General features: G+C 39.8%; 4 protein-coding genes and 2 non-coding genes across 8 annotated transcripts in view; 1 reads left to right on the plus strand and 5 right to left on the minus strand.

The window, feature by feature from the left end:
- The first annotated feature begins 265 nt into the window (after window positions 1-265).
- On the plus strand, window positions 266-14,592 carry PTGER4 (prostaglandin E receptor 4). Its single transcript, XM_033179440.1, has 3 exons — window positions 266-1,043; window positions 1,505-2,419; window positions 12,630-14,592. Exons 2-3 carry the CDS (start codon window positions 1,547-1,549, stop codon window positions 13,227-13,229), a joined length of 1,473 nt encoding a protein of 490 aa, XP_033035331.1. The 5' UTR covers window positions 266-1,043; window positions 1,505-1,546; the 3' UTR covers window positions 13,230-14,592.
- A 12,231-nt stretch (window positions 14,593-26,823) lies between these two features.
- Window positions 26,824-70,481, minus strand: TTC33 (tetratricopeptide repeat domain 33). 2 transcript variants are annotated; one of them, XM_033179444.1, is made up of 5 exons: window positions 70,330-70,481; window positions 60,513-60,734; window positions 44,468-44,549; window positions 42,275-42,406; window positions 26,824-31,710 (listed from the first exon to the last, which is right to left on the minus strand). In XM_033179444.1, the coding sequence occupies exons 2-5, from the start codon at window positions 60,731-60,733 to the stop codon at window positions 31,357-31,359; spliced, it is 789 nt and encodes a 262-aa protein (XP_033035335.1). In that variant the 5' UTR covers window position 60,734; window positions 70,330-70,481; the 3' UTR covers window positions 26,824-31,356. The 2 variants fall into 2 exon arrangements, with proteins under 2 accessions (XP_033035335.1, XP_033035336.1); XM_033179445.1 differs by lacking the exon at window positions 70,330-70,481 and adding an exon at window positions 70,114-70,305 and having other exon boundaries at window positions 29,710-31,710.
- A 3,381-nt stretch (window positions 70,482-73,862) lies between these two features.
- Window positions 73,863-114,218, minus strand: PRKAA1 (protein kinase AMP-activated catalytic subunit alpha 1). 2 transcript variants are annotated; one of them, XM_033179442.1, is made up of 9 exons: window positions 114,044-114,218; window positions 91,944-92,085; window positions 89,898-89,991; window positions 86,232-86,376; window positions 83,894-83,981; window positions 81,932-82,156; window positions 79,217-79,703; window positions 78,979-79,105; window positions 73,863-77,478 (listed from the first exon to the last, which is right to left on the minus strand). In XM_033179442.1, exons 1-9 carry the CDS (start codon window positions 114,168-114,170, stop codon window positions 77,234-77,236), a joined length of 1,680 nt encoding a protein of 559 aa, XP_033035333.1. In that variant the 5' UTR covers window positions 114,171-114,218; the 3' UTR covers window positions 73,863-77,233. The 2 variants fall into 2 exon arrangements, with proteins under 2 accessions (XP_033035333.1, XP_033035334.1); XM_033179443.1 differs by lacking the exon at window positions 114,044-114,218 and adding an exon at window positions 113,804-113,823.
- LOC117066252 lies at window positions 104,994-105,128 on the minus strand. The gene has a single exon (XR_004430234.1). It is a non-coding gene; the product is annotated as a small nucleolar RNA SNORA57 (small nucleolar RNA).
- A 29,114-nt stretch (window positions 114,219-143,332) lies between the features above and the next one.
- Window positions 143,333-144,179, minus strand: part of RPL37 (ribosomal protein L37) — a 2,914-nt gene continuing 2,067 nt past the window's right edge. Inside the window, exon 4 of the mRNA XM_033179446.1 lies at window positions 143,333-143,452. Within this exon, the coding sequence (XP_033035337.1) occupies window positions 143,383-143,452 (70 nt within the window). The 3' untranslated portion in view covers window positions 143,333-143,382. The remainder of the gene's footprint in view (window positions 143,453-144,179) is intronic.
- LOC117066267 lies at window positions 143,535-143,614 on the minus strand. Its single transcript, XR_004430246.1, has one exon. It is a non-coding gene; the product is annotated as a small nucleolar RNA SNORD72 (small nucleolar RNA).

Below are 144,179 nucleotides of genomic sequence, written 5' to 3' on the forward strand. Positions count from 1 at the left end.
AGCGCACACAGACACCCTATTTCTCCTCCTTTCTCGGCCAACCCTAGGTAGAATGCTAAAGTAACTGCCCTCTCTTCCACGACCTAGGTGTTGCGGCCCGCGGGCAGGAGGTTCAAGAAATAGTCCACTCCAAGTGGCAGGCAGCAAGGCGGAAAGGGTCGCTGGTTTCAGTGGTGGCCCCACTGGAAGCCGAGTTCAGGAGCCGCTAAGCGGTAGCCGGGGAAAGAATCGGGGCTTCCCAGGGTCTCCTCCCGGCTCCCACTCCGCAGCTCAGAGGGCGGGAAAACCACGGGAGCCACCCCGCCCCGCGCAGCCCAGCCCCGCCCCGCCCCAGCCCGGACACCGCCCCCCGCCAGGCTCCCCAGCGGCGCCCAGGGAGGACGCGCTCCGCCCCCTTCCAATCCGGCCAATGGGCGTCCGGGTAGCGCACGGTTTGCCTCCGCCTCCGCCAGGGAAACTTGGAGGAGGAGAAAAGTTTGTACAGAGGGTGGAAAGGCGAGAGCGGAGCTCCACGCCCGGCAGCCCGAGAGGAAGATGAACAGCCCCAGGCCAGAGCCTCGGGCAGAGTGGACCCCGAGCCGCCCCCAGGTAGCCAGGAGCGGCCTCAGCGGCAGCCGCAAACTCCGGTAGCCGCCCGTGCTGCCGGTGGCTGGGGCGGAGGGCGGCCAGAACTGGGGGCCGAGGCTCCGCGCCACCTGCGCGCGTGGCCTCACACCTGAACGCTGTCCTCCAGCGGACAAGACCGGCGGGCACTGCAAAACTGGGACTTGTCTTTGAAGAAAAAAAAATAGCGAACAAGAAATCCAGCACCATTTTTCCCTGACCCATCCAGCTGCCCCTCTTGTTTCCCAAGTTTTTGAAAGCTGGCAATTCTGACCTCAGTGTCCAAAAATCGGCAGCCACTGAGATCGGCTCTGAGAAGCCGAAGGTTTGGCAATTTCCAGACTGAGCGGGACAAGGTGAAAGCAGGTTGGAGGCGGGCCAGGACATCTGAGAGCTGACCCTGGGAGCTCGCGAGGCTGCCGCCGCTGCTGCCGCTACAGGTGAGATGGAGTTGGGCTGGCGCTGGGGTCAACGGGTAGCGAACGCGGAGATGCGGCGCTCGCCGAAAAGAGCCAAGAAGGGAAGAGCGCGCTCTCCAAATTGCTTTTGTAACTTGTTTTCAGTGAGCATTTCATTGACTCAGCATCTATCGGGAATAGCACTAGGGAGCTACTTTTCCCTTGAGATGGCTCTTATTCATCTTGGCAATGGAGTGAGTTGGGTTGGGGGGAGGAAGAGGAATGGGAGAATCAGTTTATAAATATTAATGTCAGGAAGAGTGTGCTGCTGGCAGGACGTATCAGGAGCCTAGAGATTTTGGTGGCCGCAGTTGGTAAGTGGCTACAATACAGAAAGTAGGATCGAGTTTCTCCCCTTGGCTCCTTTCTTGGGCGCGGGTCTAACACCTTACAAGTGGTAATTTCCGCTCACGGCAGCTTTGTCTCTCTTCTGCCATCCCCAGACCCAGCCTTGCACTCCAAGGCTGCGCACCGCAGCCACTATCATGTCCACTCCCGGGGTCAATGCGTCCACCTCCTTGAGCCCCGACCGGCTGAACAGCCCGGTGACCATCCCGGCGGTGATGTTCATCTTCGGGGTGGTGGGCAACCTGGTGGCCATCGTGGTGCTGTGCAAGTCGCGCAAGGAGCAAAAGGAGACGACCTTCTACACGCTGGTATGTGGGCTGGCTGTCACCGACCTGTTGGGCACTTTGCTGGTGAGCCCGGTAACCATCGCCACGTACATGAAGGGCCAGTGGCCCGGGGGCCAGCCGCTGTGCGAGTACAGCACCTTCATTCTGCTCTTCTTCAGCCTGTCCGGCCTCAGCATCATCTGCGCCATGAGTGTCGAGCGCTACCTGGCCATCAACCACGCCTATTTCTACAGCCACTACGTGGACAAGCGGTTGGCGGGCCTCACGCTCTTTGCAGTCTATGCTTCCAACGTGCTCTTCTGCGCGCTGCCCAACATGGGCCTCGGTAGCTCGCGGCTGCAGTACCCAGACACCTGGTGCTTCATCGACTGGACCACCAACGTGACGGCGCACGCTGCCTACTCCTACATGTACGCGGGCTTCAGCTCCTTCCTCATTCTCGCCACCGTCCTCTGCAACGTGCTTGTGTGCGGCGCGCTGCTCCGCATGCACCGCCAGTTCATGCGCCGCACCTCGCTGGGCACCGAGCAGCACCATGCGGCCGCGACCGCTGTGACCTCGGTTGCCTCCCGGGGCCACCCCGCCGCCTCCCCAGGCTTGCCGCGCCTCAGCGACTTTCGCCGCCGCCGGAGTTTCCGCCGCATCGCGGGCGCCGAGATCCAGATGGTCATCTTACTCATTGCCACCTCCCTGGTGGTGCTCATCTGCTCCATCCCGCTCGTGGTGAGTGACCAGGGCTGGGGCCCCACCCGGCCCTTTTCTCGCATCCACCTCCCTCCTCCGTTCCCCGCTCCCAGCTTTCCCTCTCAGTCTTTGGTAGTGAACGTGTCTCCTTTAGATCGCGGCTGGGATTCCCACACTGTTTCTCAGAGCGGACCCAACCCTCTTTGAAGTCCCAGTCCTAATGAGATTTAGCAGGTGCTTTGCCCCTACATCCCCCAGTTTATGTTCCCGAAAGCCTGGGTTTTTTTCTCTACCGGGACAGCCCTTACCCCTTGCTGCCTGACATTGGCCGAGTCTTCCAAGAAAACCCCCCACTTCCTCTGTTAGATGTGGAGGGGAACCTACTGTGGTGTAACTTAGCCCACTCCTCTGTACTGTGAACTGTGAACTGTGAACTGCAGAACCTGAAACGTCAGGGATGGTGATCTGTTCGTTGTAAACCATTTCTAAGGAAAGTGGGGTTTTTGGTGTTTTGATTTATGCAAGTTTTTTTTGTTTTTTTTTTTTTTTTCTTTACTTTTTTCCCCCGTGGATTGCGTAGAATTTTAAAGCTAGAAGAGATATCAAGAGGTGTTTTAGTCTAACTCCCTCACTTCACTGAGGGAGTGAATGATACGCTTAAAATAATCCAGCCAAATCTACACAGTCAAGCTAGGCTTCCTGCTCTACCATGGTGTGCCCTGGGAGGGCAGCTTAAAGCACACAAATTCTAATTCATACACAGGGCAGGGTCCAGACTCAGTTTCTTTCATTCTGTGTAGGCCAGGAAAGCAAAGTTTCTCAGGGTGACTAATTATGGAAAAGCTGGTATACATGGGATATGGGATTTGAATTCTCTACAACTGTGCAAGAAACAGTACCATTTTAGAGAAACCGAGGTTTAGAGATGGCTGTCTTCATTTCTTCAAGCCAAAGCTCTACAGCTTGTAATGGACCTTAGGCTGTCTGAGGCCAGACCCAGCTCATGTGTTATTACATCACGTCTCCCTCCTAGAACATTTCTCATTTTGGCCTTTGTAAAGCGTGGGTTGGAGTTTTGGTACACTTCATTTTTAGTTCATCTTTTAAGAATTGCCTTTGGATTAACTTTTAAAATATGATAAACAGAAAGGTTCAAACCCTACTCTGACTAAAATGAAATGCACCAGAAGCAGATGGGCAGAAGAATGCAATACTTTATCTAGAGTTTCTCTTGAAAGCAACTAGTTATGAGTTCTTCCATCTTCCAAAACCCTGCATTCCTGGAAATTCTAAACTACCAACTCAAAAAGAGATAACTGCTTTTTCTTATGCTTATTGGGAACAAGAGAAAATAAAATGTAATGGGCTATTATTCTTTCCTTTTCCTTATTAATACTGTCCAGGGATCTTTGGTGTAGAAATATTATATCTCTGATAAAAGTGACTGTAAATGGAAGGAACTTTGAGGGGGCTGAGAGCCAGAATACAGTAGCTTCTTACCAATTTGTATAAACAGTAATAAATATAATTGGCCATAAGAGCCTTTAAGCCATTCCAGGACCCAATATAATTTACAGAGTTAAGTCACACTTGAGTCACATAAATACATTTTACTGTCTGTAATGGCAACCTAGAAGAAAGTGAGATTTTGGACAAAAACAACTCTGCTCCTGATGGGGCCCCTGTTCCTGGGCCTCTGCCTTGTGTTTTACAGAACAGTAAATGACAAAGTCAATGGTTGTTATTTTCAGAACATCCACTTAAAGGGACAGAGGAATTAGAGCTAGAAGGTTAGCAACATGCACATACTTTATATGTGTTTTGGTTGGAAGTAAGCCTGTAAAGCCATGGATTTCTGCACAGCCACGGATGAATTATTTTCTTCTAACATCTAGAGAGACATACAAGGCTTAATTCACCTCGTGAGCTGAAGTGGTAGACCTGGACCTAAGATTCAGGGCCCTTACACAAAGCTGTGAAATTATTTGAGGACCTAGAGGCAAGAAATTATAGGAGCTGTATTTGTGGTTTGCAGATTAACCACATTTTAACTAACAAGAAATACTGTCCACCTGTATAAGGTTAGTAACATGCTGTAAATTTTAAGTAATCTTAACCTGAAAATTGAAACTAGCTCAATTAAGAAGTAATCCCATTAGTCAAGTATTTATGTAGCTTTGTGAGAAATAAGGAATCCTACAAATAGCAGTGGCATCATTTTGTCGCCCTTAGTTTTGGGTACTAAAATCTAATTTCAGAATCAGTTTATAAATCAGTGATAAATGATGGGTTCATTATACTACCCTCCAGCAATTCAGGAATTACTGAAATAATCAAAAACCCTTCTGCAAATACAGTTTTCCTTGGCTTCCTTTTACAACTTTCTTTTTTCATGTTTTCATATTCATATTGTAAATTAAGATTAAAGGTCAGAACTCTCTGATATTGAAAGCAGATGAGCCTATCTTCAGTTCCAAAGAAACAATGAAGCATCTAATTTTATCAAATCAAGTGGTTGCTAATCCCATTTAAGGAAAATCAAAGCATTGGAATCATTTTAAATGCTTTGGAAAGTCTAACAAAGCAAATATAGCTTACTTGGAATTTCAGAAAGCTTGATATAATACATAAGGAAAACAAGCAGCCACTGAAAAGCAGCCAAGGTTTTGCCTCTTGGACACCGGGGAGAAAGAACTACAGCTCTTAGAGGGGGGTTGGTATTGAGTTTAGTATAAAAAATAAAATTTAATTTGCTATCCAAAATATACATGTTTCATAAATACAGCTAAGATTGGAGTGGAAATTTGAGAAAGATTGGGAAATTAGTTGTGGATATAAGGAACTGTGCTGAACCTTCAGAATTCTTTGAACTGGGTCATAATTAATGATCAGAGAAGGCGTCAGTATGATCTACAAGGAACATCACATGATAAGATGTAATGGGTAGGTGGTTCTTGTCATTTTGTCCTTTCTTCTATTTATAACCAGTCTCAGGGGTTTTTTAAATATAGGAGTATTTTGGAAGTGAGAACTTCCAAAATTTTGTGAGAACAAGAAGTGAGAGTCTACATTTCAGATAAAGAAAAAGGATTGCATTCTTTAGAAATATGCAAGCAAGACAGCCCCTTAAGGTCCTGGTGCTAAATGCTGTAGCTAGATGAATTTCTAGTGCCTAATTTTTCAGTTACTAATGAATATTAAGATGATTATTATAATCAAATATTTTGCCTCAGGGCTAAACAGTTACTATAGGGTTTGGAAGGGCATTGTCCCCCATACACAAGCAACCCAAAACTGTATTTATTGCTTACTTGTTTCTTCTGTTTTTTAACTCTGAAGTAACAAATATTTATCTCAGCCAGGGGCAGAATGGCTAATTTGATTAATCTTCTGCCTTGGTGAAGTAAAACTTAGATCCTTAGGAAAATATTTCCTGTGAGTGTTTATTTGGTTCCTTACTGTAAACTAGTTGTCTCTATAAAGCTTTCACCAGCATTTGATCAGCAAAAGTTTATAAGGACAGATGAAAACTTTGTAAATAGATATACTTTTGTTTACTGTAGGCAAACTGGAAGTGGAGTCATAAAACAACTGATGGGATGTCAGATGAGTGTGAAGCACATCTATACATACAAGAGAAATGCCATAAATTTGGGTATGACTACAACAGAATCTAAAAGACTAGATTTGTTCAAATAAATTTGGCTAAGTTTAAAAAATTGTGATGTCCAGAAGCAAGTTTTAAGTCATAACGTGAAATTGTAGACCCAGAAGATTATTGAGTTACATAAAAGTAAGTTATTTCCACATGTGGCATTTCATTTGAATCTTTTTTTTTTTTTTTTTTTTTTTGAGACGGAGTCTTGCTCTGCCGCCCAGGGTGGAGTGCAGTGGCCGGATCTCAGCTCACTGCAAGCTCCGCCTCCCGGGTTCACGCCATTCTCCTGTCTCAGCCTCCCGAGTAGCTGGGACTACAGGCGCCCGCCTCGTCGCCCGGCTAGTTTTTTTTTTTTTTGTATTTTTTAGTAGAGACGGGGTTTCACCGTATTAGCGAGGATGGTCTCGATCTCCTGACCTCGTGATCCGCCCGTCTCGGCCTCCCAAAGTGCTGGGATTACAGGCTTGAGCCACCGCGTCCGGCCTTCATTTGAATCTTGAAAAGCTCTAAGGAGAAAGTAGGGCTGACCAGTATTTTCACTCTCTCTACACCTCAGTTTTCCCAGCTGCAAATGAAGAATTTATATCATTCTGCAACTTACAGGGTAGCTATAGGTGAGTCCTCATCTAATGCTCATTTCACCATGCTTTGCTGACCTGTCAATTTGTTTGTATTGAATATCTCCTAACAAGTTTTTTTTTTTCTCAGCGCTGAAGTGATTCTTGTAGTCCCCAATAGAATATTCAATGTGAGAGCTTTAAAAAACAAAACAAAACAAAAAAGAAACATTCAGTGTAGATGTTGACCTATAAAGCCTGTAGAGATTTAACTTGTCTTCTACAAATGGCCAGTTAGTGGCCTAGAAGGAACAAGAACCAAGCTCTCCTACACACCACCCAGTCAAGAATTCTTTCCACTATTCTTTACTTGAAAAAAAGAAAGTGATAAGAACTTCTAGTAACAGCTGTGTCAATCTTGGACTCTTCACAAGGCAGTGGGATAACTGAGCACATACAGATAATTCCTTTTATGTACTTGGAACAGAACAAGTAGCACACACATTCAAATCCAGCTACAGATCTTGTCACTTATTGGAAAGCATTACTACTGTCTTGACAGTCGATTACTAAATCTGTCTAATCAAGAGTTCAACATTCTTTCTTCAACATTCCCTGCAAACAGATTATTAAGTAGGAAGTACATGTTTTTGATACCATATTATTAACTATATCCCAAAGCTACCTCTAAGCTACAGTTTTCAAATTATTGATATATTCCACACTGGGCAAGCTTCCACATATGGGTTCAAAAAACGTAATGAGAGCCAACATATCTGTTCTATGATAGGCGCTGTGCTAAGCACTTTGATCATTTGTACATATGTTATAAGGAGTGGAGCCAGGATTTGAACAGAGGCTTGTTTGCTTCCAAAGCTAGGGCATCTATCTCTATAGCATATAGCCTCCTTACAGCCTTCTTGTCACCACATCTTCTTCTGAACTGATTGCATTTTCTCCAAGTTATGTTCCACTGCTCCTGAACCCTAATCTCTAATCATCCTTAAAAGGTGTGAATAACATAATTTTTAAAATGTAGCTTGGTGTGTTGGCATGTGCCTGCTTTCCCAGCTACTTGGAAGGTTGAGGCGAGAGGATTGCTTGAGTCCAGGAGGTTAAGGCTGCAATGACCATGTTTGTATCACAGCACTCCAGCCTGGGTGACACAGTGAGACTCTTTCTAAAATAAAATAATTTAGAATACTGTAATATGCCAATATTAACAACAAACCACATGTACACAGCAGCAGCTACTAAGAAAAAGACTTAAAATTGGAAGAAAGGAGATATGTCATTAGTATTCAGTGAGTTTTTTTGTTTTTGTTTTTGTTTTGAGACAGAGTTTCCCTCTTATTGCCCAGGCTGGCGTGCAATGGCACAACCTCAGCTCACCACAACCTCCGCCTCCTGGGTTCAAGCAATTCTCCTGCCTCAGCCTTCCAAGTAGCTGGGATTATAGGCATGCACCACCACGCTCAGCTAATTTTGTATTTTTAGTAGAGACGGGGTTTCTCCATGTTGGTCAGGCTGGTCTCAAACTCCCGATGTCAGGTGATCCGCCTGCCTCGGCCTCCCAAAGTGCTGGGATTACAGACGTGAGCCATCGCGCCCAGCTGTATTCAGTGAGTTTTTTAAATGATTTTTTCCCTCCTGACTCAGAGGTTCAGTTTTATCAGCAACACACTCTTCCAACACTGAAAACTGCCTGAACTTGTTTAGTCGTGTAACATATAGGGCCTGTTAGACAAGAATTCCGAAAAGTGCTTTCACCTGCTCACAAGACATTGAAGCACTACTCCAGATGTTCCCATCTCAACTGCGGTTGTCCCTGCCCTCTTGGAAACAGCAAGTCAAGTAGCCCATTTAAAGTGAAGCAGAGGTTGCTATATGTTTTCAAACATTGCAAGATGCGTGGAGTTTTTGTTTGTTTTGTCTTTTTTCTTTCCCTACTTGAAGTAAGTCTCAATTGAGATATGTTGCAAAGTAAAACTCATATTGATTCTTTTCAATTTGACCAACTTTTGAGGATGTTTTTACCCGAATTTGAACTTTTGCTCTTTAAACTCATATTTTTGCTACCCTGTGAATTCCCCTTTATTGAAAAGACATTGAATGACCAGGTTCAGTGGCCTGGACTAATTGTAAACTTTTCCTCCCCCATTTCTATAATTTTAATATACTTTTAATATAGCCTCCTTTCATTCCCTCCTATACTAGTCAAAATACATTGCTGCTGTGGATGAGATGAGGCACAGAAATGATTCTTTCCTTTTTTCTCATCACCTTTGATTATGACAACCTATTATTGTTTTACAACATTCCGACCTTTCTAAAAGGCCACAGAAATTTTAAAATGCTAACTCCTAATGTACTTCTTTGGCTACAAATTCCATTTTAAGTGTTCAAAATTTTCTTCCTTTCAGTAGTAGCTATGTTTCCTTTGAGGTTGTTGCAGGAGAAGCAACCAGCAGCGAAACATTTTCAGTGTCAAAAATCTCAGAAACGTCAGGTTCAGACTTAACCAAAATTCTGTTCTGCGAGTCTCGGAGATGGCTTTACACAGTGCTTATTAGGGAGGGAGGGTCAGAAACTCTCGAGTGGAGCAACACTGCCACCTGGAGGCTTGAAGGCTCAAGTTCGCATAAACCCGGCCGTAGGTCTTTTCCAGAGACCACACACAGGACTTGATACTAACAGATTTAAATCCATCATTTCTTCTACCCTTAGGAACATAGTACGTGATGGGAATAAAATGTAGACCTCATGCTTTTTACCAATAACTCCATTGTCAGGAAATAATGATTAAACAGAAAGCCAAACTGGTAGAACAGAAAAGGCAACATGGAGGTCCAGACCAGATTGCCACCAACAGGGCGGGGGACATCCTAAGTTCCTCAAAAGCTCTGGGTCTCAGTAACAAATACCTCATCTGAGAAAAGGCCTGTACAGTTGAGGGAACTGCTGAGTTTCCAGACATAGCTGAAGACCACAAAGCTTATGGAAGGAAGAAACCAAGATGCTTTATTTAACTAGTAAAATATTTATTTTTTTAATTTTATTATTTTTATTTTACTATTAGTAAAGATTTTTTTAAATCAAGTATGCTTTGCCTTGTAACTATCATTTATCCCAGCATAGTTTCTAAAAGTATTTTAAGAGGCGATATTACATACTGATGTTCATTCCAGTTCATTCTTGATTTAGCTGTCTTCCAAATATCAAGATATTAATTTCATCTTGGTTAGAGGCTTTGACTGTTTTATTCTGAGATTTACAGGCCCATAATCCCATATCCAAAATATTTAGGGGCAGATGAGTTTCAGAATTTAGAATTTCTTGGCTTTTAGAGAAGTAATCAATAATATATTGCAAAATATGTAATATCCTCATCAGAATTGGAACAGTACTCCTGGACCAGAACATAGAATATTCACTCTAAGTGGAATAAATTGAACTAAATGGCTTCACAGTCTGTTCAGTTCAGTTTTTGCTGCCAAAATAAGTTTAGGTCAGATTTTGCAATGAGTGTAAGTTCTCAAAACAAAACAACAACAAATGAAATGAACAAAAATCTTTTGATAGAGGATCAGAGACCTATAGCTAATTAATATCTAAATTCCAGTTAAGGAAGAAATAGAAATGCAGTTCTACCTTACTGATCCAGTATCGTTCTGGAATAAATTTAATATAAGTTTAATTTTGCAGGTTCATGAAATGTATTTCTTCAAATATTTTAAACTTCCTTCTTTTATCCAAATTGTTGAAAATCTTTCTGAAATACCCCGACCCAAATATTGTTACATCTAGTAAGTGCCAAAAGAATGCATGCAAATGGTCAATGAATTGCCTTTTCCATTGTGAACTGACACCAGCCTCAACTAAACTATCCCTGTTCCAGGTGATTCATACACCATGAGTCATTCATTGTTATGCTGTATATAGTAAGGCAGCAATGTCCTCAAGTCTTGTTAGAGATATTTGCCCCTAGTTAAATGGCTCCAGCTATGCTTTTGTGAGTTCTTCTTGCTCCTTTTTATGATTTTTATGTATCTTCCTTGACTGTGAGACTCAACCTCTTCTCCCTAACCTAAAATAATTACTAAAGGCAAGAAATAATTAGTAAATAATTACTAAAGATAGATGGCAATTATTTTTATTTCTATACTACTATTTCTATGTGAATTACTCCTACTATTTCTAGGAGATGAGATTTTTATATAAATGATCACAGTGGAATTAGAAGTAATATCTAGGCAAAAAAAAATTCATAATACTTTAAGAGTGAATTTGAGGCTGAGCATGGTGGCTCACTCCTGTAATCTTAGCACTTTGGGAGACTGTGGCAGGCAGATCACTTGAGCTCAAGAGTTCGAGACTAGCCTGGGCAACATAGAAAGACCTCATCTCTACAAAAATAATAAGTTAGCCAGGCACGGTGGCACACACCTGTAGTCCTGGCTACTCAGGAAGCTACGGCAGGAGGATTGCTGGAGCCTAGGAGCTCAAGGCTGCAGTGAGCAATGATTACACCACTGCACTCCAGCCTGGGCGACAAAGTGAGACCTGGTCTCAAAAAAATATATACATGTACGTTTAACAAATGCATTTTCCTCTAAGGAATAAAATCATCATGTAAGTTTACACAAATTCATGCTCCATTCGCTGAATCATTTGAAGTTCCCAGATGTTGACATATCATTTCATTCTTCCATGACTTTGCACATGGAGCTACCTCTATTTGAAATGTGATGTCCTTCCTTCTAAATTTAGCAAATTCCTACTCATCCATCGTGATTACTATAACTGGGGAACAGAGTCATAGAGAAAATAAAAACTATTCTGTGGTCATTCTGGGTGACAGGAGATCCTGCTGTTGGTGTAAAACTGTTCAGCATATTCTTTCTAGACTAAAATAAAAGAATCTGGCCTTATTCTGATGATTAGATGGTTAACTGACTTATAAAATGAGTTCCCTTTAAATTATGTAAAATGACAGATGGAATAAGAGAAATCGGTAGCTTTGGGGAGAAAAAAGTTACTTCATTAGAGTTACAAAAACTTAAAAGCAGTCGCAGAAATGAAGTTAACAAAATGTTTCTCAAGAACACTTTATACATATGTGACCTGCACTCACATTGCATTTTTGTATACTGTCTTTGCTCTAGGGAAGATAATCATAAGATAGTTACAAAAATATTAAAGCCATACTAACTCAGAACATGTAATTGCATTTTTGCAGTGACTGGTTTTTCTTTTTCTTTTTCTTTTCTTTTTTTTTTTTGAAACAGATTCTAGATCTGTGGCCTTGGCTGGAGTGCAGTGGCACCATCTCAGCTCACTGCAACCACTGCCCCCCCCCCCCGGGTTCAAGCGATTCTCCTGCCTCAGCCTCCTGAGTAGCTGGGATTATAGGCATATGCCACCACACCTGGCTAATTTTTGTTTTGTTTTTGTTGTTTTAAGATGGAGTCTCGCTCTGTCGCCAGGCTGGAGTGCAGTGGCGTGATCTCAGCTCACTACAACATTCACCTCCCGGGTTCAAACGATTCTCCTGCCTCAGCCTCCCGAGTAGCTGGGACTACAGGCACATGCCACCATACCCAGCTAAATTTTGTGGTTTTAGTAGAGATGGAGTTTCACCATGTTGGCCAGGATGGTCTCAATCTCTTGACCTTGTGATCCGCCTACCTCAGCCTACCAAAATGCTGGGATTACAGGCGTAAGCCACTGCACCCAGCCTAATGTTTGTATTTTTAGTAGAGATGGGGTTTCGCCATGTTGTAAAAGTTGGTCTGGAACTGCTGACCTCAAGTGATTCACCCGCCTTGGCCTCCCAAAGTGCTGCGATTACAGGCGTGAGCCACCATACCCAGCCCATGACTGGTTTTTCTGAGGCTTGTTATGTAGCTTCCTCTTTTCCTGGAACTTGAGAAATGAAGGCAGGTTCTTAATATTGCTAAGGTAGACATAGCATTTATATGTTTTCCCAATTGATGAATGATGAAATCTAAATGTGTGGATCTCACTTATGCAGGTGCGAGTATTCGTCAACCAGTTGTATCAGCCAAGTTTGGAGCGAGAAGTCAGTAAAAATCCAGATTTGCAGGCCATCCGAATTGCTTCTGTGAACCCCATCCTAGACCCCTGGATATATATCCTCCTGAGAAAGACAGTGCTCAGTAAAGCAATAGAGAAGATCAAATGCCTCTTCTGTCGCATTGGCGGATCCCGCAGAGAGCGCTCCGGACAGCACTGCTCAGACAGTCGCAGGACATCTTCTGCCATGTCAGGCCACTCTCGCTCCTTCCTCTCCCGGGAGCTGAAGGAGATCAGCAGTACATCTCAGACCCTCCTGCCAGACCTCTCACTGCCAGACCTCAGTGAAAATGGCCTTGGAGGCAGGAATTTGCTTCCAGGTGTTCCTGGCATGGGCCTGACCCAGAAAGACACCACCTCGCTGAGGACTTTGCGAATATCAGAGACCTCAGACTCTTCACAGGGTCAGGACTCAGAGAGTGTCTTACTGGTGGATGAGGTTGGTGAGAGCGGCAGGGCTGGGCCTGCCCCTAAGGGGAGCTCCCTGCAAGTCACATTTCCCAGTGAAACACTGAACTTATCAGAAAAATGTATATAATAGGTAAGGAAAGAAATACAGTACTGTTTCTGGACCCTTATAAAATCCTGTGCAATAGACACATACATGTCACATTTAGCTGTGCTCAGAAGGGCTATCATCATCCTACAACTCACATTAGAGAACATCCTGGCTTTTGAGCACTTTGCAAACAATCGAGTTGACTCACATGGGTCCTGAGGCCTGCAGCACGTCAGTTAATACCCTACTATGACAGAGGATTGTGATCACAACTTGATGGCTGGGAAGACCTACCCTCAGTTTTTCTACTGGATAGGAGGATGGCAGAAGTTTGGCTGCTTTCCTAACATCCAGAGCTTCGTGGTGTTTGGCACACAGCAGAGGCCCAGATATTAGAAAGGCTCTATTCCAGTAAACTATGAGGACTGCCTTATGGATGATTCAAGTGTCTCACTAAAGCATGAAATGTGAATTTTTATTGTTGTACATATGATTTAAGGTATTTAAAGTATTTTCTTCTCTGTGAGAAGGTTTATTGTTAATACAAGGTATAATAAAATTATCGCAAGCCCTCTCCTTCCAGTATAACCAGCTGAAGTTGCAGATGTTAGATATTTTTCATAAACAAGTTCTAGTCAAAGTTGAAAATTCATAGTAAGATTGATATCTATAAAATAAATATAAATTTTTAGGAGAAAGAGTTTAGTATTATCAAAGGGATAAAGAAAAAAATACTATTTAAGATGTGAAAATTATAGTCCAAAATGTTATTCTTTCCAGGCTATGTATAAAATACATAGTGAAAATTGTTTAGTGATATTACATTTATTTATCCAGAAAACTGTGATTTCAGGAGAACCTAACATGCTGGTAAATGTTTTCAACTTTTTCCTCACTAATTGGTACTTTTTAAAACATAACATAAATTTTTTAAAGTCTTTAATAAATAACCCATAATTAAAGTGTATAATATAAAAAATTTTAAAAATCTAAGCAACTTATTGTTTCTCTGAAAGTGTGTGTAGTTTTACTTTCCTAAGGAATTACCAAGAATATCCTTTAAAATTTTAAAGGATGGCAAGTTGCATCAGAAAGAGCTTTATTTAGAGATGTAAAGATTCCCAAATGTGGTTACATTAGCCATTCATATATATCAGAAGTGCAGATTTGGGGCACTTAATGATCACCTTGTAACAGTTTTGTGTAACTCCCAGTGATGCTGTACACATATTTGAAGGATCTTTCTCAAAGAAATATTAAGCATGTTTTGTTGCTCAAAGTGTTTTTGTGAATTGCTTGGTTGTAATTAAATTCTGAGCCTGATATTGATATGATTTTAAGAAGCAGTTGTACCAAGTGAAATTATTTTGGAGATGATAATAAATATACACATTCAATCTGAGTTGCATATCCTCAGTTTGGGAAAACTTGTGGGGTGGGGGTTTGTTGTTTCAGGTCATCATCTATATCCTTTTATATATATTTTTTAAATTTATTGGGAAATAATTTTAAAGAAATGTTGCAAGAAAAGTACAAAGCCTTGGATACACTTAGTAGAGAATGACACTTTATTCAAAGCCTCCAGTTTGTATGGGTGATGGATTGAGACAGTATTACGCCTAGCTTGCGATATATAAAGGACTCAAATAATTATTACTAAAATTAGCATATTTTACATTTTGCAACTTTTTTAACTGCCATTTTTATTATTTATTTATTTATTTATTTATTTATTTATTTATTTTTGAGACAGAGTCTTGCTCTGTCACCCAGACTGGAGTGCATTGGCACAATCTCAGCTCACTGCAACCTCCACCTTCCGGGTTCAAGCAATTCTCATGCCTCAGCCTCTTGACTAGCTGGTATTACAGGTGTGCACCACCATGCCCAGCTAAATTTTGTATTTTTAGGAGAGACATGTCATGCCATGTTGGCCATGGTTGGTCTCAAACTCCTGGCTTCCAGCAGCCTGCCCGCCTCAGCCTCCCAAAATGCTAGGATTGCAAGCATGAGCTACCATGTCCGGACATTTTTACGTTTTTAAATGCAAATTTTGTTCATTTTTTGAGTGAGTTATGTATCTGCATTAGTCAGCTAAGGCTGCCATAAAATACTATAGATGGGTGGCTTACACAACAGAAACTTATTTTCTCACAGTTGTGGAGGGTGGAAGTCCAAGAACAAGGTGTCAGCAGAGTTGGTTTCTCTTGAGCTCCCTCTCCTTGGCTTGCAGATGGCTCCCTTTTTTCTGTGTCCTCAGATAGCCTTTTCTCCAGGTGAGCACATCCCTGATGCCTCTCTCCTTATAAGGACACCAGTCATACTGGATTAGGGCCCCACCCTTATGACCTCATTTAACCTTAATTCGTCCCTTAAAGGCCCTCTTTCCAAATACAGTCACAATGGGGGTTAGGGCTTCAACAAATGATTTTTGGGGGGCAAGTGTCTTTTTCATTGTTGAGCCTGATTTATTCTTAAACTAGCAACCAAGAAAAATGAATTTCGGCACTGCTCCGTCATCTATTCCATATTTATTTATAAAATTTAACAGCTATGCAATGCAAAGATTATTTTTTGTTTCTTGCTATGGGACACTTGTTCTAGACCATTCAGAGAACTTCAAATTTTCTACACAGGAAAGTTCTGATTGTTTAATTGGCTACTATTAAGTCCTAACATCTCAAAAGGATATAACAGACAAGAAGGCAATTTTAACACCATATTGTAATCTTTGAGACAATCTAACCAATTAAATCAAGTGTGTTAGAAAAGATAGATTTGCAGGACTATTAAAATGGTACTTTAGGCCAGGTGCAGGGGCTCACACCTGTAATCCCAACACTTTGGGAGGCCAAGGCAAGTGGATCACTTGAGGTCAAGAGTTCAAGACCAGGATGGCCAACATGGTGAAACTCTGTCTCTATTAAAAATACAAAAATCGGCTGAGTGTGGTGGCTGACGCCTGTAATCCCAGCACTTTGGGAGGCTGAGGCAGGCAGATCACGAGGTCAGGAGTTCAAGACCAGCCTGGCCAACATAATGAAACCCCCATCTCCACTAAAAATATAAAAATTAGCCAGGCATGATGGTGGGCGCCTGTAGTCCAGCAACCTGGGAGGCTGAGGCAAGAGAATCGTTTAAACCCTGGAGGCGGGGGTTGCAGTGAGCCAAGATTGCACAACCACACTCTATCCTGGGCGATACAGTGAGACTCTGTCTCAAAAAAAAAAATACAAAAATTAACCAGGCATGGTGGCATGCACCCAACTACTCAGGAGGCTGAGGCAGGAGAATCACTTGAACCTAGAATCACTTGAGCCAGTATCGGCCTCTGCACTCCAGCCTGGGTGAAGGAATGAGACTCCGTCTGAAAAAAAGGAAAAAATGGTACTTTGTGCAGTCATAAAAAGGAAAGAAATCATGTCCATGTCCTTTGAACCAACACGAATGAAGGTGAAGACCATTGTCCTAAGTGAACTAACTCAGAAACAGAAAAGCAAATACTGCATGCTCTCACTTATAAATGAGAGCCATACAATGGGTACACATGGTCATAAAGATGGAACTAATAGATGCTGGGGACTCCAAAAGTGGGGAGGTGGGGGAGAGCAAGGGTTGAAGAATAACCTACTGGGTATTATGTTCACTATTTGGGTATTGGGTACACTAGAAGCCCAGTCCCACCAGTATGCAATATACCCATTTAACAAACAAACACACATACCCCCCGAATCTAAAATAAAATGATAAAATAAAAAATAAAATGGTATTTTGACCAAGGGACCACAGAATTCAAGAGTTCTTTCCCAAATCATAGCTAGTCCTCTCCACAAGTTTTCTCTTAGGGGCAATAAATACAAAAGGGACATGGAAAAATCAAGGCCCAGTAATATTTACTGTTAGCTATCCACATGGCCTCAAATGTTAATGCAGAAAAATTTCCATTACACAAATATTCATTTTTCCTAAACTACTTGTACTAGTCTCAGAACAAACCATGTTTGCTTTCTTCCAATACTGGCCCACCTCATGCCCTTCCCCCATTACATCCAAGACTGAATCTAAGATGCTGCAATTATGATCTCAAGCTTGTCATCCAGACACATGAAAAATGGAACCAGAAAAAACAAGACACTTACAACAAGAGAGAGCATTTGGTCCCATTGCTTACTGTGGGGTTTCTCTGGGCTACAGCTGGTGCTTTAACCCCAAACTCGAAGTACCTTGGCAGAAAGGAAGAGAGAAAGATAGCTGGGCCTTTGGTCCTTCTATCAACATCTCTACCATTCAATCATTTATCCATTCCCTTTACCTTGCCAGGCCATCCACCCCATTTCCCACCATGGAAGAGAAGGACAGAAGAGAACACCAGTCATAACTTTTTCCTAAGAACTTGTAACCACAGCAACTCTACACACTAAAATCTGAATAATTAGGTAAGTATTTCTCTTTCTTGAGAAGGTTGAAACAGGATTTAATACAAAGGAAGAGCAAAAAGAATTCCAAGAACAATGAACAAGAACCCAAGGCAACAGCTCTGCAATAGGTCAAGAGCACAGTGAAACCAGACTGAGGCAGGAGGGAAGGCTCTCCGATGTCCCCAGGGTGGAAAGAAAGGAAAGAAAGAAATGAAAGGAAAGGAAGGAAAGAAAGAAAGGAAGGCCAGGCACAGTGGCTCACGCCTGTAACCCCAGGATTTTGGGAGGCCGAGGCGGGCGGATCACCTGAGGTCGGGAGTTCAAGACCAGCCTGACCAACATGGAGAAACCCTGTCTCTACTAAAAATACAAAATTAGCCAAACATGGTGGCGCATGCCTGTAATCCCAGCTACCTGGGAGGCTGAGGCAGGAGAATTGCTTGAACCCCGGAGGCAGAGGTTGCAGGGTGAGCCGATATCGCACCATTGCACTCTAGCCTGGGCAAAGAGTGAAATTCTGTCTCAAAACAAAACAAAACAAACAAACAAAAAAGAAAAAAGAAGGAAAATTAATAGATTATTTGATGTTTGGCAAAATTGAGGATAGTATTATAGTTCTATTAGAAAAATTAGTAATATATATACATAGGAAACTAATGAATTAAAAAAGGCAATTATTGACTCCATGAAAAACAAACAGAGGTAGAAGAAAGGTAAAATAAACATAATATACAAGGTGAACTAAATTATGTGTAATGATTGTACTCATATCAAATAATGAATATACGGTCAGGTACAGCGGCTCACACCTGTAATCCTAAAGCTTTGGGAGGCTGAGACAGGATTGCTTGCACAAACTCTTTTTGGACAGCCATAAAAAAGAATGACATCATGTCCTCTGCAGTAGCACAAATGGAACTAGAGACCATTGTCCTAAGTGAACTAACTAAGAAACATAAAACCAAATACCACATGGTCTCACTTGCGGAGTTCAAGACCAGTCTGGGCAACACAGTGAGAGACCCTGTGTACCAAAAAAAAAAAAAAAAAAGACATGAAAAATTATCCAGGCATGGTGGCACGTGCTTGTTGTAGTCCTAGCTACTCAGGAGACTGAGGCAGGCAGATCTATTGAGCCATGAATTTGAGGTTACAGTGAACTAAGATGGTACCACTGGACTCCAGCCTGGGCAACAGACCAAGACTCTGTCTCTAAAATGTAATCATCATCATCATCATCATCATCATAGATGTAGATTGAAACCTAAATTATAATTATACTGAGAATTAAGAAAGAAGTAGTAAATATCTTGGGAAAATACAAGACAGCTAAGTTATACTAATCTATAGTACAATATCAGTACTTAATGTCCTAAATTTTTTAAAATGAAGAAATAGCAGTGAAACCACAATAATACACCCTTATACTCCAATCATATTTGCAAAATAAGTAAAGTATGAAAATACCAAGTATGCTTCAAAAAATATACTGTTCTTGGGAGTATAAAATTGATACAACCACTTTGAAAAATGAACTTAGTATTATCTGCTAAAGTTCAGGATGTATATGCCATCAATGAAAACAGTAACTGCAGAGATTGAAACATATCAATTATGTCTCAATGTATTACTTTATAATGATACAACAAAACAAAACACCTCATTGGTCACTTTTGGAGGATTCTAGGGAGCCAACTAATTATTTTGAAAACTCGTAAGAAGACAAAGAACAAAGCCTTTATTATATAAACAGCCTTTACTCTGCAGTTTTTCCAGCATAAGAAAATAGTCGATGAGGGAAAGTTTTTCTTTAAAGTTTTCTAGTACCAAAAGAGTAACAGAATTATCACCAGTTTGTAGCCACTAATGAAATAATGGATCTAGACAATCATAGTCAATGGCTGCTGATATTACAAAGAGAAACAGATGGCAAGAAATATTTAACTTCTAGTGATGTACCCACAGCCACCCACGATGTATTCTTGCCAAAAAACTGAATGAATCTGATCAAACCTCTAGATCTAAGTCCAATGAAGAGGAAATATAGGAACAGAAAAAACAGTAATGACATCAGGTACAATGCCATAGGCAAAATAGAAAATGTGGAAAATTCTAAAGGACAAATGAGCCAGTTCCTTTAAAGATGAGCTGGAAAAAAAGGGGGGGGGGAAGGGGAAGTCATAGATTATAAAGGATGAAAAGACATAGCAATAGATGCAATGAATGGACTTTTTTGGATCCTGATTTAATCAAACTACACTATCAAATGTGATATAATTCATAATATTTACACAATAGCTATTTTTAAAACTGAATTTGTAATTAAAAACTTTACCACCCAAAAAAACCGTAAGCCTAAGTGATTCTATTTGTGAGTTCTTTTAGACATTACAGAAAGACATGACACCAAATCTACAGAAACTGTATTGAAAAGAGTAAGTGAAAATACTTCTCAACATTTTTCGTGAGGTCAACATATCATGACTTGAAATCCAGACAAAGATATTACAAGAAAAGGAAACTATGGGCCAATATCCCTCATGAACACAGACACAAAAATCCTTCATAAAATGTTAACAAATGAAATCAAGCAATATCTAAAACGGATAATCATCATGAGTAAGTAGGGTTTAATCCCAGAAATACAGTTGATTTAACATCTGAAAAATAAATGTAACTTACCATACAAAGAGAATAAAAGAGAAATATTATCTCATAGATGCAGGAACTACAATTAACAAAATTCAACACCCATTCATAATAAACAAGTGTTCACAGACTAGTAAGGGAATTTTTCAATTTAATAAAAGAAAAAGTATAAAAATCTACATCAATCTTCACACTTCATGGTGAAATACTAAAAAGTTGTAAATAAAGTTTATTCTCACAGTTTGTGTGTACTGAAAGTTCTAGCAAGTGTAATAAGGCAAGAGAAAGATATAAAAGACACACAGTTTGGAAAGGAAGAAGGAAAATTGTCTTTATTCATAAAGATATGTTATGTATGAAGAACATCCCAAGGAATCTATAAAAGAGCTAATGTAACTAATAAATGAATTCATCAAGGCTATAGGTTACAAGGTCAATACACACAAATCAACTGTATTTCTATGTAATAGTTATCAAAATTGGAAGATGAAAATTTTAAAAGACTCCTTATAATTGCATGAAAAATGTGAAACATTTAGGGATAAACTTAAAACATGGGTAAGGCTGAGTCATTGAAAACTAAAAAGCAGGTCCACCAGGCGCGGGCCTCCAGCCACCCCCTGCCCAGAGCTATCAAGCCAGTACTAACTCGGCAACTCCCTGAACAGAGCCTCCAGGGGCAGCTGAAAGCCTCTCTGCCACTGCCTCTGCAGTGAAACTGCCCTTGCCACCCTTGGACTAATGAAGGAGCAAAGACCCTAAGTTCCTTATCCATACCTCCAACAAGGTGCAGTCGATCCAAGGAGAGGAGGCCAGTCCATCTCCCATGGGTTGCACACACCCCCCATGGCTCGTCACCAGACAGGGAACCCCTGGCTTGGACTGACTGCACTCAGTAATTCCTGACCTGCATTTCTCTGGAGTGGAGCCCTCAGGAGTCAAGCAAATGACCCTTGGCCACAACCCCTAATAAGATATCTTCTTCTGCTGCCTCTATGATGGGGAAGGAACATAAACACTGAGATTGCCCCAGAGCTGCAGTAGGCAGCCCATGAGTGCCAAGTTGTGAACTACAACCAGCTCTCAAGGGGTAGAGGAACCCACACTTTCAGAGCACTGAAAGGGAACATGACTGCAACTGTGAGGAACCATAGGGGAGCCATACAACTAAGCAAGAATCTACAAACTGACCAACAAGCCTAAGTGTCACCTGCTGGATCACACCCCAAAACTTCAACACCAAAAATACCTCACTAACATACCCTGACTCTGAAACCAGAGAAAAGAAGTCAATTTCAAATAAAGACCCTACATAAAGCCTCAGCCCAGTGAAAACATCCAGAAAAGAAGCCTATTGACTATACTCAATCTACACTGCAGTTAAAGAAACATCCACATGCAGAGATGAGAAAGAACCAATGCAAGAACTCCAGTAACTCCAACGGCCAGGGTGTCCTCCAAACGACTCCACCAGTTCTCCAACAAGAGTTCTTACCCAGGTTGAACTGGCTGAAATGATAGAAATAGAATTCAGAATATGGATAGGAACAAAGAACATCAAGATTCAAAAGGATGGCAAAACCAAATCCAAGGAAAATAAGAATCACAATAAAGTGATACAGGAGCTGAAGGACAAAGAAGCTGGCATCAAAAAGGACCTAACAGGTCTGACAGCTGAATAACACAATACAAGAATTTCACAATACAATCACAAGTATTAACAGCAGAATAAACCAAACTGAGGAAAGAATCTCAGAACCTGAAGACTGGTTCTCTGAAATAAGACAATCAAACAAAAATAAAGAAAAAAGAATACAAAGGAATGAACAAAACCTCTGAGAAGTATGGGATTATGTAAAGGGGCCAAATCTACGAATCACTGGCATTCCTAACAGGGAGAGGGGAGAAAGCAAACAAATTAGAAAATATATTTCAGGATATCATCTATCAATTTTCTCAGTTTTGTAGGGGGGCCAACAGTCAAATTCAGGAAATACAGAGAACTCTGTAAGATTCTGCACAAGAAGATCATCCCCAAGACACATAATCCTCAGATTTTCCAAGGTTGAAATGAAAGAAAGAATGTTAAAGGCAGACAGAGAGACAGTGCAAGTCACCTACAAACGGATCCCCATCAGGCTAACAGCAGACCTCTCAAATGAAAGCCTATAAGCCAGAAGAGATTGGGGGCCTATGTTCAACATCTTAAAGAAAAAAATATTTGGCCAAGAATTTCATATTCAGCCAAATTAAGCTTCCTAAGTGAAGGAGAAATAAGATCCTTTTCAGATAAGCAAATTTTGAGGGACTTCATTTCAACCAGATCTGCCTACAAGAGATTTTGAAAAGGAACACTAAATATAGAAAGGAAAGACCGCTAGCAGCTGGTACAAAAACACAAACACAGAGACCACTGTCACTATAAAGCAACCACACAAACAAGCCAATATAATAACCAGCTAACAGCACAATAACAGGATCAAATCCACACATATCAATACTAACCTTGAATGTAAACAGGCCAAATGTCCAACTAAAAAGGCACAGTGGCAAGCTGGATAAAAAAGCAAGACCCAATGGCATGCTGTCTTCAAGAGACCCATTTCACACATAATGACACTCACAGGCTCAAAATAAGGGACAGAGAAAAATCTACCAAGCAAATGGAAAACAGAAAAAAGGAAGGGTTGCAATACTAATTTCAGACAAAACAGATTTCAAACCAAAAAAGACAAGGAAGAGCATTACCTTAATGGTAAAGGGTTCAATTCAACAGGAAGATCTAACTATCCTAAATATATATGCACCCAACATAGGAGCACCCAGATTCATAAAGCAAGTTCTTAGAGACCTACAAAGAGACATAGATTTCCAAAGAATAATAGTGAGAGACCTCAACACTCCACTGACAGCATTAGGCAGATCATCAAGGTAGAAAATTAACAAAGATATTCCAGACCTAAATTCAGCACTGGACCAAATGGATCTGATAGACTTTTACAGAAGTGTCTACCCAAAAAAAACAGAATATACATTCTTCTCATTGCCACATGGCACATATTCTAACATCAACCACATAACTGGACATAAAAACAATCCTCAACAAATGTAAAAGAACCAAAGTCATACCAAACACACTCTTGGACTGCAGTGCAATAAAAATAGAAGTTAACACAATGAAAATCGCTCAAAACCATAAAATTACATGGAAATTAAACAACATGGTCCTGAATGACTTTTGAGTAAATAATAAAATTAAGGCAGAAAGCAAGAAGCTCTTTGAAAATAATGAGAACAAAGATACAACATACTAGAATCTCTGGAACACAGCTAAGGCAGTGTTAAGGGAAATTCATAGCACTAAATGTCCGACTCAAAAAGTTACAAAGATCTCAAATTAACAACCTAACTTCACAACTAAAATAAATAGAGAAGCAAGAACAAATCAACCACAAAGCTAGCAGAAGATAAGAAATAACAAAAATCAGAGCTGAAAATCAAGAATTCTAAAACATTCAAAAGATCAAAGAATCCAGGGGTTGGTTTTTTGGAAAAAATTAATAAAACAGGCCACAATCTACACTAAGTAAGAGAGAAGATCCAAATAAACACAATTAGAAATGATGAAGGGAATGCTACTACTGACCTGACAGAAATAAAAACAACCACCAGAAACTACTATGAACACCACTATGCACACAAACTAGAAAATCTGGAAGAGATGGATAAATTCCTGGACACATACACCTTCCCAAGACTGAGCCAAGAAGAAATCAATTCCTTGAACAGACCAATAACAAGCTCTGAAATTGAATCAGTAATAAATAGCCTGCCAATCAAAAAAAGCCCAGGACCTGATGGAGTCACAGCTGAATTCTACCAGATGTACAAAGAAGAGCTGGTACTATCCCTACAGAAACCATTCTAAAAAATTTAGGAAGAAAGACTTCTCCCCAACTCATTCTATGAGGCCATCATCAGCTTAATACCAAAACCTGGCAGAGACACAACAAAAAAAAGAAAACTTCAGGCCAATGAATATCCTTGATGAACATCAATGCAAATATTCTCAACAAAATACTTGTAAACCAAATCCAGCAGCACATCAAAAAGTTAATCCACTATGATCAAGTAGGCTTCATCCTCAGGATGCAAGGTTGGTTCAACATATCAAAATCAATAAATGTGATTCATCACATAAACAGAACTAAAGACAAAAACCACATGATTATCTCAATAAATGTAGAAAGGCTTTTGATAAAAGTCAACATCCCTTCATGCTAAAAACTCTAAATAAACTAGGTATTGAAGGAACAAAGCTCAAAATAGTAAGAGCCATCTATGATAAACCCACAGACGATATTATACTGAACGGGCAAAAGCTGGAAGCATTCCCCTAGAAAACTGGCACAAGACAAGGATGCCCTCTCTCACTTTTGAGAGCAAAATATGTTGCCCACTTTTATTCAACATAGTATTGGAAGTCCAGGCCAGAGCAATCAGGCAATAGAAAGAAATAAAGGGAATCCAAATAGAAAGAGAGGAAATCAAACTATCTGTCTGCAGATGACATGATTCTATATCTAGAAAACCCCATTGTCTCAGACCAAAAGCTCCTTCAACTGATAAACAACTTCAGCAAAGTTGCAGGATACAAAATCATTATATAAAAATCACTAGTATTCCTATACACCAACAACAACCAAACTGAGAGCCAAATCAGAAAGGCAATCCCATTCACAACTGCTGAAAAAATAAAATAAAATACCTAAGAATACAGCTAACCAGGGATGTGAATGGTCTCTACAATGAGAATTACAAAACACTGCTCAAAGAAATCAGAGAAGACACAAACAAATAGAAAAATATCTCATGCTAGACAACCTACAGAATGGGAGAAACTATTTGCAAACTATGCATCTGAGGAAGGCCTAATATCCACCATCTATAAGGAACTCAAACAAATTTACAAGAGAAAACCCCATTAAACATGGGCAAAGGACGTGAACAGGTACTTTTCAAATGAAGACAAACATGCAACCAAAAAGCAAATGAAAAAAAGCTCAATATCACTGATCATTAGAGAAATGCAAATCAAAACCATGAGACACCATCTCACACTAGTCAGAATGGCTATTATAAGAAAGTCAAAAAAATAACAGACGCTAGCTGGTGAGGTGTGTAGAAAGGCGAACCCTATACACTGTTGGTGGGAGTGTAAATTAGTTCAACCATTGTGGAAAGCAGTATGGTGATTCCTCAAAGAACTAAAAGCAGAACTACCATCCAATCCAGCAATCCCTTTACTGGGTCCCTTTACCCAGAGGAACATAAAGCATTCTACTATAAAGACACATGCATGCAAATGTTCATTGCAACACTGTTCACAAAGACTTGGAATCAACCTAAATGCATATCAATGACAGACTGGCTAAAGAAAATGTGGTACATATACAGCATGAGATATTACGCATCCATGAAAGAGAATGAGATCATGTCTTTCATGGGAACACAGATGGAGATGGAGGCTATCATCCTTAGCAAACTAACACAGGAACAGAAAACCAAATACTATATGTTCTCACTTAAAAATGGGAGCTAAATAATAATAACTTATGAACACAATGAAGGAAACAGCAGACAACGGGGTCTACTTGAGTGGGGAGGGTGGCAGGGGGGAGAAGAGCAGAAAAGATAACTATAAAAGATACTAAGATTAATTCCTGGATGATGTAATAATATGTACAACAAACCCTCATGACACGTGTTTATCTTAGTAACAAAGCTTCACATGTACCCCAAACCTAATAAAAGTTAAAAAGTAAAATAAGCTTAAAACAAAAAGTTAGGGGACTAGGCGAAAATATGAATAACAACAACAAAATTAACATGAAATGGATCATGGACCTAATCATAAAAGTTAAGCCTATAAAACTTCTAGCACAAAACAGAAAATCTTTGTGATTTGGGAGTAAGGACAGGTTTCTTAGCACACAAAAAGCACAACCATAAAGGAAAAAAAAAAAACTTATAAATTAGACATCATCAAAATTAAAAACTTCTGCTCTTTAAAAGGTATCACTAAGAAAACAAACAAGCAAACTGCAGATGGGAAGATAATATACACAATACTTACAGCTCATGAAGGACTTCTACCCAGTAGAAAGGAAAATTCTTACAACTCAATAATAAGATAACTTAAATTAAAAATGGGCAAAATATTTGAACAGGTACTTTCCAAAAAAGATAGAGAAATGTCAGATAAGCCTATGAAAAGATGCTCAACATCATTAGGGAAACGCATATTAAAACCACAATGAAATACTACTACATATCCATGAAAGTGGCTAAAATTTGAAGGACTGACAACATCAATCATTGACAAGAATATGGAAAAACTGAAATTAATTTAATACATTGCTAGTAGAAATCCCATATGGTACAGATACTTTGGAAAACAATATGGCAGTTTCCTTTAAAGTTATGTATAAACTGGTCATAAGACTTAGCAATTCCATCCCTAGGTATTTACATAGGAGAAATGAACACATATGTCCACACACAGATTTGTGATTTATATACATAGCAGCTTTATTCATAATAGATCAAAACTTGAAACAACCTAAATGTCCATCAGTTAGTGAATAGCTAAACAAATTGTGGTATATCCATATAATAGAATACTATTCAGCAATAAAGACGAACTTATTACTGATATGCACAACAACATGGATGAATCTCAACATGGATGAGTTTCAAAAGCATTATGCTAGGCAAAAAAAAAAAGACACAAAAAGAGTGCATATTATATGGCCTATTTATTTCAAACTCTAGAATTCAGAAGTTAAATCTAATGTATAGCCACAGAAAGCAAACAAGTAGTTGACTAGGGATGGCTGTTGGGATGGAGGGGAACCAACTGCAAAAGGGCTTTAGAGAACTTTTTGGGTGACGGACATACGCTATATCAGGATGGTAGTGGTGGTGAAGTGTGTTTACATTTGTCAAAATTCTCCCAACTATAACGTTAAATACTTGCATTTTATTATTTCTAAGTTATACTCATTTACGAAAGTTAATAGAGGTGAACAGAGGATATCCTAATTCATTTCACATTCTTCCCTTCCAATTCAATCTAGAGTCAACAATGTGGTCTGTCACAATTCCAAGTCAGCAGACCTTTTAAATATCCTGAACAAATATTTACTTGTTGCCTTGTAATTATCACCACTCAATTTCAATAGAATTTCCATTATTAAAAAAAAAAATCTAAAATTAGGAAAGAATTCCCACATTTGGTTTTTAATACATCTCATGCTTACTTTGAAATATAATCTGCACTAGTCTTTGTTAAGGTTTGAGGGAGTCATAAAATAATGTCCCTGTCCTCTCCTGACATCTGAACCACTTGAGAGACAGACAGATGGAGATTCAATATATTAAGTTTATTGCTGAAAAAGGCTAGGTTAGAGGATGTACTTTAAGTTTATGCCAACAATAGCCATCAGATATTGAACTCAGAATTAGACAGACCTGCTCACTAAGGCATGGGCAGTTCTGCACAAGCACAGATCTCCCTTTGCAGAGGCAAAGAACTTTCACTGCAAGGTTCACAAGGTGGCTGGCAAGAGACCACACCATAGGCTCTCTGCAGTTATGACAAATCCACAAAAGGGGAAAAAGAGGCTAGCATGCCCAGTTCTATATCTTAAACTGCTTCCTTTCCTGGTGAAGTGAGAGGAAGAGATTAAGTTCCTTGGTAAATGGATAGCCTAAGAAGCACTGTGAGAGATAGCCATCCTCACCCGCCGCTACCTTCTTACCAAAGTAGTTCATGTATAATGCATATTAGGGCATGATTCATGTTACACTAGCTTTAGGGCCACACTTCTTCTTCCAAAGTAACTGTATTTAATTGCAAGTGACTAAGGTAAATGACTTTAGGGATAACCTCCTTCATTTCATTTTATTACTTTTTATAATTAAATATTTCAATATCTTATTATTGGTTTGAAAAACTTACTTTCTCAGTCCCAAAATTCTTTATCAAATACACCAGTTTAATAATAATCTCTAAGGAAAAAGAAAACACATTTAAGATATCCATTGATTTGAAGATAATTATTATGGAACTATGGTTCTTATGTCAACTCAAAACTCATTTAGATATTGATATATGTATCATGAAATCATAGCTCAGAATGGCTGATCCAGAGTCACTTTAGAAGGGCTTCTGACTCAAGGAAATTAAAAGAAATGACTGTTAATTTTCTTAGTGCTGGGAACGGCAGTGAAACAAGCTTTTGAATCATTATGTAATTTTCAAACAACTAAAAGGGCTATACTGTTCAGTTATAATCATCAAAATTCTAGCTGAGACAGAGCTTTTAAAAAATCTTTATAGTTTTACCATGCAGCATCAATTCAAAAGATTGTCATACTGAAACCACTGCCATAAAATTTTGTATGTAGGCCCCAGCTGCAGTAGATCTGGCTCCTGTGATCTATAACTTGCACAGCTTTTCAGTGTTTATGTAGTATCTGTTAATAAATTTAAGATAAATACTCTATAACCAAACAGCCTGTTTTCTAGAGAATGACATATGATTCTTGTGTTATCAGGCATGGTCTGGATGTCTAGACACTCTGACTAACGACTGTTTATGCCACACAATTCTCAAACAAGAATAATGTAAATTACAGTCAATTTAACTTGAACACTAAACAGTGTTATTTCAGAAAGTATATTAAATTTCTATATCAATATCATGAACATCAATTATTTCTTTTCAGATTCATAAAGATTTGTCATTAAAATTAACAAGCTTAGTCAGTGTTTGTATATCAGTATTCACATCCTTGTATAAAATAATGGGTACATTTTTCTCTTCATGCATGGAAGAGTATGAGCTAAAATAAGCATTCTTGGGGGCCTGCAGAAATGAGCTGCCTTCCTTCTTCATAACTTGCTGTTTCTTTTTCTCCTCTATCTTATGTCTAAACTAATTTATGTCTTATATCTGGATAAGAAAGAGACTAACTTGGCTGACCACGCCAATACAGAGGAAAAACTAGGTTCTTATAACAGGGCCTAGCGGCCACATGCATTCCATCCTGAGCCTTGCCTCTTTGGGGCTTGAGGTATAGACCCTGTCAAGAAAAATCCCACTATCTCTCCTATAATACTGGAAGCAGAGACTTCTTACTTTCAGATAAGGAAAGGAATACAAAAAAAGTTCTCCTTTTTTAAAATCAGAGGAAATTGAGGTTAAATATCTCCAAACTAATTCAAGTTCTTCATAGAAATAGCTAGCATTTACTGAGATAGCTAGCATTTCTTCATGTGTGAGGCACCATGCAAGGTACTTTAAATATATTATGTTCATACAAGAAAGAAATTAATCTAATTTTTCAAAAGCTAACAATACAAAATAATAGGAAAATCTTCAAAATGCAGAAAAACTATTTATTCACAAATTACACAATAAACAAACATCCATTATGCAAAACAATATACCAAATGCTGAGTATTCACTTCTCTAGATACCTATTTACGTTTTGAGAATGTTCTTTATTAAACAAAATAAAATAATTAACATATTTTTTGGAGCATTCTGAAACTAACCTCTCTAACCAGAGCTAATTTTCTGATGATATAACTTAAGGAAAGAATATTCTTTTCAAGGCAAGTGCTAATTTCTCCAACTCTGAAAAGAGATATGCATTCCAATAAAAGAAAAGTTTTAAAAACCATCTTCATAAAAAATGTAGATCATTACTTATATGCTCCAACAGTAGTAAGATCTTTAACATAAAGTGGGCTACTTTCATCTCTAACAAAGATAAAATTAATACACCTATAGTATCTTCCTGAGTGTCAGAAGTAACAGAACCCAACAGGTCTATATTATTGTACTACAGTATATAGTATAAAAATAATAGTTCAGATTAGCAATGACCGTATTGGTTTGTGAATGTGATTGTGGCCTTTCAATAAAATATTTTTTTAATATAGCCTTCTCAAACTCACGAGATTGTACTATAAATCACATTCCATTTTCTGCCTTTTGTGCTTAAGTTATTTATTCATTGGCACTCTAATAACAGCCCTACTTTTTTATTTTTAGAAAGATATAATTATTTAAAATTGTAATTATTTTTCATTTCACTGAGTAGTTTCAAAAAAAGTTATCTAGAAAAGTAATTCCCAGTCATCAAATGGAAAGATACAAGCAAGAAGTAAGTTGTTTCCAGGGTTTTTAAAGCTTTATAAAATAAAAAAGAGAAAGTATTGGTTTTGACTAGGATAATATAGCAGTACAATTGTCATTAACCTATCTGTAAAAGCCATTCATTTAAAAATGCATATTTTAAAATGACTCATTTGTGGTAAGGATTACTTACTGTAACAATTAAAAAATAAAACCATCATTCTCATATTTATCAATACTTCACACTTTTACCAAATACTGAAGGAGACAACTATCATTGTTATAACTTCAAAGTCAAAATAGAAACACAAATCAAAATGAAAAGAAACTTCAGAAAATGTTCAGAATGTACACATTTGCGTGCATTTTCAGCCAAACTTTCAAAAGATTCCACATATGACCAAATGACAACTTTGAATCAAAATGAATGTCAAAAATATTCAAGCTTTCTGACAGACTTACTCTAATGAAGCAAGAAAAAGACAGCAAATAGTAAGAGCAGTATATTTCTCAGAGGGAGGGAAATCACATACTTCCTTTATCATACAACAAAAGTTGAAACAGCATTTCAGTAACATTGATCAAGTTATTCACTATTCAAGAATACATTTTTCAAGTTTTGTCTTTAAAATGTATTCATTTACATATTCAGATTAAACTAAGTTTATTAATCAAAAACCATTTTACTCAGAATTTTGACCTTGCAAAATATAAATCATAACTTATTAAAGCATATTCCAAACACTATACAATATTCCTGCCATTTTAGTTTTTATATGCCTCATCTGAAAAACGTTATTTTACAACCAGGAGTTCTCCTATCTATCTCCAGAGTAAATGTCTCTATGTCAAAACTTCAAAGATTCAAATAATCCTATGCATACTGCTTCATCGGGCTTTGATAAAAACTGAGCCATCTGGTGGTGTAGCACCATCCTCCTTTTCAGTTACAGTCTCTACAGCCCCAGAAGCGGACACAATAACCATTGTTTTATTTGCTGAAACGGTCTTCTCTTTCTCAGCAATAGCCGCACAAACAGCAACAATCTCATCACTTTCAAAGTCATAGTCTGGAATTGACTTTGGTGAAAAGTGTGTTACTTCAGCTGGTGCTTCACTTTTTTTAATCCTCTGTGCTACCTTCTGCTGCTCCTGGAGCGTTCTTGCCCAAGAGAGGTCTTCTTTCCATATTTCAGGGTTCATTGGATAGATGTGAAGGGCTACTTGAAAACTTCGAATTGCCTAGAAAATAAGGTCAGAGTTTTTTGTTTTATTTTTTAAAATTAGTATGTTTAATATAATCCCGTGTTTGTGTACATATATACTGTACACATACACATCCTAATGCATTATTTTAATGTACTAGAACACAAAAGATGGAAGCTACGGTGTTGCCCTAAGCACTGGGAAAAAAAAATTATAGAAGACTGAAAGAAAGTGACTGACAATATGCTTATGGACTAAAAGCCATTAAAATGGGAGTACTCATAATAGGGCTAAAGATAAAGCAAATATTGTCAGCTTCTGTAGACCAGTAAGTATGTACATTTGGGGATTTCCTGGGCTAACCCACAATCACAAAGGTACCAGGAGTAGGTATCTTTGAAGTTAACAGTTTATATCCTAACAATGCTAACATTTACTGAGTGTTTACTACATTCTAGGCACTAAAGATTTACATGTATTGGGCCAGGCACGGTGGCTCACACCTGCAATCCCAGCATTTTGGGAGGCCAAGGTGGGCGGATCACCTGAGATCAGGAGTCAAGACCAGCCTGGTAAAGACGGTGAAACCCCGTCTCTACTACAAATACAAAAATTAGTCAGGCATGATGGTGGGTGCCTGTAATCCCAGCTACTCAGGAGGCTGAGGCAGGAGAATTGCTTGAACCCGGGAGGTGGAGGTTGCAGTGAGTTGAGATCACGCCACTGCACTCCAGCCTGGGCAAAAAGAGCAAAACTCCATCTCAAAAACAAACAAACAAAAAAAAGATTTACATGTATTAACTCATCTAGCCTCACAATAATCATACAAAGTAGGTATGGTTATTGTTTTCAGTACTATTTTAGAAAAGCACAAAAAGAGTAGTAACCAAAAGTATCAGCTAGGAATTGGCAGAGCTGGGATGCAAATTCAGGCAATCTGGCTTCAGAGTCCATTCTCTTTTTTTTTTGAGGCGGAGTCTCGCTCTGTTGCCCGGACTGGAGTGCAGTGGCCGGATCTCAGCTCACTGCAAGCTCCGCCTCCCGGGTTTACGCCATTCTCCTGCCTCAGCCTCCCGAGTAGCTGGGACTACAGGCGCCCGCCATCTCGCCCGGCTAGTTTTTGTATTTTTAGTAGAGACGGGGTTTCACCGTGTTAGCCAGGAAGGCCATTCTCTTATTCATTATATTATACTGCTTAGTCACAAGAACTCCACTACAGTGTGGATAAAGGTCAACCTCAGCACTACCGACATATTTGGCTGAATAAGTCTTTATTTTGGAAGGGCTGTCCTCTATAATGTAGAATATTCAGCAACATCCCTGACCTACACTCACTAAATCCAACACAGTTTCCTTTCCTAGCTGTGATAAACAAAAATGTCTCTAGATATGGCAAATGTTCCCTAGGGGCAAAACTGCCCTCCAGGTGAGAACCATTGGTCTAAACCTATTATATGTTGTTTTCTCTCAGTATACTTAGTCTCTGGATAGAAGATTCTCATGCAAACAGCTTAGTTTTAAGATTGCACGTAATCGACCAGGCACAGTGGCTCACGCCTGTAATCTCAGCACTCTGGGAGACAGAGGCAGGTGGATCACCTGAGGTCAGAAGTTCAAGACCAGCCTGGCCATGGTGAAACCCCATCTCTACTAAAAATACAAAAAATTAGCCGGGCGTGGTGGTGCATGCCTGTAATCCCAGCTACTCAGGAGGCTGAGGCAGGAGAATTGCTCGAACCCAGGAGGCGGAGGTTGCAGTGAGCAGAGATTGCGCCATTATGCTCCAGTCTGAGCAACAAGAGCAAAACTCCGTCTCAAAAAAAACACACAAACAAAAAAAAAATTTGCACGTAATCTACAGATATACAATCTAATCGGCCCTTTAGAGAAGTCATAAAGAAGACAGATACATGATGGCTCATGTCTGTAAATCTAACTCTTTGGGAGGCTGAGGCAAATGCATGAATCACTTGAGACCAGGAGTTCAATGACAAAACCCCATCTCTACTAAAGATTCAAAAAAATCAGCTGGGCATGATGGTGGTGCCTGTAATCCCAGCTACTTAGGAGGCTGAGGCAGGAAAATTGCTTGAACTCTGGAGGCAGAGGTTACAGTGAGCCAAGATCGTGCCACTCACTCCAGCCTGGGTGACACAGCAAGACTGTCTCAAAAAAAAAAAAAACATAGAGATAGGTATATATAGCAGTATTCGGCTGGGCGCCGTGGCTCATGCCTGTAATCCCAGCACTTTGGGAGGCTGAGGTGGGCAGATCACGAGGTCAGGAGTTCAAGACCAGCCTGGCCAAAATGGTGAAACCTCATCTCTACTAAAAATACAAAAATTAGCTGGGCGTGGTGGTGAGCACCTGTAATACCAGCTACTTGGAGGGCTGAGGCAGGAGAATAGCCTGAACCAGGAGGCAGAGGTTGCAGTGAGCTGAGGTTGCACCACTGCACTTCAGCCTGGGCGACAGAGCAAGACTCGGTCTCAAAAAAAAAAAAAAAAATTAGCTGGGTATGGTGGTGTATGCCTGTAATCCCAGCTAATCTGGAGGCTGAGGCAGGAGAATCACTTGAACCCAGGAAGCACAGGTTGCAGTGAGCCGAGATGGTACCACTGCACTCCATCCAGCCTGAGCAACAAAGTGAGACTGTCTCAAAAACAAATAATAAATAAAAATTAAAAATTAAGGAACCATGGGAACTGTGCTTTACATGTTCTTAATATTCTAATAAAAATCCTCCTATATAGAAGTGTTAAAAAATAAATACCTCTTCATGGCATAAAGCTAATGCCTTAGGAAACATTAAAAGGTATTTTATTCATATTTACTAAAATTTTAAAACAGCAATAAAGCTCACCCATTTAAAACATACAATTCAACATTCCGTTACAAAGCCATTACCCATAATCAATTCTAGAACATTTTTATCACCCCCAAAGAAAATTCTATACCTACTGGCATTACTCCTCATTTCTTCCCAAAACCCCAGGTCTACGCAAGCATTAATTTACTTGCTATCTCTATGTATCTGTGTATTCTGCATATTTCATATAAACGAAATCATACAGCCTTTTATGTTTGGTTTCTTTCACTTAGCATATTGTTTTTAAAGTTCATCCATCTTGTAACAGGCATCATTTCCTTTTAATGCTGAATAATATTTCATTGTATGAATATACCACATTTTGCTTATCTATTCGTCAGTTGATGGCATTTGAGTTGTTTCCACTTCTTGGCCATTTTAAATGCTGCTGGTATGAACGTTTGTGTAAATGTTTTTCTGTGGACATGCGTCTTCATTTCTCTTGGGTATAAAGAGTGGAACTGTTTTGTCATATGGTAACAACATGTTTCGTTTTTTTCAGGAACTGCCAGACTGTTTTCCAAAATGGCTATAACATTTACATTCCCATTAGTAATGTACGAGGGCTCCAATTTCTCCACACCCTCAGCAATACTTCATATTGTCCATTTTTTTATGATAGTGAATGTGAAGCAGTATCTCACTATGGTTTTGATTTTCATTTCCTTGACAAGTAACAATGTTGAGCATCTTTCATGTGCTCATTAGCTGTGTGTGTATCTTCCTTGGAAAAATATCTTTTCAAATCCTTTGCCTGTTTTTAAATTACATTATTTGTCTTTTTGTTATTGAGTTGTAAGAGTTTTTTATATAGTCTACATACTAGACCTTTATCAGATATATGATATTTTCTTCCATTCTGTGAATTGCCTTTTCGCTTTCTTAACAGTAACTTTTGAAGCACGAAAGTATTTAATTTGAAGTCCAATTTTTATCTATTTTTTTCTTTTGTTACTTGTGCTTCCAATGTCATATCTAAAAAATATTAATATCTTGCTGAGTCCAAGATTACAAAGATTTACACCTATGTTTTCTCCTAAGAGTTTTATAATACTTTTAGTTCTTATCTTTAGGTCTTTGTTTGTTTTTCAGTTAATTTTTAGATACAATGTGAAGTAAGAGTCCAACGTCATTTATTTGTATATGGATATCCAACTGTCTCAGCACCATTTGTTGAAGACTATTCTTTCCCCCGAAGACTATTCTTTCCCCCATTAAATTGTCTTGACACCCTTGTCCAATTAACTGTAAAAATGTAGGTTTATTTCTATACTTTCAGTTCTATCCCACTGATCTATATGTCTACATTATGCCTATCTAAGTACTATATTGTCTTGATTACTAATGTTTTCATATTTACTAAATTGAAATATATATATATTTAGAGTAAATCCAAAGAGCTGCAATTACATTTTTAAATTTAAGATAGTTTAAAATCTCCCACAAACAAAATGGCAGAGGAGTAACATCAGCAAGATGGCAGAGTGGGAAGCCCTGGACCCTCTTTCATTCAACAAATACACCAATTCAGCAACAATTCACAAACAAAATTCCTTTGTGAGAAATCCAGAAACTAACTGAAAGGCTCCTGAACCCTGGATGAATAAGAATCCAGACTCATCAAAGCCAGAAGGGAGATTCAGGACACCCTCTCGCCAGAATCCTACTCCCAGCAGAGCCCCCATAGGATTGGGAAGAATCCTGCAGCTCCCAGCTACCCTCAAGGGAAAGAATGAGTTGGTATAAGTGTCCAATGCCCCAACTTCTACAGTGGCTACCAAAAAGACTGGTTTCTGTCTTGCCTGTTTTTTTGACCACTGGTAAAACAAGTCTTACATAATCTAACCACCTACAGGAGACCAGAGATAATGGAGGCTTGGGAAGAGCAGTTGCCCTATCTGTTCCCCTAGCTCAGCATAGAGTGAGTAAAGAAAATTCCCAGCCCCCAGATTTTGCCTACGGAGGAAAAGAACTGGTCCACACTGTGTCCAATGCCCCAGTTTTTATGGGGACTACCAAAAGGACTGGCTTCTGTCTTACCTGTAGTGGAGTACTGATAGGATTTGGCAAAATCCAGCTGCCTGGGGGCTAACAAGAACAGAGAAGGATATTTGGGCTAGAAGTTGCTATTACCCCTTCCCGAGCTGGGCACAAAGTTTAAGTGGACAAAATCAATTTTAGAAGTAAGAACAAAATTAGGGGCATCACACTTAATTTCAAAATATATTACAAAGTGATAGCAAACAAAACAATATGATTCTGGCATAAAGTCAGATACACAGACCAATGAAACAGAATAGACAGTCTACAAATAAATTCACACATAACATGGTCAGCTGATCTTCAACAAGGGTACCAAGTATACATAATGAGGAAATTCTAGTTTCTTCAACAAATGATGCTGGGAAAATTGGATATCCATGTGCAAAAGAATGAAAATGGATCCTCATCTTAACACCATAAACAAAAGTCAACTCCAAATGCATTAAAGACTTAAACGTAAGCCCTGAAACTATAGACTCCTACAGAAAAAACAAAACAAACAAAAAACAGGGAAAACCTTCATGACATTGGTCATTATTTCATGAATAAAACACCAAAAACATAGGTAACAAAACCAAAAATAGGCAACTGAGATTACATCAAACTAAAATGCTTCTGCATAGTAAAGGAAACAACCACCAGAGTGAAAGGAAACTATGTAATGGGAGAAAATATTTGCAAATCATATCTAAGGGTTTAACTTTCAAATATACAAGAAATAACTCAATAGCCAAAAACCCTAGTAACCTGATCTTAAAATGGGCTAAACACTTGAATATACTTGAATAGACATTTCTGTAAATGGCTAACAGGTATATGAAAAGATGCTCAATATCACTAATCAGGGAAATGCAAATCAAAACCACCATGAAATATAACCTCACATCTGTTAAAATGGGTATTATCACAAAAAAAAAAAAAAAAAAAAAGGTGGCCAGGTGCAGTGGCTCACACCTGTAATCCCAGCACTGTGGGAGGCCATGGCAGGCAGATTACCTGAGGTCAGGAGTCCAAGACCAGCCTGGTCAACATGGCGAAACGCTCTCTCTACTAAAAATACAAAAATTAGTCAGGCGTGGTGGTGGGTGCCTGTAATCCCAGCTACTCAGGAGGCTGAGGCAGGAGAATCACTTGAACCAGGAGGCAGAGGTTACAGTGAGCTGAGATCACACCACTGCACTCCAGCCTGGGCAACAGAGCAAGATTCCATCTCAAAAAAAACAAACAAAAAGGCAAGATGTGTCAGTGAGGTTATGGAGAAACTGGAACCCGTTTGTACATTGTTGTTAAAAATGCAAAATGGTGTAGCCATTATGGAGTTTCTTCAAACACTTAAAATTAGAACTACCATGCAATCAAGCTATTTCATTTCTGGATATTTATCCAAAAGAATCAAGATCTCAAAGACATATTAGCACTCCCATGTTCATTGCAGCAGTATTCACAGTAGCCAATATGTAGAAACAACCTAAATGTCCATCAAAGGAAGAATGGATAAAGCAAATGGTATACACATAAAATGAAATATTATTCAGCTTCAAAAAAGAAGCAGGCCGGGCACGGTGGCTCACCCCTGTAATCCCAGCACTTTGGGAGGCTGAGGCGGGCAGATCACAAGGTCAGGAGATCGAGACCATCCTGGCTAACACGGTGAAACCCCGTCTCTACTAAAAATACAAAAAATTAGCCGGACGTGCTGGCGGGCGCCTGTAGTCCCAGCTACTCGGGAGGCTGAGGCAGGAGAATGGCGTGAACCTGGGAGGCAGAGCTTGCAGTAAGCCAACATCGCACCACTGCACTCTAGCCTGGGCGACAGCGCTACACTCATTCCCAAAATAAAAAGAAGCAAATTCTACAATATCTAACATGAATGGGACCTTGAGGACATTATGCTAAGTGAAAGAAGTCAGTCACAGAAGGCAAATTCTGCATAATTCCACTTATATCTCTAAAATAGGCAAATTCATAGACTCAAAAAGTGAAATTGTGAGGCAACGCACAGTGCCTCATGCCTGTAATCCTGGAACTTTGGGAGGCTGAGGCAGGTGGATCATGAGGTCAGGAGTTCGAGACCAGCCTGGCCAACATGGTGAAACTGCCTCTACTAAAAATACAAAAAGTAGCCAGACACAGTGGCACATGCCTATAGTCCCAGCTACTTGGGAGGCTCAGGCAGACGAATTGCTTGAACCCAGGAGGTGGAGGCTGGAGTGAGGCGAGATCACATCACTGCACTCCAGCATGGGGAACAGAGCGAGACTCAAAGTCTCAAAAAAAAAAAAAAAAAACAGAACAATAATAAAGCTCATAATCAAACTTTATTTTTCAAGAAAAAAACTCCTCAATTCTTAAGTGTCAACATACAACATTTATAAAGGCTATAATTCAAGAATTTGTACTAATTATAGAAAAGATAATGTGGCTTGACTCAAACAATATCTACAATAATTAACTAAACTAAAAATTTACAAGTGAATTTTTTTTTTTTTTTGAGATGGAGTCTCATTCTGTCACCCAGGCTGGAATGAAGTGATGCAATCTCAGCTCACTGCAACTTCCACCTCCCAGGTTCAAGATATTCTCCTGCCTCCTGAGTAGCTGGAACTACAGGTGCATGCCACCACGCCTGGCTAATTTTTGTAGTTTTAGTAGAGATGAGGTTTCCCCATGTTGGCCAGGCTGGTGTCAAACTCCTGACCTCAGGTGATCAACCCACCTCAGCCTCCCAGCATCCTGGGATTACAGGCATGAGCCACCATGCCCAGCCAATTTTTTTTTTTTTTTTTTTTTTTTTTTTAATATGGGGTCTCCCTATGTTACCCAGGTTGGGCCAAACTCCTGGCTTCAACCAATCCTTCTGCCTCAGCCTCCCAAAGTGCTGAGATTATACACGTGAGCCAGGATGCCCAGCCCCTCAAGTGAAATTTTAAAAACTCTCAATCATTTTCCTTTTGTCTGGAAATTATCACTTGTCCATCCCATTACTACCATTACAAAAGCGAAATAATAAAAAGAATCAAATGATGCAACTGAAATTTCTAATTAAAGATTTGCTCATGCAAAATATTAAAACCAATGGCTAAAATGAGACTTGGAAAACAGACAAAACATCAGTAAACAAAATTAGTATTTATTACACATTGGCATGAAGAAAAGCAAAAGCTGGCAATGAATTACACAGAGCCTGAATGAGGGAAGCCACAAAGCTAGTTCCAGCACTGAAGGCTAAGAACCCTGGAAAGCCAATAGAAGAATCCTTCCTGATACTATTACCTCCTGGTATTCATTACCTTTCCCAATCTCTTTTCCTTTCCACCTTCTTCTTCAGGATAAATCCCTTATATATTCCTTTCTCACCATCCCTATTCCCTCATACAGAATTTTTAACTCCCAGAACCATTCTCTTCAGCTTTCTTATTCTCTCATCCTTCCACTTCTTTAAATCCATTCTCATAAGGTCACATATATATACACACACATACACACACACACGCACACGTATATATATAAAATGTATACCATATACATATATATAAAATGTATGCCATATACATATATATATATCTCTCTCCTATAAACATTTTCCAATGTTCACATCCAACTCTTATAAAGTTTAAATAATTATTCATGGAGATATACCCAACTACTGACTTTTAATTTACTGCCTGTGCTATTTACATATGCAATTTCCTATGGTTTTAGTCCGTATGTGTATATATAGTAAGAATTGTTAGATGTTAGAGATTCTAGCTTGCTTTCAATAGATTTTTACATAGCATCCCTTCATTATGACATTTTGAGTCGTCTTTTTACCATTCTAGTCTTTTAAGAGAACAGCTTAAATCTACATAAAAACAGAGAAGCTTCCTAAAAATTACATTTAAATGGCAAAAAAAAATACATTAAATTCTACTAAGAATTTCACAGTATTAATGGATAGAGCCATATCAACAGAAAAAAAAAAAGTTGAACTGGTACTTTATTCAAAAAAATTTTAATATTAAATTATTTTTATTGGATGATTCAAAGTATCTCTGTCTCACCTGCAGTGTATTTTCTTTCTTTATAAAGGAAAATCTTTACTAAATATTATGTCCTAGAGATTTGTTCCATTACCATAGACTCTATAAGCAAAAGAGATAATGATTTATATATTTTTAATAAGGGAGGCAAGGAAAAAGTATTATATGATAGGGTTTTCTTCCCCTGTTAATCTGTTAGAAAACTAAATTCTTTGAAGTCTATTTCCCAACTCTGGTATGATTTAAGTCTTCATATAAAAAGAGAGAAGCTGACAACACTAAATGGCAAGAAAAAAACAGTACTTGGTTAAAATGGTTTCTATCACGGTGAATCTCATTTAGATTATCATTAACTTACTTTAGTCAAATCAATTATTTTCTCACAGAAATTCCTTACTATATCTGAGAATTTGACAAACAGCTTTTTTGGGAAGTAGAAATAATGATACATTTATAAGAATGCCAGAAAAAAATCTAAGTCATCCACAACTTACTGAAACCATTGTTAGTAAATTTAAATTTTGAATTTAACAGTAATTTTAGTCTTGCAAGAAACTTTTAGATTTGTTTTATTTTGAACTGTAAAAAACTAATAAAACCATTTTTAAACTCTTAATTTACTTAATAACAAGGAGGAAATTTGGCACTGTATATCAGATTTGCAAACACTTGTTAGGAAGTTAAATTTCGTTAGCTATCAGGTGTATATAGCCCTGCCAAAAGAAAAACAACAGGACAGCTGTCACAGCTAATTCTTACCTGGATAGCCTCTGCCACTAACAAGGTATAGTCCAGACAAGTTGAGAGATGCATTAGGTACCAGCTTATGGTAAACATTACACAATGAGTATTTCATTTGCACACATTTCTACTCTTCCTCTTTATCCCCTCAGTAAGCCTAGCAACTTTTCAGTCTAAATGTTCATGACCATTACTCTCCCATATTCTACTGTCTTCCTTCCCCTATATAATCTATTAGCAGTTTTGTCTCCACAGTGATACTAATACCACTTTACAATGTGGTAAATTTAATGATCCAAAGAACTAAGCCAAAAAGTTGCCCATTGTCTATTCAAATAAGGTTTACCAAATGCCAATGTTTTATGTTAAATTTTTTTAAATTTCTATGATGTCACATAACTGAAAAATATTCTGATCATGATATAATTGTGTCTATAATAAAAAAGATGTTCAGTAATACCTCTGAACTGTGTTTATGGATTAACACCTTTAAGAAGTAATTTGCTAATTACTTTTTGTATAGATTTGATAAATGGCTATTCACGTTTGGGTTCAGTTAATCAAAAATACGTCAAAATAGGCTGGGTATATTGGCTCACGCCTATAATCCCAGCACTTTGGGAGGCCGAGACTGGAAGATCATTTGAGGTCAGGAGTTCAAGACCAGTCTGACCAACATGGTGACACCCGTCCCTACTAAAAATACAAAAACATTAGCCAGGCATGGTGGTGCATGCCTATAGGACCAGTTACTCGGGAGGCTGAGGCAGGAGAATAGCTTGAACCCAGGAGGTAGAGGCTGCCATGAGATGAGATTGCACCACTGCACTCTACCCTGGGTGACATCAAGACTCCATCTCAAAAAAAAAAAAAAATGTCAAAATATACTTAAAATTGCTGCATTATAATAATCTGACTTCCTCACCAGGATTATCTCTCCTAAACCAAGTTGAGCACGTCCCAAAGTTTGCCAAGACTCCCATGAATGTGGATTTCGCTGGACAGCCATTTCTGCTGCATGTACTGCTGGGAACATTTCATGAAGAGACATTAGCACCTATAGGCAAAAAAAGACCAAAAAATCTGTCAGTAATATTCATAAACTAGCAACTACATTAAAAACCCTTTTCATTTTTTATGATATATTTTTAGTCCAGTAAAAATAGCATTTTGGTGATTCTTACCCCTTACTCTGCCATTCAGGGTAAGAAATTATAGTTCTCTTTTCACCCCTGATATAACTATGAAAATATAAACCTTTCTCTTTCCAGTTATTGAATCTTATGTCCATCTGGTCAAAACCAAGTGTTCATATCCTAATCATGGTGGCTCAGAGGTATTTTGAACTCCCAGTTCCACTTCTATTTATTCTATTTACAATGTGGTTTTCAGGGAAACCCAGGTACTGCCATTAAACTAGGGGAATAAATTTGTTCAACCAGCCACCCTATCCCTAATGAACATCTTTCTGTTATAAAAATTATTTTAAACATTGCCTAGGCCTTCTCGCTACTGGGCTTTTCAAATTATACATACCAGAAAGTTAGGGTTAGGGTCAGGGAGAGTTAGGGTTACCAGAGAGTTCTAGCACCCTCCACTGTGGTCTGTGGGAAAGGGCTGGATTTTATCTATAATCTTTAGGACCATTAACACTTTAAAAGATTTGTGACAGAAACATTATTATCAGATTCCAAATTAAACAAGTCTTCGGCCGGGCGCGGTGGCTCAAGCCTGTAATTCCGGCACTTTGGGAGGCCGAGACGGGCGGATCACGAGGTCGGGAGATCGAGACCATCCTGGCTAACATGGTGAAACCCCGTCTCTACTAAAAAAAAATAAAAAAAAAAACAAAAACTAGCCGGGCGCGGTGGCGGGCGCCTGTAGTCCCAGCTACTCAGGAGGCTGGTGTAAACCCGGGAGGCGAAGCTTGCAGTGAGCTGAGATCCAGCCACTGCACTCTAGCCTGGGCGACAGAGCGAGACTTCATCTCAAAAAAAAAAAGTCTTCATAAAGTTTGCCACAAACCTGTCATTCATATATACATATCTAAGATTGAAAATTAAAGGCATCCAAATGAAGGTCCTCATATCACTGGATTCAGATGACATAATTTATTTGGGTTTTTCCTGGATAAACTAAGTCAAAGGTGACAAATGGTGTGTCCTATATTTGAGATCATCATTTGAAAAATATTTGTTAGGTGTGCAGGTTAAGGCTGAATTGCAACAATTCCCTGCCAAAAATATGTTTAATGCTCTGTGTGAGACTTTTAAAATCACTTGGATAACCTATTCAAGTGCTCAGACGTTTTCTTTACAGACTTTCCTACAAAATATTAGAAACATATTTTTACAGTAAAATGTTATTTTTAAACTATTAATAAAATTGCATCTATGCTGACCTTTTGCTAAGAAATAAGCCATTTTTAGAAATATCTCATCTAGAACCCAATCCATCCTCATTTTTAAGAAAACTGAACTATTTTGCTAAGTCTACTACATTTAATTCACAAGGAAAGCATATGTTTTTCATCTAAGAGATCACCAGTGACTTTTTATTTTTTATTTATTTATCTTTTTTTGCTATGGAGTCTCACTGTGTCACCCAAGATGGAGTGCAGTGGCACCATCTCGGCTCACTGCAACCTCTGCCTCCCACATTCAAGTGATCCTCCTGCCTCTGAAGTAGCTGGGACTACAGGCGTGTGTCACCACTCCCAGCTAATATTTGTATTTTTAGTAGAGGCAAGGTTTCACCATGTTGGCCAGGGTGATCTCGAACTTCTGACCTCAAGTGATCCACCCACCTCAGGCTCTCAAGTTGCTGGGATTACAGACGTGAGCCATGGCACCTGCCCACCAGTGACTTTAGAAGATAGCCATCTATTCCTATCTTACAACAGTTAGGCTAAAATAACAGTTAACTTCATTGTGAAGGCAAATGAATTTCCAATTTTATGCATGACAGAGCCATAAATAATGGTGAAATATTTTTTCCCAAAGAAATGGTATTTGAAAAAGAAAATGGGAGAAAATGCTATTTTGCTTCATCATTGCTCACTCACCGAACAAACATAGCACAATTTCATAAGGAAAGTGAAATTCGTCATAATTATTACCTGTGATTTCATCTCATATAGGGTAGCATCATTTGGAGTTAACTGTAGTGCTTCATCCCACTTCTGAATTGCTTCCCGATATCTGTGGTTGTTAAAGTTATATGAATGCCATATTTTCAATATGTCTTTTTTTAGACTTTCAAAATAATTTTTTATTGTAGTAAAATATAAAATTTACCATCTTAACCATTTAAGTGTACGGTTTAGAGGCATTAAGTAGCATTAAGTATATATAGTTCATTCACCTTTTTGTGCAACCACCACCACCATTCATCTCCAGAACTTTTTCATCTTCCCAAACTGAAACTCCATACCCATTAAACAATAACTCCTCATTGCCCCCTCCTCCACCCCCAGGCAAACACCATTCTACTCTTAGACTACTTTCAGGAGGAGGAGTCATGTACTTTCAACAGTTTTTTGGACTACTTTCTAGTACATGAAATACATGTAAAAATCCAAAATAAAGGATTAGCAAATTAAGTCCAGCAACTTATTAAAGTACAAAATCCACATGATCATGTAGTGTATGCTCAGAAAAACTTAGAAATGGGTTCATATGTAACAGATAAGGGAGAAAAAAAAGTGCATGCCACTAAACAATACTTAGTATAATTTAACAACCATTTCTGATTATTTGTAATAATAAAAGTATATACAACATTAAAGAAATTCAGTACCGTGGTGCCATTATCTACTAAGCTTTAATGATACAATCTCTAAAAGTTGTAACTATATCACCTAAAAAGAAAGTGCTTGTGCTTTTTTACATATATTGTGGGTGATTTCAAGCCTCTCTAAACAATATTTCCAAATGTTATTATAAATGCAACAGGAAAAACTTTGGAAACTAATTTATCGATGTATTCCTTCATAACAATCCTTCCACTCACAATATTCTAACAAATATAGCAGTAATAAATTCTGCAAGACTTAATAGCAGCAAATGTCTTTCCTCCAGCATTAGGAGGAAAAAGGTTGGACTGTTTGTCCAATCTTTTTTCCACCACTCCCTACACATACCTGTGCTCCACTCGGCAGGGTTTTTATAGCCCCTACCCACATATCATGCCTTTGTTAGTATGGATCCCCTGCTACACATACACACACACATCTGTATTAGTCCATTCTCACGCTGCAATAAAGAACTGCCCAAGACTAGGAAATTTATAAAGGAAAGAGGTTTAATTGATGTGTACCGCGGGGCTGGGGAGCCCTCAGGAAACTTACAGTCATAGCGGAAGGGGAAGCAAACACATCCTTCTTCACATGGAGGCAGGAGAGAGAAATGAGTGCTGAGCAAACAGGGAAGCCCCTTATAAAACTGTAGATCTCATGAGAACTCAGTGTCATGAGAACAGCATGGCAGAAACTGCTCCCATAATTCAATTATCTCCACCTGGTCCCATCCTTGACACATGGGGTTATTACAATTCAAGGTGAGATTTGGGTGGGGACACAGAGCCAAACCATATCACATATCTAAGATTGCCTTTCTACTCCTCTTCATCTATTCAAGGGCTCCTCCTCTAATACCAAGTTAAAATGTTCCATTCTTCATGAAGACCTCCTCCAGTGGATCTAGCCCACTAACTATGAGTACCACTTCAGACCACATAGCAACACTTGTATTTCCAAAGCATTTTATGTTTTACAAAGCACTTTCAATACAATTATTTAACATACAATTATTTTCCCAAAAAGTTAATATTATTTGCTTTTTAAAAAATTATTTTGAGAGACATAGTCTTGCTCCGTTGCACTGGCATGATCACAGATCATTGCAGCCTTGAACTCTTGAGCTCAAGGGCCTCCCACCTCAGCCTCACGAGTAGCTAGGATTATAGGCACATGCCACTATCCCCAGCTAATTTTTTTATTTTTTTATTTTTGTAGAGACAGGGTCTCACTGTGTTGCCCAGGCTGATCTCAAACTCCTGGCCTCAAGCAATTCTCCTGTCTTGGCCTCCACAAGTGCTGAGATTATAGGGGCGAACCACCATGCCTGGCCTCAAGTTTGGCATTACTTGTTCTCACTTTATTAATGAGGAACCAATGGTTGAGAGCAGCTAAAGGACTGTCCGAGTCCTACAAAAGACAGGATTTAAAGCTAGCTCTTAAAAATACAAGACCAATACTTTCTGTAACTATATCAAGTATGCCTCCCATTTAGTTCTGCTCTAATTCCTCCTTGTATTTTTGTCTTCTCTTCTCTAATGAGTCAGGAACCAAAGGGTAGATTTGCTTATATGCTCTACAGTACCCAGAACATTTCTGGGAATGTAGAAGGTAATAATATAACAGATTTTTTTGTTTGTTTTTTGAGACAGTCTCGCTCTGTCACCCAGGCTGGAGTACATGGAGTACAGTGGCATGATCTCGGCTCACTGCAACCTCCGCCTCCCGGGTTCAAGTGATTCTCCTGCCTCAGTCCCCTGAGTGGCTGGGACTACAGGCACACGCCACCACACCCGGCTAATTTTTGTATATTCATAGAGATAGGGCTTCGCCATGTTGACCAGGCTGGTCTCAAACTCTTTACCTCAACTGATCTGCCCGTCTCGGCCTCCCAAAGTGCTGGGATTACAGGCATGAGCCACTGTGCCCGGCCTAATATAACAAATTCTATCTGCCTCAATTGTCCTACCTTCTCCAACTCCTGAAGGCAGCAGAGAGAAGCATATAAAGCATGCAAAGAGGGGACAGATGTAGCATGCTCTAAACAGGAAAAAAAAAAATGGTAATAAAAACAAATTCTATCCTAAGACAAAAGTGGTAAAAATGTTAATTCTTACTTTGTTCTATTCATTATTTCATGTACAGAAATTATAAGAAATCCCAAGACTAGGGGAATGTAAATATGGGTAGAAAAAAACAAAAACATTAGAATTCTAGGTTTAGCAGAGGGACCTTATGACCTTGGATATTTGAGGTTTCAGGAGTCTTTGACATCTTGTGAGGAAGGAGCTGAAGGTCTTTGGTCTCTAGAGCAAGGAGTGACATAGTAAAGGTCCATATAGTAAATACTTTAGGCTTTGTGAACCATACAGTTTGTCACAACTATTCTACTCTATTACTGTATCCCAAAATCAGCCATAAACAATGTATTCAAAAAATGGGCATTGCTGTGTCCCAATAAAACTTTATTTATAAAAACAGGCTGTTTTCATAAATAAAGTTTGCCAACCCTAGATCTACTTGTCCCAACCACTGTTAAAAGCTTATCATATTTGTCAAATTCACTTTTTACTTCCAGTCCTATTTTCTGCCCAACTCAACCAGAGGAAGTTATCGCCCCACAGAAGGCATTTGTGGTCATCACTGTGACTTGGAGGCACTAGTGGCAGAGGGTCAGGGATGTTAACAGTCTTCAAGGCAAAGAGCAAGCCTGCACAATAAAGATCTGTCTTGCCCAAAATACCACTAGCACTACTGCTGAGAACAGGATGGCTTATCCCATCTCCAACCCCACAAAGCTGCTTATGTTCCTAAGCTTAAGTTGTCCGAAGTACAAAATAAACTAAGAGGTTCAAGGTGACAATGACCATCACTAGTTTTTTCTTTATATTAAGCAGGTATGCATGTGTGCATATACATATACATACAAACACACATACACACACACACGTGTAAACACAGGCTCACAGATTTGAGAAAAAAGAAAAATGTCCGGTCTTCTCGACTGCACTGCCTTTTATTTTGAAAACATAACCATTGCTGCCAGCAGAGGCATCACTCAATGAGATGTGCTTTGTTGCCAACCAGGCCTATAAAGGTTTAAAGGAACAAGTGAGCTCTTTTCCACACTAAACAAAGCAAGAAATGGTGGACATTTTCTTCACTATCATCAGCTTATTCAATTATTCCCCCTTCTCATCTCTCTTTGGCTTACTTCTCTTGGCCTGCAAACAAAGGGTGGCACCACTTAGTTCCTCCATTTTTAGATCACAGGAAACTTGGCACTGAACAAATCAATAGTCTCTGGTAACTTCTGCAGCATATCTCTTAATTCAACTTCAGTTTGGAACAGACTGAACAGACACAGCCCTACTGCAGCTGTTGGATAGGAAGCATTAAATGATAAAAACTTGGTTTAAAGTCACTGTGGTTAATAAATGACCAAAGTCTGATTCTGCCAGTTTAAGGACAATCTTAACAGTATGCAACTGAACTAGCACAAGGAAGGAAGCAAAGGGAATAGTTCCATGGACTACAGTAGGGCCGGATGAGATAATGCCCTATACTGAGGTAAAGAACAGCTGGTGATCAAGCTAAATAAGTTAGATAGCACACTCATTTACCAGATAGAAATGTCAACGTGTTTAGCTACTTTACTCCCAATTAGGTTTCTAATTTACTGTGGCTTTAAATTTAATGAGCTATATAGTTAACAGCTTATTCACTTTATAAATATTTACTGGGCACCTACTCTGGGACAGGTAGAATTCTAGTAATAAGTACTAAGCATGCAGCACCCAACAAGATATAATAGGTCCCTACTATTCTTCTAGATTTTACTTTCTAAAGTGTATGCATGTTAGAAGGGGAAAGAGAAAGAAAGACAACAAACTAAGTTAAAATATAAGTGCCATGATAAAAGACAAATGGAGGAACGTGATAGGGAGTGACCTAGTGGCTACTCAGAATGGGCGGTCAAGAAAGGTCTTCCTAGGAACGCATTGAAGCTGAGACCTGAGTGACAAAACGGGGTCAGACAACTGAAAATCTGGAGAAAGTTCATTCCAGGCAAAGGGAAGAACCTGGGGAAGGACCAAACCATGTTTTGTGGAAAGGAAATAAAACCAGAGGAAGGGAAGTCAGAGTTCAGGGAGGTGGGCCAAAGCCATGATCACAGAGAATACAATAAGCCATAGTTATGCATGTGGATTTAACTGCATGTGTGATGAAGAATCCACAGTTTTTATACAACAGTGAGACATGAATTATCGATTTACATTTTTAAAAGATCAGTCAGAGCCAGGGGAGAAGAACAGACAGTAACGGTACAAAAATGTACACAGGGAGGCTAGATATGAGACAACCAAAGTAATTTAGGTATGAGATAACCATAGATAAGGATAGCAGCAGTGAAAACAGAAAGGAGAAAAAGATTTACAATACACTGAAAATGTAAAGTTGGCTCAACTTGGACTTGGTATGAGTGAAAAAAAGAAAGAAAGCCAGGATAATCTGGGTTACCCGGAAAACAGAGCCTGATGCCAAAGCTTACTGGCTAAATCTTTATTGAGTGGGTAGGATCCTAGGCAATCAAGAGTGAGGGAAAAACAGAAGTAAGGCATGAAGAAAGAAGAATAAATACAAGGTCTATGTTAAGCTGGCAATAGCTCCACAAACACAGATGACTGTTGATCTGGAGAGCAAAAGGAAAGGAGCAAGCAAAGATTAAAAAAGAGAAGACATGGAGACAAGGACAAGCATGACAGCATGGTGGTGTGGAAGAGGAGACAGCAGTGCATTTAGGAAGAGCGTGGTCACCTATGATGAATGACGAGAAGCACAATAAATGAGAACAGAGAAGTGATGACTGGATTTGACAACATGGAGGTCACTGGTAACCTTTACAAAAGCAGTTTCAGTGGATTCACGGGGACAGAAATATGACTGGATGGTTCACCAAGAAATGGAGTTTGTAGTCCAGAGGGAGAAGAGAAACGGCAGAGCATTTGGAGAGAAGCTTTTTAAATGGATGTTATCAGGGTATGTTTGCATGCCAGTGAGAAGGAGCCGAGAGAAAAGGAGAAACAGATGATATAAAAATGAGAGGACTATTTTAGAACAACGTTCCTGAGAAGGCACAAAGGGATGGGGTCTAGAGTACAAGTAGAGTGGTGGGCCTTTGATAAGAGCAGGGCACTTCATTACAATGGAATGATGACAGATCATATAGGCACAAATATAATAAGGTTGGAAGATGTGCTGGTGAGAAAATAAAGTCATTCTACAAGAATTGTATCCGTTTTTTTCCACAGAACATGAGGCAAAACCACTGTCATTAAATATATTGATGTGAGTAATCTGTAGAATGTAGGTCACACAGCAACATCACCCTCAGATTTACATTAGTAGGTATACTTTTCTACACAAGAACAAAATGCATGGTAAATTCTAATTTATATTCCTGCTTCATACACATACAACTGATTCTAAGAGAAAAATTAGACCAGTTAGCTAGACAGTCAAATATCACCATCTAGTGGCTGAAACTTTAAAAGCCAACATGTCAAAGTTGGGACTAACACCGTGAGGGTATAACCTAGTTTGTAATAATTCTAGAAAAAGACATTTGAACAAAATAATTTACAAAAATATATATATTACCACTGCAGGAAATATACCAAGAACATATAAAATCCTAAATTGTTATATCTAAAGTACATTCACTTGGTGCTTATTAGGTGCTAGGTAACATGCTTTTACATGGACTTTGCTCTTTAATCCTCCAAAATTCTATAAGATATGTATCACCATTTGACCAATGAGGTAGAAATTGACAAAGAATAACTGCCCAAAGTTTATGTAGATAGAAATGATAAAGCTGGGATTTGAATGGCGGTAATCTGACTTCAAAATCTACATTTTTAACCACTATACTCATTATATCATATCTATTAAGCACTAAAATTTCTTGGGGGTTGGGTAGAAATCAGATTTTTGTAAAAAGAATCATGAATACTCTAAGGTAAGACTTCTGAATTTAAAAACCACTCAAGGTTGATCATGCTGGCTCACGCCTGTAATCCCAGCACTTTGGGAGGCTGAGGCGGGAGGATCACTTGAGTCCAGGAGTTCAAGACCAGCCTGGGCAACATGACAAAACCCTATCTCTACTAAACATACAAAAAATTAGCCGGGCATAGTGGCACACATCTGTAGTCCCAGCTCCTGAGGAGGCTGATGGACAAGAATCTCTTGAACCTGTAAGGTGGAGATTGCAATGAGACAAGATCGTGCTACTGCACTCCAGCCACCTGGGCAACAGAGCGAGGATCCATCTCAAAAACAAAAAACAAAAACAAAAAAAAGACTGGGGACTTCTGCTACTATCCTACAAGTGATGCACAAGAGTTACTAAAGAAGGCTGACAGAGTGATAAAATAACCAAGACCCCAAAATACGTAACATTCAGATTTGAAATTTTACTGAAATCTAAATGATCTCTTCTATCAATTAACTTGCAACATAACAGCAAATTCAGAACACAAATACATCATGAACACATATAAAGATATATGAAACAAATATAGAATTATTTTACATTTGACAAGCACTCAAAACTGTTTTTTTAATCAAATTTACTGATGTGTAATTTATGTATCAAAAAATGTGTCCACTTTAAGCATACTTTTTGATGAGTTTTGAGAAATGTATACACTCATGTAAATACAACCACAGCCATCACAACAAAGAACATTTTTGTCAATCCAAAAAGTTCTCTGTGCCCCTTTCTCGGGAAACCTACCCCAACTGCTGACCCCAGGCAACTACTGATTTTTTCTGTCACTGTGGATTAATTTGGCTTTAGACAGATTTATAAAATGGGAATCAGATGGTATGTACTCTTTCTGACTTCTTTCCCTTAGCATAATGTATTTGAGATGTCAATCATTTCTTTTTACTGCTCAGTAGAATACTATTGTATGGAAATACCACAATTTATTCATTCATTCACCTGCTGATGGACATTTAGGTTGTCCCAGTTCATGGATACTATTAATAAAGCTGCTAGAAACATTGTTAGAACAGTCTTTGTGTGGATACATGTTTTCATTTCTTCTGAGTTAGTATCTAGGAATAAAACGGTGAGATTGTACATTAAAGTATATATTTAACTTTATGTGAAACAGGCCAAGCATAGTGGCTCACGCCTGTAATCCCAGCACTTTGGGAGGCCAAGGCAGGCAGATCACCTAAGGTCAGGAGTTCGAGATCAGGCTGGCCAACACAGTGAAACCCCGTCTCTACTAAAAATTCAAAAATTAGCCAGGTGTGGTGGTGCGCACCTGTAATTCCAGCTAGTCAGGGGTGCTGAGGCAGGAGAACTGCTTGAACCCGGGAGGTGGAGGTTGCAGTGAGCCGAGATCATGCCACTGCAGTCCAGCCTGGGCAACAGAGCAAGATTCCATCCCAAAAATAAAATAAAATGAAATAAGTGAAACAACCAGACAGTTTGCCAAAGAGGTAAAGCTATTTTACATTTTCAAGAGCAATGTATAAAAGTTTAACTTGCTTCATATCTTTGCCAACACTTGATACTGTCAATCATTTCAATGTTAGCATTCTAGTAACTAGGTAATAGTATCTCATTGTGGTTTTAATTTGAAAGTTCTTGATGACTAATAATGTTGAGCAACTTTTCGTATGCTTCTTAGTCATTCATATATTTTCTTTTGTGAAGTATCTGCTCCAACTTTTTACCTATTCTTTACATGAATACCTTGTCTTCTTCCTACTGAGTTGTAAGAGTTCTTCTATAGGCCGGGTGCGGTGGGTCATGCCTGTAATCCCAGCACTTTGGGAGGCCAAGGTGGGCAGATCACGAGGTCAGGAGATCGAGACCATCCTGGCTAACACGGTGAAACTCCGTCTCTACTAAAAATACAAAAAATTAGCCTGGCGTGGTGGCGGGCTCCTGTAGTCCCAGCTACTCGGGAGGCTGAGGCAGGAGAATGGCGTGAACCCGGGAGACAGAGCTTGCAGTGAGCCGAGATCGTCCCACTGCACTCCAGCCTGGGTGACAGAGCGAGACTCCGTCTCAAAAAAAAAAAAAAGTTCTTCTATCTTCTGGAAACAAGTCCTATGTCAGATATAGGTACTGGAAATATTTTCTCCCAGTCTGTGGCCTGACTTTTCATGTTCTCAATCAAGCCTTTTAAAAACCAGAAGTTTTCATTTGTATCAACTGACCACATACATGTGAGTCATTTCTGTATCACAGATTATTTTCATTGATCCACATATGTCTATCTTTAGTACTATGAAGGTATAACATTCAAAAACACAGTAAGGGTTGAAATTAAGTAATGTAAGTTCCCTAAGTATGTTTTACTTCATAAAATTCTTTTGGCTAGTCTAGATTCTTTGCATTTCCACATAAATTTTAGAATAAGTTTGTCAATTATCTCAAACGCAAGTTTGCTGGGATTTTGATTGGAACTGCACTGAGTTTACAGATCAATTTCGGGAGAACTGATGTATTAACAAAATACAGTCTTCCAATCTATAAGCATTGATATGGTTTGGATCTGTATCCCCACCCAAATCTCATGTCAAATTGTAATCCCCAGCGTTAAAGGTGGGGCCTGGTAGGAGGTAATTGGATCATGGGCGCAGATTTCCCTCTTGGTACTGTTCTCACGATAGTGAATTCTTGCAAGATCTGGTTGCTTAAAAGTGTGTCGCACTCCCACTCCCCTCACTCTCTCTTCCTCCTGCTCCAGCCATGTGAAGTGCTAGCTCCTACCTTTGCCTTCTGCTATGATTATAGCTTTCATGAGGCCTCTCCAGAAGTTGAGTAGATGCCAACATTATGCTTCCTATGCAGCCCTCAGAACCGTGAGCCAATTAAACCTGTTTTCTTCATAAATTATCCAGTCTCAGGTATTTGTTTATAGCAGTGTGGGGACAAACTAATACAAGTATAGTGTATATTTATTGATTTATTTAGGTCTTTTAACATTTCAGCAACATTTTGTAGTTTTCATATAGTTCTTATACATGTTTTGCTGAATTTTTTTCCTAACAATTTTAGATTTGGGAATAATACTACAAACGGTGCTTTTTTTTTTTTTTTTTTTTGAGATGGAGTCTCGCTCTGTCGCCCGGGCTGGAGTGCAGTGGCCGGATCTCAGCTCACTGCAAGCTCTGCCTCCCGGGTTTACGCCATTCTCCTGCCTTGGCCTCCTGAGTAGCTGGGACTACAGGCACCTGCCACCTCGCCCGGCTAGTTTTTTGTATTTTTTAGTAGAGACAGGGTTTCACCGTGTTAGCTAGGATGGTGTCGATCTCCTGACCTCGTGATCCGCCCGTCTCGGCCTCCCAAAGTGCTAGGATTACAGGCCAAATGATGCTTTTTTAAAAAACAAAAAAAGTATTCAGCTTCTAATTGTTTTATTTAACCCCATTATTGGCTTATAAGTCTTTTACTATTTTTTAATGGTTTCTCTAGGGTCTAAGTTTGAATACAACATAACAGCCTAAGAGCAATATAATTCCATTTATCCCTTCATGCTTTCTATTACAATTGTTATATATTTACTTCTATATAATTTTGCAAAATGTTGCCGTTATTTAATATCAATCATCTTTTTAAAGAATTTAATTGCTTTTTAAATCAGTCTTCATACTTACCCATGTTTACCACTTCCAGAACCCTTTCATTCTTTACTTAGATACAAATTTCTATCTGGTATGATTTTCCTTCTACCTAAATAATTTCTTTTAATATTTCTTTTTTTTTTTCTTTTGAGACGGAGTCTCGCTCTGTCGCCCAGGCTGGAGGGCAGTGGCCGGATCTCAGCTCACTGCAAGCTCCGCCTCCAGGGTTTACACCATTCTTCTGCCTCAGCCTCCCGAGTAGCTGGGACTACAGGTGCTCGCCACCATGCCCGGCTAGTTTTTTGTATTTTTTTTAGTAGAGACGGGGTTTCATCATGTTAGCCAGGATGGTCTCGATCTTCTGACCTCGTGATCCGCCCGTCTCGGCCTCCCAAAGTGCTGGGATTACAGGCTTGAGCCACCATGCCTGGCCTCTTTTAATATTTCTTGAAGTCCAGGCCTACTGGTAATGGGTTATCTTAGCTTTTGTTTGTCCAATAAAGTTATTTTGCCTTTATTTTTGAAAGATATTTTTGTGGTACAAAGAATTCTAAGTTGGCAGTTTTACTTTCCTTCAAAACTTTAATGATGTCATTCGATTATCTTGCATAGACCTCCAGCTGACCTCAGCTGCTACACTCTGAAATCCATGGCCACATTTGCAGCAAGGATAAATATCTCATGGCTTTTCTCCACATTAACTGGAAGTAGCAGAAATAAGAAGACCAGTTCACTTCTGAGGGGCATGGGACTCCAATGAGGGACAACTCTGACTTTAGGACTATCCAAGGTATTGTCCAACTGTCTTTAGATTATATGACAGCCTAAGACATTTCCATCCAACCTTCCCTCCCTCTCCCCTTCACTGGGGGTCAGACAAGCATAGCTCTCCCAGATTTACTCAGTTCCCACCCCATGTCCTCTCATACAGTGATTCCCCTAATGAAATATTTGCATGTTTAAGCCAGTCTTGGCATGTGCTTCTAGAAGGACCCAGACTAGCATAACTGTTCAGTATATTTTTTATTTTAGATATCGTATTTTTCATTTCTAGATGTTCCTTTTTTAATATATCTTCCATTTCACTCCTCATTATGTTTGTTTCCCTTTAATTATCTGAATATAGTTATATTACCATTTTAACCTCTTTGTACACTACTTCCATCATCTATGTTATTTCTGAATCTGTTTCTATTGACTGATTTGTCTCCTATTTATGGGTCACAGTTTCCGACTCTTTGGTATGTCTAGTAAGTTTTTATTAGATGCTGAATATTTTAAACATTACACTGTTGACTAAAAATACTGGGCTCTATTCTGGCAGGCAGTCAAGTTTGAAAGTATCAGTTTGAACCCTTCAAAACCTATTTTTAAAGCTTTTCTAGGGAAGGTCTGGAGTAGCCTTCCCTCCAGGGATAGTGTAGTCATTCTACTAAGAAATAACCCCCTGTGACTCCAGTAAATATTTCTGGTGACCATCAAAGACACTCCATTCTGAATGGTTGAAGCTTGAATAGCTCTCTGCTCTGCATGAATGCTGGGAATGGTTCAGCTTACAACTTCTCAATCATTTTCTCTGGATTTACAGAAATTCCCCCATAGTTGCATGGCCTAATGTTCAACAAAGACTCAAAGGGACCTCATAGACTTCTGGAGCTTTTTCTCTGAGTAGCTTCCTCTTCTCTGGTACTCTACTCTGCAACTTCAGGCTGTGTCGTCCTCTCCAAAGTCCAATCTCCATCTCCTCACTCAGTAAGACCACTGTGGTCTATCTGGTTTCCTCTTCCATGTGCCCATTCCCTGGAGACTACCTTCAGGTAGAAATTAAGGGAGCTCAGCCACGCGCGGTGGCTCATGCCTGTAATCCCAGCACTCTGCGAGGCCAAGGACAGCGGATTACCTGAGGTCAGGAGTTCAAAACCAGCCTGGCCAATATGGTAAAACCCCATCTCTACTAAAAATACAAAAATGAGCCAGGTGTGGTGGCACACACCTGTAATCCCAGCTACTCAGGAGACTGAGGCAGGAGAACCACTTGAGCCTGGAAGACAGAGGTTGCAGTGAGCCGAGATTGTGCCACTGCACTCCAGCCTGGCCAGCAGAGCAAGACTCTGTTTCAAAAAAAAAAGAAAAAGAAGAAATTAAGGAAGCTCATAGGGATCATCTTGTTTTTGCCCCTTCTCTCAAAGATAAGAGTCCTATGCTGACTATTGTCCAATGGTTGAAAACAGTTTTTTTATATCTTTTGTCCAATTTTCTAGTTGTTTGGGGCCATCCAGGTCTAGTTCTAGAAACGCTCTCATGGCTGTAGAAATCCATGCCTAATTTTTAAAGTATTTTTGTATCCATTATTGGATTTCAGCCTTATAAGAACCCCATGACAGGCCGGGTGCGATGGCTCAAGCCTGTAATCCCAGCACTTTGGGAGGCCGAGATGGGCGGATCACGAGGTCAGGAGATCGAGACCATCCTGGCTAACACGGTGAAACCCCGTCTCTACTAAAAAATACAAAAAACTAGCCGGGCGAGGTGGCGGGCGCCTGTAGTCCCACCTACTCCGGAGGCTGAAGCAGGAGAATGGCGTAAACCCAGGAGGCGGAGCTTGCAGTGAGCTGAGATCCGGCCACTGCACTCCAGCCTGGGACACAGAGCGAGACTCTGTCTCAAAAAAAAAAAAAAAAAAAAAAAAAAGAACCCCATGAGGCAACTGCAAGTGAAGAAATATATAGCCAATCAAGGACACAGAATATTAGGACCATTATAATAGTAATAATAATAATAACTAATATTTACTGAGTATTTACTATGTGGCAGGCAATATATTAAGTACATTGCATATGTAAATTCATGTCATCACAACAGCATTATGAGGTAGATATTTTTTGCAGAAAAGGACACTTAAATACAGAGAGGCTGAATAACTTGCCTAATATTGCAGAGCTAGTCAACAGCAGAACTAGTATAAGAAACAAGGCCATCTGGCACTAATGCCCAGACCATAATTACTACATTGTACAATCTGTTATTTTCCTATTGTATAAACAAAGCCTTCTGTACACAGAACAACAGGGGAATGGGAAGAGTAAGAGTTATGAGAAAAAGAATTCTGCCATCCTTGTGAAATTAAAAAAAAAGAGAAAAAGAATAAGACCCAGAATAGAGCAATTATTATCAAGTGCCATATTCTCATTCGGGAGGAAGGTGAGAAAATTTTAGTCCCAAAGGCCCTTTGTGGTTTGGGTATGAAATAAAATATATTTTCAGAATACTATATTCTAATTTGGAGTTCTTAAATGTATATTCAATAGATATCATGCAGTAAATGGTAGCTAGCTTACAAAAACCTTTTTAGCCATAATATAGCCAAAAACGTCACAGCTTTATAAATATTTACTGAGGGCCTAGTAAGTACCACAAATTATTCTAAGAGCTGAAGACACTATACAAGTTAGATAAATTCCTTACTATCCTGGAGCTTACATTCCTACAGAAGAAAAACAACATATAAACAAAATACACTAAACACATTAAATAAGTGTATACAGTAACTTCAAAAAGGGAGAAATGCTAAAAAACGAAATGGGCTGATGTAATAGAAAAAGGGTGAGTAAGGGATGTTACTTCAGACTTGGTAATCAGAGAGGGAACTGCTGAGAAAATGACAAATGAGCAGAAATCCAAAGGACAGGAAGACAGACATCAGAAAACCAGAGAAAAAAGGTTTTCAGACAGTCATAACACAAAGTTGTACAATAACTATGTTCAAAAAAATGAAGAAGGCCCATCTGGCTAAAATATAGTGAAAACAAGCGCAGTTTAAGATGAAGTTGATTTGGTAGGCAGGGACTCAGTCTTTTTTAAATCTAATTTAATTATTCTTCCTTATATTACTTTCAATCAAGTTTAATAGCCTGTTAAATATTTTTTGGCTGGGCACGGTGGCTCACACCTGTAATGTCAGCACTTTGGGAGGCCGAGGCAGGAAGATCACTTGAAGTCAGGAGTTCGAGACCTGCCTGGCAAACATGGCGAGATCCCACCTGTATTAAGAATACAAAAATTAGCTGGGTGTGGTGGCACACACTTGTAATCCCAGCTACTTGGGAGGCTGAGGCAGGAAGAATTACTTAAACCTAGGAGGAGAAGGTTGCAATGAGCCAAGATCACGCCACTGCACTCCAGCCTGGGCGACAGAGCAAGACTCCACCTCAAAAAAACATATATCTTTTAATTATTTTCTAAAGCAGTATATACATTACTCAAAAATAAATGCTAAAGAGCAAAAAACTTAATCATGTTATAGTGTTCTCCATCCAAAACAAAGCATCCAATCCCACTGGTTTTAGTGAAATGACTCAATCTTTCGACATACAGGCAGAAAATAAAAGTTACTGTGTTTGTCTACGATGCTGATCTCTCTTCTCTGTCACAGGAAATTCAGAGGGAATCCAATGGCAATAACAGAACAGCTTTTCCTTCCACACATTAGTGTGGTCCAGGAAAACAGCAAAGTTAATGAACTTTTAACAGGCATTTACAGGAGTTTCTAAAGATGTTTTATGGATGTACTCAAAGTATTCATAATTAAGGAATTACATTTGGTTTTCTTCTAAGACACACTAGTCAATCTTACAGAGTTCTATAAGATAAAAATCTTTATGCCTAAAATACCACAAATGAGAATTCACAACCTAACATTAGGTAGTTAAGTTAATTGATCTTGATTGCTATTTATTTTCCACCCTTTATTCCCAATTTGAGATGCTAGTATTTCATACCTTAAGCACCATTTTAAGTTTTATATTAAAATATAATAAAAGGCCGGGCGCGGTGGCTCAAGCCTGTAATCCCAGCACTTTGGGAGGCCGAGACGGGCGGATCACGAGGTCAGGAGATGGAGACTATCCTGGCTAACATGGTGAAACCCCGTCTCTACTAAAAAATACAAAAAACTAGCCGGGCGAGGTGGCGGGTGCCTGTAGTCCCAGCTACTCGGGAGGCTGAGGCAGGAGAATGGCGTGAACCCGGGAGGCGGAGCTTGCAGTGAGCTGAGATCCGGCCACTGCACTCCAGCCCCGGCGACAGAGAGAGATTCTGTCTCAAAAAAAACAACGAAAAAAAAAAAAAGTAAGAAAAAGAGGAAAGGAAAAAAGAAATGGGTGCATATAGGAACAACTTAGGTAAGGAAGGGCTAAAAATAAATGAAGTTATTATCAAATTCCTGTACAGCAAGTCATATTTATTCAAGTATATAATAAGTAAATGGCAAAGAATAATTAAATCCCTGTTTTTTTAATGTACATGCCCTCAAAGCTATTCAGGAAATGCCTAATTTACCTGATACATAATGTCATAAGCAGAAAGTTTCCAGTGATAAGACCACCTTTTACTGACCAATCACTTGAATTACATTTTACTTAGCATTTACTTTTCTTTAGGCACAACAAAAATGACAGCAAAGCAGGAACATAATTAGCATCCTGAAAACTATTTTACAAACTTTCATTGCATCCTGAAAACTATTTTACAAACTCTCATTTTTCAGATGACTTTGAAACACCTTATTTCTTTGATTAATTTAGCACCTAAAATAGATTTTAAAAACATGAATTTATCAAAGTCATAACTCTTCATCCCATTACTGACACTGAGCTAGAAAATGTAAGCTGTTCTCCATTAAAAAAAAAAAAAAAAAACTTTACATACATACCTTTTATTTTCAGCCAAACTGGCTCCTTCGTCCTTCAGCTGTTTACTTTTCTCAGCACAGCCTTCAAGAAGAATTTCTTTCCTACGTTTAATGGCATGAAGCCAGTTCCCTTCATCGTTGTCAACTACATCCTTCTCATCAGCAGCTTCAGCTTCAAACTGCTGGGAAGTGACCTTTGAGACCTTCTCACCAATTTTCCTCTTCCACCCAAAGGAAGCCATTCTGGAAAATTAAAAAGAAACAGCTTTAAAATTCAAACTTGGTTCTTTTTTTTTTTTTTAGATGGAGTTTCACTCTTGTGGCCCAGGCTGGAGTGCAGTAGCACGATCTCGGCTCACCGCAACCTCCACCTCCCAGGTTCAAGCAACTCTTCTGCCTCAGCCTCCCGAGTAGCTGGGATTACACACATACTCCACCCACACCAGCTAATTTTTGTATTTTTACTAGAGACAGGGTTTCTCCATGTTGACCAGGCTGGTCTTGAACTCCCAACCTCGGGTAATCTACCCACCTCGGCCTCCCAAAGTGCTGGGATTGCAAGTGTGAGCCACCGCGCCCGGCCCAAAATTTGGTCTTTTATGGAAGTATTCCAACCAATAGGTAAAGAGGAAATAACAGGATTAGACTATCACCATTTTTCAACCCGAAGTAGTGGCTGTAGGCAATAATCATCAATGGCCACTAACATCACTAAGAAAGACAACTAGACATCACACACCTCCTGATGGAGGCAGCATGCCACTCACGAAGTAAGTACTCCTACAAAAATTAACACTGAGTCAGATCAGGCCTCTACCATTTTAGAAGAAATACGGGATAAAGTGAACCATGTTCAATAACACATCAGAGATGCAGATAGCAAAAAACAGAAACTAAAAGAAAATAAAGCTGGTTTCTTCAAGAAATAAACCGCCAGAAAAGAAAGAAGAGAAAGAAGGGAAGTAACCCCTAGATTAAGAGAGACTTAAGAGACATACTAACCAACATAACCTGTGGATCTTGTTTCACTCTTGATTCAAAAAACCCAATGAGAAGAAAACTTTTTTTTTTTTTGAAACAAAGTTTCCCTCTTGTTGCCCAAGCTGGAGTGCAATGGCATGATCTCTGCTCACTGCAACCTCCGCCTCCCAGGTTCAAGCAATTCTCCTGCCTCAGCCTCCCAAGTAGCTGGGATTATAGGCATGTGCCACCATGCCCAGGTAATTTTTTGTAGTTTTAGTAGAAACAGGATTTCACCATGTTAGCCAAGCTGGTCTCAAACTCCTGACCTTAGGAGATCCACCCGCGTCGGCCTCCCAAAGTGCTGGGATTACAGGCGTGAGCCACCACACCCAGCCAGAAGGAAACATTTATGAAAAAGGAGGAATGGGAACACTGATTTGATATTTGATGATATTAAGGAATTACTGCTTTTTTTTTTTTTTTTTTTTTTTTTTGAGATGGAGTTTCGCTCATTCCCCCAGCTGGAGTGCAATGGCGCAACCTCAGCTCATTGCAACCTCTGCCTTCCAGGTTCAAGCGATTCTCCTGCCTCAGCCTCCAGAGCAGCTGAGATTACAGGCATGCGCCACCACGCCCGGCTAATTTTATATTTTTAGTAGAGATGGGGTTTCACTATGTTGGTGAGGCTGGTCTTGAACTCCTGACCTCAGGTGATCCACCCACCTCAGCCTCCCAAATTGCTGGGATTACAGGTGTGAGCCACTGCACCTGGCAAATTACGGCTATTATTTCTTTGGTGTGATAATAGTATTGTAATTATGCTTATAAAAAGAACCTTAGCTTTTAGAAATACAAACTGAAATATTTCATATGAAATTATAAGACATCTAGAAATTGTTTCAAAGTAATCAGTGGAGGTTGGGAGTACAATAGAAGAGATAATATAGATGAAGTTAGATTGCTTTTAATTGATAACTAATGAAGTTGAGTGATGAGTACATAGTGGTCATTGTACTTTTTCCTTTCATATGTGTTAAAACTTTCCAAAATAAAAAGGTTTTAAAAGATTCAAACTTGGTAAATGACTTAACTCACAAAATTATTGGGTAAATTTTAAAATAACAGATGCTGACTGGGTATGGTGGCTCACGTCTGTAATCCCAGCACTTTGAGAGGCCAAGGCCAATGGATCATTTGAGGTCAGGAGTTTGAAACCAGCCTGGACAACATGATGAAACCCCATCTCTACTACAAAAATTAGCCAGGCATGGTGGTACATGCCTATAATCCCAGCTACTTGGGAGGCTGAGGCAGGAGAATTGCTTGAACCCGGGAGGCAGAGGTTGCAGTGAGCCTGGGCAACAGAGCAAAACTGCATCTCAAAAAAATAAATAAATAAATAACAGATGCTGAACTTCTCAGTAAATCTGCAACGATATACAAATGTAAGAAATAAAGACAGGATAAATGATAAAACAAAATTAATGGAAATCCTGAAATAATTCAACAAATATTTATTGAGAGAAGAGATTAACTGAAGGATCCAAAAATTTACTAGTTGTATACATGGTCTTCAGGATACTGAGAAACACCGGGAACTGTATATTAATTGTATAAAATTCTTTATATCTGTGTACATTTTGGAGAATAGTGTTTAAGGTTTCATTCCATTCTTAAAAGAGTCTATAACCACAAGGAGATTTGGATCAAATGATCAACTAGAGAAATAGAGAAAAAAAGCAATGAACCAAAAAACGTAAAGAAAAGCAACGAATCAGAGGGCTTTATGAAACTACCAAAGAATGGGCATTGTGGGAGTATGGGAGGGAGAGAATTGAAAGAGTGCATTAAGTTCGAGCAGGTTTCAAGATCCTCATTACTGATGCACATGGCTGAAGTGATATATAAGCACAGGCCTATCTCAGAGTTGTTGCACGGTCAGTTCCAGCCCACTGCAATAAAGTGAATAATATCAAAAAGTGGGTCACACAAATGCTTTGGTCTCCCTATGCATATAAAAGTTACATTTACACTATACCATAGTCCATTAAGTGTTATAGCATCATCTTTAAAAATGTACGTCTTGCGGTGCGGTGGCTCAAGCCTGTAATCCCAGCACTTTGGGAGGCCGAGGCGGGTGGATCACGAGGTCAGGAGATCGAGATATAAAAATGTACGTCTTGCTAGGCACAGTGGCTCACACCTGCAATCCCAGCACTTTGGGAGGCTGAGGCGGGCAGATCACAAGGTCAGGAGTTCGAGACCAGCCTGACCAACATGGTGAAACCCCGTCTCTACTAAAAATACAAAAATTATCCGGGCATGGTGGCCTGTGCCTGTAATCCCAGCTAAGATCGCACCACTGCATTCCAGCCTGAGCAACAGAGCGAAACTCTGTCTCAAAAAAAAAAAAAAAAAGTATATGCCTTCATTTAAAAACACTTTATTGCTGAGAAATCCCAATGATCATCTGAACCTTCAGCAAGTCCTAATCTTTTTACTGGTGGAGAGCTTTTCCTCAATGTTGATGGCTGCTAACTGATCAGGGTGGTGGCTACTGAAGGCTGGGGTGTCTGTGACAATTTCTTAAAATAAGACAACAGTGGTCAGGCATGTTGGCTCACGCCTGTAATCCTAGCACTCTGGGAGGCTAAGGCAGGTAGAGGTCTTGAGCCCAGGAGCTTGAGACCAGCAAAACCTCATCTCTACAAAAAATTTGTAAAAATTAGGCGTGGTGGTACACATCTGTAGTCCCACCTACTCAGGAGATTGAGGCGGGAGGATCACCTGAACCAAGGAGATTAAGGCTGCAGTGAGCCATGATCGTGCCACTGGACTCCACCCTGGCACACTGGGCGACAGGGTTGTTTGGACAAACGGAGGCAAGATGGCACAGTTCCGGGTTCTTCACCATCAACTTTCCCGCGCCGGGGAAAGACACAGGTCGACCGCGCAGGCGTAACCCGACCTCCAACGGAGAAAAACCGGAACCCGCCTAGCCACGCCTACCGCCCGCCCCGACCCGCCTATGTCCCGCCCACTGCCCGCCCACTCCCAGGCCCAGGACATAAAAGCCACTCAGGGCAGGCACGGAGGGCGAACTTCCTCAGCCCCCACTCCTGTCGGGACTGCATTAGGAACCTCGCCCAAGAGCTCCACCGGCGACTCCCTTGGCCTCCCCTGCCAGAGACGGACGGACCTCACCCCTCCCCCACAAAGCTGGCTGACCAAAAAATAAATTTGCAGTTTTGCTCCTAGCCTTGCCTACTCGCTGGTCCTTTAATACTCACCCTGGTGAGCCTAGAAAGCAAATCAGTTTCCTAGAAAGCAAATCAGTTTCCTGGAAAGCAAATCAAGGGTAAGACTTTGTCTCAAAAAAAAAAAAAAAAAGACAACAATGAAGTTTGCTGCATCGACTGACTCTCCCTTTCATAAAAAATTTTTCTGTAGCATGCAATCCTATTTGGTAGCATTTTACCCACAGTAGAACTTCTTTCAAAATTGGATTTGATACTGTCAAACCCTGCCACTGCTTTATCAACTAAGTTTATATAATGTACTCTAAATCCTTTGTTGTCATTTCAACAATGTTAACAGTATCTTCACCAGGAGTAGATTCCATCTCAAGAAACCACTTTTTTTGCTCACCTCCAAGAAGCAACTCCTCATCCTTTCAAATTTTATCATGAGATTGCAGGAATTCAGTCACATCTTCAGGCTCCACTTCCAATTTGAGTTCTCTTACTATTTCCACCACATCTGCAGTTATTTCCTGCACTGAAGTCTTGAACCCCCAAAGTTATCCATGAAGGTTGTAATCAACTTCTTCCAAATTCCTGTTAATGTTGATATTTTGACCACCTCCCATGAATCACAAATATTATTAATGGTTATCTAGAATTAGAATCTTTTCCAGAAAGTTTTCAATTGACTTTGCCCAAATGAAGCAGAAGAATCACTATCTATGGTAGCTACAGTCTTACAAAATGTATTTCTTAAATAGTAACACTTGAAAGTGAAAATTACTCCTTGATCCATGGGCTGCAGAAAAGATGCTGTGTTAACAGGCATGAAAACAACATTAATCTTGTACATCTCCATTAGAACTCTCAGATGACAGGGTGCACTGTCAATGAGCAATATTTTGAAAGGAATCTTTTCTTCACGAGCAGGTCTCAACAGTGGGCTTAAAATATTCAGTAAACCATGCTGTAAACAGATGTGCCATCATCCAGGCTTTGTTGTTCCATTTATAGAACACAGGCAAAGTACATTTAGCATAATTCTCAAGGACAATAGGATTTTGAGAATGGTAAATAGACACTGACTTCAATTTAAGGAGTCAGCCTGTCTTCTGATGCTTTAAAGCCAAACATTGACTTCTCTGCAGCTATGAAAGCCCTGGAGAGTATCTTCTTCCAATAGAAAGCTGTGTCATCTACCTTGAAAATCTTGTGGCCGGGCGCAGTGGCTCACACCTGTAATCTCAGCACTTGGGGGGCCAAAGTGGGAGGATCACAAGGTCAAGAGATCAAGATCATCCTGGCCAACATGGTGTAGCCCTGTCTCTACTAAAAATACAAAAATTAGCTGGGCGTGGGTGGCGCACACCTGTAGCCCCAGCTACTCAGGAGGCTAAGGCAGGAGAATCGCCTGAACCCAGGAGGTGGAGGTTGCAGTGAGCCAAGATCATGCCATTGCACTCCAGCCTGGGCAACAGAGCAAGACTCCGTCTCGAAAGAAAAAAGAAAATCTCATTTAGTGTAGCCAACTCCATCAATTATCTTAGCTAGATCTTTTCTGGATAACATCAGCATGTGCTGCTTTACTTTGCACTTTCATGTTATGAAAATGGCTTCTTAAACCTCATAAACGAACCTCTAGTAGTTTCAAACTTTACTCTGGCAGCTTCTTCACCTCCCTCAGCATTCACAGAATTGAAAAGAGTTAGAAACTTCCTCTAAATTAGGCTCCTGCTTAAGGGAATACTGTGGCTGGTTTGATCTATCTAGACCACTCAGAGCTTCTCCATATTAGCAATAAAGCTGTTTTTGCTTCTTATCATTTGTGTGTTTACTGAAGTAGCACTTTCAATTTCATTGAAGAACTTGTCCTTTGCATTCACCACTTGGCTGTTCGGTGCAACAGGCCTAGCTTTCATCCTGCATTGGCTTTCAACATGTCTTCTTAAAATCATTTCTAGCTTTTGATTTAAAATGAGAGATGTCTTCCTTTCACCTGAACACTTAGAGGGCATTGTAGGATTAACTGGCCTAATTTCAATATTGTTGTGTCTCAGGAAACAGGGAGACGCAAGGAGAAGAGGAGAGATGGGAATAGCCAGTTGGTGGTACAGCATTTAAAACACACATTTATGGCCGGGCGCGGTGGCTCAAGCCTGTAATCCCAGCACTTTGAGAGGCCGAGACGGGCGGATCACAAGGTCAGGAGATCGAGACCATCCCGGCTAACACGGTGAAACCCCGTCTCTACTAAAAAATACAAAAAACTAGCCGGGCGAGGTGGCAGGCGCCTGTAGTCCCAGCTACTCGGAGGCTGAGGCAGGAGAATGACATAAACCCAGGAGGTGGAGCTTGCAGTGAGCTGAGAACCGGTCACTGCACTCCAGCCCGGGCGACAGAGCGAGACTCTGTCTCAAAAAAAAAAAAAAAAGAAAAAAAAAAACACACATTTATTAAGTTCACCATCTCATATGGGCATGGTTCATGGCAGCCCAAAATGATTACGACTGTTAACACCAAAGATCATCGATTACAGATCACCATAACAGATATAGTAATAATTAAAAAGCCTGGAATATTTCAAGAATTACCAAAATGTAGCACAGAGACACTAAGTGCACATTGGACAAATAGCACGAAAAGATTTGCTCGACACAGGGTTACCGTACAGTTGCAATGTGCAAAAACACAGTCTCTATGAAGTGTGATAAAGTGAAGCACAATAAAATGATCCCTGTAATCACTAGAAGGAAGGTGAGAAAAAAAGTGAGGGTGGCTGTGAGGTCATTCACATGGAAAGATCTACGATAATGGCAGAATTTGGAGGGGTAGGAAAATTGTGAGTCATATGTCTGAGTTCTTAATGAATATGAGAGAGATCCAATAAATCACAGCAATCAAGAAATATACAGGCTGGGCTGGGCACGGTGGCTCACGCCTGTAATTCCAACACTTTGGGAGGCAGAGGCGGGTGGATCACCTGAGGTGAGGAGTTCAAGACAAGCCTGGCTAACATGGTGAAACCCCGTCTCTACTAAAAATACAAAAAGTAGCCGGGCATGGTGGCGCATGCCTGTAATCCCAGCTACTTGGGAGGCTGAGGCAGGAGAATCACTTGAACTTGGGAGGCAGAAGTTGCAGTGAGCCAAGATTGTGCCATTGCACGCCAGCCTGGGCGACACGAGCAAAACTCCATTTCAAAAAAAAGAAAGAAAGAAATACACAGGCTGATATAGGTGAACCACAAGCTTTCTACAGGAACTGAGATTTTTTTTTTTAAACATGGAGGACTAATGGATTATAAATTATGCTGGGGAATAAGGACAATGCGAACTCTCTCCCCAGACTGATCGTAATATAGGAGAATGAGTTTCCCATGTTTGAAGATGATTATAAGTATCATAGGGGAAGATGGCTGAAAACGGGAAGCGTGGATATTATGGAACAGAAGTTAAAAGGCACACAGTGAGGACAACCTGAGAAAATACAGATCATTAGGAAAGACTCACAAGATATCAGTGTAAGACAAGATTTTTTAAAAAGTCTTGTATTTATGATTATCCCTAATGGTAACAAGAATGATGACCACGTTTTCCGGTTTCAAGTTTCCAAATGAAACTTTCTTTATTCATAATGTGAGGCACCAGGCACTGTGGGAACCCTACTAATACTAAAGGAAACCTAGTGTGTTTACTGGAGGCAAATTACAATAAAAATCATTGATCAAAGGAAAAAAAATTATAAAAAATCATTGATCAGATCTGTAGATTATATGAGGGGCTGTGATAGGGTGGGAAGGAAAGGAAAAAGTGAGAAACAGACCTACAGATTTTTTTAAATTCATAGGTCATTCAGACTCCGATTACCCTCCCCATCTTCCAACCCAAACCACTGTTATAAATGCTGGGGACAAGTACAGGTTAAGGCCCAAGGTGGTGGTTGTCAACCATATGTGAAAAAACCATGCACACTGTTGCCTCAGGTGTTTGGGTCATTCTCCTCCACAGATCCCTTGAGACCTTCTAGAGATCAGAGGCTGCAGAGGCCAGGACAGAATGAGGTAATGAGGGTGTGGGGGGCCTGATGCCACTAGCAATTGACAAGTTTAACCTGAAAGAGGGAGACAAAAATACATTCCTCTCAGACAAAAAGAAGTGTTAATACTGAGTGAAACATACAGGCAAGTTCAGGGATGGAGGGAAAGGAAAATGAGGAATTTCATGCCCTAAGCTTCACGTTTCTCCAGCAAACAGCGGCTAGTCACCTGCTCAAAGAAAAAGGTAAATAACATATCTGAGTTCTTGAGAAAAACCGAAAAGATCTAAAATAGTCACTGTGGAGATAAGGAAAAGCAACAAAGGATAAATAGAGATACCAAACAGTAGGATCAAGGGCCCACTACGGTGTAAAAGCATGAATCTGTTATCAAGGCCATTAGCGAAGTTTTATATTTTCTTCAAAAGTGTCTGGAAACCACAGAGTACAGTCAATTTCAATACACGATAAGTGCTACAAGAGAGTAAACAAAGGATGCCATGACATCAGAGAAGGGACACGTGAGGCTTTCTGGAGGACTTAAGCTTTGAAGAAAACTTAGCCAGGCTTAAAAAGGTGTGTGAATCCTAGAACATGCAAAGCACTTTCTGCATTGGAAAATTTAACACTCCCAGTTGTTTCAGATATCTTAAGCCGTACGAGTTTAGTGTTCCTCTGTGACTATCTGAACATGAAATTAAAACTTCTTATGAAGGAGGGTTTCCTAAGTCTAGTTAGAAGCACGAGGTGCCAACATCCTAGACTTAACATGTTTTTACCAGAATAAGAAACCATGTGGGTAAACCACAATCACACCGGTTTCATGTTCATGTTAAACTCATGAAACCAGACAAATTCAACCTTTTATACAGGATTATATTTCAGGAATGGCATAACAATTCTAAACAACGACGCTGTATTCTAAATTCCTGTACTGTTACAATGATCCCTATAGTAGGCGCTGAATAACTGTTGACGGCTTGACATTTACCCAGCTGCCAGAGAGGGCTTGTCTTGACTGTGTCTGAGGATGCAGTACCCAAAGGGAAAAACCACTACATGAACAAGATCAGGAAATCACAACAGCATCCTTCTGGGTAGAACGAGGTATTCGGAGGTGAGGAATCCAAGAAACGATTTACCCAAAAATGCCACCGCAAGAGAAAAACCAGTATTAGCGACTTTCCCTTCATTGGTCAACAATAATAAAAATGCTCAGAAAGGCTGCCCCGGACGTCACCTGCGCGTGCACGGACCGCCCCGGGCCGCAGACACCTCTCCAGCGGGCAGCGGCCGGCTCGACCCGCCCCTCCCACCTCGCAGCCTGGCGAAGGTGCCACTGCGGGCCCGACCCCCAGACTCGCTTGTCCCTGGAGACCAACCTTAGCGAACAGGCTCTACCGGATCCCGTCGGGTTTCTACTCCTATTCAGAAGGTCCTTTCAGCCCTAATCACAGCACCCACTCGCCTCGTTTTCCTCCTCTTCCTCAGCTTCCACCGCCGACCGGGCAGCCCCAGTTACCTGATAACGCCTCCCGAGTCCCCGTGTTTACATTCTTGCCCACTGGAAGCAGAAATTATCACGCCCAAATTCCTACCTGCCTGCCCTGGATCCCTGGTTTCCTAAGAAAAGGGTTTGGCCCACCCCGGGGCGTTCGAACAGTCCACAGAAGAAGGCAAAGGAAAGACGACTCTGTCTTTCTCCTCCGCCAATCCCTTCTCCGGGACCACAAATCCCAGAAGTCACCGCGGCCGCCCCCACCGCATGACCTTCTGGGATTTGTAGTAATCAGGGCCACGCGGCTGGGCGCGCCCTCTAACAGCAGCGCTGAGTGACCGCAGCGCAGGAGCGCGGGAAAATGACGCTGCGCGGGCTGAGGAGCGCACAAAGAGGAGCCGCCCTCGCGGTACCGCGCAGCGTCGCGTCCAGTCAGTGGGGAACAAGGTGAGGGGAAAACGAATTTACGGGATTCAAAGGATTAGGATATGCTCCTGCCCCAAAGGGGTTTATAGCCTAGCTGATGAGGTCGGCCAGACGCAGAGAACAGCTAGGCAAAACTCGGTTATAAAGGGCTCGAGGCGGCGGGGCGGGGAAGCTAATCAGGGAGGCTCGAGGCTGAACTGCAGCCTTCACGTGAAAGTTACAAGTGAGTTGGACCCGGAAGGCAGAATTACGGCCTGAACGTAGCTGTGCGTCATGTCTTGGAAATAAACGAGCACATGTAACAAAGGTAATCAAGATTGTTAATTTATCCAACTTTCCTGCCCAAAACACTCGTTTTTGGAAGTCATGCTTTCTCAGCCTCAGCGCCATTAACATTTCAAACTGGATAATGCTTTGTTGGGGGACGGGATGTCCTGTGCATTGTAGGGTACTTAGCAGCATCTCTGGTCTCTGTCCACGGGATGCCACCACTAGTCAGTTGTGACAGCCAATGGTTTCCCCAGACAGTGAAATTTCCCCTGGAAGAAAAACCACCCCTCCCACCCTGTCCCGTTGAGAACCATTGATGTCGACCAACATTGTCCTGAGGGTCACCGACACCCTTTCAAAGCCAAAATTATTTTCATACTAATATGAAGACGTGATTTGCCCTTTGCACAATGCTGACGTTTGCACGTGGAAAAGCAATGGTAGGTCAAGGTGCTGGCGCCTCCGCAGGAATTACAGTAATGACACCAAACCGTACTGGGAGCTCTTCTTCACCACCATACCCTCACAGTAAGAAAAATGGGCCGGGCGCGGTGGTTCACGCCTGTAATCTTAGCACTTTGGGAGGTCAGGAGTTCGAGACTAGCCTGGCTAACATGGCGAAACCCTGTCTCTACCAAAAATACAAAAATTAGCCAGGCTTGGCGGGGCGCACCTGAATCCCAACTACTCAGAGGCTGGCGTGGGAGGATCCCTTGAGCCTTGGAGGTCGAGGCTGCAGTGAGCCGAGGTCACGCCACTGCACTCCAGCCTGGACGACAGAGCGAGGCCCAGTCGCAAAAAAAAAAAAAAAAAAGAACGCTGTCTCCAGCATAAAAAGTTACTTTGTTACTTTATAATAAGTTAACTTTATTATAACCACCCTGACACTTAATATTCTTTGTAAAAACTTGGAAGTCCTCATAAAGTACTTCTGCTGCATATTGAAGTATGATGTATCAAAGAAGAGCTATTGTGAGATGGCATTATTAACTACTTTTTTTTCCTGGAACACAAATTTTACTAAGATGAGTGACAAACCGGTTATTCAGACTTGGGTATTTGACAAACCTTTCTTGAAAAATGAACGAAGGGAATCCGTAACTTCAAAAACAAGGAAAGGGAAAGGGGAAGAAGAAAGGAAAAAAGAGAGAGAAGGGGGGAGGGAAGAAAGAGAAAAAAAATTGAGTTTGTTGCCAATGACAAAATTCAAGACTTTAGGCAAAAAAATATGATTTTGGAAAAATGGTATTCACCATAATGATCTTGGCAGCTTCCCAGTATCTCCAGAATTTTGTGGTATCAGTCATTATTAGTTGTGACTTTTATTTACATTGTTTGCTTAAATATGTCAATATTTGTGCAGGCTGCATAAGTGAACCAGTAATATTTGAAAACGATCAATGCATGACTGCAGTAGCCAGGCTCCAAGATGGCATTCAGTCCTGGCATTCACATCCTTATGCACTGCCTTCCTACGTTATACCACGGTTGGTCTGTGTTACTTACAAAAGGCAGAAGTGACCGTTTACTTCTGATATTAATTATGAAAAACACTAAGGTGGTGGCAATGTTTCTTAATCTGCCTAGAGGTTTACATGGTCATGTTTCCTGTATACCTGAAACACTGAAAATTCATTAAGCCAAATACTTATTTGTGCACTTTTCTGTATATATGTCTATGAAAGTCTTAAATAAGAAAACATGTACCTCTCTAACAAGCCATCCAGAGGAGGATTTATCTTATGGTCACATTCATAGTGGTCTTTAGTTCATAGTAGCCATTAGAGGGAATAGAGTTTGCAGAGCGAGTAAGTGATGCTTGAAGCTGTGCGCCCTACCTAGCGGTCTTTGCTAAGTTTCTCAAGTAACCTAACCCTGATCTCCACTAGTGTGTTTCAGGGTAGCTCCCACTAAGTTTTTATACTTCACTCACCACTTCTCTACTAACTCTGACTGGTCTATGATCTTGATTCACCTAACATATTTAATATATGTCTTATGCTGTCTTTTTAAGACATGATCACTTTCCAAAATCCTTTAGTCATAATTTATTGGCATTTACAGTAAATTGAAGTTTATTTACAATAAGAGTTCAAAAATTCTGATTTTCCAAACAAGAATTTCTTGGACAATTCTTGTACAGCCAAGGTAAATACCTATAGCAATTTATACATTCCCTAAAAAAACCTTGTATACATTCATAACACTTTAGCAGTATTCTTTTGTTGTTTTAAAGATAACAGAGTGTCAACAATCTAGCACAAGCCCCTGCCTAACAATGCCATGTGGATACAATATTTAATACTAATTGAATTCTAACAGTAGTAGGACTATAACCAAATCAAGTGTTAGCAACTGATAAATGGTACTTGCTTTGGCTTTTATTGTATCTATCATAATGTTTTGTTCAAGTGGTTGGTTTTTAGATGAAATCAAGACTCATGTAGTTGAGACAAAAATCACAATGTTTGAGAACTTAAATGTGGTCAGGCACTATATTTTATATTTCTAGGTACATTTTGTTGTTGTTGTTGTTTTGGTGGGGTTTTTTTGAGACAGAGTCTCACTCTGTCGCCAAGACTGGTAGTACAGTGGCACGATCTCAGCTCATTGCAACCTCCACCTCCCAGGTTCAAGTGATTCTCGTGCCTCAGCCTCCCAAGTAGGTGGGACTACAGACGCCCGCCACCACACTGGCTAATTTTTGTGTTTTTAGTAGAGACAGGGTTTCACCATGTTGACCAGGCTGGTCTTGAACTCCTGACCTCAGGTGATCCACCCACCTCGGCCTCCCAGAGGGCTAGGATTACAAGTGTGAGCCACCGCACCTGGCTGATACATTGTTAAAAAGAAAGGTGCACAGATACTTAGCCTTTTTTTTTTCCCCCACTGAGTCTTCCCAGAGGTTAAAAAACATAAGTACATTGTAACAGATTATAAATGAAGTTTTTCTTTATTATATCATATTTCTAAATCAAGGAAGTTGAAATTGTATACTTAAATATACTCTGGTCAAAATATACATGAACCACAAATATTAACTTCTACCTACCAACAATTTACAGTTACGTTGTATGTGGAATTTCATTCTTGTCAGAACTCACAGTGGAAATAAAATTTCTATTATGAGTGGGAAGATGAGGGAAGGAATTAAGGGAAAAAAGATTTGGACAGCACACACTTTTCTTTCATTCCAAAGGTGCCAGTCAGAACATAGATGCATGGAGTTCCCACATATAGCCACAGGCTACCAAGCAGTAATTCAATGTGAATGGTGTCACTACAACATCAAAAAGAGCAGTGCTGGGCAGAGGATTTTGTATAAAATCATCTAAAACTCTGAAAAACTACAAAAGCATCTCAAGAAAAAGTTAAGTAAAAGCAATGGAGTTTATTTCACTGAAATTATTTTAAATTAGATATGATATATTAAGCTCCCATATGCCCCAACCTGGTAGAAAAGTTCCTCTCAGTGAGAAATCAATTATTTTAATGGCAAAATTTTTACACATCAGTAAAATCTGTTATATTTAAAACTATGTATACAGTACATTTCTGGCAAAAAAAAAAAAAACCTTATACATCTTTCAGTTGTCAAGACAAAGTAAAAATATGGTTGCATAAAGTCACAAGAAATATAAATTGCTGAAAAGATAATAAAAAAAATTAAAAATCATTTGCATTGCCTCCCTTACCTCCCTCTTCAATATTAGTAACAATTTGCAAACAAAAAAAAAAATTGTGAAAATTCTGTGCAACCCTGACACACTTAACCAAAGGTGGTCATTTCAAATATCCTAGCTTAAAAAAGAATTTACTGCAATTGTCTGTGCATTTATCATACTATTTATAGAAGTGCAATATTTAAATATTTTCAAAATAAAACGCAGTAACTAAAATGAATCACAATAACTTATAAAAGAAGCAAAGTTTACAAAATTAACAATTTTTAGAAGGTCCTATTTAATTGGTTCCTCCTTTTCTGCCCTCCTCCCCACAACAGCTTATATAGCGCCATTACTTAATTCTATATACAAATTTGTAACTTTAAAAATACAGTCTTCTGTTAACATCAGGAACATTATGCTGCATTTAGAGACCCTAAGTAAAATTAGAATCCCCTACAGAGAGGGCCACATAACAAGTTATAAATACAGTTTTGAACTCATATTTAAATGGAACTTCTATTACTCTGTACAGCTTTCAAATTAGAAGTTGAATAGAACAAGCCCCGGACAAAAAGCAGCAAGATTTTTCTTTTGAATTCAGTGCATGATTCTAGAAGTGCTTAAGTCAAATCTACTAGAGTCACCATTTATGCAAGCTATCATGACATTTGAGTTCATTATCATCTGGTTACATAAGTGCTCACTGTATTTGCCAAAAATAATCCTAAAATATGATTCTTAAAATAGAAAAAATATAGCTCTGTTGCAATGGGAAAATGATTAATACAAAAAAATCAATTTCTTAAAGTTAACATAAGGCAAATATAAATGATACAATATTATCATACACATGATACCAATTTTATCTGAGGTGACTAAATCTTCATTTACATCTATTGTGTGATGCCATTATTAAGAATGAGAAAAAGAAAATATCAATGTAAATCAGAAATCTTAGGAAAATCCAGTATCTTTATAAAGTACTTCAAGCTCATAGCAAATGTGACCACTTATTAATAGAATTGATTTGTTCCACATTTTATCAAAATAATAATAATGTTATATCCAACTAAAGAGTTATCACCAAGTGTCATATGTAAACTTTAATTGGATCCTGGTTTGAAATAATCAGCTATAAAGAAATTTGGAGGTAACTTCAGAAATTTAAATATGGCTTGATTAGATGATATTGGGGAATTATTAATTTTACAATGATATTATGGATTTTTAGGAGAATGTCATTATCTGTAGGAGATACCTGAAGTATTTTCACGGTGATAACATCGTGTCTGTAACATCCAAGGGGTTCAGGAAAAAAAAGCACATATACACACACACACATATATGCATGTATATGCATAACTAGCTGTATCTATACACAGGTATAGAGAAAACAAATGACAAAACATTAACAACTGCTGAATTTAAGCGGTAGATATACATGTGCTTACTGAACAGTTTTTCGATTTTTCTGTTTTTAAAAATGTTCATAATAAAATTTGGGGGGGAAGTCATATCAGAGCACTTAAAGTTTGTAAGAGATAGTCTTTCTGTGCACTGAATCAACTTAAAAGATACATAATCAAATAACTAGCAATGTTTGCATATACTCATAATGACTGACATGAGCCAGAGGAATTTGTGAAATTGGCAAAAATAATATGAATTATTTACAGTATATGCAACTCAGCTCTTGTAACAAAAAGAACATTTTGTGTACAGAATATAGTGGGAATATTTTAAGATTAAAATTAGTGCTAGAGTATCTGAATATATAAATTCTGTGTTTTTGGACTTGTAAAGCTAAAATAAAATTTAAATTAGGTCTGATATCTGATATGACTTACCATACACTACAGAATTTTTAAAGGGGGATATGGAGGCCAGGCACCATGGCTCACGCCTGTAATCCCACCTCTTTGGGAGGCCAAGGTGGTGGATCACGCGGTCAGGAGTTCGAGACCAGCCTGGCCAACACAGTGAAACCCCGTCTCTACTAAAAACACAAAAAATTAGCCGGGTGTGGTGGCACGCGCCTGTAGTGCCAGCTACTCAGGAAGCTGAGATGGGAGAATCACTTGAACCCAGGGGGCGGAGACTCCAGCCTGGGTGACAGAGTGAGACTCTGTCTCAAAAAAACAAAGAGGGAGGGATATGGAAGAAGTTATCCAGACTGTTAGTACTGCTGGAAGATACTAGCTATTTAAGAAGTTAAGGAGCCCAGAAAACAAAATCACCTATAAAGGTCTTGAGAATCTAGGCAAATATTTATTGAATAAATTTATGAAGCAAATATATAACATGTAATAATATATGAAGGCCTTTATGTAAATTAATATTTTCAAAGTCCTGTGTACACTAAATATAAAATAGCCAAAAATCAGGTGAGCCTGAGAGACCTATAATTCACTGTGTATATTATGCTATATATGTACTGCACAACGAACAACAAAATGATCTTAATTCATTTCTGCATATTAGCTTTTAACTATAAATCATGTTCCAATCCCTGTGCAAATTGCATTCCAAAACGCCAGCCCTCAGTTATAATTATGTATAACTTGATTACAAATGGAAGCATTTGGCTATGACTTATTATGCATGCTTATTGCTACAAAAGAAATAAGCAAAGTTTTCTGTTTATTGTGCAAGAATTTTAATTAGATTTGCACACATCTCAAAAAATTCTATTGTGTGACTTCCAGGTCTTGGAGTTAGGTCAACAGGAGAAGAGTCAAGTGAGGTCACAGATGAGGTAAGAGAAACTTCTGAGGATTTTCCTTGAGCCTCAGCATCTGAATCACTCCTTTGGCAAGATCGATAGTTGCTAACTGATCCCGATCTCTGTGGAGTAGCAGTCCCTGATTTGGCTTCTGTAATTTCATCTGGGTAAAAAGAATTTCAATTTATTATAGTCTATGACCTTCTCCCCAAAATTTTTGTAACAGTATTGAATTTGCTTCTTTAAGTGGGGCTGCTGGCCAGCTATCAAGAGCACGTTTATTCTAAATACCTTCTAAAATAGAGTCAATGAGCCTGTATTAAACTATTCACCTTTTTTACATACACTATGTATTCTCAAGATGGCTAATCAAAGTTGGGTACAGTATAGCTACTGATCAGCTGCAATCCAAGGTTAAGAGCCCAGTAAACCAACAATCTAGGGATTAATAAATATTATTCTACAGCAATAAAATGTAATCGCTCTATACTAAAATCATAGAATCAATGCACTTCAAATTTGGAAGGTATACTCAAAACCATCTCATCCAACCCCTCACTTTATTGATAAGAAAACCAGAGAAGTGAGTTGCCCAAGGTAACAAATGAACAAAAAGGTTAAGTCTAGAACCCAACTCTCCCAGTGCTCTCAGCTCAGTGCTTTTTACTTTCCACTTTCCCTTCATATTTCATTTAGTGTTTCATAGAAGAGCAACAATTCCAATGAATAAAAATCAAAGAAAAACTAAGGTTGGAAACACAATACAAAAACAAAAATGGGCATTCAACTGGTATACCCCAGTACTAGTAAAACTAAGGTTGCAAATTTGATCCAAATACAAGAAAAATAAAACACATTCCGTATTTCAGATTTCAGACTGCATTAGTATATGTTAGCAGATACATACTATATGGACCTCAAGATAACCAGACAAACTGGTTTGGCCAACATATCATGCCTCAAACCTGTGTCTTTCTGCTACTATGTGTGTACTATCTTTTAGTATATAAAGAAGAAAAAAATTCATAGGTGAACTTCATCTAATAATTCTATGCAACCTTCCATAAGCAAACGTGATACTATATATATATATTTTTTAATATTTTGTAAAGACAGAGTGTCACTATGTTGCTAAGGCCGGTCTCAAATTCCTGGGCTCAAGCGATCCTCCCACTTCAGCCTCCCAAAGTGCTGGGCTGTTTACAGGCACGAGCCACCACACCTATGCTCAACACTGTAGCTTAATGCAACTGAATTGGCCAACGAAGAATTGCCGTAACTTCATTCTTAACTGAAAATTTATTTAATAATAAATAAAAGCTTACAGAAGAGCCAATATTTATTTCTAAATAAAACATTTATCTTACCAAAATGAACTACACCAAGAAAACAAATGCAGCAGAAAACTATCACCTTAGGATCAGACTACACCTGGCTTTAAGGATTTTACAAGATGATAATCTTAAAAGGACAATATGCTATAAGATTACAATAATAATAAGATTCATAAATGTTAACATTGCAAGGGCACAAGAAGTCACATTTTCTATTCCTTTGCAGTTGAATTACTAGGAACAAGTCAAGAAGCCTCAAAAGAATCAAAGAGTAAAATACCAAGTTAGTAACAATGTCTAATCTATGTTTTTTTGTGTGACGTACATACCATCAATACTACGGAAATCCAGTAGATAAGTTCTACTATCCACTTGGTATAACTGTAGACTCATTTTGGAGTAAGTGCTTGTCACAGGATTCTTCCTTCGTACACGCAAATAATATGGGTTTACAACCTAGCACACGGTATAACAAAAACCAAGTCAAAAGTAATTCTTCTATAAAACATTTTATGGACTATGGGTTTGCCAAATATGCTAATAATCAAAATGTTATCTCTTTCTTACCTTCCATTCATAATCCAATTGTTTAATTGCTCTACATACTTCTGCCATAATATCATTTGGTCGACTTTGACTTCTAATTCCTAAATGCCATTTTGCTTTCCTTACACCTTGGTGTTTGGATTTCTGTGGATTTAATTCATCAAGGGTATGGCGTGCCCTTGGTGTTTCAGCAACCAAGAATGGTACTCTTTCAGGATGGGGCCGAGACAGGTGATGATCATCAAGAAAAGAATCAGGTGGGCTTGTCGCCAAATAGAAATCTTTGGCTTCATTCATTATTCTCCTGTTATCTATTATGAGATGGTATGCAACTGCCAAAGGATCCTGATGATTTCTGTTATAAAGACAGCTGAGAACTTCCTCTTCTGAACACTCAAACTTTTCACATACTTCTTTTAAGGCTTCATCGTCAATCATGGTTGAACTATATGATGGATCCTCAGGAAAGAGATACTTCGGAAGGTCCTGTTTAAACCATTCATGTTCCCTGAGAGAAAAAGGCAGGATCAGGAGAAGGATTTTGAATAGAGCTGAGACTGAAAGTAAGTTTGGGGAATTTAGAATATGACCTAATTTATATTTATACTCATACTGTATTATTGTCACTTTTTGCACTGAAATTTTCCTCTTCTAGCTCGCACTTCATTGTGGATGTTGAGGGAAATGCTCCAATCTCCCTCCAGTTTTAAGAGAGAGAATGCACTGATGTAGCAATGGGGGGGAAAAGTCATGGGACAAATGACAATGACAAAGAACAGCTTATTTCCAGCTTAGAAAGAGAACATATTAGGTAGCTTCATTATAATACTCTTTTGATATGTTAAGTGAAAATAATATAACAACAAAAATAGTAGATAACTATTGAGTACTTACTATATGTTAAGTTTTATGCTAAACACTTCATATACATTATCTCCCCTCATCATCGAAATAATTATATGAAGATAATATCTCTTTGTTTTAAATGAAGGAACTGAGGTTAAAAAAAAAAATCTACGAACATATTCAAGGTCACAAAGATAGTAAGTGACAGAACCAGGATTACAACCCAGTTCTATGTGACTAGAAAGGCCATACCCTGAATGATTTCCTATTCTAATTCCCTAACTTCATATATTTAAGAATATGTTTGACATGAACTATGTCAAACACTTTGCTAAAACTAAATAAAATCCAGAGATGAAAAAAAAAAAAAAAAAGAACAATGGTTATCTTCTGGGTCATGGGATTAAAGATAATTTTTATTCTCTTCTATATTTTTGTTGGTGTTTTTCTAAGTCTTTAATTGTCATGTATTACATTTTAATTGGAAAAAAATAGGTAAAACACAAGCAAAAACATTTCTTACCTAGATATCTTAAAATATAAATTTTAGAGAATGATTTGTCCTTTCCCTTTGGTGATAAAATCATGGCCTGCCATTGATGGTCTCTTTTTTAGCTAGTCTAAAATATGTGTAGTAAGTGGAAAGTAATCAAGCTTCAAGTTCCACATATAATCTTTCCTTCTTCTTCATTACACTAATGCTTTCGTATTTACTATTCCTAGATCCACATCTGATTTATTTCTTCCGTCAGATAAATGTGCAGTCTAGCCATTAGAAGACTAAAAGAGACCAAAATTTCCATAGGGGGTAAAAAAAAAAAAAAAAAAAAAGGAGAAACAAAGCTTGCAGTAAAATTGTTTAAGTCTTCATCAGAAATGGCTCACCCAAATTTGAGAAGAAAATTTGTCATCATCATTTTTGTCTAATTTAAACTATTAGGTTGAACCAGATGAAACTGGTAATACTGACTTTTACCTACAAAACAGGAATTTTGCATGTAATTCAATGTATACTACCAGGAAAAATAAGTCAATTAAATTAAAATTTTCTTATTCCTTGAGATTAAAAAAAAAAAATACAATAATTCATGAGATAAGAAATCAAATAGCAACCCACAAATTTACTACTGAAAAGTATTAATCCTAACGCCAGGCATACTGGCTCACACCTGTAATCCCAACACTGTGAGGGAAAGGCACAAGGATCACTTGAGGCCAGGAGTTCAAAACCAGCCTGGGCAAAAATAACGAGACCCTGTCACTCCAAACAAAAACAAAAACAAAAAAACAAAACAAAACAACAACAAAAAACAGCCAGGCATGATGGTGGATGCCTATAGTCTCAGCTACTAGAGAGGCTAAAGTGGGAGGATCACTTGACCCAGGAGTTACAGGCTACATTGAGCTATGATCATACCACTGCACTCCAGCCTGGGTGACAGAGCAAGACCTTGTCTCAAAAATAAATAAATATATATATATACATATATATGGAGTCTCTCTCTGTCACCCAGGCTCATCTCAAACTCTTGAGCTCACATGATCTTCCCTCAGCCTCCCAAAGTGCTGGAAGTACAGGTGTGAGCCACCGCACCAGCCTTTCATTTGCTTTTTTATTAATTTAAAAAGTAATATAATGTTCACTGTAAACATTTCAAAACAAAGATGTGTAAGTAAAAAGTGAAAGCCCTCCCTCTTACTAATCTTACTTTCCTAAGGTAATCAGTTTACTATGTATTTTTAATAACAAAAAAAATAAATGTGTCTCTACACTCTATTTTTTCACATAAAAACAGGATTATACTATATATTCTGTTCTGTAACTTTTTTTTCACATAACTTTTATCATGGATACTATTAGATCTGATAACTTCCAAATTGCTTTATTACCTGATATCTTTGATTGTGGCCCTCTTCATGGGATCCACCTGCAGCATATGTTTCAAAAGGCTAATCACAGAAGGATTTAAATATTGAGGGGTATAGAAGATCCCATCACATATCTTCTTAAAAAGAGTTGGCACATGGTCATCATCAAATGGAAGGGTTCCACATAATAAAGCATAGAGAATAACCCCACTGCTCCATATATCTACCTCTGGGCCTGCATACAATCTGTAACAGGAAATAACAATTGGATTAAGGAATCATTTTAACGTAAGGATCAGTTAATCAAAAATTTCAAATATGGATATTTCATAAAGAATTCATAAGCAGAATATGGTTTTTATAGCCACTACTACATGTTACACATAAAGTTAATTCCATTAGTATTATCTTTGAAAACAAAAGTCAAGAAGTTTTGTAAATTACACAACATGGCTAAAATTCTGTTCTACTGTTTACTATGGCCCTGATGGGATCTAACAATAGGGCCAAACCTTGAACAAACATATCACTATTCAATTTACAACCAAACATATCACTATTCAATTTAAAACCATTGGTTTTTGTTACAGAGGAGAGATTAAGTGATATTTCATCAACTGAGAATGTTCTTTAGTAATGGACTCTGAACCCACAATCCCAATAATGCAAGACCCCTTACACCAAGGTGAAAGGATCCTGAGGCTATGAAAGAAAGCCAGGCAAATTGGTTCACAGATTTTTTAAATCTCATTTGCAGTGCACTATAGTTAACTGCAGACTAGTTAGATCACCCATTCAAAGTCTGGATTCAGGAAAAGGATTTCTTTAAAGTTATGTATTGCTGAACTGATCGATAAATATTATTTTGAAATTAAGAGTTCTCATACACCAAGAGCTTGAAGAAAGACCTTATCCAAACTAGAAAAATTAAATTTCAGTAACAGCCCATTGCATATATGCACAGTTATAACACTTTTTTAATTTAAATAACACTTTTCACAGTCTCCATGTCCTGAATTGTTTTATTCCTAAAAGAATTAAGACAGACAACACAATTTTTTAAAAATGTTTAAAAGAATTTTTGACATTAATATTAAAAAAAAGATGAAACTTGACAAATCTAAAATTAGGTACTCCTGCCTTACTCATAGCCATGTTTTTACACAGATCTCATTTCTTTGAGCAGTCTAGGCCAACAAGCTTATGAAAACAGAAAGAAAATACTACAGTATTTCTGCATTCTGAGTTAATCAAGATGGGAAACATTCACACAAATAAGCATGGATTGGATGAAAAGTTATTAAAAGTTCATTATAAAAACTAGCAAACTTCAGCTTCTGTTTTCAATTTCAGTAGTATAGTGAAGGATAAAGAGTTACTCTTAAAAATATTAAATTCTTCTGTTTTCCAAACTATTCAACAAGCGACACTGTACAAATATCTTCATGTTCTCAATGCTGGTAATTAGTAAATTGAGAGGTTAAAATTCTTATAATATTGCAGTCTCTAAAAGGTTTAAAGAACAAAGATTCAACATAAATGAAGTTTAAAGATTACTTCAGCCCAATTCCCCAAGACATTTTATCATGAAACATAAAGATACTACAAAATGCCATCTATGTAAAAAATGAAAGCTACACATTACATGTTTAATTTTTCCTCTAAGTAAATAGTAATCCTTTTCTAACTACTAGATGTCTGTATTATTCAAGTTTCCAGTGTCTTACCTACTTTTTAAACACCCTAGGTTTTAAACTTTCCATTTCTTCCACCTGGGAAAAAAATTAATGTACTCTCTTCTAACAACTTTAATATAATGTTGACTTGTAGTCCTTAAGCCTCATTCACATATAAATGTAGTTAAGAATAAGCCTTATTTTTCTTTATTTTCATTAGAATTAATTATGACACTATAGACTGACAGAATCTAGGAGAAAAAGACAATTTCAAATGTATTGAGGGTGGTGGGGTATCAAATACTACCTTCCTGAAATTACTTCTGGTGCAGCATAGTTGGGTGAGCCACAACTTGTTCTTAAAAATTCACCATCTGACATCATGTTTGAAAGACCTGAAAGTGCACAAAATCAGCTACTCAAAAGATTTCCCAAAGACAAAAATTAAAACCCCATTAAACAGTAAAACTGAGTTTGCTTTAAAAATGATAAATCATCATTCTGTTATTTGCTTCAACAAAATCCTATGGTCTATTGTAGCCAAATATTCTGCCATTATGCCCTAAAATGTGTAATCTATTTCAACATTTAAAGTTAGTGCACTGTTAGAGTTTAATGCAAATATTAAGCTGTTGGTTATTTTGCTTATTAGAAAAAACTTGGCATGTTTAAGTTTATTAATACAGAAATTACTAGGGAAAATAATCTATAACAGATGAATAGAAGGATTAAAATTCAAAGTTCCTATTAATCCTGTTCTGATTCTTTAAAAAAATAAAAACTAGTAATTTTGAATTTCAAAGTTCCCTCATAGTTTTACTCCAAAAAGAAACCGTTGCTCCCTCAAAAATGCACCCTATAAAAATAATCAACTGAGGAATAAGAAATTCAAATAATTTAGCCAATTACTATTAAAAAAAAAAAAAAGAAAGAAACACCAAAACAACCAGCTCAGGTTTGGTTGGCATTTTTCAGTTAATATCTAAACATTTAAGTAGATATAGTTATAAATATCAATATATAGATGTAGTCCAAACTAAGGAAAATATTTATAAGAATATTCTCTGGGCCAGACATGGTGGCTCACACCTGTAATCCCAGCACTTTGGGAGACCAAGACAGGCAGATCACTTGGGCTCAGGAGTTCGAGTCCACCTGGCCAACATAATGAAGCCCCATCTCTACCAAAAATACAAAAAAAAAAAATTGTAGCTGAGTGTGGTGGCACGCATCTGTGGTCCCAGCTACTTGGGAGGCTAAGGTGGGAGAATCACTTGAGCCTGGAAGGCAGAGGCTGAAGTGAGCAGAGATCACACCACTGCACTCCAGCCTGGGTGACAGAGTGAGACTCTGTCTCAAAACAAAAAACAAACAAAAAAAATTTATCTGATTTGAACTAAAACCAACCTAAAGAAAAGAAGTGCACAGATTCCTTTTTCACTTAGGTTTAGTAAGGTCAATGGCAATTTATACAGGAAATACAGAAAAACCAAATTCTTTTTTTTTTTTTTGAGAACATGTCACACTCTGTCGCCCAGGCTGGAGTACAGTGGCACAATCTCGACTCCTCCACCTCCTGGGTTCCAGCAGTTCTTCTGCCTCAGCCTCCCAGGTAGCTGGGACTATAGACTCATACCACCATGCCTGGGTAATTTTGTATTTTTAGTAGAAATGGGGTTTCACCATGTTGGCCAGGCTGGTCTCAAACTCCTGACCTCAGATGATCCGCCCGCCTCGGCCTCCCAAAATGCTGGGATTACAAGCGTGAGCCATCACACCCAGTCAAAATAATTCATTTTTAACAATCAAAATGTTCTTTAAACAAATTATAATTTACTATCATTTAAAACATTTTAAAATAATTTTTAAATAAATTTTTTTAATTAAAAAATTGTTTTAAATAATTTTAAATAATTATAATTCACATAGTTCACTTCTGGCTTTCAAAGTTTTAAATAATTTCATCCCACTCACTTTCCTTCTTCTCCATACTTGATTCTTTTGAACATATTGGAAATAAAGCTGCTACCTTCTCTTTCACAAATAATACTCTCTTTTTAAATAGTCTCTCTAATGCTACCAATTTAAGTTGTTTAAGATTTAATTTTAAAGATATTTAAAGAGCCAGGTGCAGTGGTGCATGCCTGTAATCTCCATACTTTGGGAAGCTGTGGCAGGAGGATCACTTGAGGCCAGGAGTTCAAGAGCAGCCTGGACAACATAGTGAGAACCCGTCTCTACAAAAATACAAAAGTTCGCCTGGCATGGTAGTGCACACCTGCAGTCCCAGCTACTCAGGAGGCTGAGGCAGGAGGGCTGCCTGGCCCGGCAGGAGGGCTGCCTGGCCCAGCAGTTTGGGGCTGCATTGAGCTATGATCACATCACTGCCCTTCAGCCTGAGCAACAAAGCAAAACTCTGTCTCTATAAAATAACAGTAATAGTAATAAAGGCATTTAAACCTAAGAAAAGATGATTTCTTAGCTTTTCTTATGTTTGTATGTTCATAGACAAAATAGAATACTTTGACATACTCAGTCTATTACTTTATGTAATCTTTTACAATTATCTGAAGAATTCTATATAGGTTCATTGAAACTATAAGAACATTAGAAATGAACGTAAGAAACTATAAAATTATCCTTACCAAAATCGGCTATCTTTGCATTCATGTGTGCATCAAGCAGGACATTTTCAGGTTTCAAATCTCTATGGACTACCATATGCCTGTGACAATAATCCACACCAGAAAGGATCTGTTGGAACAGACGTCGACTTTCTTTTTCATCCAGCTAAGAAAAGTAGAGAGGCATTTTAAAGGTGCGTCTTTCAAAGTAAATTGTCCTATATATAATTCTCCAACCTATAAAATTGTAAAAATACATAAAAATCTTCCAAATGAACTTATGAGATACTTTTGACATGAGGAGGAGATACCTGTAGCACAAAACAGAAATGCTAAGATGGTCCTGGAACCCAAATCAGTAACTCAAGTTTCTAATATTATCATTTGCATATGACTACATTGTAACAGCTTGCCTTCCTCTGTATCTCATGAGTTATTTCAAATAATTTCAATATCTACTTGAAATGTGGCATATTTTCTTTTATAAGCTGGAAATGTTTAATTTTTCATTCTTGTAACAAATATTTACTTAATATCTTCAATGTACTATACATTGTTTTAGACATTCATTACACAGCAATGAATAAAACAAAGGCCCTAATCTAGTTGATGAAAACAGACTAATAAATATAGTCTGAAGGAGTGATACTGCTTTGAAGAAAAACAAAGCAAAATATGGGTACAGGGAGTGACAATGGGGTGGGGGATACTATTTTAGACCATGAGGAAGTAACATTTAAGCACTATTCATAAACCAGCAAGCAACTATGTTGCTATATGTCCCAAAACATAAGATATTTTAACAAGAAATACCTTAATTCATTTAATAAAATATCATGGCATTTTATCTTTAATATGCTTGCTGGAAAAAAAATCTTATGTAGCAACTACCTTTTTGTTTTTGTTTTTGTTTCTTTTGTTTTTGGTTTTTAAATTTATCTATATTTTGAGACCCAGTCTCATTCTGTTATCAAGGCTGGAGTTCAGTAGTGCCATCACAGCTCACTGCAACCTCCGCTTCCCTGGGCTCCAGCAATCCTCCCACCCCAACCTCCTAAGTAGTTGGGACCACAGATGCATGCCACCAAGCCCACTAATTTTTGTATTTCTGATAGAGACAAGACTTTGCCATGTTGCCCAAGCTGGTCTCGAACTCTGAGGCCATCTACCGCCTCAACATCCCCAAGTGCTGAGGATTACAGGCATGTGCCACTGCATGCAGCCTGAAGTATTTTTTTTAAACTTCTCTATGTATCCATATATTATCACTTTTTTCAACATAAGTGACAACCATTACTTGGATGTGCCTGCTCCCAAGAAGTCATATTTAATAAATAAGCTATAAATCCTCTAAGCCAAGGACTCCAATATGCAATTCTCTAACACAGGTCACAAATTAGCATTCTAAAACCAGACTTACAACTTAAAGGGCATGGATAATCTGGGAGAAAAGACAAATCAGTAATTTATTTTGAAAAAAGAAAGTATTATAAGATACTGCTCCTCTAGAAAAATATTAATCCTTTAGCAATCTAATACTTTTATTTCTAGATTTGTAGGTTCATGGAGAAAAAAAGAGTATCTGTTCAAATATGAAAAAGTAGGAGAAAACTTGATTAAACAAAATATAAAAAGTAAAATAACTAGGCAGGCTACGAAAATGAAAATTATACTGTATTCATAACAAGTACAATTACAAAGGATGGAGAAAGGGATGTCTATAAAGAAAGATTAGAAAAGTCAAAATACATTTCCAATTAAACATAGCAGATTAAATCTTTTGTCTCCAACTCTTGAAACATCACTAAAATGACATCAGCAATAAAAGAGGCATATAAAGACAAAAAGAACAAAAGAGACAGCAGTAATCAAGAGGAGTCACCAAGGAGGACAATTGATGAACAGTAATAAAGACTAAGCCTACAGGGGTAGAAACTAGAAAAAAATAAACGTCTGCACACAAAGCCCTGGGAAGCCTTAGAAACTGGAAATATAGGGAACTGCTCAAGGTAGAAGTGAGAGATGAGCTGAAAACAGGACAAGTGCTTGAAGTTAAGAAGCTTTTAAACTCACCCATATTGGGGAATAAGACGTATAATTTACTCTAATAAGGCTGAACCAGCTCTGTTCTCAAGGACACCAAGGCAGGGATAAGGCATCCTAAGGAAAACGTGGGGGCTAAGAGAAAGTCAACATACTAACTAGTGAGACTTGCATCTCTTTTCCCCACTCAGCTCCTGCAGCACTGGCAGTTAAGCTAAGGCCTTTAAGGAAATGGGAAGGTTTCTTCTGGAGCAAATATCTGATCCAAGAAAACATATTTGTTATTATTAACATTTGGTGTACAGTAATAAAATAGACAAATCCCTACGTATTCAAGCTATGGGAAAAGCCAGCAATCAATAAGTTCCACCTATATAAGCCTGGCATTTAGTACCTTATTCTTAAATATTTAGTGGACAGCCAAGAATCACCAAATATCTGAAAAAGGGCCATGCATCAAAGACAAAAATGAATAAAATGAACAGAAAAAAATGGGGAGCAGAGAGCACAGAAGGTACAGAACAAGATGGAACAGAGGAAAACTTGTTTTAAAATGCCATCCTCAGACTAGGTTATTACATCTGTGAGGCAAATAACAGCAGACTAAAGAAATGAAAATTTCAGAAAATAAGAAACTTTTGAAATAGAAATATGGGTGCTGAAATTTTAATATTCAACTGGTAAAACTGAAGAAATACCCACAAGGTAAAACCAAGAAATAAACAACAGAAAAGATAAGAAAAAAATATATCAATTGTGCCTGTTTCCCATTTCTCCAGGCAGAACTTTTGTTTGTTTGTTTGTTTTGGTAAGGAGAAGCAGGAGTAAAGAAGGGGAGTATCTGAAATAGAAGTGAATCATATTAAGAAATAGTAAAATCAAAATTAACTTGGTTAATAAGTTTGATTTTGTTGAAAGTAGACATGCTATATAGAACAAATTAATGAGTAATGTAAATAACTTAAGATGGGGAGTGAGACAAGCTTTCTTTTCAGGGCTAGATACAGCTCTCCCACAAAGGGGCTTTTGCATACCACATAACCTGGGTATGAGAAAAAGTATGGGCATAGGGCAGTGTTGAGTTTTTGTAGCTGTAACTTAAGGTAGTGTTCAAAATGTCCTGTAAAATTCCTGCCAGCTCTAAATTATTTGTATCTAATTCCTACCTCCTTCATGGAGCCTGTCTTTACTACTCCAGGTACATGAGATTTCTGAAACCATAACATGAATGCAATTTAAATGTGGCTAGAATTGACTGGCAAGGCCTAGATCTTTAAGTAATAATATATTTTGTAAGGATTAATTACATTAAGATACTTATACAAAGTGTTTGTATACCCTGGAAGCATAAGTCTGAGGATTATGAGTTCTGGGGCTCAAGCCAATTCTGTTATTAATAAATCACGTTACTGTAAGCAAACATATAAGCCATGAGGCTCAGTATCCACATCTGTATAAACAGGCTAAGGAGATAATCTTGAAGATCCTTTCTAGTTGTAAACAGTTTATGATTCTAAACAAACATATAACTAAGGGAACTGGTTATTAAATAGACCTCTTAAAATTGCTTGCTGATATTTTGATGCTAGTAAAGGATAAAGGGGAGTTACAAAATACATAAAGAATTAAATCAGAACAGCTTACCCTTCCATTCTTACAGATATAATCAAATAGCTCTCCTCCTGAGACATATTCCATCACCATGAAAATATCAGATGGTGTACTGATGACCTGGTACCTGGTGAGAGAAAACATTGTCTACGAATATTAAAACATGTATATTCATTCATTCAATAAATATTTACTAAGCACCTATAGTATACCAGGTACTATGCTAGGAGCTGGGAAAACTGCAGGAAACAAAAATTCTCTGCTCTCATGGAGTTCATGTTCCAGGAACCAGACACTAAATAAATTAAACAATATCTCAGGCGGTGGAACATGCTATGAAGAAAAATAAAGCAAATTAAGGGGAATCTTTATATACAGAGTGTTCAAGGAAGGCCTCTAATAAAGTAACATTTGAGCTGAGCCTAAAAGAAGAATGGGAACAAATTATGTAATTAGGAGGAAAGTGAACCCAGGAGAGGGAATAGCAACTGCAAAAGTCCCCAAGTAGAAGCCTGCTTGGCATGTTCAAGGAATATTAAGAGAGAAATCGGATGTAGAGTCAAAGATGTTAACTGCAGGCCAGAGGACACAGAATTTTACAAGCCATGATAAGGCTTTGGCTTTTACTCCAAGGAAGATGAAAAGCTATTATGTTTTAACCAGTCATGTGATCTGGCATATGAAAAGGAAAACTATGGCAGCAGTGTGAAGAATTAATTGTCAACAGTAAAGGTAGACACAGGAGGTTACTTCAGGATTTCGTGAGACAGATGAAGGTGGCTGAGACCAGGTTGACAGTGATAAAGGAACTGGGAAGCAGTCACATCCTAGCTTGATTGTGAAGGAAGAAATGAAATGGATGGTAGAAAGTGAAAGAAACAGGGAAGTTAAAAATGGTTCCTAAGTTTTAGCCCTGGGTAACTGACTATTAGCCAAGATGGTGCAAACTGTGGGAAGAGCAGGTTTAGGAGAGTAATAAAGAGTTCATTTTGGGCCAGGTTGAGTTTTAAATGCCTTGCGAATATACAAATGGAAATGTAAAGTCAGCAGTGAGCATGAGTCTGGTGTAAGAAGAGATCTTAAAGCAAGAGATGTACATTTAGGGGTGGTCAGCATATGGATGGTATTTAAAACCATAGCACTCAACAAATGAGAAGAGGTGAGAGTGAAACAAATTTGAGTCAGCCAGTTCAGGAGAAAAACCTAAGCAGCTTTAAGTTACTGCCTGCGTAACAAAGCAGAAGCTGAGCAGGAAATATGTTATTTGTAGACTCTACAACTGGCAACTGTAAAACAACAGTAAGATTACTGCCCTTTTGAAATACTGGATTCCTGAAATTTTGTTATCTGTACAGTCAGGTGTAAGCAGGATGGGGAAAAACCCTTTCTACTATCGCATTCTCGCTAGTGAGTCTAACTTACATCGTGGGCATTTGGAGGTCAAGAGTTTTTACTAGCAGATCATTGCTGGTTTTACTGCAAGCAGTGGGGCACCAAACATTATCAGAAGGGCATCTTTCCAGAAGAGAGGAAAGAATGAGAAGATAACAGCTGATAAACACAAGGGCAAAACATGAACATAGGCTTAAATGACCACCAGTGGGGTTAGAAAAATACATGAACGGGAAGAAACTTTTTTTGTTTGTTTGTTTGAGACAGAGTTTCGCTTTTGTTGCCCAAGCTGGAGTGCAATGGCATGATCTCAGCTCACTGCAACCTCCACCTCCCACGTTCAAGCCATTCTCCAGCCTCAGCCTCCCGAGTAGCTGGGATTACGGGCACCCAGCACCATGAGCAGCTAATTTTTGTATTTTTAGTGGAGACAGGGTTTCACCATGTTGGCCAGGCTGGTCTCGTACTCCTGACCTCAGGTGATCCGCCTGCCTCAGCCTCCACTTTGTAATTCCAAAGTGCTGGAATTACAGGTGTGAGCCACTGCACACGGCCTAGGGAGAAACTTTTCAAAACCCTCAGGAAACAAAAAGAAGTGTCAGTCATTTTTCTCGCTTGTCACATTAAGTAGGTTAACAAAAAAGATGAAAAGATAACTAGACTGTATTTAATATAAACAGAGCTTACAGTTTAATTATATGAGGATGCCTGAAAAGCTTGAGGTTCTGAATTTCTCTGCGGATTTTTCCTACCACATCAAGGCTCCGAATCTTCTGTCGATTGAGTATCTTCACAGCAACTTTATGCCCAGTCAATTCATGTTTGCCAACTGTAAAAGAAGTAGTTTTAATAAATTAGTACTAAGTATGATTAATAATATATTTACACATATTCTGGCCGGGTGCGGTGGTTTACACCTGTAATCCCAGCACTTTGGGAGGCCAAGGCAGGTAGATGACTTGAGGTCAAGAGTTCGAAACCAGTCTGGCCAACATGGCAAAACCCCATCTCTACTAAAAATACAAAAATTAATGGCCAGGCATGGCCTGTAATCCCAGCACTTTGGGAGGCCAAGGCGGGCAGATCACCTGAGATCAGGAGTTCGAGACCAGCCTGGCTAACATGGTGAAACCTCGTTTCTACTAAAACCACAAAAATTTGGAGGGGCGTGCTGGCACGCAGCTGTAATCCCAGCTACTCAGGAGGCTGAGGCAGGAGAATCGCTTGAACCCGGGAGATGGAGGTTGCAGTGAGCCGAGATCATTCCATTGCACTCCAGCTTGGGTAACAAGAGCAAAACTCTGTCTCAAACAAACAAAAAAATAACAAAAATCAGCTGAGTGTGGTGGTGCATGCCTGTAATCCCAGCTACTTGGGAGGTGAAGCAGGAGAATCACTTGAACCCGGGAGGCAGAGGTTGCAGTGAACCCAGATTGCACCACTGCACTCCAGCCTGGGGTGATGATTGAGACGCTGCCTCAACAAAACAAAAGTCATAATATATTTAGACATATTATAAGAGTAGTTATCTAGCATTCTCAGAAAATAGCTAAGCAAATGTAAGTTCTTTTCTCTTTTGCCAGATTCATCCCAAATGTTCAGATGTTTAAGAGTGATTACGTAGGAGAATACGTAAGAAACTGGTAACAGTGGTTTCTTCCAGAAAATAAAGCTAGAAGACTAAAGGAGGAGAGGAAGTATACCTTTTTGTATTTTTGTATTTTTAAATTCTTTTAATTTTTCACCTTTTAACCTATCATACATATAGACTGAAATTTTTCTCTTAGTATCATTTATATGGATATTAAAACATAGAAATTGGTGTAACCAGCATTATATAGTCAGATACAGAACAGTTCCATCATCCCAAAAGACTCTCATGCCATAGATACATTTCCCCATCCATAACCTCTTATACCTTTGAAATTCTGGTTCATGTGCATGTGGTTTCTAGTTTTTTTGGTTTCTCTATTTTTAATTTTTTTTTCTGTTTTTTAATTTTTTTTTTTTTTTTTTTTTGAGACAGGGTATCACTCTATCACCCAGGGTGGAGTGCAGTGTCACAATCACAGCTCAATGCAGCCTTAACCTCCCCAGGCTCAGGTGATCCTCCCATCTCAGCCTCCCAAGTAGCTGGGACTACAGGCAGACCCCACCACACCCAGCTAATTTTTTTGTATTTTTCTGTAGAAATCAGGTTTCACCATATTGACCAGGATGGTCTCAAACTCCTGGGTTCAAGCAATCCACCAGCCTCAACTTCCCAAAGTGCTAGGTTTACACATGTGAGCCACCATGCCCAGTCTCTATTTTTTAAAATGCAGTTAAAAATCAAGGGAAAAAAAATCAAGTCATTTTGTCTTTCCATTTTAAATGCTATCACTAGACAGTCAGTGGTGACAGAATTTAGGTTTAGGACATAATCCCAAAAGACACAATCCCAAATGCCATAATCCCAAATGTTGAAATCCCAAAAGATCAAAATCCCTAAAATCTAAAATTCCAAAAATCACAATCCCAAAAGAACAAAATCCTAAAAACAGAATTCTGGAAAAATAATTTGTAGAAAGTTATCTAAAGACACTTATTTCCATTTTTAAAAGATGTATTTGAGAAACATGAAAACACAATGGAATAGTTCATAGGCCCCTTTACACAATAAAATAAGCACTAATAACCTATTTTTGCAAGCATAAACACTCAGGTATACTAACAACCATTGCATGGGTATAATAGGAACAGATAAACTGTATTCATGAAAAAATAGATTAGGCCGGGCGCGGTGGCTCAAGCCTGTAATCCCAGCACTTTGGGAGGCCGAGACGGGCGGATCATGAGGTCAGGAGATCGAGACCATCCTGGCTAATACGGTGAAACCCCGTCTCTACTAAAAAAATACAAAAAAAAAAACGAGCCGGGCGACAAGGCGGGCGCCTGTAGTCCCAGCTACTCGGGAGGCTGAGACAGGAGAATGGCGTGAACCCGGGAGGCGGAGCTTGCAGTGAGCTGAGAGCCAGCCACTGCACTCCAGCCTGGGCGGCAGAGCAAGACTCCGTCTCAAAAAAAAAAAAAAGAAAAAATAGATTAAAAGCAAAATGGATAAACATATCACTATGGTTGGTAATCAGGTGCACCCAGATTCATAACTGCGGTCATCTGAAATACCAGACAACCTGAATCTTCTGACAAGATCAATCAAAAACTGCAATGGGTCACTACCACTTGCACAAAAACCGCAATAGAGTCACCCAAAGAGCCAAGATCTTGAGAAATTTTACCTTTCACAAATACAAATGAACAAAATGGACATCTCTTCATTTACTGAGCAAGTTTCAACATTTTTATATACATGCACAATTCTTACACATTGAATCACATCGTGATAATGCACTTTCATGGAGTCAAATATGCAAAAAAAAAAAGTGCATAAAATGAGTTAGAATTCTCTAAAAGCCTTTACAAAATTTATACCTGCAGTATTAGACATGAGGCAAAGATAAAATACATAGCATAGCAAATTGGCACTGTGTGTGAAAGGGCAGAAGTCATACCTGATTGAATAATTTGGCAGGGGAGCTTTCTTATATTTTTCACCTGCATATTCACTTCTGTGATCTTCAAAACATTCACTTGTGTTTAGACTAGAGCGGTTGTGGCCTAAATATTTTGTAAGTATATGCTGACCATTTGGAAATTATTGCTTGGTCATTACAATTAAGTGATTTTCTGTTTTCACAACACCAATAATAATTAGCTTTTAAACTTTTCTCTTTCACCATTAAGTAGCCTGGTATACTTAATTTATCACAGACTTTTTGAAAGGGAACAATTTCACGGGTCTCTTCCATTGTGCTGTAAGGAATACAGTAAGAAGAAATGATATTTGGCTTTCTCAATACCAAATCTGTATTAGTCAGCATTCTCCAGAAAGACATAACCAATAAGATGTATATATATGTAGATATATGAGAGATGATTTATTAGGGGAATTGGCTCATGTGATTATAGTGGCTGATAAGTTCCACGACAGGCCATTTTCAAGCTGGAGAGACGCTGGCATGCTGGTAGGTTGGCTCAGTCTAAAGACCTCAGAACCAAGCCAAACCAGGTCTCAGTCTGAGGCTGAAAGACCAGGACCCAAGGGCCTGCTGCTGTTATGTCCTAGAGTCCAAAGACCAACAAGCCTGGAGTTCTGATGTCCAATTCAGCAGAAAAAAAGTCCGTTCCAGCTCTCAGAAAGGCAACAATTTGTTCTCTCTGGGTCTCCAGCAGATTTAATGGTGGCTACCAACATTGAGGGCAGATCTTCCCCAACTAGTCCACTCAGACTCACATGCTAATCTCACAGACAAACCCAAAGTAATGCTTTAACAGGTTTCTAAGTATTCCTTAATCCAGTCAAGCTGATACCTAAAAATAAATTCATGAATCCACCCCTCAATTTGGCACCCATAAACCATCTCCTTAAGCCATACTTAATTTCCAAATAAATATAATAAAAAGGCAATCCGTTCCACCTAACATGATGCAAGTGAAGTGATGCAACTATCTTTCATACAACCGAATATGCACTAATTTCTACCCCAGGTGTTGGCTTGCAGCATTTCAACATTTGGGATTTTAATATTTCACAATTATGATTTTCAGGATTTTAGATGTGTGAGATTTTTAGAATTTAGGGATTCTGATTTTTAGAGATTTTGATCTTTCAGTATTTCAACATTTGGGATTTTAATATTTCACAATTATGATTTTCAGGATTTTAGATGTGTGAGATTTTTAGAATTTAGGGATTCTGATTTTTAGAGATTTTGATCTTTCAGTATTTCAACATTTGGGATTATGGCATTAGGGATTGTGTCTTTTGGTGTTATGATCAGCATCAGTAGAATTTAGACAGTCATGAGGCTAAGTCTCCAAAAATTTAACCTTTGTGCACCCTTTCTCAGGAATCTACTGGAGAATATATATTCCATCAAAATCAGGAAGAAACCCAAGAAAGATGGCATGGAATCCAGTAAAGAAGGGATCCAATATAGTAGAAAAACTAAGAGAATCTCAAAATGGTGAAGCAAAGTCACAGTAACAGATATGAAGAAGGCCTAGAAGGCAACAAATCCAGATAGGAATGTGACAAAGAATGCAAAATAGTTATTCTGGGGGTAGGAGGAGAGATAATCTAACAAGTTTAGAAATATGGAATATCATATTGAGAAATTTTACAAAGGCACTGGAAGATGTGAGAAATTAAGCCTTAAGTTAAAAAAATTAAACAAATAAAAAAAATGAGATAATTCATGAATGCCAGTAGAACTTAAAGTTCTGTAAGAAATAAAACATAGTCATAGATACTGACTTAGCAAATAGTATTTACACAGCCACAATTATGAAAAAACAAATATAGGTTTTTTAGAAGTATGATATAACTATATTAGAAGGATGGGGGTCTAGTATGAAATGTATAAGAGAAAGAAGGAGGGCAACTCTATCATCACAGCTGAAATCAACTGTGAAGATGAAGCACATTTTGCTTTCTAGTAAGGCGTTCTCCAATCTCCAGTACTAATTAGATGTGATTAAAAGCAGCCAACTTGACTGTTAAAGCTTGCTTCAGGAAGTACCTTCTTTCTTAGAACAAGTAGGCTGAAACCTAAGCATGGTACTAAACACATCCTCCAAGAATCTCCAAGCTCTGGCTTGGCACAGACTTTCTCTTGATAGCTGCTCAGCTGAAATAGGACTGGGAAATAGCCACGATACTGGATAATACTGGTGGACTCAGACTTGGAAAGAATACTAAGACAGAATCCATTTGGGCCTGAACTTCCAAACCACCACAAACCAACCAAACTCCTATGATACCCTGCTCAACTGAATTTCAACCTCAATTAACTTTAAGAAACAATTGGAGCTTATCCAAAACTCTGGACATATATTCTGTCATTTAATAAGGAACTGGAATCAGAATTCAAAGCATTCTCTTAAATTCATTATTTTGGCATTATATACTGAGCATCTCCTACATGCCAGTTAATGCTGCTGGAGAAAACAGTATTGACCAAAAGCAACCTGGGCCATGGGACCTTCTCAGCCTGTAATGACAAAAATAACACTAAAGTACAAAAAAGCAAAAAGTCTTGTAATACAAAAGAATAAAACAAAAAAAGAATAGACATTAAACTCACCTATGAAATGCATTGATTGTATTAGCAAAATGTATTAACTATTTTCAGAGTGATAAGAAAATATAGGAGGTATGAAATCAGAGCAGAGCAAGAAGAATTTTACAACAATACAATTAAAATCATGTAGAAAACAGTAGGTTGTAGCAATAATAATGTGATGGGAAATTTTATAGAACACCTAACAAAAAATGAGGAGGAAATTAGCAAAAATGGGAGGGAATGTGGTAACTATGGAATAGGGAATTGAGTATAATTTAACTCACGAGTAATAAGGAGCAGAATATTAACCCACCTGTAAATAACAGAAGCCCCCCAACCACCCAAAAGGCATAATAAACAGAACAAAATCCATAACCAATCAAGATATACCATAAAACTTTTTTCTAATACTTGAGCATTTCATCAAATTATAAATTAATTATTTTAAAGTATGGTAGTATAACTTCTTCACTTTTGAAGTAATAAATAACAAAAGTATGATTGTATCACAGTGGCAGGAAGAGGGGCAATGCCCTGACAGCAATGTCAAGAGACCATTCAAATTCATAAACACACACATAAATTACATCAGGATATTTTTTTTTAATCTGTAGTTTTCCAAGAATTTGATTTAAAAGTCGATGAAAAAATGTGCATAAATATGTTCATTACAGTGTATTATGTAAGAAAAAAAGGCTGACCAATTTCAGAGAACAGTTTAATACATGGTTATTCCAACCTAACAGACTCTCCTAGGAAAACTATAGAAAATGTTCTTATAAACATGAAAAACAAGTTATACATGCACTTTACATTTTTTAGCTACACAAAAAAATTTATATAAAAATGGTAATATGCTAAAATGAAAATAGTTATTCCACTGTGATCCTTTTTTAATTTTACTTTCTATTTTGTATTCTTACCAGTTAGAAAAAAAATTTCCAAGGCGGGGCGTGGTGGCTCAAGCCTGTAATCTGAGCACTTTGGGAGGACGAGGTGGGCGGATCACAAGGTCAGGAGTTTGAGACCAGTTTGGCCAACATGGTGAAACCCCATCTCTACTAAAAATTAAAAAAAATTAGCCAAGTGTATTGGCATGTACCTGTAATCCCAGCTACTTAGGAGGCTGAGGCAGGAGAATCACTTGAACCCGAGAGGCAGAGGTTGCAGTGAGCGGAGATCTTGCCACTGCACTCCAGCCTGGGCAAAAGAGCAAGATTCCATCTCAAAAAAATAAATAAATAAAAATATTTTCCAAATAGGGGAAAAAACAATTACAAGTAGTATTAGCAGATTCACCTTTTTTGGGAGTAGAGTTGAATAGGGTTGAACCCCTAATTCCAGTTGCACAATGTGAAAGCAATATGTATACAAAGCGTAGACTGTATAGTCGCACAGACCTCGGTTTTATTCCTATTTGAAGGTACTTACTAGATGTTTGACTTGGGCAAGTTAAAAAAAGTCAACCTTCTATTTACTCATCTGTAAAATAAGAATACCACATACTCCATAAGGGTGACTATAATAAATACATGAAATAGTGTTTGTAAAGCACTTTCCACAGTGCCTGGCACATAGGAAGTGATTGATAAATGGTAGCTATTATTATTTAGGGTTATTTATTTTCCACTGCTCCCAGACCTGTTCCCCCATCTTTATCTAATCAGCCCTGAATTATTTGTTTTAATCTCTGAATAGCCAGTTTTATCTCAGCTCTGACTGGTGCTCCCTATCCATGTAGATGCAATAGCATTTCTTTATCCAGGTACATAAGTGCTAAATAAATAATAGCTGTCATTTTAATGTATCTAGCTCCCATTGCTATATACTTCAATCCCTCCAACCTGTTCCACCACCCCTACGCCACCACCACTACCATCAATCCTCAGATTTCTGCCTTCCAAAGGTCAACTCATTTCCTGACTTTGGTTAATGTTCAACAGATAACTATCAGACATATATACACATAACACCAATCCTTGACAGTGATTTCACCTACTACAAGGAAGGTGTAGGTAGCACTGTTCCTACCTACAAGGAACACTTGTTTGGTCACAGAAGAACACAGAGGAAAAAAGCAACTTAATTTGATGTGAGTTTTAATAAACAAGGGTTTTTTTTTTTTTTAACAAAAACAATTTTCTACAACATAAATCTAGTTCCATTACAATACATAATTAAGGTATACAACTTACTAGTTAATATTTGTAGCATACTCACTTTGTACCCAAACATACTGACACACTCTTACCAAACTGGAAGATCTGGCAGTAGCAACATTTTACAGGAAACTGAGGCACAGAAAGATGAAATAACTTGCCCAAAGTTACACAGCTAATGAATGGAAAAGCCAAAACTTCAACCCAGGTCAAACTCGAAAAGTTATGCTTTTTCCAAACATGGTAAGTGAAATTTGATAATTTTTTAAAAAGATAATCCTCAGAAAGACATGTAAACATATACATCCTTTTAATAAAACATAAATGGAAGTTAAACATATCAGAGAAATTCTTAATGTATACACAGTTTTGAAAAGAACAGACTGAATTCCCCGTACTAATAAGAATTACCCAAAAATGCATTCAATCATACAAATTTATTCATTCAAGAAATATTTGAGTACCAGCTGGTACTCCTACTGTGTTCCAGGCACTGCTACTATGACCTCCTTCCTGTATCAGAACATGAATCCAGTGTACTGAAAACCTGCCTCATATCAATTTCAATGTCTTAGGATTCCACAGATTTTATTTTATTATTTTATTCATTTCATTTCATTTTATTATTTTATTTTATTCATTTATTTTTTAAGATGGAGTTTAGCTCTTTATTTTATTTTACTATTTTATTTTATTCATTTATTTTTTAAGATGGAGTTTAGCTCTTACTGCCCAGGCTGGAGTGCAATGGCGTGATCTCGGCTCACTGCAACCTCCACCTCTTGGGTTCAAGCAATTCTCCTACCTCAGCCTCCCAAGTAGCTGGGATTACAGGCACCTACCACCTCTCCTGGCTAATTTTTGTATGTTTAGTAGAGACGGGGTTTCACCATGTTGGTCAGGCTGGTCTTGAACTCCTGACCTCGGGTGATCTGCCCCCCTCAGCCTCCCAAAGTGCTGGGATTACAGGCATGAGCCACCGCGCCCAGCCCACAGACATTTTATTAATAAATTCTATCAAACAAATTTAAAAGTTACTCAAAAACTAAGAAAGAAAGCATAAAACTAAAAGCATACAAAATATAAAAACAAGTGTAGTGAAGTGAGTAACGTCCCCACAAAATCCATGTCAACCCAGAATCTCTGATTGTTATATTATTTGGAAATAGGATCTTTACAGATGTGGTTAGTGAAGGATTTGAAGATGAAATCTTACTGGATTTAGAGTGAGCCCTATATCTAATGCCTGGTATCCTTACAAGAAGAGGAGAGAACACACACACACACAGAGAGAGAGCTAGCAAGCAAGAGAGCGCAGCCATGTGAAGACAGAGGCAGAGACTGGAGTTATGCTATTACAAACCAAGGAACGTCAGGAGCCACAAGAAGCTGGAAGAGGGCCGGGCACGGTGGTTCACGCCTGTAATCCCAGCACTTTGGGAGGCCGAGGCGGGCGGATCACCTGAGGTCAGGAGTTCGAGACCAGCCTGGCCAACATGGCGATACCCCATCTCTACTAAAAATACAAAAATTACCCAGGCGTGGCAGAACGCGCCTGTAGTCCCAGCTACTTGGGAGACTGAGGCAGGAGAATCACTTGTTGAATCCAGGAGGAGAAGGTTGCAATGAAATGAGATCACGCCACTGCACTCTATTCTGGGTGACAGAATGAGACTCTGTCTCAAGAAAAAAAAAAAAAAAAAGCAGCAGCAGCTGGAAGAGGCAAGGAACAGATTCTCTACTAGAGCCTTCAGAAGAAACATGGCCCTGATGGCCGTTTGATTTCAAATTTCTGACCTCCAGCACTGGCAAAGAATAATTTTCTGTTGCTGTAAGTCATTGAGTCTGTGGCATTGTTACTGCAACCCTAGAAATGGATATAGTTAGTTTATCAGTTGAAAAGTGGATTTTCTGAAGAAGTACATAATCACAGAGCTGAGGAATAGTGTAAATGAACTGAAAAATTCAATAAAGGGGTTCAACTGCAGGCTACATCAAGCAGAAGAAACGATTAGTAATTAGAAGACAGGCCACTGGAAATCACACGACTTGAGGAAGAAAATGATAAAGAATGAAAAACAGTGGTCAGGCATGGTGGCTCCCGCCTGTAATCCCAGCACCTGGGGAGGCCAAGGCAGGCGGAGCACTTGAGATTAGGAGTTCAAAAACCGGCCTGGCCAACATAGTGAAACCCTATCTCTACTAAAAACACACACACAAAAAAAATTAGTTGTGAGTCATGGTGTACGCCTGTAATCCTAGCTACTTGGGAGGCTGAGGTGGGAGGATCACTTGAAAAGAGCAGGCAGAGGTTGCAGTGAGCCGAGATCTTGCCACTGCACTCTGGCCTAGGCAACAAAGTGAGACTTCGTCTCAAACAAACAAACAAAAAGAAACAGAAAAAGAAATGGTAAAGGAAGTTCTTCAAGCTGAAGAAAGAGGCCACTAATGAGTAACAAGAAAACACATGAAAAGTATAAAACTCAATGGAAAAAGTAAGTATATTGTCAAACCCAAAACACACTAATACTGTAATGGTGGTGAGTAAATCAATTATATATCTAATATAAAGGTTAAAAGAGAAAACTACTAAGAATAGTTAAAGCTAGCCAGGCACGGTGGCTCACACCTATAATCCCAGCACTTTGAGAGGCCGAAGCAAGTGGATCACCTGAGGCTGGGAGTTTGAGACCAGCCTGACCAACATGGAGAAACCCCATCTCTACTAAAAATACAAAATTAGCCGGGGGTGGTGGCGCATGCCTGTAATCCCAGCTACTCACAAGGCTGAGGCAGGAGAATAGCTTGAACCCCTGGGAGGCGGAGGCTGGGGTGAGTCAAGATCGCGCTGTTGCACTCCAGCCTGGGCAACAAGAGTGAAACGCCGTCTCAAAAAAATAATAATAATAAAGCTACAATAATCTGTTAAAGATACAAATTATTTTTAAAATGTATATTGTGACATCATGAACATAAAACATGGAAGAGGGGGAGTAAAAACATAGAATTTGTGTATGTGATCAAAGTTAACTTGTTACCAGCTTATATACCAGTTATAAGATGTTTTATGTAAGCCACAGGATAACTACAAAGCAAAAGCCTTTGCTTTTGCAAAAGATAAAAAGAAAAACTCCAAAGCGAACCACTACAGAAAGCTATTGAGCCACAAAGGGGAAAAGTAATAGTGAAAGGAACAAAGGTTCTACAGAAAAACTAGAAAACAATTAACAAAATGGCACTACCAAGTCCTTACCTATCAATAATTACTTTGATTTTAAATAGATTAAATTCTCCAAACAATAGGCACAGAGTGGCTAAATGGATAAAAAACAAGACCCAACTCTACGCTGCCTATAATAGAGACTCACTTCACTATAAAGGACACTCACAGACCTCATAGACTGAAAATGAAGGGACTGAAAAAAGATATTCCATACAAATGCAAACAGAAAGAGAAGAGAGGTAGCTATACTTATTTCAGACAAAATAGACTTTAGGTCCAAAGAGAACAAAGCTGGAGGCATCACACTACCATGTTTGAAAATATATTACAAACCTATAGTAATTAAAACATCATGGCACTGACATAAAAACAGACATGTCAACCAATGGAATAGGATGAAGAGCCCAGAATAAATGCATATATCTACAGTCAATGGATTTTTGACAAAGGTGCCGACACTACACAATGGGGAAAGGACAGTCTCTTCAATAATGTTATTTGAAAAACTGGATAGCCACATACAGAAGAATGGAAATGGACCCTTATCTCACCCCTTAACAAGCATCAACTTAAAATGGATTAAATTTAAGACGTGAAATTATAAATCTACTAGAATAAAACTTAGATGAGAAGCTCCATGACACAGGGGTGGAAAATTATTTCTTGGATATGACCCCCTAATGCACAGGCAACAAAAGCAATAATAAACAAATGGGATGACATCAAACTAAAAAGCTTCTGTACAGCAAAAAACAAACAGGCCGGGCGCAGTGGCTTACGCCTGTAATCCCAACACTTTGGCAGGCTGCGGCAGGCGGATCAGAAGGTCAGGAGTTCAAGAGCAGCCTGACCAACATGGTGAAGCCCTGTCTCTACTAAAAATACAAAATTAGCTGAGCATAGTGGTGCACACCTATAGTCCCAGCTACTCAGGAGGCTGAGGCAGGAGAATCACTTGAACCAGGGAGGCAGAGGTTGCTGTGAGCCGACTGCACTCCAGCCTGGGCGACAGAGTGAGACACTGTCTCAAAAACAAAAATAAAAAAGACAAACAAATGGCCAACAGATAGATTAAAAAATGCTGAACAGGCCGGGCGCGGTGGCTCAAGCCTGTAATCCCAGCACTTTGGGAGGCCGAGGCAGGTGGATCACGAGGTCAGGAGATCGAGACCCTCCTGGCTAACACGGTGAAAGCCCGTCTCTACTAAAAATACAAAAAACTAGCCGGGCTCGGTGGCGGGCGCCTGTAGTCCCAGCTACTCAGAGGCTGAGGCGGGAGAATGGCGGGAACCCGGGAGGCGGAGCTTGCAGTGAGCCGAGATCGCGCCACTGCACTCCAGCCTGGGCGACACAGCGAGACTTCGTCTCAAAAAAAAAAAAAAAAATGCTGAACATCTCTAATCATAAGAGAAATGCAAATTAAAGCCACAATAAGGTATCGCCTCACACCTGTTAGACTGGCTATTATCAAAAAGGTGAAAGATAAGTATTCGCAAGGACAGAGAGAAATGGAACACGTTTAACGCACCGTTGGTGGAACTATAAATACAGCCATTTTGTAAAACAGTATAGAGGTTCCTCACAAAACTAAAAATAGAATTACTATATGATCCAGCAATCCCATTACTGAGTATAAATCCAAAGGAATTGAAATCAGTATGTCAGAGGTGTCTAAGACTCACTTATATTTGGAATCTAAAAAAGGCAAACTCACAGAAGTAGAGAGTAGAATGGTGATTACCAGTAGCTGGGGTAAGTGGGGCTGGAGGGGAAAAGGAAGATATTGGTCAATGGCTACAAAAAATTTAGGGAACAGGATCCTGGTGTTATACTGCATAGCATCATGATTACAGTTAATATATTAATTTTTCAAAAGAGTTACAAAAGGGAACTTTAAATGTTCTCACCACAAAGTAATGATAAATATTTGAGGAGATAGATACACTACTTGGCCTGATTTGATCAGTGTAGAATGTATACATGTATCAAAACATCACATTGTGCCCCACAAATATATACAATTGTTATTTATTCATTAAAGATAGATTTTCTTTTTTATTTCTTTATGGTAGGAATGGCCTTTATTGGATGGAATGGGAAGCAAAAGAGGAGACCTGAAATCAAATGAGAAAGCATAAGCATCCTCAGGAGCAACCCACTGGATCTCAGTTCTGCCCTGCTCAGAGAAGTTCAGTATCCAGGCAACTAAGGACAGAACTGGCTGGTACCAAAGACATGATTTGAGGGGGCCAGAGCCCCTTTCCCTCTGCCTCCATACATAACAGGGAGCAGGACCACACAGTCAGTCCCTGACAAGAAAAGGAGGGTGGATTTTCTGAAGTATGATATTCACCATTAAAATTAACAAGTTAACAAAAGTAATATTTTTTGAAAACAGCTTTTCTAATTGTACTACACATGGTCACGACTTCTTAAATAGAACACACTGTACATGAAGACTGGGAACCAAGCAAATGTTAACTTATGAGTATCAATTGCTCCTTATACCCTCACACAGTGACAACAGTGGGAGTTATTTAGTGGGATAGGGCTTTTTGCTCCCAGCCTAGAAAGTTCCAGCTCCTGTAGTTTTCTGCTTTTTGAATTTGTATCCCAGCCTTTCTTTATAGCCTATCAGGAATCAACTCTTTTTCTTTTTCTTTTTGTTGAGATGGAGTCTCACTCTATCACTAGGCTGGAGTGCAGTGGTGCAATCTCGGCTCACTGCAACCTGCGCCTCCCAGGTTCAAGTGATTCTCCTGCCTCAGCCTCCTGAGTAGCTGAGACTACGGGAATGTGCCACGCCCAGCTAATTTTGTATTTTTACTAGAGATGGGGGGTCTCACCATGTGGGCCAGGGAGGTCTCGATCTCCTGACCTCGTGATCCACGCACCTCCCACTGTGCCCAGCCCAGGATTCTACTCTTAAATCCCCTCTCCAATGTTCTGCGTGGGGATTCTAATTTTCTATGGGCTAGAAAAATAATAAAACGAAAACTACTAGAATAAATTTTCTGGCCGGGCGCGGTGGCTCAAGCCTGTAATCCCAGCACTTTGGGAGGCCGAGACGGGTGGATCACGAGGTCAGGAGATCGAGACCATCCTGGCTAACACGGTGAAACCCCGTCTCTACTAAAAAAATACAAAAAATTAGCCGGGCGATGTGGCGGGCGCCTGTAGTCCCAGCTACTCGGGAGGCTGAGGCGAGAGAATGGCATAAACCCGGGAGGCGGAGCTTGCAATGAGCTGAGATCCGGCCACTGCACTCCAGCCTGGGCGACAGAGCGAGACTCCGTCTCAAAAAAAAAAAAAGAATAAATTTTCTAAAGCATGCTCTACAAAACACTAGAACTGAAGACTCTCCAGGGAAAAAGATTGCATAATCAACTATGTCTGAGAAAGGATGTATATTTCCTACATTTCCATTTGGTAGGAAATAACTTTTTTTTTAAGATGGAGTCTCGCTCTATCGCCCAGGCTGGAGTGCGGTGGTGCGATCTCGGCTCACTGCAACCTCCGCCTCCCGAGTTCAAGTGATTCTCCTACCTCAGGCTCCAGAGTAGCTACGGCTAAAGGGGCCCACCACCATGCCCGGCTAATTTTTGTATTTTTAACAGAGACAGGGTTTCACCATATCGCCCAGACTAGTCTTGAACTCCTGACCTTGTTATCCGCCCGCCTCGGCCTCCCAAAGTGCTGGGATTATAGGCATGACCCACCACGCCCAGTCACATTTATTATTTAATGTGTTAATAATAAGCACAGTGAGTCCCTTTCGTAGACTCACTATGCTTATTAACACGTTAAAGCTCTGAGAAGTCCTAAAGAAACCTCGTAAATTTTGTATAACATGATTATTCCCGATTTTAATTTGATACAAATTTTTTCCTCTAAGAGTCGGAAATAATATCCCAACACTGATGACTCTAAAACGTTCTCATTTAGGGTGGGCAATATCCCCTCCACGTTACCCATTCTTCCCCTCCCTCTTTCATCTCAGCAAAATCTTGGTAATTGAAGGCCATCATATTATAATCTGTTACATTTCCCTTACTCGAAGCAACAGAAATATTTCCCTGAATCCAGTTACCAACATACCTCAATATTAAAATTTAAGTAGCATAATACTTTTTTTTTTTCTTTTGGAGATGGAGTCTCACTCTATCGCCAGGCTGGAGCGCAGTAGCACAATCTCGGCTCACTGCAACCTCCACCTCCCAGGTTCAAGTGATTTTCCTGCCTCATCCTGCCAAGTAGCTGGGACAACAGGCACATGCCACCACGCCCAGCTATTTTTGTATTTTTAGTAGAGATTGGGTTTCACCATGTTGGCCACGATGGTCTCAATATCTTGACCTCGTGATCCACCCGCCTCAGCCTCCCAAAGTGCTGGGATTACAGGCATAAGCCACCGCGCCCGGCCTTCAGTAGCATAATACTTTTTAAAACATGGCATCTAACAGCTTAGAAGACACTCACATTATCACATTTGAGCATAAACCTATGATGGAGGTATTGTCCTTTACAGATAAAGAAACTGAGGTCCTAAGAGATTCTATAAGTTGTGGAAGTAAAGCTATTGTGATCAAGTTGGGACAGGTCTTCTGACTCCAAGTCTTTTGACCTATTTACTCTCTCCATCATCACTGTGCAGTGAAAGGGACAAAGGGCTTGGCATGGTATCAGAAACTAAACTGTTTTCTCAAAACCGGGCTAAATATTCTCCCCAGTGAGTAAACTCAGCTGTAGCCAAACTAAATGCTGTTCCATAGTCAATCAATGAATGTAGTAAATGGACTTTGTCAGGCATATGCATTACTTAAGGGATTCCCCCCTTTTTCAAAATTCAAACTTTATTCTTCAGACTGTTAGTTTTTAGAATAGTGCTAAGGTTTTGCTTTTAAATGAAATGGAAGATAAATATTTTGGCCATGGAAGACTTGCACGTTACTCAGAGCAAAGGTTACCAGCATTCACAATGCACTCCTCACAAGAATAGCAGATTAGTCAACTAAATATTAGCTAACAACCATGCTAGTGCTATCTAAGGGAACTTTGTCTAACTGCATAACATTGTAACAAATGCTCATCTAATTGGATATATAATCCTGAAGGGAAACAAGATCATACTTTGAAACAGAGGATTTTAATAGGACAGAGAAGCAGCAAAGATAGAAATATCTACTAAAGATATTCTAGACACCTAACCATTTCATTCCCACTTAAAATTGAAAGAATAAAAACGTGTTAAGGAAATAGCTTAATCCTGGGGAAGGGTGGGCTTTAAAAGCTATGGATGGTAATTTAAGAAAGCAAACAAAACATTTCAAGCACACCAAGGGCATTCCACATACCCATGAGCCACCATTAGCAATAAAACATTACAGATACAACTCAAGCCCTGCATGACTCCTCCCAGATTCCCTTATCCTTCATCTGTCCTCAGAAGTAACCACTATCCTGAATTTGATGTTTGTGTTTCCCACGTTTATATATTTTTACATGGTTATGAATCCATAAAAAATATAGTAACATTATTTTTCATGTTTATTTTTATAAATGTAATTGTATATATTTTGGTAACACAATACCTGCACTATACACACAATTCAAAAGTACAAAAGTATCTACAGTGCAACATAGTGTCCTCCTGTACCTGGTCCCCTATATTGAGCAACTAACGTAAGGAAGCTTGTGTGTATCTTTAAAGAGACACACTCTATATATAAAAGCAGTCACACTTAATATACAGATTTGCCCTGCCTTTTATACATAAGTGGTAGACATATTAAACACACTGTTCTACTTTTTCCTCTTAAAAATACACCCTGGAAATTGTTCTCTAAAATATACAAAGTTCTTCCCTTTTTCTTCCTTAATGTTTGCAAGGTATTTCACTACATGGATAAACCATTACTATTACACTATTAGAAAGGTTACTTCCAAAGTTTTGTATTAATATTTACAACAATATGGCAGTGAATAACCCATTATTTCATACACATGAGTACATCTATAGAATAATTCCTAGAAGTTGAATTGTTAGGTTAATTTTAATAAATGCTGTCACACTCATGTAGAGGTAGGATACCAATTTATACTCCACCAGCATAGTATGAGTGGTTCTGTAGGTTTTTAAAATTTATATAAATAACAGCAGACTATACATATTCTTATATAACTTGCTTTTGAGGTCTAACCTTATACTTTTAAGATTCGTTCACAATAATATATATACCTCTAGTTCATGTTTATATTTTTTACTTATAGGAATTTTTAAATAACTTTGATGATTCATTCAAAAAGAGTACAGTTACCTACGTAGTTGAAATTGCAGTTTCACACAGAAATACGAACTTAGACCAAGCTTGGTGGCTCACGCCTGTAATCCCAGCACTTTGGGAGGCCGAGATGGGTGGATTACCTGAGGTCAGGAGTTCGAGACTAGCCTGGCCAACATGGTGAAACCCCGTCTCTACTAAAAATACAAAAAAAAATTAACCAGGCATAGTGGTGGGTGCCTATAATCCCAACTACTTGGGAGGCTGAGGCTGAAGAATCGCTTGAACCCAGGAGGTGGAGGTTGCAGTGAGCTGAGATTGCACCATTGCAATCCAGCCTGGGAGACAAGAGTGAAACTCCATCTCAAAAAAAAAAAGAGAAATACTTACCAACTTAATAGTTTATATGTATAAATAACTCATTTGCCGAAGACACACCCAGCCTACCAAAGAGATCATCTTCTCTAGAAAAATTAACAAAGACTGCCATTTTAATGATATGACTCTGCTCATCCATGCTTTTTTTGGGCAGAGGGAAGGCCCACAAGGGCATGGAACCTAACACCTTGATAACTAGAAGTTAAAAAAAAGATGCGCTGGAAACAAGACAATTCAAGCATAATCACAAAATAACCCTAGTTTTCTGTAAACTTTCCTCTCTAAATGCTACCACTAAGTAACCAAACAAATTTTTTGGCCTATAGGAGAAAACAATCACTCCGAACTTCCAGCGTACTCTCCCTGCAAAATTAAATTTCCTATAAGCATGGACTATCATACTTTTTCTGCATATCAACCTCATATATTTTATTAGATCCCTCTTCATGTTAAATTTACCAATATGTATAACTAATTTTTAAAGCTTTCTTTACTCCAAATTGTCTAAATATATGGCTAACCCTATTATTTGCAAAGAAGTCTAGCATAATTAAGGCTGCTGGTGTTAATTACCAACATCACCACGATAGTGGCCATTTCTGCCTGTTCACTGAGTATCTATGTCCCCTTTCTCTCTCCTAACAACACCCATTTATGTGTAGGTGTTTACCCTGTCCCCCTACACTATCCAAGTACTTAGAAGATGTCTCCTGGCCCAACACGGTGGTTCAGGCCTGTAATCCCAGCACTTTAGGAGGCCGAGGCGGGTAGGATCACCTGAGGTCAGGAGTTCCAGACCAGTCTGGCCAACATGGTGAAACCCCATCTCTACTAAAAATACAAAAATTAGCAGGACGTGGTGGCACACATCTGTAATCCCAGCTACTAGGGAGGCTGGGGCAGAAAAATCACTTGAACCCAGGAGGCAGAGGTTGCAATGAGCTGAGATCACGCCAATGCACTCCAGCATGGGTAACAAGAGTGAAACTCTGTCTCCAAAAAAAAAAAGAAGTGTTCCCTGTTCACCACATCGACACTAACATTTACTGCTTTTTTGATTTTTTTATTATGGCCATTCTTGCAGGAGTGAGGTGGTATCACACTGTGGTTTTGATTTGCATTTCCCTGATCATTAGTGATGTTGAGCATTTTTTCATGTTTCTTGGCCATTTGTATATCTTCTTTTGAGAATTATCTACTCACGTCTTTAGCCCACTTTTTGATGGGACTGTTTGTTTTTTTTTTCTTACATATTTGTTTGAGTTCATTGTAGATTCTGGATATTAGTCCTTTTTCAGATGTATTGATTAGGAAGATTTTCTCCCACTGTGTGGGTTGTCTGTTTACTCTGCTGACTGTTCCTTTTCCTGTGCAAAAGCTCTTCAGTTTTATTAGGTCCCAGCTATTTTTCTTTGTTTTTATTGCATTTGCTTTTGGGTTCTTGGTCATTAAATCCTTGCCTAAGCCAATGTCTAGAAGGGTTTTTCCAATGTTATCTTCCAGAATTTTTATAGTTTCAGGTCTTAGGTTTAAGTCCTTAATCCATCTTGAGTTGATTTTTGTATGAGGTTGAGAGGTGAGAATCCAGTTTCATTCTCCTACATGTGGCTGGCCAATTATCCCAGCACCATTTGTTGAAAAGGGTAAACAGGGAACATTTCTACACTGCTGGTGGGAATGTAAACTAGTACAGCTGCTATGGAAAACAGTGTGGATATTCCTTAAAGAACTAAAAGTAGAACTACCATTTGATCCCGCAATCCCTTCTGAAAAGAAGTCATTATTCTAAAAAGATACTTGCATATGCATGTTTACAGCAGCACAATTCACAATTGCAAAATCATGGAACCAATCCAAATGCCCACTAATCAATGTATGGATAAAGAAACTGTGGTATATATATACATGACAGAATACTACGCAGCCATAAAAAGGAATGAATTAACATCATTTGCAGTGACCTGGATAAGAGTGGAGACTATTATTCTAAGTGAAGTAACTCAGGAATGGAAAACCAACATAGTATGTTCTCATCACTGATATGTGGGAGCTAAGCTATGAGGACGCAAAGGCATAAGAATGATACAGTGGACTTTGGGGACTTGGGGGGAAGAGGGGGAGAGGGGTGAGGGATAAAAGACTACAAATATGGTGCAGTATATACTACTCAGGTGATAGGTGCAGCAAAATCTCACAAATCACCACTAAAGAACTTATGTAACAAAATACCATCTGTACTCCAAAAACTTAAAGAAAAATTTAAAAAATAAAACAAATTTTTAAACAAAAGAATATGTCTCCCACCCACCCACCTCCTTTGCACACACACCTTGCTAATGCCTGCTTAGGAATACAAGCATAAGCCAATTGGCCCATGGCATTCCTAGCCAGAGGGACTGGATGAGCCAATGAGACTCGTAAGAGGTATGCTGGCTTTCCCTGCTCTGGAGAACCACAGACAAGTTCTTCACTAGGTGAAGCTGGATTTTCTATTACTTGTGGCAAAAAGCATCCTAACTGTTAACTTAAGAAATGAACAGGTTAAAGATTCTGATCGGCCAGGCGCAGTGGCTCACACCTGTAATCCCAGCACTTTAGGAGGCTGAAGTGGGTAGATCACCTGAGGTCAGGAGTTCGTGGCCAACATAGTGAAACACCATCTCTAAAATACGAAATTAGCTGGGTGTGGTGGTGGGCACCTGTAATCCCAGCTACTCGGGAGGCTGGGGCAGGAGAATTGCTTGAACCCAGGAGGCGGAGGTTGCAGTGAGCCAAGATCGTACCACGGCACTCCAGTCTGGGCAACAGAGCAAGACTCCGTCTCGGGAAAAAGAAAAAAAGAAAAAAGAAAAAAAAGTAGACCTGACTTTATTCAAGCATTTAAGTCTATATTAGGGGAATGATGAACACCCTAATCCAAGCAGAACTCTGGGAAAGGGTGGGGGCAAAAATGAACACTTTTTTTTTTTTTTTTTACAAACACTTGTAAACTAAAAAGCAGTCTGTAATTGCTAACAAGAAATATCATAGCCAAAGATAAAGTTAAAACTTCCAGGGCACAGAAACATCTTATTGGCCTTATATGGACCTGTCCCAATGGCTGTTATTACCCAATTCTTGCATTTGCTTCTTAATTTGCTTCTTACTTCCTCCTGACATTGTCAGCCTTGCCGATTTTCATAAGAAGGTTCAGGGAGTTGCTTCCCTGTGGGATATACAACAATTTTCCAATTCTATGACTCAGAAAATGGCAAGAGAAGAAAGGGTTCTTTTCTTCTAACCCTAGACAAAATCAGAAAATGTTTATTTAGCTCTGGGAGAGTAAGGCTCAGTTGAGCTACCGTACAGACTTTCCCAAACTTTTTTCTTTCAAGTCAAATATTTACCAAGAACTTACTATATGCAAGTCAGTCTATTATTTATCCAAAGCCAATGCATGAATTATTTTCATCAGTTCCAAACTTCCTTTCTCTGCATCCCTTACAGCAAAGTCAAATATTTTAAAGAAAAAAATCACACCTCACAAAACTTGCAATTAAACGTTTTTTTGCCAGAATTGGTGGACTGTAGAGCAAGCTTATTTCCAGAATATTGTTTTGAAAGAGTCCACACTTTTCTTTCTTTTAATTTCAATAGCTTTAGGGGTACAAGTGGCTTTAGGTTACATAGATGAACTGCATAGTGGTGAAGTCTGGGATTTTAGTGTACCCGTCACTCGAATAGTGTACAATGCACCCATACGCCTTTCTTAAAGCAAAAGTTCAAATGATGTGCACTTAAATCGTTTATTAGAATACAAATAGCCTTTGAAAATAAGTGCAAACGAACTGTATTAATAAAGTAATAAATACTATCTGGAGGTAACATCTGAACTAACAACCAAGTTTCGCACGGAGAAACTCCTGTTAATTCGCAAACACTAAAGGCACAGTCTCATTCAGAACGTAAAGCATGCATCGCAAATATTGAACCAGTTTATATTCATTAACTGCTCCGAAGGAAACCAGTGATCCTTTCCGAGGAGATGGCCTTTTTAAAAAGATGATGTTGGCTACCCACAAAGAAATCTTACCTCTGCGGAAACACATGTCGCACTCTGGAAACAGCAGGGGCCGGTAAATCGACGGCCTCCTCCAGAGGACGGAAATACGGACGACGCCGAGGACCGCCAAGGAAGCGACGGGCTGGCCCTGAGCCAAGGGAGCACAACCCGGGCGCACAAGAGGCCGTCTCCCCGGGGATCGCGCCCGGCGCCCCCTCTCAGCACCCAGAGCGCGCCGCGCCGCCCGCCTACCCCACCTGGGAAAGTTTGCACCTCCTCATCCCCGCCCCTCGCACCTACCAGCCCCTCCGGCCGCGGCGCCGTCGCCATGGCGACTGGTCACCACCCCACCCCCACCCGGCTGTGCTGGCCGCGCCGCAGCCCCGCGGTGGCTGGGGAGAGCTCCCGCAGGATCCAGGACAGGGGCTGCCCAGCCCTGGAAAGAAGGGACGCAGCGGACGGGGGAGGATGAAGAGGTGCGGAAAGCGGAAGTCGTGCGGCTCCCCAGCTGGGGCCGAGCCTAGCCCCGGGGGTTCTCACCCTTCACTTTGCCGAAGGTGCCGACCCCCAGCGTGTCACCCAGGATGTAGTGGCCGATCTTCACCCGCCCGTCGTGTTTCTGCTTCTCGGCTGTCGCCATCTTTCTCCAGGAACTGAGTCTGCGCATGGCGCTGCGGGAGGGGGCGGAGGGGGCGGGCAGGGCCGCGCCGGGGGCGGGCGGGGAGTGGGTGGGGACGCGGGAGGGCAGCCGCCTAGCTGAGCCACCGCCCTGCGCCGCCAGCCCAGGCCCCACAGCCGCCGTCGAGCGCAGACGCTCCCCCTGGCGGGCCGGGCGGGGGCTGCCGGGAGAAGCACCGGTACCCGCCTCCTCGCCCCGCATCCTCGGGCCTGGGCGCCCGCCCACCGGCACGCGGGGGGGCTTCCTGGAACGATTAGGCGAACCGTCGCCCCCCCGGCTCCTTTCTCTGGCGGAGTTTCTGCCGGCTGTGGTCTTCCCTAATTACCACTCTGGGGTCGGAGAAGACCCTTCTGCGGGTGATTCCAGAGGGGAGATGAGGACTGGGAAGCCCGCTTGAGTGATGCAGATCTGTGGCTGGTTACAAGGGGCGCGTGAATTAAAGCAAGGCTGGGGGCACCGCCCTGCCACTGCTTTCTAATCTTGATTCTGATCTTTGCTTCTTGTATGGAATCTAGAAACCGCAGGAGTTTTCACTTGCGTCTGTAATGGAGTTTCCCGCTCCCCGCTCCCCGCCCGCGCCGGCACCACCACCACCGCCAACCCGCGCTCTTTTTTCGCTTGGAGCCCGTAAATTGCTACTGGGCACCACGATGGCTCTAGGAGCGCTGTCGGTGTTTTCTTCTGGAGGTGATGCTGAAATTTCCTCCCTAAAGCAAACTCTGTTGCGAGGAGCAGGCTGGGGATATGTACAAGTGAATGTGTATTCCAAGAGGGGGATGATACGCAAATCTTTTGGTGTATAGGAATTAATACTTTTAGATTATCAGTAAAATGTATACGTTCACTGGACTGAGAACAAGGCTTAAGGTTACATCAACCGGATCAAAAAATATTTATTGTACTTACAATGAGTAATAAGCTATTATATAAACATAAATGGAACCATACCATAGCATAAAGTCTGCTTATTTTTAATAAAATGTTTGAGTTTGTTACTCAATTCCACTCCTCTAATTAGTAGTCAAAATCAAGTGTTCTGTTTTAAAAAGTTTATATTCTCTCAGTTTTGGAATGTCATAGCACTAGGCCAGTGTCAATGCCCCTCCCCCGCAAAAAATTGCACCTTCATGAAAAGGGTATAAAAAAGTAAATAATAATGTAATTTGTAATCCCAACAAAAATCAATTACCCAACTCTCCTGATTTTCTCCTCTCTGTTTCTGAAATCAAAGTAGCATGCATTACGCACTGTTTTCTTCCAAGGAAGATATTGCAGGGGAAGCAAAAGTTTCTGCCTTTGAGCTTAGAATTACACCAGATAAGCAGGGAACAGTTTCAGCTAGCCTTAACCAAGTTCCTACTGTATTGAGGACTGCACATTGTTTGAAGAGCAAAAAGTTAAAAATGTTTGATTACTGATGTATTTGGGGGGCAGGTGGTGTGGTGGTTACTGTTGTAACTTTTGGTGTCTCACTTTTTCACTTTTAGCTGTTCGCCTTGTGAATTTCTACACAAGGCATCTCTGTAAAGCAGAATTTTTGGATTTTGGATCTCTGTAAAGCAGAAATAGCTCTCTGGATTTCCGTGTGCGGCATAGAACCTTAAACTCTCTCCCCTCCCCAAATAGCATCTTAAATTACTTTAAGTTTTTATTATGTCTAGAATTTAACCCAGGAAAGTTCTGCCATTTCTTCTAACCTGAAAGAAAAAGATCTGACAACATCTCTCCTCACGCCCAAGGGTGGGAGAGAGAGTACCCTAGGGAAAAAAAACAAAAGGAAAAGATAGCAAAGTACCTCAGCTGTGTACCACTCACTGAGCATGTTGGAAGGGAACAAACTGAAGCTGAGTTTTGCAAATCCATTTGCCAATCTCTTCTTTAAACTATGAAAACTCAAGAAAGTAACATAACCTTTTTTTTAGTAGAAACATCGGTTGGGTTCTGCTTTGTGCTATTGTAGATTATAATGCTATTTAATAAATAGTCATTAAATGGCATTTACACTTAAAAGCATTTTTGGGGAGATAAAACCGAGAATTATAGATCAAAAAATTGGATAGAAACTTAGACATCATCTTATCCAGTTTCCCATAGTCTCTGTTTAAAGCAGCTTTAATCGCTCAGTGTTTTTAATTTTGGTTTTGTTTCTTCTCCATTCATGTTGAGTTAAAAATTGAATCCAATTCACTGTTTGTAAGACTACTGTCTTAAGAAGCCTCCTGTATGCCTTTGCTTTTTCTCTTAATTACCTTTTTAAACTTTTGTCACATTTTCTTCCATCCTGTCTTCCTTTCATTCTCCCATTGATCTATCCCCAAATGTTCACTTCATTCTTCAAACTTTGGTAACTGCCAGATGCTATAGAAAATTTCATTTTTCTGAAAAATGAAAAGTCATGGTCCCTACCTTGAAAGAGCTCATGGTCTACAGTAGCAGTCCTCTATATTCCACCATCCCCCCACCCATCCAAGAGAGATAATATTTACATACTCAACATTCTACCAGGGGGAAGCAAAGATGAGGTAGACTGTGACTTACACCCAGTTTCCTGACCTATCTGTTGTAACTACACCATCTCAGTAAAATGTATTGGAATATAAGTGGGCAGGAGTTACATTAGAGAAGTGAGTTTTTTTTTTTTTTTTTTTTTTAAAGAAGCGCTCTGTTGGCCGGGCGCGGTGGCTCAAGCCTGTAATCCCAGCACTTTGGGAGGCCGAGACGGGCGGATCACGAGGTCAGGAGTTTGAGACCATCCTGGCTACACAGTGAAACCCCGTCTCTACTAAAAATACAAAAACTAGCGGGCGAGGTGGCAGGCGCCTGTAGTCCCAGCTACTCGGGAGGCTGAGGCAGGAGAATGGCGTAAACCCGGGAGGCGGAGCTTGCAGTGAGCTGAGATCCGCCACTGCACTCCAGTCCGGGCGACAGAGCGAGACTCCGCCTCAAAAAAAAAAAAAAAAAAAAAAAAAAAAAAAAAAAAAAAAGAAGCGCTCTGTTGCCCAGGCTAGAGTGCAGTGGTTAGATCACAGCTCACTGTAACCTCAACTCAACTGTTGGACTCAAGTGTTCCACCTACTTCAGCCTCGAGACTGGCTAGGACTAACGGTGCGCACCACCAAGCCCAACTATATTTATTTCATTTCATTTGTTGTAGAGATGGGGATCTCCCTATATTAACGAGCCCAGTCTAGAACCCCTGGCCTCAAGCGATCCTCCCACCTCAGACTCCCAAAGTGCTAGGACTGCAGGCATGAGCCACCACGCCTGGCCTATAGAAGTAACTGGACTCCTTTCTAATTTAAGTGGGGGGAAAGCAGACCACGTGCAGTGGCTCACACTTGTAATCTCAGCACTTTGGGAGGCCGAGGCAGGTGGATCACCTGAGGTCAGGAGTTCAAGACCAGCCTGACCAACATGGAGAAACCCCATCTCTACTAAAAATACAAAATTAGCTGGGTATGGTGGCCTGTGCCTGTACTCCCAGCTACTCAGGAGGCTGAGACAGGAGAATCACTTGAACCCAGGAGGCAGAGGTTGCAGTGAGCTGAGATTTTACCATTGCACTCCAGCCTGGGCAGCAAGAGTAAAACTCCGTCTCAAAAAAAAAAAAAAAAAAAAAAGGTAGGGAAAAAGTAAATTGTTTGCAAACTTAAGTACTGTCGCTTTTATTAGTACAAATAAATTACAGTACATCTCAGCACTGATGAAGACATACCAACACTGGTGGAGAATGTCCAGCCTCATGGAGGAGCTGTGTGGTTAATAGTTAGCTGCTTCCTTTCTAGCCCTTTAGACATTGTAAGGGAGCAGGTGCCTCCTCGGAGTCTTCTTCTCAAGATTATTACAGCATTACTGGACTCTATACTGCCAGATAGATATTACACTTCTCCAAGGACTATCTCTAAATATGGTGGCTGGAACTAAAACTTCTGAGTACTACACTGCTATTAATGCAGGCTAATATTTCCTTAGCTTACTTGTAGCTACATTGTAACTAATATTTTCTTTTTATTAAACACTATGTACTGGGCAGTTTGCTAGATCCTAGGGACTTAAAAAAAACAAAGGAACATGGTTCTGCCTTCTAATAGGAGACAAAGCAATGTTATAGGTGCTATAATAAAAACACAAGTCTAGGCAATATAGTGAGATTCTGCCTTTACAAAAAAAATAAAAATAAATTCAAAATTAGCTGGATCTGGTGGTTCTTACCTATAGTCCTAGATCCTTTGGAGGCTGAGGTGTGAGGATCAATTGAGCTCAGGAGGTACAGGCTGCAGTGAGCTATGATTATGCCACTGTACTCCAGCCTGGGTGACAGAGCAAAACCCTATCTCTTAAAAAATAAACAAAATAAAACACATATATGGTGCTAAAGGCCATCATGAGAGGTCAGTATAACCTTTATCTGTGGAGGTCTGCCAAAGCTTTAACTTGAATATGTTTATGGAGAAGTATTAAGAGATGATGTTTTCCACACACAAAAGGGAGGCCACCCAGGCACAGTGTTTCACCCCTGTAATCCCAACACTTTGGGAGGCGAGGCAGGAGGATCACTTGAGCTCAGGAGTTTGAGACCAGCCTGGGCAACATTATGAGACCTCATCTCTACAAAAAATCAGCCAGGCGTGGGGGTGCATGCCTGTAGTCCCAGCTAATCAGGAGGCTGAGGTAAGAAAATCATCTGAGCCCAGGAGGTCAAGGCTGCAGTGTGTCGTGTTTATGCCACTGCACTCCAGTCTGAGTGACAAAGTGAGACCCTGTCTCAAAAATATAAAAATAAAAAAGTAAAGAAGGCCAGGTGCAGTAGCTCACACCTGTAATCCTAACACTTTGGGTGGCCGAGGCAGGTGGATTGCCTGAGCTCAGGAGTTGGAGCAGCCTGGGCAACATGGTAAAACCCTGTCTTTACTAAAATACAAAAAATTAGCAAGGCATGGCGGTGTGCACCTGTAATCCTGCTACTCGGGAGGCTGAGACAGGAGAATCGCTTGAAGCTGGGAGGCAAAGGTTGCAGTGAGCCGAGATCGTGCCACCGCACTCCAGCCTGGGTGAGAGAGCAAGACTCCATCTCAAAAAAAAAAAAAGTAAAGAAAAGAAAGAAACAGGTGCCATGGGGGATGGAGGGAACTTGGGGAAGGCATTCCAGGTCGGAAAAAGAGCAAATATAAAATCACAGAGGGGGCTGGGCATGGTAGCTCATGCCTGTAATCCCAGCACTTTGGGAGGCTGGGGTGGGCGGATTACCAAAGGTCAGGAGTTCGAGACCAGCCTAGCCAACATGATGAACCCTCATCTCTACTAAAAATACAAAAATTAGCTGGGCGTGGTGGCGAGCGCCTGTAACACCAGCTACTCGGGAGGCAGAGACAGGAGAATCGCTTGAACCCGGGAGGCAGAGGTTGCAGTGAGCCGAGATTGCACCACTGCACTTCAGCCTAGGGGACAGAGTGAGACTCCATCTTAAAAAAATAAAAATAAAAATAAAATAATTCACAGAGGGAAGTAGGCTGTTTAGGGAAGAGCTAATTGTTACAGGGGCTGGAATCTGATGTACAGAGGGACTTGTTAGAACAAATGAGAGGTAAACCCACTAAAGTTAAACAGACCAAATCCTGAAATGCCTCATGTGCTTCTCAGTTTGGACATTATCTTGTAGAGTGATAAGCTTTGGAAAGATGTGAAGTAGATGCCGTTTAGAAATGAATTATTTTCTCCAAAATTGGTAGCTGTGGGTACATTTGGGAAGAGAAATGAGGTGACTAAGAGTCAGGGGCAAGAGGCAGACTTTTCTCTATATACCCTTTGTAAATTTTGATTTAGAACCTTATGCATATATAATAGAAGCAAAACTTTTAGAAAAATTTCTAAAAACTCTGACTTTATTTTGGAGGATATACATTAAAGAAGGGCAACACCGGCCGGTCGCAGTGGCTCAAGCCTGTAATCCCAGCACTTTGGGAGGCCAAGACGGGCGGATCACGAGGTCAGGAGATCGAGAGCAGCCTGGCTAACACGGTGAAACCCCGTCTCTACTAAAAAAATACAAAAAACTAGCCGGGCGAGGTGGCGGGTGCCTGTAGTCCCAGCTACTCGGGAGGCTGAGGCTGGAGAATGGCGTGAACCCGGGAGGCGGAGCTTGCAGTGAGCTGAGATCTGGCCACTGCACTCCAGCCTGGGCGAGAGTGAGACTTCGTCTCAAAAAAAAAAAAAAAAAAAAAAAGAAGAAGAAGGGCAACACCAAAGTGGTAAAAATCAGGAAACTTGCATGCAATCATCTAACGAAGAAATGAGGCAGTCACCACATATGAAAAGGAAAAACTCAAGACCTTTTCATAAAGTGGAATTAGAAAGGAAGGAATTGAGTGATGTGCAGAGAGAGGGAAAGGAAGGAATCTTTTTTTTTTTTTTTTTGAGACAAAGTCTCACTCTGTTGCCCAGGATGGAGTGCAGTGGCACGATCTCCGCTCACTGCAAACTCCGCCTCCCAGATACACGAGATTCTCCTGCCTCAGCCTTCCGAGTAGCTGGAATTACAGGCGCCCGCCACCACACCCGGCTAATTTTTTGTATTTTTAGTAGAGACAGGGCTTCACTATCTTAGCCAGGATGGTCTCAAACTACTGAACTCGTGGTCCACCTGCCTCGGCCTCCCAAAGTGCTAGGATTACAGGCGTAAGCCACTGTGCCCATCCAGGAAGGAATCTTAATTACCTCCCAGGATTCTGGTAGGATTTTAGAGGAATGGGTGTTCAACTGAAATTATGAATATTTGTAACATTAAGACATCAGAGAGGCCGGGTTTGGTGGCTCACACCTGTAATCCCAGCACTTTGGGAGGCCGAGGCAGGCAGATCATGAGGTCAGGGGATCAAGACCATCCTGGCTAACATGGTGAAACCTTGTCTCTAAAAAAAATACAAAAAATTATCCAGGCATCGTGGCACACACCTGTAGTCCCAGCTACTTGGGAGACTGAGGTAGGAGAATTGCTTGAACCCAGAAAGTGGAGGTGGCAGTGAGCCGAGATCGTGCCACTGCACTCCAGCCTAGGTGACAGAGCAACACTCCATCTCAAAAAAAAAAAAAAAGACATCAAAGAGACATTCAGGTAAAGAGGTAAAAATATCCATGATGATACTGGTCATGCAGGTCTACAGGTCCAAAGATAAGGCAGTCTAATGGTTAACAATGTGTTATATATTTCAAAATAGCTTAAAGAGATCATCTGAAATGTTTACAACACATAGAAATAATAAATACTCAAAATGCTAGCTATCCTAAATACCCTGAGTTGATCGTTACATATTCTATGCATGCAACAAAATATCATATGTATCCCATAAATATGTAGAAATATTATATATCAATAAAATACTTATTAATTTCTTTTAAAAGTCAGTCCAGTGTTATAGATCATTTGTCATCACCAAACAGATGGCAGATGAAGTAGAGCAGTGAATATGGATGCGATCTCTCCAGTTTATTTATTTATTTTTTTTTTTTTTGAGACGGAGTCTCGCTCTGTCGCCCAAGCTGGAGTGCAGTGGCCGGATCTCAGCTCACTGCAATCTCTGCCTCCCGGGTTCATGCCATTCTCCTGCCTCAGCCTCCCGAGTAGCTGGGACTACGGGCGCCCGCCACCTCGCCCGGCTAGTTTTTTGTACTTTTTAGTAGAGATGGGGTTTCACCGTGTTAGCCAGGATGGTCTCGATCTCCTGACCTTGTGATCCGCCCGCCTCGGCCTCCCAAAGTGCTGGGATTACAGGCTTGAGCCACCGCGCCCGGCCGCGATCTCTCCAGTTTATAAAGGGATCCAAGGACAAAGCACTTACTTAGAAAACATGGATAATTAAAGGATCCAGAAGCAATACAAACCTGTGGAAGAGACAGAACAGCAGTCCATTTATATTAGAAGCTCCCCAAGAAGTTACAGTGATTAAAATTAGCTTGTAGAAAATTGTCTCCCCTTAGCTATGATAGATGATTTCTAGACCCTGGTTTAGAAAGTGACAGGCTTTTGCTTTGTCGCCCAGGCTGCAGTGCAGTGGTGTGATCATGGCTCACTGCGGTCTCAGCCTCGGGACTCAAGGGATCCTCTCATGTCAGCCTTCTGAGTAGCTGGGACCACAGGCATGTGCCACCACGCCCAGCTTATTTCTTAAATTTTTTGTAGAGACGGGGTCTCGCTATGTTCCCCAGGCTGGTCTTCAACTCCTGGGCTAAAGGAATTCTGCCTCTGCCTCTTAAAGTGCTGGGTACAGGTATGAGCCACCACACTGGGTCTTGAAATTATTTTAGGCTAAGATATTTGCAATCCCTTCATAGTGATGAATTTTAAGCTCAGTTGCCCTTATAGAACAGGCCCAGACCTGTTTTTTGTTTTTTGTGTGCTTTTTTTGAGACGGAGTTTTGCTCGGTCGCCCAGGCTGGAGTGTAGTGACATGATCTCGGCTAGCTGCGACCTCCATCTCCCGGTTTCAAGCGATTCTCCTGCCTCAGCCTCCCCAAGTAGCTGGGACTACAGGCGTGCACCACCATGCCTGGCTAATTTTTGTATTCTTAGTAGAGACGGGGTTTCACTATGTTGGTCAGGCTGGTCTTGAACTCCTGACCTCATGATCCACCTGTCTTGGCCTCCCAAAGTGCTGGATTACAGGCATGAGCCACACAGTTTTCCCAGAACTGTCTTTTAGGGAAAATCTTTGCACTGTTCACAAGGACTCTGTTGGCCCATCTCCATGTGGATGTGGTTGGTTAGTCCTAGTTGGATTCCTTAGTGTTAAAAAGAAGATATCAACCCTGTCCACCCCTCAGTTGACTTGCTGATTATCAGATGTATGGATCTATACATAATCAGCAGTACAAAGTATATACATTTGCCAAAAGACGTAACTCTAAATTCCTTGGTGTCCTATTCTTATCAGCTAAGAGAAGGTATATCCTTGGATGGGCACCTGAAGAATATGTTGGTAGTCTAAACTGTACCCTTGGATCATTTGAGACCATCAGCAAGGGAGAGTAATTTGTCCTGTTTTTTGGTCACTGTTAAAATTGCTTTTACTGAATTATACTTTGGTAGTACAAAGAGCTGATAAACATGTAGATGCCTTTAGTAAGCTAATTATTCGACTCTCCATTCAAACCAGGAATTTGGTCTCCTTCAAAACAAAATTATTTAAAATCTATCCAACATTAACCGGGCACGGTGGCTCACACCTGTAATCCCAGCACTTTGGGAGGCCGAGGCAGGCGGATCACCAGGTCAGGAGATCAAGACCATGCTGGCTAACACGGTGAAACCCCGTCTCTACTAAAAATACAAAAAATTAGCTAGGCATGGTGGTGGCCGCCTGTAGTCCCAGCTACTCGGGAGGCTGAGACAGGAGAATCGCTTAAACCCAGGAGGCAGAGATTGCAGTGAGCCGAGATCATGCCATTGCACTCCAGCCTGGGCTACACAGTGAGACTCTGTCTCAAAAAAAAAAAAAAAAAATTCTATCCAACATTTATTTAAGTGAAAAGACAGAGAAAGAGGACTGCTGGATCAGTGCCCCAGCGAACGAAGACCTTGTGGTAACCAGACCCTGACTTCTTAGACAGCAGTTAACAGGCCATCTAAGAGTGTTTGTGGGTCGGGGAGTTTTATCCACCCCGACCAAGTGGATTGTCAAAGTTGTTCTGTTTAGCCACATCCCTCTTAGAAGAGCTCAGGTAATTACGAAGCTCAGGTAAATAGAAATTCTAGTGATGCTTTCAACCCTCGGGGTGGGGGGGCGTGGTGGGGGGGGTATATAATATCACTTATAGATTACCTCCTGTGCAGCCGGCCCAGCTCAGCTCCCTCCAACCTTGAGCTGCTGCCCTCTAGCCTCAGGCCCTGGGGGATGCTCTAAGAAACAAATCTGCAAAGCTTTTTCAATTCAGCTGACTCACATTGACAGCTAACTCTAACAAAGGTGTAGTCGCTTAAAGGCATGCATTTTAGTCTTCTAACCTCATACCTTGATTTATCTTACTTTCCTTCTCCTAAGATCCTTATTTCCTTGTTTATTTATTACTTACTTTGCTGGATATTATTCTCTAAGCTTCCCAAATGCTTTTTGGTTTGTTTTGTTTTGTTTTTTGGGGATGGAGTCTCACTGTCACCCAGGCTGGAGTGCAATGGCACGATTCCAGCTCACTCCAACCTCTGCCTCCCAGGCTCGAGTGATCCTTCCACCTCAGCCTCCCAAGTAGCTGGGACCACAGATGCATGCCACCATGACTGGCTATGATCTTTGATAGAGATGGGGTTTCACTCTGTTGACCAGACTGGTCTTGAACTCCTGACCTTAGGTGATCCGTCCGCCTCGGCTACCCAAAGTACTGGGATTACAGGCGTGAGCCACCGCGCCAGGCCTTCCCAAATGCTTTTTGAAAATAGACTTTATTTTTCAGAACAGCTTTCAATTTACAGAAAAATTATTAAACTAATACAGAGTTATCATATACCCTACACGCAGTTTTCCCTATTGTCAACACTTTACATTGCGTGGTACATTTGTTATGATTTATGAACCAATCAATATTGATATATTATGAGTAACTAAAGTCTTCACTTTATTCCAACTTCCTTAGTTTTTACCTAAGGTCCCTTTTTTGTTCTAGGATCCCATCCAGGATACTTTATGTATTTATTTATTTATTTTTTAGAATGGAGTCTCTCTCTGTTGCCCAGGTTGGAGTGCAGTGCTGGGATCTCGGCTCACTGCCACTTCTGCCTCCTGGGTTCAAGCGATTCTTGTGACTCAGCCTCCCGAGTAGCTGGGACTACAGGCATGTGCCACCTGTAGCAGTGCTAATTTTTATATTTTTAATAGAGACGGAGTTTCGCCATGTTGGCCAGACTAGTCTCGAACTCCTGACCTTGTGATCCACGTGCCTTGACCTCCCAAAGTGCTGGGATTACAGACATGAGCCACTGCTCTGAACCTTGTCTTATATTAAGATGTTATGGATTGAATGTTTGTGTCCCTCCCAAAATTCATGTATTGAAATTCTAATTCTCCATGTGATTATATTATTAGGAGGCGTGCCTTTGGGAGGTAATTAGGTCATGAAGGTAGAGCCCTCATTAATGAAAGCGACTCCAGAGAACTCTCTGACTCTTTCCTTCCACCACCTGAGGGTGTGACAAGAAGTCAGCAGTCTGCAAACCCAAAGGAGGCCTGCATCAGAACCCAACCGTACTGGCATCCTGATCTCAAGCTTCCAGCCTCCATTACTGTGAGAAATTCCTGTTTTTATAAAGCCACCCAGTCTATGGTATTCTGTTACAGCAACTGAATGAGATAGGGGAAAAAAACAAAAAACAGACCAAAAAAAACACTTTTTTATAGTTTCAAACACCACTCAATACAACACTTTTGACACCAGATTCTCCAGCAGACACCAACTACATGTCCTATAATTCCGTTCTGACTTATTTCTATCTCTGTCTACTTAGAGGTAATGCCAGATCCTATAGGTTAAGGGTTCAGTCTTGAAGGACTCCCCACCCCCACAACTCCAGGTTGTGACTTGTGTATGTTTCTGTCCAACTGGGTATAAATCAGAGGTTCCTACAACCCCCTCCTCGGGTTCTTTTAATTTGTAAAGCACTCACAGAACCCAGAGAAACAGTTTACTTATGTTTACTGGTTTATTATAAAGGGTATCATTACAAAGGATACAGATGAACAGCTGGATGGAAGCGATTCATAGGGCAAAGCATCTGGGAAGGGGCATGGAATTTCCATGCCTTCTCAAGGCACACCACCCCCCAGGAACCTCCACATATCCAGCAATCCAGAAGTTCTCCAAACGCTGTCCTTCTGGATTTTTATGGAAGATCCATTAAATAGGCATGAGTGATTACATCATTGGCCATTGGTAATAAACTCAACCTTTAGCCCCTCTCCCCTCTCCAGAAATTGGGAGGTAGGACAGAAAAGTTTCAATCCTCTAATTACATAGTTGGCTCCCTTGGTACCCAGCCTCCATCCTGAAGGCTGTCCATGAGCCCATCGCAAGTTGCCTTATCAGAACAAAAAATGTTCCTATCACCCAGGAAATTCCAAGAGATTTAGGAGCTCCATGTCAGGAAATGAAGACAAAGACCAAATATTAGAAGAAAAGATTTTCCTGGTGCCCCTGTTTATGAGTGCTTTAGGAACCAGCAGCAGAGACCAAATACATATATATATACACACACACATATATATACATACATATATACACATATATACACATGTATGTATATATACATACATATATACATATATGCACATGTATGTATATATACATACATATATACATATGTGTGTGTGTGTGTATATATATACCGGTAAACATAAGTAAACTGTTTCTCTGGGTTCTGTGAGTGCTTTACAAATTAATTATTTGGAATTCTTTATGGAAGATTTGTCTCTTCTTTTCAATTTAGGTATTCAATCAATCATTTATTTATAGCAGTGTGGACCCATGGGCTTATTTTATGCACTGGATTATAAACTAATGTCAATTTATCTTATTGCTCAAGTTATTTCAGCTTTAGTCCTTGGGTGCTCTTTCAGTTGGCTCCTGCATCCCTTTTATATACCTCCATCAACATAGTTTGTATTGTTTCTTTGTTTAGCACTTTCTTACTTTCTGCCACTACAAGATGCTTCAGACCCATTTTGTATATCCCCTGCTCTAGTTTTAGAATCAGCCATTTCTCCAAGGAGTCCTGATTACTTTTATTGGAGAATGGTAATAGAAACCAAGATTCAGTGCTAGGTTTGCTCATTGTTTCTGGAGTGCTGTGGCATCTAGATCCTATCTGCTGACGGAGCAAAGAAATAGATGTGTGTGTATTAACCAATGAAAATATCCATATTTCTAAATATTTCCACATGTGGAACCATCCTGTCTTAATATGATTGAGCTGCTACAACAAAACACTATAAACTGGGTAGCTTATAAACAACAGAAATTTATTTCTCACATTTCTGAAGGCTGGAAGTCCCAGATAAAGGTGCTGACAGATTTGGTGTCTAGTGGGGTCCTGTTTCCTGGTTCACAGATTGTGCATTCTTGCTTTGTCCTCACATGGTAGAAGGGGTAAGGCAGCTCTCTGGCTATAAGGGCACTGATCCCACTCATGAAGGCTTTAACCTTATAAACTAATCACCTCTCAGGGACTCACTTCCTAATGCTATCACATTGGTGATTAGGTTTCAACATATAAGGTTTGGGGGGACACAAACATTCAGACCATAGCACATCCTTATATATATTAAGATAAACATGACTTCATACTGATCCATACAAGCAATTCTAATCCACTACCCCATGGATTGTTCTAGCCTCCTACCTTTGCTTATCTATAAACTCCCACTCCAGCAGTGAGGAAGCTAACTTCCACAATCTACTATCCATTTACTTAATTGTTCAAGTGTACATTTATACAAATATGCAAATTTTAACCCTTATCCTTGTCAATATCAATTTTTTTAATCATCTTAAGTCCAGTGCTTTTGTGCAATTCCTTTTGCCTTGAATCTTACAGACTCCATTCATTTCCAAGGGTAATTTTAGACTCTACCATTTCCCTAGATAAGCACGTATTTCCTCCACTCTTTTCTTTTCTTCCTTTCTCTTTCTCTTTCTTTCTTTCTTTCTTTCTTTCTTTCTTTCTTTCTTTCTTTCTTTCTCTTTCTTTCTTTCTTTCTTCTTTCTCTTTCTTTCTTTCTCTTTTTTCTTTCTTTCTTTCGTTCTTTCATTGTTTTCTTTTTCTTTCTTTCTTTTTGTTTTTTGTTTTTTTTGTTTTTTTGGAAAGACTGGGTCTCACTATGTCCCTCCAGCTGGAGTGCAGTGACACAATGTTGGCTCACTGCAACCTCCACCTCTTGGGTTCAAGCCACCTTCCCATCTCAGCCTCTAGAGTAGCTGGGGCTACAGGCACATGCCATCACACCTGGCTATTTTTTTGTATTTTTTGTAGAGATGAGGTTTCACTGTGTTGCCCAGGCTGGTCTCAAACTCCTAGGTTCAAGTGATCCAACCACCTCAGCCTCCCAAAGTGCTGGGATTTTAGGCGTGAGCCACCATGCCTGGCCATCCTCCACCTTTTTTTTGAGACAGAGTTTTGCTCTTGTTACCCAGTCAGGAGTGCAATGGCACAATCTTGGCTCAACCTGCAAACTCCACCTCCAGGGTTCAAGCAATTCTCCTGCCTCAGCCTCCCGAGTAGCTGGGATTACAGGCATGCACCATCACCCCCAGCTAATTTGGTATTTTTAGTAGAGACGGGGTTTCTCCATGTTGGTCAGACTGGTCTTGAACTCCCGACCTCAGGTGATCCGCCTGCCTCGGCCTCTCAAAGTGCTGGGATTACAGGTGTGAGCCACCGTGCCTGACCCATCCTCCACTCTTTTCAGTGAGGTTGTTTCATACCTGTATCATACCAGATAGGTTATGTTGTCACAATCTGCATTCCATCTGGGATTTCCCCCAATCTCTGTTTTAATCACTTGCTATTCTCCCTGTTGGTGAGGGAGGGATTTGTGCCCTAGGGTAATGGGGATGACCAAACACATAACACCCAACACAGAACAGATGATGTGAACAGCAGTCTATTAGTTACATATACTCACAGCCTGGAAAAGAACACTGCATACCACACAATGCAGAGAGGGCCACACTCTGCATTCAGGAGCAGAATGAACAATCAAGCTGTGGGAGGCAGGCTCTGTGGTATCAAGAGGATGTGGTGCTCCTGGTTCCTGTGGAAGATGTAATTGGTTGTTTGAGCAATTCCAAGAGCTGGCAGGAAACTGAAACCCACTACTCAGGGATCAGCAGGAACTTTGCCTGGTCCATTTGACAAAGAGGGTTGTTTGGCTGGGGGAGCTTACACATGGGAGCAGTGTGGGGAGGAGAACTTAACACTAGGCAATTCAAGGCCCTCCCAGTTTTACCAGATGTCAAGACAACACGTAATATTGAGCCTTAATTTTAGGCCTTACACCACAACCACAGCCTCCAAAATGTTTTATGGGGTGTTTTGTTTTGTTTTTTGAGACAGGGTCTCACTATGTAGCCCTGACTAGAGTGTAGTGACATGATCATGGCTCACTACAGTCTCAATCTCTCGGGCTCATCTGATCCTCCCAGCTCAGCCTCCTGAGTAGCTGGTACTACAGGAACACACCACCATGCCCGGCTCGTTTGTTGTATGTTTTGTAGAGACAGGGTTTCGCCATTTTGCCCAGGCTGGTCTTGAACTCCTCCTGGGCTCAAGTGATTTGCCCACCTCAGTCTCCCAAAGTGCTGAGATTACAGGCATGAGCCACCACGCCCAGCCCAAAATGATTTTTTTTAAGGATTTGCATACTTTAAGGTTCACTTTGTGCTATAAAGTTCTGTAGGTTTTGACAACTGTATAGTGTCATCTATCCACTATTACAGTATCATATAGAATAGTTTCAGCACCCTAAAATAATAATCCCCTATGCTTCACCTGTTTAACCCTTCACACCTTTTTACTATCTCTATAGTTTGCCTTTTTCAGAATGTCATATAATCGGACTCATACAGTATATAGTCTTTTCAGACTGGCTTATTTCCCTTAGCAATGTGCATTTAAGGATCATCCATATCTTTTCTGACAGCCTCAGATGCTTTTGCAATAAGCAAAATATAAGATATAAAAACATTTAAGCAAGATTGGTCTCCACTTGAATATATTTTTTCAAACACTTGAAAATAGTTTATACTTTTTTTTTTTTTTTTTGAGGCGGAGTCTCACTCTGTCACCCAGGCTGGAGTGCAGTGGTGCAATCTCGGCTCACTGCAAGCTCCGCCTCCTGGGTTCACGCCATTTTCCTGCCTCAGCCTCCCGAGTAGCTGGGACTACAGGCGCCCGCCACTGCGCCCGGCTAATTTTTTTTTTGTATTTTTAGTAGAGACGGGGTTTCACTGTGTTAGCCAGGATGGTCTCGATCTCCTGACCTCGTGATCCGCCCATCTTGGCCTCCCAAAGTAAAGGGATTACAGGCGTGAGCCACCACGCCCGGCCTAGTTTATACTTTTTAAAGGAATCTTACAATAGTGTAGTTTTGTCAAATATTACATTAAATGTTTTTTTTTTTTTTTTTTTTTTTGAGACAGAGTCTTGCTCTGTCGTCAGGCTGGAGTGCAGTGGCATGATCTCGGCTCACTGCAACTTCCACTTCCCAGGTTCAAGTGATTCTTATACCTCAGCTTCCCGAGTAGCTGGGACTACAGGCAAGAGCCACCACGCCTGGCTAATTTTTTTGTATTTTTAGCAGAGATAGGGTTTCACCATCTTGGCCAGGATGGTCTCGACCTCTTGACGTCGTGATCTGCCTGCCTCGGCCTTCCAAAGTGCTGGGATTATAGGTGTGAGCCACAGCACCCAGTCCATTAACTGTATATTTCAAGATAAAATACTCCAAAGAACTAAGCAATTATATAGCTTTGGTGGTTTCAGTAATTAATAATGTAAGAAAGAAAAGATAAATACTTAATTATTTTTCTTTTTCTGTAAAGAACATTATTCCTTATGTAATGCTATGGTGTGAATGTTTGCGTCCTGCCAAAATTCAGATGTTGAAACCTAACCCTCAATAATATTAACAGGTGGGACCTTTGGAAGGTGATTAGATCATGAGAACTTTGCTCTTGTGAATGGGATTTAATGGCCCTATTAAAATGGTCCCAGAGAGCTGCTTTTCCCTTCTATTACATGAGGATAGCAATAAGAAGGCACCATCTTTGAAGTAGAGAGCCCTTACCAGACACCAAGCCTGTCTGTGCCTTGATGTTGATTTCACAGCCTCTAGAACTGTGAGCTATACATTTCTATTGTTTATATATTATCCAGCCTAAGACCTTTTGTTATAGCAGCCCAAACAAATTAAGATGCATACATAATCAGTACATGGAATTACTAATTTAATTCTCTCAGTCTAATTTCTCTTATACAGAGCAAAACAATTAAATTCAAATATATCATGAAATGTGTTGAGCTTTTAATTTCAGAAATTAAGTTGGTTTTGCAAGGGAATTTCCCTTTCTTTCTGTTAGGAATTTGTTTAGATATACTTTATTTTTTCTGAAATGGGTCTAGATTGCTTAACTAAGAAATTTTAACACAGAGATCTTCTAGGTGCTTCATTGGATTACATACACTATAATTGGCTTTTACTGAAAACTTTTTTTTTTTTTGTCTGGAATTAAGACTTTATCATGTTTTTTACTTGCTTAGACTTCTATGTACTTATTATTAATTCAACACAAACTCTCTACCAATTGTCTGAAATATTTCAAGACATTGAAATGCATACAGTGTATTATCAGTTTCATCTTGAACACAGCTATCCTGGAGCTTTCTTACCTACTTCAGTTGTTTGCCTCCTACTCCCATCTCACAGTTATCATCCAACATTCTTCCTTCAACACCATCCTGGATATGCCCTTTCTCCTTCTCTTGTGTTGGATTTATTGTTTTCTGTATGCCAAAGTTTTCCTTTTGTGTGTTTTTCTTTTTCTTTTTTTTCCTCCCTAGTTTTAGGAGAAACGTGTTCCACAAGTAGTTTCATGAGAAAGGCTCAGGGAAGCACATTTTTCTGAGACTATATTTGTTGGAAATCTTTATTCTATTCTTACACTTTATAGTTTGGCTGGATATATACAGGGTTTTAAGTTGGAAAACATTTCCTTCAGAATTTTGAAGGTATTGCTCCATCGTCTTCTAATTTCTCTTATTCTTTCTTTTCAAAGACAAGTTTACTAAAGTATAATTTACATACAGTAATATTCACCCTTTCTAGGTGTAGTTTTATATATATGTATGTATACATATGTGTGTGTATATATGTGTGTGTATATATGTGTATACATATGTGCGTGTGTGTATATATATTTTATTAATTTTTTTCTTTAAGTAAAGACAGAGTCTCACCATGTTGCTCAGGCCTGCTAACATGCCCGGCTAATTTGTTGTATTTTTAGTAGAGATGTAGGTTTTCACCATGTTGGGGTAGGCTGGTCTTCTAGTGATCTACCCACCTCAGCCTCCCAAAGTTCTGGGATTACAGGCATTAGCTACACCCTGCCAGTTGTTTCTACTTTTCTACTTTATTTTTCTTTTTCTTTTCTTTTTTTTTCTTTTTGAGACAGAATCTCACTCTGTCACCCGGGTTGGAGTGCAGTGGCATGCTCACGGCTGCAGCCTCAACCTCCTGGGCTCAAGTGATCCTCTCACCTCAGCCTCCCTGGTAGCTGGGGCTGCAGGTATGTGCTATGATGCCTGGCTAAATTTTGTATTTTTTGTGGAGATGGGGTTTCATCATGTTGTTCAGGCTGGTCTTGAACTTCTGGGTTCAAGCAATCTGTCCACCTTGGCCTCCCATAGTGCTGGGATTACAGGCATGAGCCACCACATCCTGTAATCCCAGCACAGTTGCTCTACTTTCTTGTATTATAAATAAATACAGTAACACATTTCCATGGGTAAAACATTGTGTCTTTGTGATAGTGCACATGTTTAGAGTTGGGAATGCTGGTCCAATGTTTCCCAAAATTTCCTCCTAGTTATTAGGTCTAGTTTCAGGTCCAGGCCCACTTGCATCACCTGTATTATGTAATCAACCAAGTTGTGTGTGGCTGTGTTCTAAGGCACCATGTCTGATCTTAAACAGTATGCCTTAGCTGCTAGCTCTATGTTAAAGATTCCCTACTTTCTTGCCTCTTTGGTCAGTTCATGCAAGCTATAGAAAGGTACTTCCTTAACAAAACAAATATAAGATGCCCTTTTAGAGTTGAGAAAGTGTGTGTCACGTCATCAGGATAGTCTGCCTGTTTGACAATTATTTTTGATCATTAGCAAACCAATGTTCAAATAAGTTTTGATTGGGAGTAAATTAATCACTTTGCTGATTAACCACTGAGGCAAGTTGTAATACTATTCTCAGTCTGTTTGGGCTGCTGTAACGAAATACCGTAAACTGGGTAGATTGTTCTGTTAGGCTATGCTTGCATTTCTATAAATAAATACCTGAGATTGGGTAATTTATAAAGAAAAGAGGCTTCATTAGCTCCTAATTCTGCAGGCTGTACAGGAAACATGGCAACGACATCTGCTTGGCTTCTGGGGAGGCCTCAAGGAACTTTTACTCATGGTGGAAACCAAAGCGGGAGCAGGCATCTTACATGGTAGGACAGGAGCACACGAGAGTGGTGGAGGTGCCACACGCTTTCAAACGACCAGATCTCATGAGAATTCACTATATAGAGGATGGTACCAAGCCATGAGGGGTCTATCCCTCATGACCCAAATACCTCCCACCCGGCCCCACTTCCACCATTGGGGATTACTGTTCAACATGAAATTTGGTGGAGACATATATTCAAATGATACTATATATTCATATATATATTCAAGCTATTTCAATTATACACAAAATAAATGTATTTCTCACAGTTCTGGAGGCTGGGAAGTCCAAGATCAAGGCATAGGCAGATTCCGTGTCTAATGAGGGCCATTTCTGCTTCCAGGATGGTGCCTTCAATTCTTCATCCTTACAAATGCTGTGTCTTCACATGGTGGAAGTGATAGAAAGACAAAAGGGGACAAATGCTATTTCCTTATGTGATGGAAAGCTTAGGGCAAACAGGGCCACACTGTGTGTGAAGCCTGTTTTATAAAGTCCTTGTTTGCATTCATGGGGACAGCCCTCATGACCTCACTACCTCCTAAAGGCCCCACCCCTCAATGCTAGAATAATGGGACATTAAGTTTCCACTTGAATTTTGGAGTGAGCTATTGTTAGAATATTTATCCCCATCAAAATGTAAGTTGAAATTTAATTGTCATTATAATGGTGTTAAGTGGGACCTTTAAGAGGTGATCCTGGCTGGGCAAGGTGGCTCACACTTGGAATCCCAGCACTTTGGGAGACTAAGGTGGGTGGATCACTTGAGGTCAGGAGTTCGAGACTAGCCTGACCAACATGGTGAAACCCCATCTCTGCAAAAAATAAAAAAATTAGCTGGGTGTGGTGGCATGTACTGTAGTACCAGCTACTTGGGAGGCTGAGCCAGGAGAATTGCTTGAACTAGGGAGGTGGAGATTGCAGTGAGCCGAGATGACACCACTGCACTCCAGCCTCGGTGACAGAGTGAGACTCCGTCTCAAAAACAAACCAAAAAAGAAGAGGTGATCCTGCCCTCATGAGTGCAATTAATAAGGGTGAATTCAGCCTCTTTTTGTCTCTCTTGCCCTTCTTTCTTCTGCTATATGAAGATGCAGTAAGAAGGTCCACACCAGCTGCCTGCACCTTGATCTTAGACTTCCAGTCTCTAAAACTGTAACAGTATAAATTCCTGTTCTTTGTAAAGTACCCAGTCTCACGTATTGTGCTATAGCAGCAAAAAACAGACTAAGATAAAGGAACACAAACATACAAACCATAGCAAGTTCTAAGCTGTATTAAAATGATATTTGGGACCGGGCGCAATGACTTACACCTGTAATCTCAGCACTTTGGGAGGCTGAGGCGGGCGGATCACCTGAAGTCGGGAGTTCGAGACCAGCCTGACCAACATGGAGAAACCCCATCTCTACTAAAAATACAAAATTAGCCGGGCATGATGGTGTATGCCTGTAATTCTAGCTACTCGGGAGGCTGAGGCAGGAGAATCGCTTGAACCTGGAAGGCAGAGGTTGCAGGGTGAGCCGAGATCACACCATTGCACTCTTGCCTGGGCAACAAGAGCAAAACTCCATCTCAAAAAAAAAAAAAAAAAGATAATTGGTAAATGTCAGAAAGGGGCCTGTCATTCCTCCAGGGCTAGGTTTCTACAATGTGGGTGGCTTCTCCGGCATTAGGCTCCTGCCATGTGCACTGACCAGAGGCACCTCATGACTACAAGCTTCCCAAAGAACCTTTTTGAGCAGCTTCACAGCAGAATGCTGTTGACAAGGCAGCTCCTTAGTGCCACTGGTGCTCCTTCTGGTAGTTTTCCAGGATGTCCCAGGGGCAAGACACATCATCTACTGAGCTATGTTGCACTTTTTCTGACATCTAGATCTCAGTTCTGGGGATGAGGAAGACTCTTCTTTGGGTGCTCTATCTCAGCTCAAGGGGCAGTGGCTACTCCATTTCTGCTTTCTCTTTATTCTATAGAGTTCTCTTTAACTTTTAATACCCAGTCCCTCATTACCTGAATCCCTTAAACTTTTCGTGTTCAAGTTACTGTGTTGTTTTTTTCTCTTCACTGAACTCTGATACGCTGTTTTTATTAGATGTTTAAATGTTTTTTATTTTACATTCTGCTGCTGACCAGAGAAATGTTTAAATTTTTATACACTACATATTATTTATATGTATGTAGTGAATTACCGTGTTTTAGTCCAATAACCAAGGTGTTTTTTGTTGTTGGTTTTTTTGTTTGTTTGTTTGTTTTTTGAGACAGAGTTTTGCTCTGTCACCCAGGCTGGAGTGCAGTGGAGCGATCTCATTTCACTGCAACCTCCGCCTCCTGGGTTCAAGCAATTCTCATGCCTCAGTCTCCCGAGTAGCTGGGATTACAGCTGCTTGCCTCCACACCCAGCTAATTTTTTGTATTTTTAGTAGAGACGGGGTTTCAGCATGTTGTCCTGGCTGGTCTCAAACTCCTGAGCTCAGGCAATCTGCCTGCCTTGGCCTCTGAAAGTGCTGGGACTACAGGCGTGAGCTACCATGGCTGGCCCAAGGTTTACTTATTGCAAGGAAATAAGAAAATCTTGGTTATTGGACTAAAGCATGGTAGTTCACTACATACATCTAGAGCCTGTCTATGCTTGCATCTACAGATTTTCAACATTGGTCTGCACTCAAGACATTGAAAAATGCCAGAAGGCAGAATGTGATACTATCCTTAAATCTCCAGGTAGTTCATCTATTCGGACCTCAAGAGTTGTCTCTCTGACAAATATGAAATCTATTCAAAATTTAACTGTTCAAAAATTTTAAAACTTGAGGATTTTACTCCACAATATGTGCTCTTCTAGAACCTTTCTTGTGGTAGTGGGGGGGATCAGAAAAGGGCAGATTTGATCTAATCACAGTTATTAGAAAATGGCTTGCTATTACCTTTTAGATGAGCTAACCCAATGCTAAAATTATTATTACTGAGACAGAATCTCACTCTGTTGCCCAGGCTGGAGTGCAGTGGCAAGATCTCGGCTCACTGCAACCTCCGCCTCCCAGGTTCAAGCAGTTCTCCTGCCTCAGCCTCCTGAATAGCTGGGACTATGGGGCGCGCCACCAAGCCCAGCTAATTTTTGTATTTTTTAGTAGAGACGGGGTTTCAACATATTGACCAGGGTGGTCTCGAACTCCTGACCTCATGATCTGCCCACCTCAGCCTCCCAAAGTGCTGGGATTACAGGCGTGAGCCACCACGCCTGGCCCAATGCTAAAATTATTATGTGTATTAATGGTGTCTTAGATCTCTGTACTTTATGGCTTATAATTAGCATTGTGATTCCACATCTAGGCCATATCCTAGTATGGATTCTATTTAAGACAAATTTGCTGCAAAATAATATTTCATTGTACAATATCTTTATTAAAGGAATGCATTCCAGCAACACTGTCACCATCTTTATTACCAAATAAATACATCCCTTTAACAAATAATCTGTATCTTAGTTTTTTCCTTTCCAAAATAAATGGTGTATATCAACTCTCGTACAATTCTAAAAGCATTGTGCTGTGCTGCCTCACAGGGGTATGTTCCCAGAGGTTTCTCTCTAGAGCAATCCCTAACAGGACAATTGTTCTCTCTGAGGCTTCTTGCTTCCCATCTCTCCTCCCTTGGGGAACTGCTGCTTCTCTGTAGTTTGCTTCCCTGTGACACAGGGACCATAGTTTCTGCCTAATTACACCTTTTCCACTCTGAGGTAGCTGAACCATATACTACATTGCCTTAGCCCTGTTCACCCATGGTGATTCTTTTCCATTTGCCACCTGGCCTCTTCCTCCTCAGTAACTTTGGGTTTTTTTGTTTTGTTTTGTTTTGTTTTGTTTTTGAGAGACAGAGTCTTGCTCTGTCACCCAGGCTGGAGTGCAGTGACAGGATCTCAGCTCACTGCAACCTCTGCCTCCTGGGCTCAAGCAATTCTCCTGCCTCAGCCTCCCAAGTAGCTGGGATTACAGATGTGTGCCACTGCACCTAGCTAATTTTTATATTTTTAGTAGAGACGGGGTTTCGCATGTTGTCCAGGCTGGTCTCAAACTCCTGACCTCAGGTGATCTACCCGCCTCAGACTCCCACAGTGTGTGGGATTACAGGTGTGAGCCACTGTGCCCAGAATGCTCCTCGGTCACTTCTAACAACTGTCCTCACTTGAGGAAGCTGGCCTTTCTCCTGTACCCTGTTTTACCAGTTGTCTTTTTAAAAAGTAACTTTCCTCCAAATAACTAATTTTATTCATATAGCACTCCTCAGGAGCTCAAATAATTTTAATCATTTTTTAAGGCAAAGAAAATACTTTTTACATTTGCTAGATGTTTATTTGCAGAGCTACATAAATGTAACACTGTTAGAATGGGATTCTTCCTACTTTGGGAAACTACCAAAATAGTCATATACACTCTCACACACATACACCCCAAAGAAAATACATCCAAGAACGTGGTCACAGTTTTCAGTTTTTATCATTTTACAAAATTATATCCCAGCCCTCACATGTAAGACTGGTCAGTTTTTAGAATCCTCAGCCATATCAAGGATATAGAAGGGGTCCAGGATAGAGACCAATGAAGAAATTTCTTTGAAGAGAATTATAAGTGCTCAATTCAGCCTTCTTGGACAAAGGAGTTACTACCTTCTACTTTGAAACCCAGTGAACTTCAAGGAAACCCTTCAGAGAACTTTGAAATGTGTTTTCTACAACCATTTAGTTGGGGAGCCCGGAGAGGGCTGCTGCCATGCGATCTCCCTGAACTTGTTTATTTTTTCAGGCCAGGGATGTGGGAATGTTTCCTGAGGACCAGATGTGTGACACTCAGGACAGAGTCAGCATTAAATAGCCTCCAGAAGTAAAGAAAACCTCAGGACAGAGGCTGGATACTAGGGGCTAGGAAATAATTACAGACTTTTTTTTTTTTTTTTTTTGAGACAGGGACTCTCTTTGTCACCCAGGCTGGAGTGTAGTGGCACAATCAAGGCTCACTGTAGCCTGGACCTCCCAGACTCAAGTGATTCTTCCACCTCACCACCCTGAGTAGCTGGAACTACAGGCACACATCACCATGCCCGGCTAACTTTTCTGTATTTTTAATAGAGGTTTCACCAGGTTGCCCAGGCTGGTCTCAAACTCTTGGGCTCAAGCGAATGGCACCTCTGAGCCTCCCCAAGTGCTGGGATGACAGGTAGGAGCCTCCGAACCTGGCAGAAGACTGTTTTAAATTGAGATGGATCCATCAGATACCAGGGAACTACAGGAGAGGTAACCCAGCAGAGAACCTCCAAAGAGGTCATATAAATGCCTGACAGAGAAAAAGTCAGTTTAATTATCTGCAGGGTCCAGGGATTATGAAGCCAGCCAGCCAAGGAAGAACCATCCCATCTCCTCACTCCTCACCTTTCGTACCTCCAGTCTACACTTTAATCCCACTGAGGACTTAACTTGTAGTTCACAGTTCCAGAAAAGTATAAAGAGAAAGCTGAAATCAGAGGCATTGTGCCCTCTCCACTGCCAGCTTGCAGTTTAAAGCAGGCCTGAGCTGGAATAAGTGAATTAAGATTATATTCTGATGATTACATAGGACTACACATATTATTTATTGAAATAAAACTGTTTTTGCAACCAATCATGATGAAGATATTTTCTGTTATCTATGAGTAATCTAAAAATATATGGGTCAGGTCAAGTCTTTATCCTAGGGCACCAGGGTATACTCCCACCATATAAAGACACAAAAGTAAAAGCAATGTTTTAATCTCAATCCAATCCACACATGATGCTTATTCTACATACTCATGTACATGAGAACCATTTTTTCATTGCAACTTTTCTTGTCAAAACATCCTTCTGCTTACAAGGAAGATTTTGCTTAAGTCCTTCCTTTTTTTTTTTTTTTTTTTTGGGACGGAGTCTCGCTCTGTCGCCCAGGCTGGAGTGCAATGGCGTTATCTCAGCTCACTGCAACCTCTGCCCCTCTAGGCTCAAGCGATTCTCTTGCCTCAGCCTCCTGAGTAGCTGGGATTATAGGCATGCACCACCACGCCTGGCCAGTCCTTCCATTCTTAGTTCCTGAGGTTATTCATAGTCTTCGCCCTGTGCTTCTCTTGTATTATGATCCAACTCCTTCATTATTAAAAAAAAAAACAGAAAAACACCTAAGTATAATCCATATGTGAAATAGCCTCTTTCTCCAAAACAAATTCTTCAGTAAAATAATTCTATAATATATTAGTTTGCTTTTGTTACATGAAGTTATGCCATTATAAAGGAAAGTTTCAATTACAGGCAAGGTTAAACTCTGCAAGCAACCCAAAACTCAAAAAGGACTGAATAAGTCAACCAGGTAAAGACAAAAGAATGGCTCCTTATCATTCAGCTTTCTTAACCACCTTTCTAAAGTTTCCTCCATCCCCACTGTCTATTATGCTCATGGTATCCTTGTCCTTACACACTTACCACTATCTGTAACTGCCTATTATGTCACCTTCCACACACATACATACAGTACATGCATACATGATTGAAATGTCAGAGCAGGGTCTTTGTCTTGTTTTCCACTTAAAAGTTCCTGGGCATAGAATAGCTTTTGACACATAGTGGTCACTAAATAGGTATTTGCTTCGTGAATGAAGGGCACCATTTAGTCAGTAAAAATAAAAGGGAACCACAGAATAGGTAAACTTCCGAAAGTGTCTAGTGTTGTCTTTAAACTAAGCTCCCCATTCCTCACTGCCCAGTCTCCTGACCTCTTGGCAAACTGGTTTTTCTTTGATGCCCCAACATGAGAGAGGTTTATGAAAAGTAAACACTAGCCTAAATTTTGCCAAATCCAGAATTTTAAAATATATCTTCATTCTCTTTGGCTTCAGCCACGTGACTGATTGCCCCTCTCAAACAATCCCCTTTCTTGGTTTGTGTGACTACGTCCAATTCTAGTTCCCTGAGCTAATTCTGCAACCACTGAAGTCAACTGTCAACTTTAAGAGGGCAGGAATGACATCTGGTTTTGCTTCCACTGTATCTCTAACATGGCTTGGCACACAGTAGGTGCACCACACATATGTGAACAAATGAACTTCTCCCTCGCTCTACTTGTCTCCAACGGACAACTCCCCACATCTTACTTTGAGCCTCTAAATTATCTTTTGTTTTTGGAGTCTGTAAATTCACAAATGGTTTCCATCAACACTAAATCAAGGATAGTTACTGAAGTTCATCGATGAACTCAAGTCCTCTTGCTTACTGACTTCTAAATGCCTATCAAATCTCATTATTACATTTCCACGCTTATATTATCTTCACCATTCTAACTCTTAAAATCAGTTTCCATTCACAATTGTTACTTCCACATGTAGATATCCAGTCCTGACTTTCCAACTCAACTGCTTCCTGAACACTTCCCTCCCTCCTGGTGTCCCCACAGGTTGTCAATAAAACCCAACTTTACTATTTTCCCCTTATTACCTCTTTTCTATATTCCTTATCGTTCTGTATCTCAATGGAGCAACCACCTCCTCCCTTGCTTTTGTCCAGAAACCTAAGGCATCCCAAAACACCTGTCTCCCTGTTATTTTTGAGGCTTGCTGTTATTAGACACAATGCTATTGCTACATATATGATCTCATGTAATCCTCACACACCTTATGAGATGCAGAAAATCATACAGTAAGAGGAGCTTGGAAGTTAGCTACTCACTTGCACATTCAAGTTTTAGATGAGAGAACTCCCCAGCAGCCCCACAGCCACCGCCTTGGTCTGAGTCATGATTTTCACATGAACTATAAGAACCTGTTACCTAGTTTGCAGCTTCAAGACTCATCACATGCACACCAACACTTTCCACATTCATCTTGCTAAACAACTATTCCTAACTTTCTGCTTTAAATCCTCCATAATTTGTCAAGACAAATTCTTCATAATCTGATCGCTGCTTTTCCCTCAATTCTTTTACCAACCCTACATCCACCTTCTTCTAATCTGACAAGCAGGGTGTCTGCAGTTTCATAGCTATGCCCCCCTCTGACTGGTTACCCTTATGTCAGCTGTTTCATTGCTGGCAAAGCCACTTACCTCCTCTCTCATTATGATTGCTTCAAGTCTTCCCTGGTTCAGCTTAAATCTTAGCCTGGCTTCACCTATTAAATGACAAACTCCTTTCCAATGCTCTCACAGCAACTGGTGCATTTATCCATCATAGTGTATGTGTGTGTGTGTGTGTGTGTGTGTATATATATATATGAACAATATGTAATTATCTGTGTCTCAATTAGAGGTGAGGCCTCTGAAGAAATTGTACTTTCAACTTTGGCTCAATAGTTTACTGAATGAATCTGCCTGTTACTACTTTTTATTAAGTGCAGGGCAGTTACTATGGGAGTTACAATTAAGGTATGGTTCCCAAAGGTTTTCAATGCCATAGACTCAACCTTTCTATTTATTTATTTTTTTGAGGCAGAGTTTCGCTTTTGTTGCCCAAGCTTAAGTGCAATGGCGTGATCTTGGCTCACCGCAAACTCTGCCTCCCAGGTTCAAGCCATTCTCCTGCCTCAGCCTCCTGAGTAGCTGGGACTACAAGCGCCTGCCACCACGCCCAGCTAATTTTTTGTTATTTTTAGTAGACACAGGGTTTCACCGTGTTAGCCAGGATGGTCTCGATCTCCTGACCTCGTGATCCACCCACCTAGGCCTCCCAAAGTGCTGGGATTTCAGGCGTGAGCCACTGTGCCCAGTCCTGACCATGCATCTTTAAAGTATAGTCTCACATTACGGGAAGAAGCCCAAGAGAGATTTAATCAGCAGGGTTTCTTTACCAGTGAATGTTCAGAAGCTGAGACCTGAAGGGTAAATTAGGAGTTAAAATACAGGATGAGAGTAGCAATTGGGTAGCACATTATAAAGCCATTCCAGCTTACACGTAAAAGGGATACCCTTCCAAGGCCAGGTTAAGAACCTCAGATGTTGTTCTAAACACAGTGGAGAATTGTAATTTAAACAGCATGACTTGGCTACATCACTATTTTATGTAGCTGTTCTAGCGTTCATGTTCCCCTCAATTGCCCCGCCCTCTCACTCAGCAGTTGGTTGACTTTGTCCCTTCATTTCTTAAAAAAACCCCAACCCTGTCAATAATCCACCAAAACTGGGAAGGCATGACAGCAAGTTTCAGTGCTTGCTTCAGCACAGAAACACCCAACAAGTTGATTTAGTTGAGGGCTAAAAAAATTCGACCAAGTAGTCCCATATCATTGCCTTCAGTCTACAAATCTCAGGGTTTTTACTTGATTTTCCTTTATTTCCTGCTCAATCTTTACTTGTACCCAGCCCTACCTTTTCTCAAACCTACTTATTCCTGAGTCATACTTAGCAGGCTTTTTTCACTTAGCTAGTCACCTTACACACTGCCCACAAGCCAGGTGTGCCAAGTGAGCATTACAGATACTAGGATAAGATCATCTTTTGAAAAACAGAAGCCACCTAAACCTCTACCCGTATGTTCCCAGTGGTACTCCGAGGCTCTATGTGACTAATAATCATCCTCCTAAAGTCATGACAGTATAGCAAACGAACATGCTACTAAAGGTAATTTAAACATCATGCTCTTTCAAATTTACTCGAACGTCTTAAATGCCCATCTATGCCACATGAGCTGTGCTATTTTAATCTGCTGTATTGTCTTCCAGTGCCCTCTGCTTAAAGGACTCCTGGAATTCTGCTTGTTAGTCATTGCCTTAAACCGCGTTACAACCCCAGTCCAAAGGAAACATTCTAAAACAGTCACTTAACAAGTAAATCTGATATTAAGCTAGCCCAGTCCTTAAACCTACATTATTTCACTGATACTACAAGTCTAACTGATTAAAAATACCTCAGCACACACCAGATATGTATTTTTTAAAACCAGAACATTTATTGCATGACTAATCGCTGACATTCTTAAGATGAACTGGATGCTGCAACAGCTGCCCTCTTGGGTTTAGGTGTTGTTCCTTCACGGAATCCATGCCTGCACGATGTCAAAAACAAGAACAAGTTACTTCAGCAACATAGATGAATCAATTTTAATTTTTGTTAAACAGATTTCAATGCGCTTATCTCAGTTAAATGCTGAAATCAATACTGCATTCATATGTTCAGACATTTATTTTTACAACATCACTGATAAGCTGCAATTCTTTACTTCACTTTGCTTAAAGATACCCATTTTCGGATATAGTTAATCGCAATTGCAATTAAGGCTCAAAAACTTATTTGGCTATACTAGTCAAGGGCCAGTATGTTTGTTCCTACTTGGCAAGAGATCAAAGATTATTTGTGAAAATGGTTCCCTATGCTGAGAATAGATCACAACTGCTTTGACTAAGCAAGGACAAAACAATGAGCATGTTTAATGGCAGACATTTTCTAAACCAAGAGCTTTGCATTTTAACTTACATAACATCCATATCTACTCTTAGAGAGGTCAACTATCCTACTTTTAAAAGCCTGGCTTCAGTTCAAGCTCTTAACTCCTATATCGTACTAACAGACCATTCAACATTAAGCCCACAAAAACGTATGACCGAGTGCAAATAAAGTTGCTTCAGCACATGAACACATCTATGGGTGTCTACAAAGCCCTGTACTGCCTTGTTATCTTTAAAACTGGACACTCTGGAGAACTGAGTAGGTAGAGGCTAGGGATTCTGCAAAATATTCAATTTTGCACTGGACAATCCCACTACAAAGAATTA

This window comes from Trachypithecus francoisi, unplaced genomic scaffold (genome assembly GCF_009764315.1).
Source record: "Trachypithecus francoisi isolate TF-2019V2 unplaced genomic scaffold, Tfra_2.0 Lachesis_group2, whole genome shotgun sequence".
NCBI lineage: Eukaryota > Metazoa > Chordata > Mammalia > Primates > Cercopithecidae > Trachypithecus > Trachypithecus francoisi.

What these genes read in the sequence shown, in the direction of transcription:
- PTGER4 (XM_033179440.1), top strand. Translation starts at nt 1,547, where the DNA reads ATGTCCACTCCCGGGGTCAATGCGTCCACCTCCTTGAGCCCCGACCGG. An exon ending in TCTGCTCCATCCCGCTCGTG is followed by an intron (nt 2,420 to 12,629) that starts GTGAGTGACCAG and finishes TCACTTATGCAG; the next exon opens with GTGCGAGTATTCGTCAACCA.
- TTC33 (XM_033179444.1), bottom strand. Translation starts at nt 60,733, where the DNA reads ATGGCTTCCTTTGGGTGGAAGAGGAAAATTGGTGAGAAGGTCTCAAAG. An exon ending in AGTTTGGCTGAAAATAAAAG is followed by an intron (nt 44,550 to 60,512) that starts GTATGTATGTAA and finishes TAACAACCACAG; the next exon opens with ATATCGGGAAGCAATTCAGA. An exon ending in TATATGAGATGAAATCACAG is followed by an intron (nt 42,407 to 44,467) that starts GTAATAATTATG and finishes TTTTGCCTATAG; the next exon opens with GTGCTAATGTCTCTTCATGA.
- PRKAA1 (XM_033179442.1), bottom strand. Translation starts at nt 114,170, where the DNA reads ATGCGCAGACTCAGTTCCTGGAGAAAGATGGCGACAGCCGAGAAGCAG. An exon ending in TGCAAAGATAGCCGATTTTG is followed by an intron (nt 83,982 to 86,231) that starts GTAAGGATAATT and finishes GTGCACTTTCAG; the next exon opens with GTCTTTCAAACATGATGTCA. An exon ending in CCAGAAGTAATTTCAGGAAG is followed by an intron (nt 82,157 to 83,893) that starts GTAGTATTTGAT and finishes TTCCTGTTACAG; the next exon opens with ATTGTATGCAGGCCCAGAGG.